The sequence below is a fragment of the Eublepharis macularius genome, chromosome 13, assembly GCF_028583425.1.
Source record: "Eublepharis macularius isolate TG4126 chromosome 13, MPM_Emac_v1.0, whole genome shotgun sequence".
NCBI lineage: Eukaryota > Metazoa > Chordata > Lepidosauria > Squamata > Eublepharidae > Eublepharis > Eublepharis macularius.
In genome coordinates this window covers 9,013,768-9,157,946 of record NC_072802.1, presented here as the reverse complement: position 1 = coordinate 9,157,946, position 144,179 = coordinate 9,013,768, and the positions used below count along the sequence as shown (strand labels likewise).

Here is a 144,179-nt window from a genome sequence, read left to right as displayed (position 1 = left end):
CTGTCGAATCGCATCCGACTCAGTTTGTCTGCGATGACATTGGTGGTGCCAGGAATATGGACCGCATGAATGGATATGCCCTTGTCCACGGCCCACTTCCAAATCCGAATGGCCTCTTCGCAAATGGCCTTGGAAGTAGTGCCCCCTTGCTTGTTCAGGTAGAACATCGTGGTGCAATTGTCTGTGAGCACCTGAACGGGCTTCTGCTGCAGCGTGTCTGCGAAAGCGATAAGGGCATAACGGACTGCTCTCAATTCCAGCAGGTTAATGTGATCTTCCCTCTCCTGTTCAGACCAGACCCCATGGGCCCTAAGGGCACCACACTGGGCTCCCCATCCTATCATGGAGGCATCAGTCGAGATTGTGATCTCGGTCTGGATGGACCCAAACGCAACACCCCCAAGGAGGTTAGCCTCATCAAGCCACCATCATAAGGCCCGGATAATCCCTCTGGGGATGGAATATCTCTTGTTCTGGGATTCGTGTTCAAAATCATGAACCGATAGGAACCACAGCTGGAGAGGTCACATGTGCAACCGGGCCAGAGGGGTGACAGCTGTAGAAGAGGCCATGAGGCCCAATAGCCTCTGGATAGCCATTACGGATTGGAACCTGCATTTAGAAAAAAGGTTCACCATCCTGCCAATCTTTAGAGCACGTTCCCTGGGCCATCCATTTACATTGCCATCCAGTTCCATACCAATAAACAGTATTCTCCTGGATGGGGTAAGGTTAGACTTTCGTAGGTTAACCAAAAGTCCTAACCTGGAGCAGGTGAGCATCACCGTATGAATCTGGGCCAGGAGTGCATTAGCAGAGGGTGCTTCCAGAAGCCAATCGTCAAGGTAGGGATAGATGGTACAACCCTGTTCCCTCAAATAAGCCACTACAACAGCCATACATTTAGAAAAAACTCGTGCGGCTGTTGAGAGACCAAAGGGAAGCACTTGGTAATGGTAGGCCTTATTGTTACATAGAAACCTAAGGTACTTCCTATGATCAGGATGGATGGCGATATGGAAATATGCGTCCTTGAGGTCCAGGACAGCGAACCACATGTCCTCGGGCATTAACTGGAGGACTGTATTCAAGGTAAGCATCCTGAACCGCTTAACGAGAACGAATTTATTCAGTTCCCGTAGGTCTAAGATGGGTCGTACCCCTCCATCCTTTTTGTCTACCAGGAACATCTGGGAGTAAAACCCTAAGAGGGGGTCCTGAGGGAGCACCTCCTTCACAGCCCCCTTCTCCAGTAGCGCTACAACCTCAGCCTGTAAGTTATCAGAAGAGGATTGTACTGAGTGGTCAGGAAGAGACAACACTGGGTAAACATCAAACTGAATTTTATAGCCAACTTTAACGATTTTAAGAACCCAACTATCAGATGTAATTTCTGCCCATGCAGAGGCAAACTGAACCAATCTGTTTCCAAACACGACAGACTGTTCGAATTCTAGTCAGAACTGCTTAGGCTGCGTTGCTGACTCCTTGACATCGCGGGCTTGTTGACCGTGACGAGGGCGGTAGCTAGGCCTCCGGCGCTGAAAGGAACTTGCGGGCGGCTGGAATTGCCTGTAGGACCCATAACGTGGATACAGCTGGTATCGCTGTTGCCGTCCACGATAGCCCTGTGAAGAGCGATACTGAAAACGATTCTCGGTGGATGGCCCGGTCGGGAGAATGCCGTAGGAACGGGCTGTCAGCCGATCTTTGCGCTTCTGCGACAGGTATTCATCTGTCTTAGATGAAAACAGGGATGGACCTTCAAAGGGCAGATTTTCCACTTTGTTTCGTGTCTCGACGGGCAGTGCAGTCGTGTGGAGCCACGAGTGTCTGCGGAGTACGATGGATGAAGCTAACGCTCTTGCAGAGGTGTCAACAGTATCGCGACCAGCATTTATTTGTTGTCGAGACAGTCGCAGGGCCTCATCAAGAACCACCTTCGCCAACACCCTCTGGTCTGCAGGGAGTTTTTCCATAAAGGCCGCCATGCGGTTCCAGAGGAAAATTTGATATGCTCCCATGATGGCCGAGTAATTGGAGATTTTCAGCGTCAGGGCAGCAGACGAGTATAATTTCTTGCCCAAGGAATCCAATTTTCTGCTTTCCTTATCAATGGGCACAGCATAAGACCCTTGGCGTTGACGGGTCTGCATTTCCTCAGTAATGAGGGAAGAAGGAGGTGGATGCACAAAGAGGTTTGCACATACATCATCCCGTGTCTTGTACAGAGCCTCCAGCTTGCGGGATGTCGGGTACACAGAAGCCGGCTTCTCACAGATGTTGTGAATGATTTCCACCAAGCCTTCGGTGAATGGGAAAGCGATAGTTGGAGGGTTCCCAGACTGGACATATTGCAGAATTTTATCTTTTGGCTTAGGATCTACAGCCGATATCTCGATGTCCACAGAACGGGTCATTCGTACCATCTGCTCAGAATAGAGTCGGTAGTCCTCAGAGGGCGATACCCGACCGGTCCCAATGATGATGTCATCTGGCGACGGGTCAGACGGAGGGCTGGGGCTCGGGCCCTGGTAGGGTTCCAGATGTTGGTAAGGCGAGACGCGCCTGGGAGAACCATAGTGGGAGAACTCACTCCGAGTGTCACCCCAATACTCCCTGCCAAACTACGAAGAGCTGGCATACAGGGAACCCTCTCTGTCATATCCACTCGGAGGAAGGTGATAAGGCCGGTCCTCCGTGTCCACATAGTCACCAGCATGCCACGTTTGGGCAACCCGAGGTGGAGCATCGGGCAGGTCACCATCGTCATCAGTGGAGTGGTGCAATGGAGGTGACAGGTGCAGTGACGGAGTCGAGGGCTTCTCCCAGAGCACCTCATCCATTTGGACCGATGCCGACTGTCTGTGCTTCGATTTCTTCTTCGACTTCTTCTCGCCCTTGGCGGCTGAAGTCTGATCGGCGCTTCGGTTCCGGTCTATCGGAGCCGGCGATGTCACGATGGGTAACGGATCCGATGCCTTCGGATCTGATCAGGCACTCGTCTTCGGAGCGAGGCTAGTGCGCGCCGGTTCAGTAAGTTTCGGAGCCAACGACGTCGGAGCCGATGTCGGATCCGATGGCTTGGGAACCGATCCAGCAGGGATGTTCGGGTCCGATGAAGTTCTCGGCACCTTCGGAGCCGGCGTGGCAGTCGGTTCCGACCTCGATGGGGACCTGGAACGGTGTCGCTTCCGAGTCGGATCCAACTTCGGAGCCGAGTGCTTGCGACCCGACGCGGAACTCGCAGCCTCCTTCGGATCCGGGGTCGGAGGTTGGGCTTGTCGGGGCCTATCTGGAGAGCGAGAGCACGAGGTGGAAGCGGTGCTCCGGACAGATCCCATCGCAGAGGGGGTTCCGGCCATCCCAGTAGTCGGTGGTGGCCCCCCCGGGGTATCAGGGGCTCCCGAAGCCTGCATAGCCCGTCTCCACAGTAGGGCATTCAATCTGTTTGCCCTCTCAGCCCTGGCCTTTGGGGTGAACCGTTGGCAATGCTCACATTTCCCGACAATGTGCCCTTCGCCTAGGCACTCGAGACAAACGGAGTGACCATCCGTCCTCGTCATCTTTGTAGAGCAGGTAGAACAACGCTTAAACAGCGACTTCTCCGACATGTTCTCGATCTCGATCTCCTCAGAAAAAAGTTTCCTCACAAAGCAGACAGCTAGATCTTTACCGGTTGGCGGCAAAGAAGAAACTGAGGGGAAGGGGGCGACGTCGCCCAATGTCGCTCGGGCGGGAAACGGCCGCGCATGCGCATTGGATCGGACGTGTGCCCCCTAGTGGACGTTAGCTAGAAAAGAAAAATCCGGTCGGCAGGCCTGCGCAGGCGCAGTCCCATGTGGGGCTGCACAGAAGGCGGACAGTGAATAGAGGGGATGCTTATTAAATTGGCAGATGATACTAAATTGGTAGGAGTAGCAAATATAGTAGAAGACAGAACCAAAATTCAGGATGATCCTGACAGGTTGGAAAGCTGAGCTAAAACCAACCAAATGAATTTCAACAGTTCTAAAGTTCTGCATTTAGGTAGCAAAAATCAAATACATACTTATAGGATGGGGGAGACTTGTCTTGGCAGTAGTACATGAATCTAAGGGTCTTGGTAGATCATACCCTGAACATGAGTCAACAGTGTGATGCAGTAGCTAAAAAGGCAAATGCGATTTTAGGCTGTATCAACATAAAATCCAGATCCAGATCACTCAAAGTGAGGATATTGTTTTACTCTGCTCTGGTTAGACCCCACTTGGATTACAGTGTTCACTTTTGGACACCACAGTTCAAGAAGGATGTTGACAAGTTGGAACGAGTCCAAAAGAGGGCAACAAAGATGTGGAAGGGGGAGGGCTGGAGATGAAATCCTGTGAGGCAATGTTGAAGGAGCTGGGTACGTACAGCCCGGAGAGGAGGTGACTGAGAGGTGATATGATAGCCATCTTCATGTATTCAAAGGGCTGTCATATAAAGGATGCTGTGGAGTTGTTTACTCTTGCCCCAGATGGTCGGACCAGAAACAATAGGTTAAATTAAATTAAAAGAGTTTTTGGCTAAATATCAGGAAGAACTTCCTAACAAAGCAGTTCCTCAGAGACACAGGCTTCCTTGGGAGGCAGTGGGTTCTCCTTCTTTGGAGTTTTTAAGAAGTGGTTACATGGTCATCTGACAGTAATGCTGAGTCTATGACTCAGTATGAGTTTAGGCAGATTGCGAGAGGGAGGGCATGACGGGATGAGCCAGTGCTTGGGCCTCATGACCTTACTTACATGCCCTGGGTAATGCCAATTATCACTTTGGGGTCAGGAAGGAATTTTCCTGCAGGACAGATTGGTCAGGGATCCTGAACATTTTTTACCTTCTTCTAAGTGGGGGGGGGGGTCAATGGGAGAAGGGGGGGAGGTAGCTGTGAATTTCCTGCATTATGCTGGGGGCTGAACTAGATGACAGTTGGGGGTCTATTCTAGCTCTATTTTTCTACTTTTCTATGTAAGCTGCATAGTGTTCAAAGGGGTTGTCTCACAAGTAAATGTGCATAACATGGCAGCCCAATTTCAGGGTATCTTCAGGGTATCAGAAGAAGTGAGCTGTGGCTTCTTCTGATATTACCTCATCCAATAAAAATTTATTAAAAAGAAAGAAGAAGAAGAAGAAGTGAGCTGTGGCTCACGAAAGCTCATACCGTACCACAAATTTTGTTAGTCTTATAGGTGATAATGGACTCTTGCTCTTTTCTATTGCTACAGACAGACTAACATGGCTACCCATCCTGATCAATTTACACATAATCAGTCTTATTTAGTTCATTGGGACTTGAATGAATGTATTTGAGAATAATGCAAAACAGGGCAAAACCTCACAACAGTTTTTATTATTATTGGTGGTGGTGGTGGTGGTGGTAGTCATCGTTGTCCCTGCTCTGTGCCCCTGACTTCAGAAGCAAGGTGGGTGGCAAAGTCCAGGCATTTTCTGTGTGTCACATTGCCTTTGGAATGCCTTTCCCCTGAGGATTGCCTGGCACTTACTTTGACTTCTTCTAGTCATCAGGCTAAAACACATCTTTTAACCCAGATTTTTAATTAGGGGATTTATCTTACCAGCTTTTTAATGGTCTGCTTCTCTTTTACGGGTAGTTTTTATGCAGCTTATGTGTGATGACTTGTGTTTTAATATTGTGTTTTTAGTCCAGTCAGCTGGACTGAAGAGGTGGCATACAAATATTCTATATATTTTTAATCAAATAAATTAATAAATAATATTTAGCATTTATCTAGGACTTTCTAAAGTTCATAGTGCTTAGCATATATTAGCTTGCACTTTCTAAAACAATCATTTTATTTGTTTATTTATTTCCTTACCTTTCCTCTGCCTTTCTCACAGAAGACTCTGGGTGGATTATAACAATTAAAAGCCAACCAATAAAAACATTTACAAATATTTGGCAGGCATTAAACACTACAATAATGCCCCTTTTAGAAATGTCCCTCCCAAACTTCATATTTTGCACATCCTACAGAACAGCCTTGGTGGGAGGGCCTCCCTGCCCTCCTCAGGCAGGCCATTCCACCAGGTGGGAGCCACAATACAGAATGCTCACCTATAGGCAGCTGTTGATCTCACCCCTCTGCAGGGTGGCACCTTCAAAAGGCCCTGCTCAGATATGTGAAGCATATGGGGAGAGGCAGCCCCATGTATATGTGGATGCCAAGTCATGAAGAAGTTGATAGGTAATAACCAGGACCTTGAATTGGACCCAGAAACCACTTAGTAACTAATGCAATGTCTGCAGAATAGGTGTAATATGTTCGCTTTGTCTAGCTCCTGATAGTAATGGAGCTGCAGCATTCTGTATTAACTGAAGTTTCTGAGCAACAGACCAATATGGTGGATGATGAAGATGATTATGTGTGTGTGCACACGTGCTAAAGCCAAAAGTGTAATTGTTGACATGATTATTCCAAATAATATTCTCTTTAACTGAATACAACAATGTTAAGGTCAGAAATAAACTACCCAGGGAAGCAGAAATGTTTTTAAACAGTGGTTTTAAAGGGGGGGGGGAAACTGGGTGCAAGGAGAAAGGATTTGTTAAGGGCTTTTTTATCCCAATGGTTTTGCCATATTCCCATTTCTTTCTGTTCACGGTGTGTCTATGTATGCACTTGGCTATGTGCATTCACAATGCTTTGGAAGAAGCAAAGCCTCCCCCTCCCCTCCCCACTTCCCCTACACAGGCCTGGCTCAAGCTATATTACTAGCCTAGATGGAATTTAATTTTGCTTTCCCTATTCCGCAAAGAATGTTTTCCTCCTGAAGGGCTGACCCAATTACCATCTGTTTCTCCTGTTCCACAAGTGAATGGAGCAAGAGGAAGAGACTGCAAGCAGACTAGGGATGTAAGGAAGCAAACCTGGTGCATTATCCCAAGGTTTTGGGGTGAAGGGCAACTGTCATCCCCTCTGAGAGTTTTGTAGAGCAGTCAGAACCTTTTGAACTTTGGTGCCCCAAGCAGCCACCTGGACTACCCCATTTGATTGAATAGATGCCAGCAGATAAGGGATTGGGAAGGCTACTGAGTCCTGTGGGCACCACCGATCTGATACTCTTTTCCCCTCTCCCCAGCTTAGCCTTGCATTTGCTTGGGTCTTTGTAACTCTGGAAGCCCGTCGGTCAGGGAATTTCTTTTGCATAAACACGCCCCCTCCTGATCTGGTGAAAGTTCCCATGTGATCTTTTCGTAAATAAAGTTGCAAAATTTGGCTGGGCTCGCGGCGCGGCTGCTGAGGCAGATGCCCTGGTGTGTGCCTGTGTGCGCGCGCGGCGCCTTCTCCAGCCTGCAGTACAAACAGCGCGCCTATTCAGCACTCTGTGCCTCTGGCTTGTTAAAGACCTCAGGGACGAGAACGTGGCGCTAAACCAGTTTTAAAGCTCCGGCAAAAACTGCCTTCAGTTTACACCCAGGAAAGAATTTTTTTTAATCCGAACCAGCTTTAAGAACAAGCCCTTCCTATCGCCGGGAGGAGAAACAATTGTGGCCAGCCTGGGTAAGTACGACATTATGCTGAATCAGATAATCTTTCTGCGGGGATGCGGTGGGGAGGAATTATTTCGTGTTTCCTTACTTCCGTAGAGAAGTGGTTCTTCCACCCTGCTGCCCGCGTTGTGGAAATGGGATACAAAACACATGTGACTATTTTAATGTGTGTGTCTAGGGGGGGGGGGGGAATCCGTAACAGCGATCGGGAGATCAAATAAATCAGAACGATTGTGGGGAAGCGAGAGAAAGAGAGGAGAAAAGGAAGCACCGGCAAAACGTGCCTTTCGTGCGGGATGGCAAGAAACCTGCCAAGAGCGCCGCGCTGTAAGTTGCGGCGCGGCAATTTTGCTCTAGTCAATTACCGCAAGCCTTTGCCTCTTTGCATACAAGTCAGGTCGGTGCGGAGAGGATCAGCACCCTGGACAGCAACGGGCGGCCTCCTCCGGCCGCTTTCCAGTTAGGCGGCGCCGGGAGGAGCAACCCGGCGCCCGAGGCGCTCGCTCAAGCGCAGCCCTCGCGTTCTCGCCTCCGCAGCCCGATCCCGACCCCTCTTTACTCGGAAGTAAGCCCCAGTGTTTTCACTAGCGGACCTGCTAAGGATTGCCTTTGTGCATTCACGCACACACACATCATGCGCCACCACAGCCCCTCCCAAACGTGCACTTATCTCCATTCACGCAAGATGCCTTACTTATATCGTTATTAATAGAGCACTATAATAATATCTATTTCTTAAAGTAATACACAAAGAATAAGGTTAAAGACACACCCTGCCTTCTGGCTTATAGGCACTGTGCTACCACTGTCCAGACAGCACACCGAGGGGACATCCCCAAAATTGCTTACATGAAAAGGAATATAGAGGTTGTTTGCGCATCTATTTCAGTGTCTGCACGCATCGAACACAGATATGAGCATCATTGGTGACAACCAACGTGATTTCTGTGCTTCTTTTCTCCACCCTCAAATCTTTTATTAGCGCAGTTCAGTTTAAACTTATCTGATTGTGCTAGAAAGGCAAAACTGCCCTCCTGCGTGGGGAAACTCCCATTGCAAAAGAACAGTGCCGTTCTCTGATTCACTTCTCGGCTGCAAGTCTAATAGAATGCAGTTCCATCACACCTTAGCTTTCCCCCAAATTTCCGCGAGAAATCCCTTCTGTCTTGGTGGGGCAGGGAATGAGAGATGTTTGGTTGACTCTGCTCTGCCAGACATTCAGCCTAACAAGGTCAGAACAGCAACCCCAATGCACAGATCCTGGGAATTCAAAGTATTATATGTGTGCACATGCCACATGCAGGCACTTCCCTATGTATCTTGGACTCCCCCCCCCCAATATCTACACTATTGTTCTATCTTGCTTCTCTTTATGCTGAAAAGGCATACTGGCTGGATAACAGAACTGCTTGTTTCATTAAATAAATAATTAGGACAAGAGAAAGATTTGCTTCTAAAATTATTTGTCAAGGAAACGAAACAGTTGGTTTCACAATTTCTCTCAAACAAGACAGAGGAATCTGCAGGATCCAATTTCTGAAGGAAGAAATTTCATACATGTACTGATATAAATTCAGAAGAGTTCCAATGTGGCACTGTATTACTATTTTCTTAAATGGAAATCCAGTTGCTTAAGGAATAAAAGCTTGTGATGCATTCCTACAATGTAGGAAGAAACAGTAATGTTTCTTCTTTAACATGCCTGTTTAGCAGCACAACTCAGTGTCTGAATGTAGCTGCATTGAATGGAGCTTGTGGGTCTTGCTAACCTGTATCTTAAAACAGGCATTGAGCAAAGAAGTTGAATAGCAGTGCAAAGGCAAAAGGAGACAGCAATGCACGATGCAGTGGTCTTTTCTTTTGACCTTGGAAAGGGGGAGGAGGGCTTTTCTTCTCAGGATTTATGCAGTGCATAGGAAACACATGCCATCTGGCAGTATAGGCAGTTATGTGCAAGGCAACAGAAATTCTGAGAGAGAGGAGAAAGGCTACTTCATATGCATTCCGTTGAAGTTGTACAGTATTACCAGTGCTGAGCTGACATTATTGAGAGCAAATTGGTACCTTGCAAGGACAGTTTTATATCACCAAGTGCAGTAGATGGACAGGCTTTGGTTCCTCTACTTCTTGCCATTAGCAGAGCTGAAGCTTAAAAGTTATAAAAATATTTTAAAAGATATATGTAATTGCTAGATTTAGAAAAGATTAGTGACCTGGCCATTCTTGCAACATAGGAACCTGTGTTTAATTTAGCACAATGTGTTTCATTGGAAAATTGTGAAAGCACCATACTTGAGGTTTGCCAACCAGATGCTTGATGCATGGTTTGAAAAGTTATGGTGCTGTGGGATGCCAGCTCCCTCCCTGCTTAACTCAATCCACCCATCCCCCTTCACTTCCTGTGTTCTGCACCTGGAGTTCTGCTTCCCATGGCAGGGTGGGAGGGGGGTGAATCACAGCACTGGGGGAGGACTGGAAATGCATTTATTCACCTGGTGCCCATGATGGTGCATATCCATAAATGAACTATCTATCATATGGGGATACAAGATATTACAAGCTAGAGCCTCTCACATTTCAAAAGCAGCTGTATGGGGAGGGGGGAATGCTACATCGAATCTAATAAAGCCAAGCATCCATCTTGCTCAAGACCAGCCCTTACCCACTTTTTAAATTATTTTGCAGCTAGGTCTTTGTGTTTGACTTAATTAGCAGAGGTTAGTTAATGCAAGTAGATTATAAGAAACCAGACTCCAATGTTTTAGCTCTAGAAAAATACTTTACTATGTATTAGGACATTTGGTGAGAAAATAACTAACTGACTCCTACATTTTGATGGTCAGACAAGAATCTATACAAAGACTGAACAAAGAGCACTAACCGCCTGGTATAAGTTAGAAGTCAACTGCAGATGATCCAATATCTCTTCATTAAGCATAAAGACTCCCCTTTCTTTGGTGGGAACTTTAACTCGACAGCTAAGTGGTCCTATGCAAACTAGCTGACTAACTAAACAAACAGAACAACAATTTTACTCCCTCATGACTGAACGTAGGACACTTGCTAAAATCCAGAGAGTTAGCCATGTTAGTCTGAAGTTGCAAAATAATAAAAAGTCCAGTAGCACCTTTAAGACTGACCAACTTTATTGAAGCATAAGCTTTCTAGAACCACAGCTCTCTTCTAGAACCACAGCTCTCTTTTAAGTCTTAAAGGTGCTGTGGACTTTTTACTATTTTGCTAAAATCCCAACACTTTATAAATAAATATTCCTCACACCATCATCCAAAGCTTCCCGCTGGGACACCATCAGGCTCTCTAGTTCCAGCTTCCTGAATCCTGTGCAAATTCTGCACAAGAACTAACACCGGCATCAAGGCCCATGATTGACTGGAGGAACCAGTGTGACATAGTGCTTAACTGTCCAACTCTAACCCTAAGCTAACCCTAACCCTGAGCTCTGGGGAGAGCCAGGACTCAGTGGCAAAGCATCTGCTTTGCATGGGGCAGGTCCCAGGTTCATCCCCCAGCATTTTCAGTTTTAAAAAGTATCGAGCACTAGGTGTTGTGAAAAATCTTTACCAGATACCCTGGAAAGCCACTGCTAATTATATTACTGACACAGACAGACAGACAGACAGACAGACAGACAGACAGACAGACAGACAGACTTCTTCATGTGTTCCTGTGACTCCGGGAGACTTGAGATCCAATCATTCAGTCATGGAGTTCATTGAGAGACCTCTGACAGCCAGGTCTACCTCATATGGCCATTGTGAGGATAAAGGGAGAAAATGTATGCTTTGCTCAACTCCCCTTGAGGAAGGGCTGGGTGTAGTGAGAATGAGCCACATTGCTTATCTTGGAACTTAGTAGAGCTGAAAGAAATTTGCTTGCAGAAAGTGAACATACAGAGCCAGCTTCTATAGAGTGACACCATTTGTCTATCTCAGTACTGTTTGACATGATCGACAGAGGCTTCTGGAATGCCAAGGTAGAGTCTTTATCTCAGCCTTGCTATCTGAAATCCTTTCACTGCCTGGAAGCATCTGCACATAGAATAGGTTGTGTCACTTTTAAAACAGTGCTTTTCTGTAGCTCTAAAGTAGGAGTGCAAGGGAACATTCGTCACTGCAGGCAATCTTTTTCAAAGTATTTCAGTGTCATTTGATCAAGGTGGGTAGCTGTGTTTGTCTGTAGCAGTAGAAAAGAGCAAGAGTCCAGTAGCACCTATAAGACTAACAACATTTGTGGTAGGGTATGATCTTTTGTGAGTCACAGTATCTGAAGAAGTGAGCTGTGGCTCTTGAAAGCTCATACCCTGCCACAAATTTTGTTAGTCTTATAGGTGCTACCGGACTCTTGTTCAGTGTTGTTTGTTAATGCTATGCCCATTGCCTCCTTTGGAACAGAAGTGGATTTATTGGCCTATTTAGGCCAGAAGTCTCACTGAAATTCTTCTTTGCAGCACTGAATATTTTCCGGATATTCTTCAAATACTCAGATATTTGTGAGATAATCACTATTTGACATCATCTATGATGTTCAATTTCAGAAGTAATGGCTGATCAGCTATTTGACACTTAACATACATTCTGACTGCTGTCATCCAGTGCTACTTAATAAATGACAGTTAACAATTTAAGAGACTGTATATTTGACACCAGCCAATGTCAACCCTGTCAAAAGATGCCAGCAAGTCCAAAACACTCAAGTGTTGTGGTTGGGATTCAGATTTGAATGGCAAAATTGGACATCTTTTGAGTATTTCTGAATCAGTGTTTCAGCTTTAGTTTACAGGGTTCCAGGGGATGTGGCAGCAGAGAACCAATGCAGCCTTGTGGCCAAGAAGCCAAGTATGAACCAGGAAGCCCTCCATTCAAATCGCATCTCTGCCATCAACTTGACTGACAGCCTTGGCAAGCCATGGCCCCTCAGACTCATCCACCATATGTGGATAGTAATAGTAATGCAGACTGACTTTGCAGGGCTGTTGTAAGGATTACCGATATATAATATATAATAAAATATTATGATCACATATAGCATTACATAAATACTAATTCATGTTTCAAGTTGCAGTAGATGATACAAACTGAATCAACAAGAGAGGTAGGGGAGAGAAAAATAAGAGCTTTCCACTCAATATAGCAATGAAGAGAGACCGGAAAGCCATTTCATATTGCAAAATGCAACAACCATGTTGAAAGTACAGCATTATCTCATATTAAGGCATGGGCAAAGATCCTGAGCGATATTAAAGTTAAAATTATATAAAGAGCTAACTTGTTTGAATCTCAAGACAGAAAGCAAAGCTGTACACTGGATAGATTTGTTAATTAATCTAAAAACATATTACAAGATACAAGGCTGAGACAAAAGCTGTTTTTTGTAAAAACATTGGCTTCGTAATAGTTAATCAAATGTCGATTAACTGATATTCGGCTTCCCAACAGTTAATCAGATATTGACCTCTACACTGATATTAAAGGCATGCCTTGAAGAAGATGCAACTCTTTTAGCATGCCCATAGCTGTTGCTAAATTTTTCCCCAGGTTTGTGCTGGGTCTACTTTAAAAAAAACCTCTCCATCAATATAAACTGAAATTTGTTCACTATTTTTTTACTGGGCTGAAATTCGAGTTGAAGGGCCAAGTGAAAGTCACTTGTTTTATCTCCTGTTCGCTTTGTTTCCACTCTTATGGTGATTTTTTTTTAAAGGAGTTTTTCTAATTCCTTGATGAACCCCCTTCCAGATGTATCACTGCACCCCACAAGCCATTCCTACTATTATTTAAATGCCATCTAAATATTAGCTAGTTGAGATTCCTTTCTATATGAACCAGAGTAACTTAAGTTGTTGTGCACGTTAGTCCCATCCACTGGCAATGTCTTGGGGCTACAATCTGAGCCAATTCTGACACTACACATGCAAACAAGTGACCAAGGGAGGCCAGGTCAGAAGCCTTGCCGACAAAGAAGAGGGTCCAAGACAGACATCTTGGTGGCTTAGTGGGGGGCACAGGGGAACAGTTGTGCTACTTATTGTGCCCCAAAGGCATTGTTAACTGAATCGTTTAATGCCAAGTAAAGACAGAATATTAATGGCAGATAAGTCACAAGGTCAAACTGCTAGGCAATTTGGCTGACACCTATCTGTTTATGTCAGTCACCGGATCAGCTGTCAGTCTTCTCTATCAAATTCATGCAGGATGCTCAAAGTGTCCTTATAGATTGTAAAATAGCATGTATGTATTCATACACATCTGTGTTTATCCATCAATTAAAGAACAAACAGCAAGTGTTTAAAAAGACAATGCTATGACAATCGGGGTGAGAGCGTTTCAGTAATAGCCGAAGGAGCCAAGCAATTGATTCTTATCACAACCAGCTCTCCTTTAGCCTGTTGGAATCATAAGAATGTGATCTGTTGGATCAGATGAGAGTCCATTTAGTCCAGCATCCAATTCTCAATTAAAAGACTTGAGGAAAGTGCAAGAGTGGAGCATGAAGGAAATCTCTCCAGCCTGACATGCAGAGGTGTGCTGCCTCTGAACATGGAGGCCTTATTTCATCAGCATGACTAGCAACAGTTGATAAACTTGTCCAGTCCCCTTCTAATGCCTCTAAGATAGTGGCCATCATATCTTAATTTTTTAAGAAAATGCATACCCCCACACTATAAGTACACATGTTCCCAAAGTGCCATCAACCTCTGCTACTATGGTACTATTTTGCTTACTTCTTCCCACCCTTTTTCTAGCACAATAACTTTCTTTTGGAGATAGAGCAGCCAGAACTGTACCCAGTACACCAAATGTGACAACAGCAATAATCTATGCAATCTATGACCCTTTTAGTTTTACATTCCATCTCTGTCCTCACAATCTTTTTCAAGATGTTGGTCTTTTCTACCACAATCACTCATGGACATTCTCACTGGGCTATGAAAGAGCCTGAGTTCTCTATCCTGGCTGGTCACCACAAGTTATGTGGAAAGTTACACAAGCTATTTCTTTAGAGCTTGCTCCAGGACCAAAACAAAAAGGGGGTGAACTTTCAGGGAAGCAAAGACATTGTCAAACTATACTGAAGATGTTAGCTCCATCACACTTCAGTTGCTAAAGAAGTTGACCACATTCATGGCCTGCAAACTTCAACATGATTGGAAGGTGTTCAGTGCCTTGGAAAAACAAGCCAGAGGAATGGCACTGTTCTTTCCTCCAGCAGCTTCTTATGGTGTTGGAAACAAATGTCCACAAAACCTTTGATTGAGTCCCACCAGCAACACAGCAGGAAGAATAAATACCTCAAATGTGTCAATATTCTCTACCTGAAATCTTTCTCAACACACCATGGCCACAATCAGCATTATAAACAGGTTTTTGTAACACACTCTGCAGTGGCTAACAAACAAGAGATTAAACTTCCTTTTGAAATAAGTGTTTCTTTTTGGCCACATTGTTCTTGACTGGCAATGAATCACTCTTTGCATCAACAGAATGCAAATCTCAGTAAAATGTTTTTATAAGAGCCAGGGATCTCTTAGGAGTGCACTAATCAGCAAAACAGGGCTTTGCAAAGCCGAGTGCCTATGATTTTTCACACACAGGATTAGTTCCAACTGTATTCTTACTAAAATCAAAGCAAACCCTTAAGGGAAGAAGTGGTTAACACAACATGCCCGGATAAGAATATGTTAGTCTTGAAGCATTTGGAAGCAGTACTGGGGATACACAAAGATTTTTTAGAATAAGTACAGCTGCATCAAAAATTCTTTAATTTCACTTTGAAAGTCTTAACACAGCAGAACAAATGACCCTCTCCCCTACCTCATGCGGGACATTCACACAGTTTCAGTGCTGTTCCAAATACACTTGCTGCCTTGGCCGCTGTTCTAGGTTATTTCCTCCTTCTTTACCCACTCTGTTCCAAATTCTTACAAAGTCAAGGAGTATTGCAAATATATTGAAGAGGAAATGCATGGGCAAACGAGGCCAAGGATAGCAAGGGAAGGAGAAAGAAGGAAAATGGTAGTGAAAAGCACAGTCTCAAAATGAACCCACACGTGTTAGAAGTAAACAACAGAGAAGAATGAGGAGGAGGAGGAGGAGGGGGCACGTTTTGGCACTTAAAAAATTGTCATAAAACGTTAAGTAAATCTAAGTCAATTCTTGTGTCCCTTACATGTAAAATCTTCAGAAAGTTGTAATACTCCAGCTTCCCCTGAATCTCTCATATCTGGATCCCTCATACCTGGGTGCCCCCCTCCTCAAAATCACCTACAATGAGCAATTACAGAAAGAGGGAAAATAATTTTTATTTATTTTATTGTATTTGTATTCCGCCCTCCCCGCAAGCAGGCTCAGGGCGGATAACAGCATTAAAAACATTTAAAACATTCCATATAAAACATTTAAAAGCATCAAACAAAAATATAAAATAGCAGCACTCTTTTTCTTGGTGCTGGCTATACAGTTAATAACAAATAGTGCAACATTACAGTTAAACATAGCAGCAGCTTAAGAACAGTGGTGGGCAGCTCTCATAAGGAGGGGGGTAGATGTTGTATCCTCCAGCCAGTGGAGGCCCAGCCTCAGCCATAAGCCTGGCGGAACAACTCTGTCTTACAGGCCCAGAGGAAAGATAGTAGATCCTGCTGGGCCCTGGTCTCAGTAGACAGAGCATTCCACCAGGTAGGAGCCAGGACTGAGAAAGCTCTGACTCTAGTAGAGGCACTGCTGATCTTATTGGATTTGTCAGCAGCGTTTGACACAGTCGATTACGATCTTCTTACTAACCACCTCGCCAATGTGGGGATATGAGGGACGGCCTTACAGTGGCTTGTCTCTTTTCTCCACAGTCGGGGACAGAGGGTGGCGCTTGGGGAGAAATTGTCACCCCGTCACCCATTGGTGTGCGGGGTCCCGCAGGGGGCAATACTCTCCCCTTTACTGTTTAACATCTACATGCGCCCCCTTGCCCAGCTGGTACAAAAATTTGGGCTTGGGTGTCATTAATATGCAGATGACACCCAGCTGTAGCTGATGATGGACAGCCGGCCCGGCTCAGCCCCAGATGTCCTGGAACATGCGTTTGCAGCCATGACTGATTGTTTGAAACAGAGTCGACTGAAACTGAACCCAACAAAGACAGGGGTCCTATACTTGAGCCATAGGGGACTGGATTCGGGACTCCAGCTCCCAGCCAGTTTTAATGCTGTTATCCACCCTGAGCCTGCTCGCGGGGAGGAAGGAATATAAATACGATAAAATAAAATAAATTTAAATAAATGTAGCAGTCTTATTATTTATGGACCTGGCATTGCACAACATCAGTGTCGAAGGGGGGTTCCTTCTCCTAGCTCCATCCCCAGTGTATTTCGGGATGGGATGCAGGTTAGAAGGGCACCGAGCTAAACCATATCTCCGTGCCCTTCTCAGCCGAGACCAGTTCCCACCGCCATACGTCCCATATCCCCAGAGGACTGGGATCTGATCAGCCCAGGGAGGGAGTACTAGGCTGAAGCAGGCACACCAATTGGAACCGGCAAGTTTCAGCAGAGGGGGCTGTATAATCCAGGCAAACTCTTAACTACAGATTAGGAGTCAGACTGCATGAACTTTCCTTAGCTCAAGACCAAAGTGCACATTACGTAAGATCCAGAGAAGTTAGCCATGTTAGTCTGTAGTTGCAAAATAGTAAAGAGTTCAGTAGCACCTTTAAGACTAACCAATTTTATTGTAGCATAAACTTTCGAGAACCGCAGTTGTCTCCATCAGATGCATGTCATGCATCTGATGAAGAGAGCTGTGGTTCTCAAAAGCTTACGCTACAATAAAGTTGTTTAATCTTAAAGGTGCTACTGGACTCTTTACTACATTATGTAAGAATTTCTTTCCCAATTGGATCACCTGATGTTTTTGTTTTCACAGGGGGCTCTGAATGAAATTGGAACCCAGTGCTAGATGGAGGAATGTTCAACTCTTTCCCCGTGTCAAAACTGACTACCTCCAAGCTGCCACTAGCTTATGCTGAGGTGTGCATGGAAGGTGGTAGGAAGCAGAATAACAACCCAGTAAGAAATGTGGGTGATTTTACACATCCTCTCAATTGACTTTAGGGCCAGGGGTCAATTCCACACGTGCAGGAAAGCATCAGTTATCTAACTACAGTTGTGTTGCACAACTGTAGACAAATCTTGATGTTCTGTTGTGAAATAAAAAACCACCATGTTCTTTAGTGTGGACTAACCCTGCCCTCCTCTTTCTTTAAGGTCATTTTTTCCCCTGGGTCACAAAATTGTGGTAACAATTTTCATTTCCTTCACAAGAAGCCTGGGATGGAAAAGAAAAAAAACCTCTCCACCTTCAAGAACCAGAGAAATTGAGTGTGGAGAAGTTCCAAAATGACTGAAGATAGCAAATGTGCTCAAACCTCTGAAGGAAAGTACCCTCCCTGAAACCGCACATAATACCCACAGACTTCACTTCCGGGAAAGGAATCTCCCTGTGAGTTGTGCAATCTCTCTGTTTTCTGCTTCACCTCAGAGTGAGACGAACTCCATGATCCCCAAAGCACTGGTTCTTTCTGAAACCCACCTGGATGATCCTCTGCAGTGTTACTGGATTGTCCTGGTTAACCACTCCTAGCACAAATGAATCCAGCAGAGTCTCTGAAGCAACTTTCCTCACACAGAAAAAGCCAGCGCGCTGTTTGGACACACCTGTGTTTTTGATTTTGGAGCTACTTGTGACTTTGTGGACTCTACTAAGAAGCACGTTTCTGGGGGAGGCTGTTGCTGTGATTGCTGAGAGGTCTCCAGCTGACCTTTCCACAGCATCCCCAGTTGAAAAGGCCACAGGAATTGGGAATGACCCTTCTCAGCCTGGGCCCCTGGGGAGCTGCTGCCAGTCTTGAGCCGCAGGGACCAATGATCTGATCCTGACCCAGTGTAAGGCAGCTTCAAATGAGCCTCTGTACCTGTTGGCCTTAACGGAGACTCGCAACATATGCTTCCTCAAAAGAACCTTTGACTACAAAGTGTGCATTTCACAGAATCCCAATGAGGCCCAAGTTCAGCGAGACTCCGAGCCCTGCGTTTCTAGCAGCCAAGGAGCACGAGACATCTGCCATCCTGAATGCAACAAGAAACGCCCAAGCCCAACAGCCAGAGGAGTCCTTGTCATCGGCTGTGGCACTGGCCGTGGTGCTGGTTCTCATCTTCTCTTTGATTACTGTGTCCCTGACGACCTACTGCTTTCACAAATGGAAACTGAAGAACAAAAGACTGCAGAAAGCCCACGAGGAATACCAGAAAGACCATGAAAAAATGTGTTTCAAAGCACATCAAGATTTGTTTCATAAGGACAATCTAAAACCAGTTTAAGCTTGTACATAATAGCTCTGCATTACTCAGAACTGGGGAAGGATTGCGGAGGGTGGGTGGGGGGAGACCTGAAAGGTAATATCAGCACAACAACTGAGCAATATCTTATTGTTTGACCCAACAGGTGATACTCATTAATGGTCTCATGCTTGCTCACTAGCTCAGTCTAAATTGTCTTTATTTATGAAAACATATTGTGATTGCATTGTAAAAGTTGCTCCAGTTTTATTGACAGCTGCTGCAGTCTTCAAAGGTTGCAGTCTTCAAAGTGACTTAATTTTTATTTTCAAACAGCCTGTACTAGGATAGTCCCAAAGTTTGGTGTAGTGGTTAAGAGCATGGAACTCTAATCTAGAGAAACAGGTTTGATTCCCCACTCCTCTACTTGAAGCCAGCTGGGTGACCTTGGGTCACTCACAGCTCTCTCAGAGCTCTCTCAGCCCCACCCACCTCACAGGGTGATTATTGTTGTGGGAATAATAATGACATACATTGTAAACCGCTCTGAGTGGGTGTTAAGTTGTCCTGAAGGGTGGTATATAAATCGAATGTTATTATTATAAGTATGCAATAAGACTTATTCCAGAAGTTCTAGTTTGAGGATTGCAACTTTTCCTTCATCTCCAAAAGGTATAGCTGCAGAAATTTGGGGTGACTGATTTGTAGCAGCAAAGGATACAGCCCCAAATCCTGAAAGAAGAGGGAGATGTGCCTGATTCGAGACAGCAAGCTTCTACCCAGCTAGTTAGCAGTTCTTGCATTATGAGGCTGCCAAAGTGCCCCAATTTCAATAGAAATTCCAACTGAAAACCATTTACCTGAGGTTCCCACAAATTTCATTTTACAGGGTAAATGAAGGGTGCCGTAACCCATTCATTTCTTACAGGAAACAGCCACTACAAGATGAGAAATCTTTGCTATCTTTTTCAAAGGTTCTTTTTGCTTAAAAAACGTACCCCCACAAGGTAAGAGATAAGTACAATTACAGAAATGCTGCTTTTTCTTATTATTGTAATTTTGTTCTCCCAAAATGTTTGAGATCAAGTAACCAGATATTTCTCGCTTTATAGCAGAAACCCATTTTTTTTAATGAATGCAGAAATTCACCCCATCACACTGACTCACCAAAGCCCTACTCCACAGTATACAACAAGTAATCACATCCCTTTTTTTCAAAGAAGGAAAGCTTCACGCATCTTTAGCTGGAAAAAAGTTTTGTCAGTATTTTAAAAAAATATATAGGCCCAAGAGGACTACTAGCTTGGCACGTGCCATGCAGTGTGTGTGTATGGGGGGGGGGGGCTGTTTTGTAATACAAGCCCAGAGAGTGCCCCCCTCCCCTACCTACCCCAAATGGATCATGCCACTTCTGAAAGAAGAGGGTATATACAAACGCCGTTTGTGACAGGGACTGAGAGTCTATTGCCGAATGGAACAAGATCTAAAATCCCCGCAAGCATGTACAGAGTAGCTCCAAATGGCAGAGGATGAATTCTTACTTATGGAGCCAAATGGAAAAGTTATTTTTAATACCAGAACTTTTTAAAAATGTGCTTTTCAGGTGCTAACTTAGGAAAAATATTTCTCTTCTCTGTCACTCAGGAAGAAATGCCCCTTCTAAGATCTTGCACATATATTATTGCTTTTATTCATAAGCAGGTTTAATCAACTAAAACATATTTAATTAGTAGAAAAGAGCAAGAGTCCAGTAGCACATATAAGACTGTATCTGAAGAAGTGAGCTGTGGCTCTGCTACAAATTTTGTTCGTCTTATAGGTGCTACTGAACTCTTGCTTTTTTCTACTGTGACAGACAAACATGGCTGCCCATCTTGATCTATGTTCTTATGATCTTAGTTAACTAAGATTTCTTTAATCCTAATTTGTAACTTAATGATGTGTGCTATTCCTTTTAACTATGCTCATAGCGGCCTGTTTCTCTTTTTGTATCATTCATATCATGCAAAAGACAGTGGGTAGGCGCCACCAGTTTTCCCTCTCAACCACGCCTAATTCTCCTGCTCCCTCAAGTCCCCATCCCCATGGTTTGGCTTTTGTCTATGTGGATCCCACGACCCCTGGCCCAGCCCTTTTACTGGTCAAAATGATAGATAGGATCAAACTCAATGACTCTACATTCAAGGAATTTTGTTTAAATTGGAATGTTAAATGTAACATCAAAATAAATAGCTGTGGTTTTTTTAAAAAGTAGAAAACAAATATAAACAAACGAACACCCCGCTGAACTATGTAACTTGCTTGCAACTACCATTATTTGGCAAAATGTGTATTTTTCAATGATTTGTGATACTGTGAGAATGTTGTACACCTGTCTTTGGAAGGCAAAGACATGTCCAATTTCATAACCTATTGAGAGACATAGACTCTTTAAGGCATCACAACAGTTCTCAAGAATACTAAATTCTGGATTTTCCTAGGACATTCTTAGTAAGTGTCTGTTTAATTGCTACAGAGGTATTTTGAAAATGTATTTATGAATTATGCACATGATTCTGTGTAGAAACAAATTGATACTATTTTATTACTAAATAAAACAATATGTAAGCAGTGCAATTGCCAGGCCTTTGGTAGAGATGCTCTTCAGTCTTTCAAAAGGTTCTTGAGAGGCTTCCTGGCTGAATCCGCTTGCTTGTAAGTCAACAGGCCTGGCTTGGAAGGCAGCAACGGGCAGCCATCCCCTGGGACAAAGCCCTTGCAGCTGAAACATCAAGAGAGCACGGGCAGCCTGAGCTGGAGGAGACCTTCAGCCTGCCCATGGGTGCTCAGGTAGAGCCAGGCCTCACTGGAACCCCCAACGCCAAATATCCTGATGCAAAGCAAGAAAAATGGCAGCTAGTGAGAAGGCAAATTGCCACAACCAGTAGCGGAGACATTTCAGTACATTGGAAGACTGTGACCAGACCAGGCCTGGCCTCCTGTGAGAGAGGCAAGCCCCCACGCAGCCTCCCACGTACATTCTGAGCAAGTGCAGTGCATTCCAAAGGAAGGGAAAGCGGCCTCATTCTTTCTGTGTGTGTTTCTTTCCTCTACTCTCAGTTTGCCAGCATTCTTTTTCACCCCTCTAAACAAGTCATTCTCTACAGAGGTAAGAGACAGAGTTGCCACTGGCGAGTGAAAACAAGTTGATTCCATTCTCATAATGAGAAATTAAGTGAACTATGAAAATTATTACTTATTTAACATTCTGCTTTTCTCCCTAATGTGGACTCAAAGCAGCTTTTTGTATCATCCTCTCCTTCTCCACTTAATTCTCAAAACCTTGTGATAACAGGTGAGACTGAGAGGGAGAGATGAGCCCAGCGTCACCCAGTGAGCTTCCATGGCAGGGTGGGGATCTGATGCCGTTGTCCCGGGTTCTGCTCTGGCTCACCCCTATACCCCCTTTGGCATACCATGTCTTTTCACAGAAGTCATTCAGAGAGTTGATCAGAGATACATTTCTAAAGCCTCCTTTTCACAGAGATGATCAGTTGTTGTTGGAGTGTGTGTGGGGGGGGCTCACTTGAGATTCATATAACTAAATGCCCCCTGCATCTCCAAAACCCTGCAGACAAAAAAGCTAGACTGCCAAGGAGAAGGTTAGGTACAAGCCCTTCTCATTGTTGAATGATTTCTCTAGGTACAGGAAATTGTCAGTGTGGCGTAGTGGTTAGAGTGCTAGACTATGATCTGGGACAAGATGCAAGTCCAATAGCACCTTAAAGACCAACAAGATTTCGAGAGTATTAGCTTCCAAGAGTCAGAGCTCCCTTGACGCTTGAAAGCTTATATTTCACAATCAGGGTTCCACAAAATCTCCTCAGGGGTTCCATGAGAAATCATGGAATAAATAAAAAAAATTAAATATCACAAAAAATCTAAATATCCCTCAAAATACTGCAGTTATTAAAGTTATGGAAGCTGAGATAGCTAGCTAGCTAGCTAGCTAGCTAGCTAGCTAGCTAGCTAGCTAGCTAGCTAGCTAGATAGATAGATAGATAGATAGATAGATAGATAGATAGATAGATAGATAGATAGATAGATAGATAGATAGATAGAATTGGTTTCCTTGCAAGTAATAGAGAGTGGGGGAATTAGCAGCAAGGAAGATGGCTATGCGAGAGGCGGTAACTGCGGGAGCATTTTCACCAATTTTTATGAGTCCCTTCCCAGATAGCAGATGAGGCTGGTGCTTTAGGTTCAAAGAGAAATATTTTATTAAAGAGGAAAAACACATGCACACACAGGAGTAAATAGTAAAATGATTATACACACAGAGAGTCCTAGAAAGCTAGCCAGAAGTTGGAATAAAGGGAGGGAGGGGAAGTATATCTACCTATCCTGAAGAGTAGTCCAGTCCACGGAGGAAGAGAGCAGCTTCAAATGTCCAGCATCCTCGGCCAAAAGAGCAAGAGGCTTAGGGCAACCTCAAGGGAGCAGCACTTTGGATCCAATAGGTGTGCATGATTTGAATGGGGCAAGGGCACTATTCTCATAGGGTAAAACATGCCCCAAGGTGGGAGAGCCCACCCAGCCATTGGAACAGACTCCAACGGTCAGTTCCTGGGAATAACAAAGGTTTGATTATCTTGATTGCTAGCTGCCAGGGTGTGTAAAAGAGAATGCAAAATCTCTCCTGGAACTGCACAAAAGAGGCAGTTTGTTAATGGAGTCCACCAGAGCTAAATTGATGAATTTAGTTGGGGAATGTACCTTTCCCAAGAATGAATCATAAAAGCTTATGAATGCTAACTGATTTCTCCTCAGTCATGGGCAGGAGATCTCATCACGGAAGGAGGGAAAGGAATGTGTTAAGTGGAAAGACACTGAAAGATCTTTCTTGCTCTGGATTCCATTCAAAGCTGGGAGGACGGATGGCCAGGCCAACTGCTTACAGACAGACAGACAGACAGACAGACAGACAGACAGACAGACAGACAGACAGACAGACAGACAGACAGACAGACAGACAGGCTTTATTTATATATAATTTTTCTTGTCAGTAATTTAGCAGTAATAGAATTGCATTACCTATAACCAAATTTTTCCAGCCTGTAAACTAGGGATCCCAGACCCCCGGTGGGGGCGGGGGATTCCCCGCCCCACCCCGTCCCCACTTACCTAACTGGTGGGGGTGCGCGCACCTTCCCTGCAGGCACCGGGATCGGGCCCGTTTTGGCCCAGATCGGGGCCACTGTGGAATACGGGAATGCTCCTGTGCGCCGCAGTGCCTGAAAACGGGCCCAATCCGCGGCAAACAGGCTTGTTTTGGGGCACTGCGGAGCGCAGGAGCCCCCAAACGGGCCCATTTCAGTGTGAATCAGGCCCGTTTTGAGGTGCTCCTGCACTCCGCAGCGCGCCTGCCCTCTGCAGTGCCTGAAAAAGGGCCCATTCTGCCACAGCTTGGGCTCGTTTTGAGGCGCTGCAGAGCGCAGGAGTGCTGCAGAGTGCAGGAGCGCTCGTGCGCTCCACAGCACCTCAAAAACAGGCCTAACCCATGCTGAAACGGGCCCGTTTTCAGGTGCTGCAGAGCACAGGAGCGCTCTTGTGCTCTGCAGCACCTCAAAATCCATGGCAGAACGGGCCTGTTTTCAGGTGGTGTGGAGTGCAGGAGCACTCCTGTGCTCCACAGCGCCTGAAAATGGGCCCATTTCAGCATGGATTGGGCCCGTTTTGAGCCCCTGCGGAGCCTGGATGTGCTCCCAGAGTCTGCGCAATGACATCACTTCTGAAGTGACATCATTGCGCCTGTGGGGGGCATGCACACTTTGCGCATGTGCACCCCCTCTCCCCCAAGGTAAGTGCCAGGCCCCTATCCCCCGCCCGGAGCTTGAGGGGGCTTAGCAACCCTACTGTAAATATTTTCATAGTTTGAGGTTCCTTAAGATTCAAAAAATTAATTCCAGGGTTCCTCCATGGAAAAAAAAGGCTGGGAAACACTGGCTTGTACTCTGGAAACCTTGTTGGTCATTAAGAGGCTCCTGAACCAACATGGCTACCCACCTGAGACTAGGATCCAGGAATTCAAATCCCTACTCTGCAATGGAAACTTGCTTGATAACCTTGGACCAATTGCTCCCTCTCTCAGCCTCACACACCCCATAGGGTTGATTTCATGAGGAGAAAAAGAAGAATGATGGAAATGGCTTTGGGTTCCACACTGAGAAGAAAAGCAGGGTATAAAAATACCTAATAAATACATTTGCTTGGAAAAGCATTCCACCGAGGGTGACCCAATCTGCTCTCACATGGTACATCCAAGCACAGATTAATCTCTTCATTGAGCAGTAGGCCTTATGAAAAAATATGGTGCTCCTGCAGAGCTTCCCAAAAGAGCACAAATCCCCCTGAAGGCCTTAATTCTCCAAGGCACAGCAGGTTTCAATGCTGACCTAACAAGAGTCTGCAGAAAACAGTCAGGTCCTGTAATTCATCACATTAGCTTCAAGCCACTGAGCTTTTGTGCCATGCTAGGAAGAAGTAAAGCACATGTCAGAACTTCTAGATGAACAGAAGGATCTTAGAGCTTAACTGTCAGCCAAACTGCACACAACATCAAGTCATCCTTATTACTGTCCTCTTTTCTCCATTCAGATGGGCTTGGCCAGGAATGAAAAAGGGGTGAGAGAAACTCACCTTTCCTATCTGAGACCTTGGAGAGATACTTGCAAGTCAGAGTAGAGATACGATGCTGACTCTGTGGCCCAATAAAGAGCAACACTTTGACTACATTATTTATAATAATTCTTCAGGTTGATTTATTTAAGATTTTTTAATCCCACTTTTCAGGCTAAACTAAAATGGCTAACAGCATAAGGTAAACATTAAAAACGAATAAAACAAAGCACCAGATGAACAATGAAACAGTAAAAACAGCACTGAAACACTGAGAGATCTCTGTCTTTTGGTGCTACACCTCTGAAGATGCCAGCCACAGCTGCTGGCGAAACGTCAGGAACTACAATGCCAAGACCACGGCAATACAGCCCGGAAAACCCACAACAACCATCGTTCTCCGGCCGTGAAAGCTTTCGACAATATATATAGCACTGAAAAAGTCATAAAAGGAGGGTGGGCATATAGCAAGGTAAATGTATCATCCATTTAAAGACTGGAAGAATAAAGTTGTCTTCACCTGATGTTTAAAAGCTGTTAAAAGTAGGCACAGATAAAACATTCCCGAATTGAGCATTTTAAAATGGAGATGCCACCTTAAGGTCATATCCCTGGTCAACCCCTATCTAGCTCCGAAGGCAAAGCATCCAGAGCAGGCTTTCTGATATAGACCTTCCAGGCAGACTGGTCAGTTGGAACACTTCTCAATGGAGTAATCTGGCTGGCAGTCTTCAAGGACAGCCTCATGTATGGCACATGGCAGTAATCAAATCAAGCTATTACAAGGGCATGAATAATTGGTGCAAGGCTACCTCCTCTCAGAAGGGTTGCAACCAGTGAAACAGGCTACGCTGGAGAAAGGCAACTGCTTCCACTGAAGATACTCCAAGGGCCAGAGCTTAGTGTCCTCAAGCTACAAAGGTGACCCTTGAGGGAGAGTGCAGTCCATTCCCAGGCCAAGTTGAATATAACCTCCCAGACCCATTGAATTCTCACCAATCAAGCTGCTAGAGTGGCGAGTGAGCTGCTGGCGTGGTAAATCTTTGTCTGTTGCCTTCCTTAACTACTTGGGGGGAATTAACTGAGGTTACTGTGTGAGAGGACAGTGATTGGGGTGTGTGTGAGAGAGTGAGTAGAGTCTGCTGTAAAGCAGAGCCTGTTGGGTGTTTTTTCCCCTGTTTGTCTCTTTTGCCTGGGTTGGTGCTAATTACAGAGGGTGATTGTTGTTAACTGGAGAGAGTCTGTTTTGCCTGGGGCTGACTGTTGGCCCCACCCTCTACTGAGTGAGCCTTGAATTGAATTAGGCTCCTCCCCACCAGAGGGATATCATAGCCATCTGGGCTCTGAGAAGGAGCAGGAAAGAGAGTCTTTTTCTGTTCCCTTCCTTACCTACTGGGGGGAATTAACTGAAGTTACTGTGTAGGAGGACAGTGTTTGGGGGTGTGTGAGTGTGTAGAGCCTGCTGCAAAGCGGTGTCAGTGGGGGGCAGGGGAATTACCAGGGAAGTACCATAAAACCTGAACTGCCTCTGAAATGGATTGCAGCAGCATGGCAGGTGAGAGAGCTGAGGCAGTGACATGTACAGTCTGTGGCATGTTTGCATTCTTACCTGAGGGTAACAGCAACTACACTCGCTGCAAGTGTAAGTCGGTAGCCTTACTGGAGGAGAAGACACAGGGACTTGAGGCATGCTTGTCCACACTCCATTTAACAAGGGAAAGTGAAGAGTACATGGACAGAACGCATGAAGCACTTTTCAGAGGGCAACAGGAAGAGGAGGGAAAGGTACCTCAGGATTTGGAGGATCACCCAATACAAAGAGGCACATGGAAGAAAGTAACCCACAGGAGCAGGATAATCAGGAGACATTCTGAGCCTCTGATGCTAAGCAATCGGTTCCAGGATCTCCCTACAGATATTGATTCTGGACCACTGGATCAAGAAGAGCTACTCCCCCAGACTCCTCAAACCTTGAGAGAAATTTCTTAGGCCCCTGAGGATGAGAAGACTCAAGCTTCCATTCCTCAGTATAGGAGAAGGCGTGTGCTGGTAATTGGGGACTCCCTACTGAGAGGGGTAGAGGGTAAAGTGTACTGACTGGACTTGTCATCTCGAGAGGTATGTTGTTTACCAAGTGCACACATCCAGGATGTGACAGAAAGGGTAGGAAGACTTATCAAACCCACAGATTACCATCTCTTCCTCCTGATGCATGTGAGAACAAATGATATTGCCCAGCACAGTCCAGAATGCATTAAAAGAGACTATGTGGCTCTGGGTAAAAAGGTTAAGGACCTGGGAGCACAGATTGTGTTTTCATCCATTCTTCCTGTCATATGCTGTGGTTTAGGAATGGAAAGAAGAACGCTGCAAATAAATGATTGGCTACATAGATGGTGTCATCCGGAATGGTTTGGTTTTTTGGTCCATAGCTTACGTGTTCAAGATGAAGCTCTTCTATTGAGAGATGGGTAGGAAAAAGTGTGTTTGGTAACAGCTTTCCAAACCTAATAAGGATGAATATAATCAAATAGCCAATGCTTGTAGGGAGTTAGAAAAGCTAAAGCTCAGTATGAGCTTAGGCTAGCAAGAGATGCTAAAAACAACAAAAAAGGATTCTTTGCTTATGTTCAAAGTAAGAAAAAGAGCAAGGACATGGTAGGCCCATTGCTGGGACAGGGAGGTGAAATTGTAACAGGCAACGAAGAGAGGGCAGAACCGCTCAATTCATACTTTTCCTCAGAGCCTCGCTACAAGTGACATCTTACACGCAAACGGCACTCGATCATTTTCGCAAGTCTTTCTGGGAATTGAAGTCCCTCTCCCCCACCCCTTTCCCTTCTGTTCCTTCCCCTCTCTGTTAGAATGGCTGCCTGAAGAGATGGAGAAAGCCTGCTTTTGCAAATCGCTCCTCCAGTCACAAGCCTGCTCTCAATGATCTTTGGGGGTGGGCAGCTGCAACTTTGCTAATCGTCTTGCTGGGGGGGAGATGCTCTGGAGAAAGCTGAGAAAGCAAGACGATTAGCAAAGTTGCAGCTGCCCACCCCCAAAGATCACTGAGAGCAGGCTTGTGACTGGAGAAGCGATCTGCAAAAGCAGGCTTTCTCTGACTTTTAAGGCAGTGATTCTAACAGAGGGGAAGGACACTAGGACTTCACCGACATGTCAGCTTTCTCCAGAGCATCCCCCACCCCCCAGCAAGACGATTTGCAAAAGCTGCTATCGTAGGCTTTCTCCGTCTCTTCAGGCAGAAGAAACAGAAGGAAAAGGGGTGGGGGAGAGGGACTTCAATTCCCAGAAAGACTTGTGAAAATGATCAAGTGCCGTTCGCGTGTAAGATGTCACTTGTAGTCTCTCTCTCAGTCTCCTCCTGTGAGGGAGATGGTGCTCAACATGGCAATAACAGAACACATGATGAAGGAAGGGAGTTACAGCCTAGGATCAGCATAGATAAACACCTAGTTTCTTTAAATGGAACTAAGTCCTCAGGGCCAGATGCACTGCAACCAAGGGTACTAAAAGAACTCACAGATGTAATTTCTGAGCCTCTGTCCATTATTTTTGAGAATTCTTGGAGATCAGGCGAGGTGCCAGAAGATTGGAGGTGGTCAAATGTTGTCCACATCTTCAAGAAGGGGGAAAGGAGGATCCAGGTAACTATCGACCCGTCAGCTTGACATCTATACCTGGAAAAGTCTTAGAACAAATCATCGAACTGTCAGTCCTTGAGCATTTAGAAAGGATGGCTGTGATTACTAAGAGCCAGCATGGGTTTCTCAAGAACAAGACATGTCAGACTAGCATCTCTTTTTTTGAAAAAGTTTCTACCTTGCTGGATTAAGGGAATGCTGTAGACATAGTTTATCTCGATTTCAATAAAGATTTGGATAAAGTTCCACATAATATCCTTGTCAACAAGTTGGTAAAATGCGGTTTGGATCCTATTACTATTAGGTGGATCTGTAACTGGTTGACAGATCACACCCAAAGAGTGCTAGTTAATGGCTCTTCATCCTCTTGGAGAAGAGTCACAAGTGGAGTTCTCAGAGATCAGTCCTGGGACCTGTTGTGTTCAACATTATTATAAATGATTTGGATGAAGGAATAGAGGGAATGCTCATTAAATTTGCAGATGATACTAAATTTGGAGGGGAAGCAAATATGGTTGAAGACAGAGTAAGGGTACAGGATGATCTTGACAGGCTGGAAAACTGGGCTAAAATAAATGAAATGAATTTCAATAGAGATAAATGCAAAGTTCTGCATTTAGGAAGGAAAAATCAAATGCATAATTATAGGATGGGAGAGACTTGTCTTGGCAGTAGCATGTGCAAAAAGGATCTAGGGGTCTTAGTAGACCATACACTGAACATGAGTCAGCAGTGTGATGTGGTAGCTAAAAAGGCAAATGCAGTTTTGGGCTGTATCAACAGAAGCATAGTGTCCAGATCACAAGAAGCGATAGTATCGCTCTACTCTGGTTAGATCTCACCTAGAGTATTGTGTTCAGTTTTGGGCAGCACAATTTAAGAAGGATATAGACAAGCTGAAACATGTCCAGAGGAGGGCAATGAAGATGCTGAGGGGTCTGGAGACGAAGTCCTATGACGAAAGATTGAAGGAGCTCGGAATGTTTAGTCTGGAGAGGAGATGACTGAGAGGTGATATAACCATCTTCAAGCATTTGAAGGGCTGTCATATAGAGGATGGTGCAGAGTTGTTTTCCACTGCCCCAGAAGGTTGGACCAGAACCAATGGCTTGAAATTAAATCAAAAGAGCTTTCAGCTAAACATTAGGAAGAACTTCCTGACCATTAGAGCGGTCCCTCAGTGGCAATGCTGATTTTGTGAACCTAGGCAGATCATGAGGGAGAAAGCAGAATGGGTTACATCAGTGCTTAGTTTTCGTGGCCTTCTTACATGCCCAGGGTAATGTCGATCACCACCTTGGGGTGGGGTAGCAATTTTCCACAGGCCAGTTTGGCTAGGGATCCTGGAGGTAATCTGCCATCTTCTGGGCATAGAGTGTGTGTGTGTGTGGGGGTGTCCACTGGGGCAGTTGGGGGGGTAGTTGTGAATTTCCTGCATTGCACAGGGAGTTGGACTAGATGACCCTAGAGGTACCTTCCAACCCTATGATTCTATTAATCAATCTGGACTGAAAATCAGCTTACTGAGTCTTATTTGTATTTAAAAGGTTAGGCACTCATCTATTCATTTTAGTATGGTGAATTGGGGAGGGGGTTAATATTAAGACCCCACTACTCTGTAACCATTATGTACAGACTGGGGTTTTCAAATTCCACCATCCACTTCCAAATGATTAAATGCAATTGTTAGTGTGACTAACAATAAATTTATAATTTAACAATTTACTAAATTCATAAATTTATGTTCTTCACTATTTTTTCCAGTGGTTCTTAAACTTTTACTCCACTTCTGCCCAGTGGCTAGGAAACATTGTCAGTGAATGCCCCTAAGCCACTAATATAAAATACATCATAAAAACAGCACTCCATACAAGTCAACTTGTTTATATAGGTATATTAATGATAATGCATGCATTACACAGATCTCTGACATGCATCCATGGAGATCCTGGTGCTGGAAAACCATCAGCAAGCTCCTAAATGTTAGGTTTGATCCCTATTTGATGTTTGCAATTTTTTTTTAAAGACCAGGGGAGAAAGCTAGAAACCCGGGGTTTTATCCTCAAGGTGAACAGCGTAGAGATAATTTTCTCAGCTGGCTATCGAAAGCCGCTGCAAGCAGGAAGAAAAGGTTGCCCAAAATCCCCAAAGCCCTCCATCTGACTCCAAGTTTCTTGAATGCTCAAGGTATCACCCTAATCTATCACTTATAATCTATTGCTCTCATTTACTCTTAAAGGTAAAACACACTTGATTACATTTGGTACCTGCAAGATGCAGAATACATGGATAACAAGAAATAAGCTATAAAATGTGTATTGAGGAATTATTAAAAGTATCTGGATAATATGGCTGCTTCTGCAGGACACTTGCAGTGCAGGCACACCTCCTTGTTGAGTTCCTTAAAGAAACCATACTTAAGGGAGGTAACGAGCCCTAAGCTAGTTCATTCTTCTAATTAAATTCAGATAGTCAATTTCTCTTAATCTAGCGGCCACCCACAATTACCACTGCCTGAGCTCTGCTTGCTTTGCTGTGAAGTTTTCCTTCTGGTCAGGCTCTTCCTTGGTTGTTCCAGATACTCAAGACATTATCCCCCCTTTCTGAAACAGTTGATTTCTTCCTGATCAGGTTTGCTCTCTGAAGATGCTGGAAGTCGGAAACCAAATTGCTGCTCCTGGGAGACTACGCTGCTTCCTCAGCTAACCAGTCTTCTCAGGCTCCTCTCCTTCCAGCCTTCATCTTCCTCTCAATTCCACTGCTAGACCACAGACTGCATCAGAAAACTTGTCTTCTGCTGTTCTTTTCTGTCTTCTTCAGCTGCAACCACTAGCTGCTACCAGCCATCTCTGCATAACCAGGCTGTGTCCAGCCTTTTATTCTCTCCCACCAGACCCCTTTCAGGCAACCACTGACCATTACAGACCAAAGAGAGTGGAAAGACTGTCCCCACACTAATCACTTATGACCAAAATTCCTCAGTCCTTTATAAAGGTGAGTTGAACTCCTAGAAACTCACTTTTTAAACTTTTACTTCATAACATTACCAGTTCTTATTCTTAAAACTCCCTTTCCATGCTGAACTGTTACTTACATATTTTATATATGCTTTATTCAGGATTGTACTCAGCATTTTAGGTTGTTTCTCCACAGTGAATACCATTGCCCTGCTGGTAATCATGCCTTGGCATTTCGTTAATCATCTAGCTTCACTTTTGTTCCAAAGAAACTGTACACATATAATGAGATTTACAAAAAAATGAACAGACCTACAAGAATGCCTCTGCACCAAGGTTCACTATTCTTCCAGCTAAACTATTATATGACAATATACCTTGCATGACCATCTTACAAAAAAGCATAAGTGCCCTCAGAGAAATAACATTCGATTTATATACCGCCCTTCAGGACAACTTAATGCCCACTCAGAGCGGTTTACAAAGTATTTATTTATTTATATTTGATTTATATTCTGCCCTCCCCACATTAGTGGGCTCAGGGCGGATTACATCATATACATTATAAGTATCAAAGTATGCTATTATTATCCCCAACAATAATAATCACCCTGTGAGGTGGGTGGGGCTGAGAGAGTTCCTAGAAGATGTGACTGACCCAAGGTCACCCAGCTGGCTTCAAGAGGAGGAGTGGGGAATCAAACTCGGTTCTACAGATTAGAGTCCCGTGCTCTTAACCACTACACCGAACTCACTCACCAAACCCAGCATCTGCGTTTTTGCATGAGTCACTGATTGGAGTGTGCCTCCTGAATGGAAGAAAGCAAGGTTAGATTATGCAAGTCATGCAGAGATGCAACAGGCAGCCTCATCTGATGGCTGATCAGATTGCTGGCTCTCTTCACCAGAGTGACTGAATGAGCCAGTAACATCCAATGTGTGGATGTTGTCTATTGTTATCTAGATCCAATAGAAGCAGACTGGGAGGAAGGAAGCCAAGAGCAGTCTGTCATTCAGAGATGCAGTGGGGATCCTTATCTCTGGGTTGGCTCAAAGGACCCTTTATTTCTTGCAGTGCAGAAGTGTGCTCTCACAGCATACTAGTGTGTCCTAGGATTTATTTCTGGGAATTACTACAAAAAGAACCATCCACAGCTGGTCTCACAAACATGATACAGATAGGTGTAACCAACTAGTATATCTGTTGTAGCTATACTGACTGTGCAACATATATTCCTTGCCCAAAGAAACACAACCAGGGAAGAACTTACTAGGTGACAAGCAACATCTGGGTAACATCTGGCGGAGTGTGTTTTTCGTCTGCTCCCAGGTACTCAAGTTGTGTGCCTTTGGGTGCAAGGTGAAGTGCAAGAACCAACCCCGAGCTGGGAGGAAGGTCTGCTAGCAGGGAGGGAGGGGTCGGGAAAGGCAGACAGACCTGCCCTACATTCAGAAGTCTCTTTCCCTTTTCCTGTTTGTTTCTATTGTGTATATGTTTTAAGGTGTAAGCTCCTTTAGGTTCCATTTGGGAAGAAAAGTACGGCAAATATAAAAACATACCTTAATAAATAAAATATGAGTTTCTAATCCAAAACTTCTTTCCTTTGATGCATTATAATCCATAAAACCAGTCATTAGCATTCAACAAACAAAAAGCTAATGCCAGAACAATATCTGGATTTGCGTTAAAGTTTTATCAGCTACTTAGTTCTGTCTCTACCTCTGTACCCACAATCCAACATTACTAATTTAATATCACCACTTGTCATCTTGGAATCCCCAGCTTTGTGGATGAATTCCAGTTCACAGCCTCGCTGTCATCAGAGCTGCAAAAATGCCCAATTTTGCCTTTTCTGCTTTTCCTTTGCAGCCTGCTTTCTTGTTCCTCTACCTGGGGCTCCAGCTTTCAATTTAACAAGCAGCAGCCCGGCACAGATTGAGCTGACACCCAATAATTACACCTCCCTGTCTAGAAAAACAGAGCCATTTGTTTTCTTTGCAGGTAGCAGCAGCTGTGATCTGCTCCCAATCCCAAAAGAAAATTCACACAAGCAATACTTATGGCTTTTCAGAGTAATAAGAAAAAACAAGTCACCTTGCATAAATTGAAAAATGTATTTAATTCAGGTGGTGGTGCTTTTCTCCATGTGTACTGGGGTGGGAACCAAAATCCTAGCTGTGGAGCCGAGCAAAAGGGACATCTTTGATCACAGTTCAGTTTGTCAATATCAAAAAGACAATACACTTTATTGCTCAATATATGTGCATTGGACTTTACATGTCTCTTCCACTTTGGTTATGGTTCCGACAGAGCCAGGCTCTATGCTTGCAGAGCTCTCTTATTCAGTTCTTGCCAGATGTTCCTAGGATCCTCAGAAGGTTTAGGAAGACTTTGGTGTATTTCTCCAATGAGTACAAGAGCATCCTGGAAAGAAAGAAAAGATGAGACAAGATATTTCCCTCTGGACAACCATTTGTCACAATCTATAATAATAATTAGCATGGTCCAAGGAGGCTGATTTCTGCACAAAAGCTCAGAGTGCAGGGAATCAAACAGCCCTTTTCAGCTGCATTCACAAAGGCCTCTTAAGGGCCAAATACATTACTTTCATTATGTAAATCATAAAAATTGCATCCAAAGTGGTATCCACCATTGTAAAACAATTTCACAGCCTCCTGCTGCTGCCCACTCTGAGCATTTTGGCTAGGGATGAGTCTGAAATCTAAATAGATTACATAACACACAGGCACAACCTGGGACAGGGGTCCCCAAAGTGGTGCCTGTGGGAGCATGGCAGCCACCAACCACTTTCCTGGCACCCTCCAAGGATTTTTAGGAAGGTGGGCAGGACTTTTGTCCATCGGGCCTTCTGACTGACCACTGGAGACCTGATTGGCTTTAAAGATTTTTAAAAAACATTTCTTTAGCAACAGCAGCTGCCACCACAGCACAAGGATCTTCCCTGTGTGACTGAAAGTAAGCTGGGTGTACGCGAGAGTTTTTTTAAAAAGAATATGTTTATTTTAAAAGGCATCCTGGGTAAACAGAAGTTGTGCTTGACAAGTTGGGTCTTGGGACTAGGAGAGTTATGCTCGACCTCATTCCCTGGTTGGATCTGCCTCATGTGGTATTTTGTGGCTGCACTCACCATCCCGTGTCAGAATTCCAAAGGTGTGTGCAGGCTTTAAAAGGTTGGGGTCCTCTGGACTATGAGATCCAAATACACTTGAACAACAGCAAGGAAATGCAACATTCTTGAGATGGGGAATGGTGTGCGCTGTACATGACCTCTTCGTCTGGGGAGAAAGAACCTTAGCTAAATGGGAGAGCACCTGTTTCTTGCCTTGCCCGGCGAATGGTAATAAGTTATAGGAACAGCGAGCGTGATTTGCGCCCCTAATAGTACTGATCCATGTTGTTGGCTTAGAATTTTATTCCACACTGGCTTTTGCTTTTTCCTTTATATTTCAGGCAGGCATTGCCTGGTAGTTCAGCATTTTTTCGCCAAAAGAGAGAAACTCCCAAAGTCCGCAAGTTTTACAGCAATTTAGTATAACATTACCTATAGCTGTTATGAGCTTGTAGATATTTTAGACAGGTAAGAATAATGAAGTCTTTGCTGGATTAGAGATGTAACAGTCTCTTGGAAAAGTGTGACTTCTTAGTTGACTGAAAGGACAGTGATCACAGTGGGAGTGGGTGGGTAAGTGGGAAGTTAGTCTAACAGAGCCACCTGATTTCAACAGTCTTAGAAGGATGTAATTCTGTTCAGGATTGCACTACCAATAGCTCAGTCATTATCTCAGCCTTTGCCTTGTATTTTGGTTCTTGGAGAGGGAGTGTTAAAAAAAGGTAGGCTGTTGCCTTTTTAAATTTGGAAGAGTGTGATCCAATACTACTTGTGAAGAGTTACAATGCAAAGAGGTGTAAAAAATGAAAGTAATTGTTCTCTGGTTTATATTGTTTGTTGTACATGGTTTAGGGGGGAAGTGACGATGTCCTCCTTGAATTCCAGTTGCTGTGGGGGGCCAAGGAAGTTCGTAGCCAGACTCATAGGTTAAATTTCTGTAGGGACAACTTCAATGAACTCAGAGGCTTGATGAGAGTCATTCCGTGGGGGAGTGTGCTGGAAGGGAAAGGAGCGAGTGGTGGGCCATTCTCAAACATGACCTTTTGCAAGCTCAAGCCCTCACTATTCCAGCAAGACAGAAACATGGTAAGGGCTCCAAGAAACCGATGTGGATGCACAGAGAGCTCCAGAATAAGCTAAAGGAGAAAAAGGAGATGTTCAGGAGATGGAGAGAAGGACAGACTTCTAAAGAGGAATATATGAGGGTTACTAGGTACTAGGATTCCCTTGTCCCTCTGGCATTGGGCAAAGTGGGCTTTTTTCAGTGAAGTGATCTCTGTCTGGAGATCGGGGAACGGAGCCACCAGCCATGTGACCATTTTCAAGAAAAAGCCCTGGAAAAAAAGCCCTGTCCTTGATATTGATTGTACTAGTTTCACACTATGTAATCTGCCTTGAGTCTCAGTGAGAAAGGCAGACTATAAATGACACAACTAAATAAATAAATAAATCCTACCTCTGTAGGGAGTGGAAGGAGAAACTCCAGTGGAGGACAGAGAAAAAGCAGACAGCTCCTTGCTCTCCTCCAAATGACAGCCTTTTGAATATTTAAAGAGAACAATCATGTCCCTCCTCAATCTCCTCTGCTCCAAACTAAACATTCCTAAGGCCCTCAGCTTTTCCTCATAGGGCTCAGTCTCCATCCAGACCCCTGACCATTCTCGTCGCTCTCTTCTGCACCCTCTCAATTTTGTCCACATCCTTTTTGAAGTGAGGCCTCCAGAAGTGCACACAGTACTCCAGGTGCGGCCTGACCAAGGCAGTATGGAGAGGGACTATGACCTCCGGTGATTTCAATACAATGGCCCTTTTGATACAACCCAAGACTGAGTTTGCCTTTTTTGCCACTGCATCACACTGACTGCTCATATTCAGTTTACAGTCCACTCTTACCCTTAATGACTTAATGACTTTTTTGCCTCTGTTTTCTCCCTGAAGAACTTGAGCCCATCTAGACATGGTAGTAGACATGACATCTGAGGGGCTAGTTGACATTGACAGAGAGGTTGTGGAGAGGCACCTGGCTGCACTGGACGAATACAAATCCCCTGGGCCAGATGGTGTGTACCCAAGAGTGCTCAAAGAACTTTCTAGAGAACTTGCAGAGCTTCTGTACATCATCTTCAAGGCCTCCTGAAGGACTGGGGATGTGCCACAAGATTGGAGAAGAGCAAATGTTATCCCAATATTTAAGAAAGGGAAGAAGGATGACCCGGGAAACGACAGGCCGGTCAGTCTGACTTCTGTTGCTGGGAACATAAGAGCAGATTTTAAAGGGATCGATCTGTAAGCATCTGAAGGACCACTTAGTAATCCGGGTAAGTCAACATGATTTTGTCCCCAACAGATCTTGCCAGACCAACCTAGCTTCCTTCTTTGATCGAGTGACAAGCTTACTGGCTCGTAGGAACTCTGTCAACGTGACTTACCTGGATTTCAATAAAGCTTTTGATAAGGTTCCCCATGACATTCTAATGGGTAAACTGGAAGACTGCGGACTGGACTATAGGACAGTTTGGTGGATAGGGAACTGGTTAGAGGACCGCACCCAAAGAGTGGTGGACAATGACAGTTCATCAGACTGGAGGGAGGTGTCCAGTGGGGTGCCACAGGGCTCGGTTTTGGATGCGATGCTTTTCAATATTTTTATTAATGATCTGGATGAAGGGGTAAATGGGCTACTCATTAAATTTGCTGATGATACCAAATTGGGAGGAGTGGAAAACACCCAAGAAGATAGAGTTAAAATTCAACAAGACCTGAATACTCTGGAGAAGTGGTCAGCTGTGAAAAGGATGCAATTCAACATAGATAAGTGCACAGTATTATATCTGGGCCACAAAAATGGGAAGCACAAATACAGGATGGGGGATACACTTCTGGGTAGTAGTGTATGCGAAAGAGATCTTGGGGTAAGAGTGGACTGTAAACTGAATATGAGCAGTCAGTGTGATGCAGTGGCAAAAAAGGCAAACTCAGTCTTGGGTTGTATCAAAAGGGCCATTGTATTGAAATCACCGGAGGTCATAGTCCCTCTCTATACTGCCTTGGTCAGGCCGCACCTGGAGTACTGTGTGCACTTCTGGAGGCCTCACTTCAAAAAGGATGTGGACAAAATTGAGAGGGTGCAGAAGAGAGCGACGAGAATGGTCAGGGGTCTGGATGGAGACTGAGCCCTATGAGGAAAAGCTGAGGGCCTTAGGAATGTTTAGTTTGGAGCAGAGGAGATTGAGGAGGGACATGATTGTTCTCTTTAAATATTCAAAAGGCTGTCATTTGGAGGAGAGCAAGGAGCTGTTCCAGTTGGCAGCAGAGGATAGGACTCGAAGCTACAGGCTTAAATTACATGCAGAAAGGTACCGGCTGGATAGTAGGAAAAAATTTTTCACAGTCAGAGTAGTTCAAAGGTGGAATCAGCTGCCTAGGGTGAGCTCCCCTTCACTGGCAGTTTTCAAGAGGCTGGATGATCTTTGTCAGAGATGTTTTAGGCTCATCCTGCATTGGGCAGGGGGTTGGACTGGGTCTGTAGGGCCCCTTCCAACTCTGTGATTCTGTTTATATTGTCTGTTGTTACTATTCAATACAAAACTTTGTGTATATTGCTACCATTTTTAAGGAGGGGTTGTTATAAATTCAGAGTCATCTGCTTTTATGTATAACCTCTTTTTTAGGGGTGCTGTCTTACATTCAAGTAAATATAGAAATGTTCAATTGTTGCTGACAAAAATGCTAAATATGAAAAAATATGATACTAAAAATACGAAAAGAGTCTGCATTTTATAAGTTGAACTCAAGAGTGGGCAAGGAGAGTAAACAACCCCAATTTCCAAACATTTTGCAACACTGCAACTTTAGTGGGGTTGTGGAAAAGAGTAAAAGTCCAGTAGCACCTGTAAGTCTAACAAAATTAGTGGTAGGGTATGAGATTTCATGAGTCACAGCTCACTTCTTCAGATACAGCTAGAATGTGAGTCCATCTGTCCTTTTATCCTGGACACCGGAGTGATTACAGGAGCTAAATGATAATAGCCGATGAATGACAATAGCAGGCGTGATTGAATAGGGTGGGGTATGCAGAAGGGTAGTGGGTGTGGAGAAATGAGCATTGGTAATGAGACAGGAAGTGTTGTCTCGATTCAGTCCAGGGGGATGCATTGTCTTGAGCTTCATTATCAGCTACAATTCCTTTTCTAATCTCCCTTTGAAATTCCTCTGCAGGTGAACAACAACTAACATTTGATTTATATACTGTCCATCAGGATGACTTAACACCCACTCAGAGTGGTTTACAAAGTATGTCATTATTATCCCCACAACAAAACACCCTGTGAGCTGGGTGGGGCTGAGAGAGCTAGAAGCTGTGACTGCCCAAGGCTTCAAGTGGAGGAGTGGGGAATCAAACCCAGTTCTCCAGATTAGAATCCCACACTCTTAACCATTACACCAAACTGGCTCTCAGGTCAGCAAGTGAATGTCCTGGACATTAAGTGGGGTTGTTTGCCAGGCTAGTCAATTGGGTTGCAGTCTCTGCTCATCCAACAAATTACTTTGGTATAGATATGATTTTCCAGTTTCTCTTGAAGCAAAATCCATTCCATTAAGGTTTTCTTTCTTCTCAGAAAAGTATCTTTTGCCAGCTCTGCTCTTTTCTTCTTGCAGTCAAGGCACTGTGATGGTTGATGCATTTCTGTTTCTGCTAACTGGAAGGCAAAGTAAAAACAGAGAAGTTGCTTATGTTCTAGGAAGGCAATTGTCTTCATTAAAAATAATACAGTCTATGTACATTCTCAAGACAAAGGTGTGCTCCTCCCAGGCAGCCTAAATTACTTCAAAAACCTTTTCTACAGAATCATCACAATAAGCCAACCCAAGTTACTCTTTATAGTAAATTACTTTGGGGTTTTTTTGCCATGTAATACTAGGTCTCGCAGCAATTCCAGAGATTAATTTAAGGATAATATGGAGGGGGGGGGAATGTTTGCTGCCATCATATTATAAAATCACTCACATACTAGTCTTTTCTTGTAGTAAGCAACCATGGCTGAAATAACTGTGACTTCTTTCCAACAGTTATTTTTTTTAAAAAATTAAAGGGGAAAATACACAAAGTAAATACATTAAGATATCCACATCACCACAAGCTTGATGGTCACATGACTGAACAGCTGAGGTAAGCAGAGAACTGGAGCCACTCACCGATAAAGCCCATATACCTGGGGGAATTCCCCAGTATACAGAAAAACACTTGCTTGTTAATTTAGAAAGGGAGGTGGGAATCTTTAGGTCTGATGAGGATTGAGCATGCCCACTGTCAGCCAGAAAGGATGGAATGTTGAGGGCAGCTGAGCATCAGTTAAAGAAGAAAAAAGGCAGGCGGGAAGAGCTCAAGCTCTTAAGAATTTACAGCATCCCAGAGGGTGTGAGACGTGCATGCCCCACCCCATCCTGCCCAAAACCCCCATATAGAATAGGAAGGAGAAAGTAGAAATACCCTCTTCCATTCTACCACTCAGATTGCAAGACAGATAAGCAGCTCTCTGCTCACATAGCCCTAATCCTGAGCAGTCAGAATTGCATTTAAATAATAATAATTTAATAAATAAAAATAATAAATAACAGATACATCTCTTGATCTCACTACATCCCTGTGAGGAGAGCAGACAACTCTGAAAGGAGATTGCAACTAAAAGAAAGATTACACCCGCAGTTCACTAGACTTGGGTCTGGAAGATGTAGATTCATCCTCTATCTTTAGTGTGTGGGAAGTGCTGTCAAGTCACAGAAATTTATGGTGCCCCCCCCCCAACCAGGGGTTTTCAAGGCAAGAGAGGAATAAAGGTGGTTTTCCACTGCCTGGCCCTGCGTAGCAACTCAGGACTTCCTTGGTGGCATCCCATCCAAGTACTAACCAGGGCTGACCTTGCTTAGCTTCTGAGTTCTGACAAGATCAGGCTTACCTGGGCCACCCAGGTCAAGGCTCCTGTATCTTTTAGAACCTAAACATGTGGACCTAGACAAGCAATCTTTTCGCATTTCCTTATCTGTAAAATAGTAATAATAAAAATTTGCTTCACAGGTTTACAATATGCATTGTGAGGCTCTCTGCATAGTAAAAATGCTAAATAAATCAAGAACAGTGACAGACTACAGTCACTGTGGGTTAAACTGGGCCAAATCCACTTCAACTCCCTAAAAATACAGACTGGAAAGGGCCAAAAGACCTGGGCTCAGTATTTCTTGAAACCCATACAGCACTTGAAAATGGCCCACTGTGTCACCTATTGGTGATTCTGTCTTTCCAATATATACATTTGTTGATAGAAGCACAGCTGTCTTTGTGGTTGCCCTCCCTTTGCAGAATGGCTTGTCAAAGGAGATGTGTAGAGCATGGTCTCTAGCATGACTTACTAAGTTCTGCAAGGCTGCATTGCTCCTGTGGAATTTGGGGACCTTAAAATGGATTTTTTCTGGTTTCTATGTTTGTGGGTTTTAGTATTTTTTTGGAAGTATTTTTTGTTAGCTGCTTCATACTGTGCAGAAAGTAGGTATCAGGCCTGTTATCCACAGTAACGCCATATTGTTTTCTGATGCTTTCTCATTCTGTAGTTTTCCAGTGTTATTTGCCTACAGGTTCACAGAGGGCCAGCTGTGTTCCCAGGAAGGCCTTATCTACCAGGACTAGACATCGACCTTGGAAGAGCTTCCCTCGCCTTCCCAGACATCTACTGTAGCTGGGCAATGGGGGGGGGGAGAGTGGAAGGAGGTTATGATATATTGCAACTTGTAACTAACACGTCATTCTCAACAAAGCTTCATGGTCAGCCAGAAGCTTTCATGCCTTTGGATTAATTATGGACACCTGTACTTTGAATATAATCTTTCAATAAAGAGCCTTTTGAATCAAGAGACCTTGGATTTCTTGCAGCAAGGGGTGGGAGATGAAATCAGAGTAACTGGAATTCCATAAATGGACATTTTTTTGAGAATCCTATCTTCTCTCCCTAACCCCCACCTGGGAAGGATGGATACCGGATTTAATCCGAATGAACCGCCTGCTCCTGGAATGGAGGATGGAGAGACCCCCTCTTTACCTGATGTCGGGATTGTCCAGTCTGGCCTCGTTGGAGGAGTACCATGGAACACGCTTGGTGCCCGTCCTAGAAGCAGTATAGGGAGAGGCGTTCCGCCCGTGACCTCTGTACCAACACTGAGGCAGTGGGGACCCTGACCCCGGGAAAGCTCAGAGCGGCACCTTGGAACTATGATTGCACGCCCAATTGGCGTGAGTGCCCAGGACGCACACTATCCCCCGTTGTGGAGGCCCCGGGGATGGGTGCCAGCGAAGACCCAGTTTGGGAGGTCCTGCAAGTGTCCACTGCTGCTGCTAATGCCGCAAGGATCAGCGCGATTCCCCAGTACGTGTGGGATGAAGCAGCAGGATGTTTGGTGGAGGCCCCCGGGATGATTGAGGAAGAATGGTCCCAAGACTGGTCAATTCCCCGCAGCAAGTTACAGAGCTGGGAGAATGTCGATGTGGGGTCTGTTGGGACCGCCACCTGGGGAAGCGACACTGCCCAGACCACCGGGGACCGGTGGAGTGTACTTATGGAAAAAGTACAAGTAATGCAGTATGAACTATTAGCCGTCACAGGCATCACCAAAGGCTGGGCAGCAAGTGCATCGGAGGCCCAGCGCCCGATCTCACTGTCAGAAGCACAAGGCTTCTACCAGGAGTTTCCTGGGGAGGAGTTACAAGCGGGGCAATCGGCACTGATGGAAGTACCGATGGGAGAGGAGCGAGTGGAGGAGTCCCTCGGCTCAACCTCCTCAACGTCCAGTTATCACGACGTGGAAGAACAGAAACCCGTGGAATTACAACCGACACCGACCCTGGGAGCAGGAGTCGTCACTGGTTTTGCGGAAGGAGAGGTAGAAAAGGCCCAACAGATGTAACAGGCGTGGGAAGAGGGATTGCGCAGAAATGCGGAGAGGGCGGCAGCGGAGGATAGGAGAAGACTCGACAATGATTGCTATGCTGCTCTGGAGGCACGAGTAGAGGCTATGAGAGGAGATCTAGCGCAAGCGACTTATCTCATGGGAGTGATGGTGCAAGGACCCGCAGGATCCCCGGCTCAACCAGTGCCGGTGACCACCGCCCCGCCAGTACTGGTGATGCCTGCACCCGCCACGACCACCGTTCCACTTGCGCCTATCCCCGCCCTTGCACCAGTTCCAATTCCTGTTGCCCCAGATCCAGCAGTTCCAATCCCCGTCCTAGTTCCAGTTCCAGCAGTCCCGGTGCTGGCCGTGCCCGCCATCCTGGCACCCCCGGTGATAGCCCCACAGCCACCTCCGGCGCACCCAGGAGGCGCAGGAACGCTAGTCCCTGTAGCATAGGGAGTCCAAAGGCCTAGGCCACAACCCCGGCCAGTACCACCTGCGCGACCACCGAGAGTTTACCAGGCTCCCCCAGTGGCTGGAACTGTTCCTCGTCCAGGAGGGGGGCCTTGCCCAGCCCCTCAAGGGCCCCGGAGGCCAGCGCCACAGATACCCGTGCACCACCCTCCTCAACACCAAGTACCAGCACCTGCGGAAGGACGAGGAGTGGAAATTCCCATAGGATGGATTAAGCTGGAAGCTACGTTTGATGGAGAGCCCCGAAAACTGGGATTCTTCATTGTACAAGCGTTACAGTTCTTCAACGAGTGGGGACACCTATTTCCCACGGAGCAAAGCCACGTAATTCACCTAGCGTCCAGGTTAGAGGGAATAGCAGCAGAATGGTATGTAACCCTTTACGATATGGGGGCCCCTGAACTGTGGAATTTAAAAGTGTTTATAGCGGCCCTAAGGGCGCAATATGAAGATCCCCTAGAAGGTGAAAGAGCTCGCATGGAGTTGAGAGCAATAAGACAAGGCTCCCAAACCGTCAGGGTGTATGCGGCCAAATTCCGGCAGCTGCCGGCCAAGTGCCCGGATTATAATGAGGAAGTAAAGATTGAACTTTTGCGCAATAGAATGAATCCTGAATTGCTGGACCGGGCTTTAATGCAAGATGATCCCCCCACCCTGTTGGGGTGGATCCAGTTAGCATGTGAAGTGGAAAATCGTACACAAGTAGTCCGCTTGGTCAAGCAACATCAGTCGACGGGAGTCAAGAGACCTCCCCCACCCCAACAGGGTGGAGGCTGAGGCACGGGGGGGGGGCCTGGAGTCGCTCGAGGGGCAAGAGATACACGCTGGAGACAAGGATTATGCTTCCAGTGTGGAAGTAGTGGGCATTTCGCTGCTCAGTGCCCACTCAGGGCACCCATCCGACCTACTACCACCAGGCCAGTACCAGCCCCTCGCACGGGCCGTGTAGAGAGGAAAACCCCAGCCTGGCGGGGACGATCCGAGGCTGGACTAGAAGCGGGAGAAGTAAGTGATAAAAATGCCTACCAAGCCTGTGAGTCCGATGTTGTGTACTCGCAGTCGGGAAACGAGGAGGATCTGTCGTAAAAAGGCCCCCACGGCAGATCGAGGAGATACCCAATCCAAGAGAGGTGAGGGAAAGGGGGGCCATATTATTCATGCCAGTGGTACTGGTGAATCCCAAACGGGGAATGCACATTAGAGTGCAAGCATTAATCGACTCTGGCTGCTCTCGAGATACCATAGCCCCTGCGTTAGTGAATGGGCTAGGGTTGGAAACCCATGAACTGGAAACTCCCATAATATTCGAGCAAATGGATGGCTCCAATATGAACCCAGCCTCCTGGGAAATGGAGCCGATACCAACTGGCATGGGGAACCATTGGGAGGCTCGTCCCTACATTGTCAGCCAAGTTGCTAAATACCCTCTGATATTAGGGAGCCGCTGGCTTTGGGATCACAACCCATATATTAAATGGTCAAAGGGGATGGTGGTGTTCAACCGAGAGCAGTGCCAACACCATGACTGAAAACAGACTGGGGAAAAGAAGCGCCTTCACACTTAGAAGTAGCTCTCCTCACGGAGGAGGAATTAACCATGATCCCACTGGAATACAAAGACTTGGCTCAAGCTTTTAGTGAAGAGGAAGCTGATGGACTTCCCCCACATCACACCACCGATTGTGCCATAGAGCTGGTGCCAGGGGATAAATTACCTAAGGGGAAGCTTTATTCGATGAGTCCAGCAGAACACCAAGAATTATGGAAGTTCATCAACAAGAACTTGGAAAGAGGTTTTATCCGCCCTGCTAGCTCCCCTCATGCGGCTCCTGTGCTGTTTGTCAAGAAAAAAGATGGGGGACTTAGACTGTGCACTGATTTTCGTGGCATCAATGCGGTCTCAGTGTCAAATGCCTACCCCATCCCGTTGATCCGAGACCTCCTCAGCGTGGTGGCGCAGGGTAAGATCTTTTCAAAATTAATCTCAAAGATGCATATTTCCATGTAAGAATAAGGGAGGGGGATGAATGGAAAACTGCATTCAATACGCCCTTAGGACAATACGAATACCTAGTGATCCCTTTCGGGCTGAAAGGCACCCCATCTGTTTACATGACAGTCATGAATGAATATTTGTATAAAGGGGTTGTGGTTTATCTAGATGATGTTTTGATTTATTCAGAAGATAAAGCTTCTCATGTGGAACTCATCCGGAAGGTATTGAAAGCACTAAAGCGGCACAAATTGCCAGTCAAATTGTGCAAATGTGAGTTTCACAAGCAAGAATTGGACTACTTAGGCTATCGTACTTCTGGCCAGGGATTGAAAATGGACCTGGCTAAAATTCGAGTGGTCAATGACTGGAGGGCTCCTTCAACCAGAAAACAGTTACAATCCTTCTTAGGGTTTGCTAACTTCTACCGGCCCTTCATAGAAAACTTTGCCCAAATAGCCCTGCCCTTAACGGACTTACTAAAAACCAAAGGGAATGGAGACCAGGCAATGAAACCGCAGGCAAAGTTAAATTGGATCCCTGACTGTCAACAAGCCTTTGAAGGCTTGAAACGCAAATTCACCTCTGAGCCGGTGTTGCAGCACCTTGATGAAAAACGAAAATTTATTGTGCAGGTGGACGCCAGCAACATGGCCATAGGAGGGGTGCTAATGCAGCAGGGCAATGATAAAAAATTGCGTCTGTGTGCCTATCTGTCACGAAAATTCAGACGCAGAAAGAAATTGGAATGTATGGGAAAAGGAAGCCTTTGCTGTAAAGTTAGCTCTTTCCACCTGGAGACGGTGGTTGGAAGGGGCTCACCACCCCTTTGAAGTGTGGACAGATCACAAAAACTTAGAGGCGCTATCCCCCCCCCCCCGTCGGCTCAATGCTAAACAGCTTCAGTGGGCAGAATTTTTCTCTAAGTTCAACTTCACACTGAATTACTTGCCTGGCAAATCTAACTTCTTAGCGGACACCCTTTCGCGCATGCCCCAACACAATAGCCAGAGGGAGGAGATAATAGACACCGTCTTCTCGCCCACCTAATTGGGAGGAGCGGTGACTATGCATAGCCAAGCAACCAGAGCACGAATGGGAAAGCAACCTGATCCCAGTGGGTGGAGAGCAAAAGTGAAAAGCGAAGTGGAAAAAGAGGGGGAGGAAGTGCCCAAACATGAACTCACAAAAACGGAGGAAGAAAATGGCTCAAAGGCTCTAAACTGTACATTCCCTGTAGTTTAAGGAAAGAAGTACTTCAGCAGTGCCACGATGCCAAACTTGCAGGACATTTTGGCTATCTAAAACCCCTCCACCTGGTTCAAAGACAATTCTGGTGGCCAAATATGAGACGAGATGTGTCCCAATACGTGTCCTCATGTCCTACTTGCATAATGGCCATAACGAGAAGAGGAAAGGCTCCGGGATTATTGCAACCACTAGAAACCCCGTCCAGACTTTGGGAGGTGATTTCTATGGACTTTATAACGGATTTACCTCCCTCCAAAGGTTGTACTTGTATCCTAGTGGTGGTGGATCTATTTTCTAAACAAACTCACTTCATCCCATGTACTGCCATCCCCACAGCTAAGAAGTTGGCTAGCTTATTCATGAAAAACATAGTAAGATTTCATTCTTTTTCCTCCAAGGTGATTTCTGACAGAGGCGTACAGTTCGTTGCTAACTTCTGGCGGGAGCTTCTACAAGTAGCAGGCATCAAGCAGGGAATAGGCTCCGCCCATCATCCTGAGACTGATGGACAAACGGAAAGAATAAATAAAGTCCTAGAGCAATTCCTCAGATGTTATATTAATTACCAACAGGACAATTGGGTAAATTGTGTTCCTTATGCCAAATATGCATACAATAACTCGAGCCACAGTTCTACGGGGGAGTCCCCTTTTAAAATTGTACATGGATATGAAGGGAAAGCCATCCCCTTTGAAATTAACCCAAAATCGAAGAAACCAGAAGACTTGGGGGAATGGTGGTCATCCCTGGCAAAACAATGGACTGTTATACAGAAAACTCTGAACAAAGCCAAAGAGGATTACAAAAAGTACGCAGATCGCCGTCATGTGGAGCAGTGGAAATTGCAACCAGGAGATAAAGTTTATGTTTCCACAAAACACTTTAGGAGCGAACAACCAAACAAAAAACTGGGATTAAAATACCTGGGACCTTTCCCAGTCAAACGAGTGATTAATGACGTCACAGTAGAATTGGAATTACCAAAAAATCTAAGTTTCACAAAAAATACCCAGAAAAGGTGAGTGCTGAAGGGTGAGGGGGGCCTTAAGGGGGGCAGAATGTCAGGCCTGCTATCCACAGTAACGCCATATTGTTTTCTGATGCTTTCTCATTCTGTAGTTTTCCAGTGTTATTTGCCTACAGGTTCACAGAGGGCCAGCTGTGTTCCCAGGAAGGCCTTATCTACCAGGACTAGACATCGACCTTGGAAGAGCTTCCCTCACCTTCCCAGACATCTACTGTAGCTGGGCAATGGGGGGGGGAAGGGGGAAGAGTGGAATGTGGTTTTGATATATTGCAACTTGTAACTAACACGTCATTCTCAACAAAGCTTCATGGTCAGCCAGAAGCTTTCATGCCTTTGGATTAATTATGGACACCTGTACTTTGAATATAATCTTTCAATAAAGAGCCTTTTGAATCAAGAGACCTTGGATTTCTTGCAGCAAGGGGTGGGAGATGAAATCCGAGTAAACTGACAATAGGGTTTAAAAAAAAAGTTAAACATTTTAATCAATGGCTCGGAGAGGGTAGAAGGAATCCAATTTGTAGGATACAAAATTGGGAAGGATTGGTAACACCGTCAAGGCCCCTTCCCAATGCTTGTGATGCCCTTGCAAAAGTAATGGGGGCCAGCTTTTAAACGGAGATTCCTCTTTTCCTCACACATGGATGTCACACTCCTGAACACCCTGCTCTGGGGAATAAGAGATGGAGCAGGTGCAGAGCCCCGAGAGAGACAGCAAGCAGCCCAGCTGCAGAAATGAAGAACAGCCATTTGGGAATGCAAGAGCAATGGAGGTGCAGACAAAAGGAAAGCCAACCAGAATTACCTCTCTATGGAGCAAATGCCTCTTTTGGGGTATCCTTGGGAGGAAATGTCTACAAAGAGGCAAGCACTGAGAAAGGCCAAGCAAAGGGTGATAAAGTGCCCCAGCTGAAGGCAGTGAAAGAGGGAGCAGCTGTCCAGTACCAGCAAAGAAGAGTAGGCAGCCTGGCTTGTAGTCCCTATAAAGTCTAGAGACTGGGAAGGTGACATTCCCACCAAGAGGGCAGGAAGGAGAATCTTCCCCCAGACCTAGCCAGGCTACTTACTTCAAAACAACTCTGCAGAAAGGATGCAGTAGCCAAGGCAGGCACCAAAAGGACCTGATGAAGGACCCAGGTGGGAAAAGCAGGCTCAGGGGGAAGCAAGCGGAGGTACTAAGTGGGGAACTGCCCATGTGGATGACTCTCAGCTCTGTGGAATTCTCTCTTGTAAGCACTCTTGTAAGTCATATTAAATCAAAATCTCTGCATCCCTCAGGTGCTGGCTTGTTCTTGGTTACTGTAAAGATTGTGTGTGTGTGTGTGTGTGTGTGTGTCTTTAGATGCTTGGTGGGGTACAGATGAAGGGGGAGCAAAAGAGAGGGTGATGAGTGAGGGAGATGATTGGTTGATGACTGCAAGTGTGGGCGGAGTGAACTGCAGTTTTTATTTACTAAGCGGAGAGAGAACATTAAGTCTGGGCCAAGCAGGCAAGCTGTGTGCAGCCTGAGGGTGTCTATGCATTTCTGAGATAAATATTGAGTCAGGTTTTGACAGGCAAGCTGTGTGCAGCCTGAGAGAAAGTTTAGGTATATCTGTGTGACTGAGCCTATGTAAAGAAAGTGTAAGAACAGAGAACTATTTTTGAAACCATCAAGCTTAAGTACTAGTGTGAAACCAATATGCTTCTTGAAAAATAAAAGTTTATTTCGGGGGGGGGGGGGGTGTGCATCCCAGAGTATATGTTACTCCTATATCCCATTCCTTTCCTCAGCACCACGAAGAAGCCTGACACTTGGGCACCTTATTAAAGGGGAAATTTAAATTAATTATTTTGGAATATAATTCGGGGTGGAAGCAATCTACCCAGAGGGTGTAAGAAGAAGAGGGTTAAAGGCAAAAACTAACAGAGAAATAAAGGGGGTTGTAACAGTTACACAGGTTGAAGATGACACAACCTCAGGGGGATGTGGCCCTTGTACCCAGGGGCTTCACAGTAGAAGAGTGCTGTTTTCTTCAGAAGTAATTTTAATTCAGATGGAGCAATAGGCAGGCTTGATTTAACTGATCCTATGACCAGACCTAATTTAAAATCAGCCTACATGGTTTGTGAATGCCTTTGAGGTTATTCAAAGAATTACATTTTCCATTTGCTTTGTGTATAGCCAAGACAGTAAGATTTGTCTCTCTCTCCCTCCACTCAAGAGAGATCAGAGATCAGCATTTACGTGCAGAAGGTCCTAGACACAATACCCAAGTAGCAGAAGCTGGGAAAGGATCTTTCCCTGTTGAGTCCTGGGAAGCCTTTTCCATTCAGAGTAGACAATACCAAACTAAACAGATTCTCTTAGTAGTTCATATATGTAATATTCAGTTTTATGCCTTTGTTTTATTGTTATGGAAGTAACCTTTTTATTTTAATAAATACTAAATGCAATAAAACTTAGAGAAATATTTCTAAAAGATGGGATCATAACCAGCCACATGATTGCATAAAGCTGCCTTCTACTGGCAGGGCCGGCACCACCAATGAGGCAGGCGCTGCGGGCGCTGGGGCACCGGAGGGGCACTGGAGGGGGTGCTGGGGGAGGAGGCATGCACCACGGAGCTGGCGTGCCTGGCCCGCAGCTGCTGCAGCCAGCCACCCTGCACCACCACCACATGCTCCTGGCGGGGCGCAGCAGCTGCAGGCCAGACACAGCAGGTGTCTGGGGCGGCGTGCGGAACATGGGAAGCCTCTGCGCGCCGTCCCAGCCACCCGCCAGCCAATGGGCCTGGCTTGCAGCGTGATGATGTCATCACACGGTGACGTCACCACGCAGTCCGGGGGCACGGGCACACACTTTGTGCGTGCGCACATAGGGGCGGCCGCAGCTGCCAGAAACCCTGGCACCGCCCCTGTCTACTGGTCTATCAATGTCAGTCTTGTCACCTCTGACCTGTCACGGCTCTCCAGGGTTTCAGGCTGTCGTGCCACACATCACCGATTACCTCACCTTTTTAATTGGTGATGCCAAAAATTGACTTTCTACATAGCAGATGTTCTAACACTGAGCCCCAGTCTGAAAATATTCTAGATAAATAAATTTAAAATTATTTTACTTTATTATTTTTTCAAGCACCCATAAAAAGAGGAAAATTGCTCCTTCTTTTAGTACCTGTTTCATAGTCTCCTTGATATTTTTCAGGTGGAGTTTGTTCACGAGCTGATCAGGAACAATATGGTTCACACCATGCATCAAGACCTTCTCTGAAGTGAATCCAGGCTTCTGATTATTATGCTTGTGCATATTCAAAAGCACAGAGCTTGGCAAGTGACCGAGCTGGTTAATCTTGATGGTACAAAAATATCGTAGAGCATATAGTTCTTTCTCAGATGCCTCAGTCGCTTTTATTAATGCTAAATAAAAAATAAATCACTTAATTATTTGAAGAGAAGACTCATCAGCTTCCTGTCTGTGCAAGCTATTATCAGGAATTAGATTACCAAAGCCTGCAAGCAATAATCATTCAAATGTAAGCCTCACCATGAAAAAACAGGGGGGAAATGCCCCCAGAATAAAAGGAAAGGTGTGCATTTTGGAATCAAATGCTTGACTTTGCAATAACAAGCCTGGGTTAATTAAGAGAAAATGGAAGAGAGGTAAATAAAAAATGACACATATTACCCTTAATTTAGGCAGTAATTTGTACTAACAGTTTCTGATAATTGCTTAATTCAGCTTCTTTCTAATCAGGAATTATAACATGCATGAAAACTTCTAGAGGACAGATTCCAGACTGGACAGCTCTAAGATGCTACTAAGAAGGCTCCATTTTCACAAACAGATACAGTGCTTGATGCAAATGTGCTCTTCTGCTCAAAGAACAGTCCTTCCATGAAGGAAGATGCAACTTGTAATGTTTTGCATGTAAATAAGTTTTTGTATTTTATTTCTGCTGGTTAATGGGTTTTTAAAAATATGTTATGTTAGTTTAAACACAGGCCTCTGAGGTAAGGAGGAGGGCTGGATGGGTAACTGTACCCAAGGGGAGCAAAATGACCCGCAATTTTTAGTCAGAGTACTGAGGGAAAGCATTTCAGGCAAACTGTGTGTGTGCTTGTCTGCGGACAATTCAGAGAGAGATTATTCTGTCTAGGTCAGGCAAGCCATGTGGAAAGACCTGAATAAATCTATGTCTGTGTGGATGAGAAGACGGTTTATTCTGTTAGTGAAGATCTATCTGAAAAATTACTCTGTGTGACTGAGTCTGTGAATATACCTTTAAGATGATATAATTATTTGTGAAACCACTAGGCTTAAGAACTATTCTGAAACCAATATGCCTGTCTGCAACCACCATGCTTATTTTCTTATAAATAAATTCTGATTAAGCAATAAAGAATAGCTTTTTTATCTCACAGACACCCCTATGCTTTGATCATTCTGTAATACTACCATCTATAACAAAGTCTTCCTGTAATACCAGTTAAACAGAAGACATCTAAGGAGAAAGCCTTTGGTGGCAGCAATATGTGGGAAACAGCAATATGTAGGTCATAACAACTGGACAAAATGCTACAGGTGGTGGCTCAGTGGGCACCAAGGTAAGTTCTGGTGGGTGTTATGGCACCCACAGGTACCATGTTGGGGAACCCTGGACTACAGCACGCATGAAGCAGCCAGGATCAGCTATGCATAGTCTTTCTAAAATAGCTAAAAGCCCAAAGAGATGTTTGACCAGAAAGAGAAAGCTGGGAAGCCAGAAGCCAGTTTTTTACTCCCCCCTTGCAACAGTTAACTGGTGCTGCTTGGACTTTTTTGTTTTCATGTACACATAGCCAGTTGTTGTAGTAGGTGGGAGTGTTTTGTGTTTGTGTGTGCAGTTCCTCTTCTAGCTAGGGATAAATGAGCAGATTCTTGTTTCTGTGCACATATGGTCCCTCTCCTTAGCAGGGAAATAATGGCAGACCACCAAAAAAAAGTTTCTTTTTTTTTTTTAAATTTTTTATTGGGTTAGAACATTAATATTTTTACATTACATTACATTCAATTTCCCCCTAATTTTTCGTTTCTAACCCCCTCCCTTTCCCCCCCTTTTGTTGACTTCCAACAGCTTTCCCACCCTCTGTCCCTTTTCCCTTACTTCTATTAATTTCCTCTGTCTAAAACAAATATATATTCTCCATTATATTAAGCAGTACATCTTTAACTCTTTTACTTATTATACATCCAAACTATACTTCTTTAGATAAACAATTTATCCCATTTTCCAGTTTTGAATATTTCTATATATCATAAACCATAAAAGTTTCCCACATTTAAATCAAACAATTTGATTTGTTCTCTATATATTAATCATTTCTTCTTTTTATAGTATTTCTATATAACTCATCACATAGTCAGTCATTTTAACTCTTCTGTACATTCAGTTTGGTGCATATAAGTCTTATCAAGTAAAAAAAAAAATATTGTTAATTACTCAATCCTCATGTTTAAACCATTAATTATTCTCTATCAATATTCTATCAATTAACCGTTACATATCTATATATATCTCAATCAATTAATTAATCTAACTGCTTATAAATTCACATTTCTCTTCCTCCCCCGGTAAAGTCACCCCTCTCTTTTATACTTTTATTGTACTTCAGTAGTTCTCAAACTGCCACAGTTTTCCTCCCACCTCCCACTTCTTCTCCAGATATTGTTTCAGCTTCTCCCAGTCTGTGTTAAACTGCCCTGAGTCCAGATCTCTCAGTTTTCTTGTCATCTTGTCCATTTCAGCCATATACAGCAATTTGTAGATCCAATCTTCAATAGTTGGCACTTCTTGTACTTTCCATTTCTGCGCATACAAAAGTCTAGCTGCTGCAGTCATATAAAATATCAACGTCCTATGATGGGCTGGAATTCCCTCCATTCCCAAGTTTAGCAGCAGGAGTTCTGGGTTCTTATTTATTTGAAATTGTAAAATTTCACTCATTTCTCTTATTATTTCCCCCCAGAACTGCCTAGCTACCTCACACGACCACCACATATGATAGAGGGAGCCCTCATGCTTCCTACATTTCCAGCATTTATTAGAAGTGTTCAAATTCCCTAGCGCAATCTTCTTTGGTGTCATGTACCAACGATAGATCATTTTGAAAATGTTCTCTTTAATATTAATACATGTCGTTGTCTTCATTGTAGTTTTCCACAAGTATTCCCATGCCTCCATTGTTATTTCTTTATTGAAATTTATAGCCCATTTCACCATCTGTGTTTTAACTATCTCATCCTCAGTGTACCATTTCAACAGTACTTGGTATACCTTGGATATTCTTTTCTTGTCTTCTTTAAGAAGGGTCTGCTCTAGTTCCGAGTTCTCTGTTCGTATGCCCCCTTTTGCAGAGTCCGAATTGTATAAGTCTCTAATCTGTCTGTACTGGAACCAATCATAGTTAGGTGATAGTTCCTCTTGCGTCTTTATTCTAAGTTTAGATACTTCAGTTTTAGTTATTTCTTTGTACGTTAAACATTGTTGTTCATTATCAACAGCTCTCGGATCTATCACCTCGTATGGAACCACCCACAAGGGGGTTCCTTCTTGTAGGTAAATTCTGTACTTCTTCCAGATTGTATATAAACTTCTCCTTACAAAATGATGCAGGAACATCGAGTTGACCTTTACTTTGTCATGCCATAGGTATGCGTGCCATCCAAAAATTTTTTTATATCCCTCTAGGGCTAATAGTTTCTTATTCTTTAATGTCATCCACTCTTTTAACCAAACTAGGCAGATTGCATCATGATAAAGTCTCAGGTTGGGCAGTTGCATTCCGCCTCTTTCCTTTGCATCTTGTAGAACTTTTACTTTCACTCGAGGCTTCTTGCCTGCCCAAACAAAATCTGATATTTTCCTCTGCCATTTTTCAAATTGTTTAGAGTCTCTGATGATTGGTATTGTCTGTAGCAAAAACATTACTCTTGGTAACACATTCATCTTAACTGCTGCAATCCTGCCCAACCATGACAAACTCAGTCTATTCCATTTGATCAAGTCTCTCTCTATCTGAGTCCATAATTTTTCATAATTATTCTTGAACAAATCTATATTTTTTGCAGTCAGCTCAACTCCCAAATATTTCACCTTACTAGTTACTTCACAGTCCGTTGTTTCCATTAACAATTGTTGTTTCTGCTTAGTCATGTTTTTGCATAATATCTTTGACTTCTTTTTGTTAATGAAGAAACCTGCCAAGTCACCAAACTCCTTGATCTTATCTATCACTTTTGGCATGTTCTCCAATGGATCTTCTACAATTAACATTATGTCATCTGCAAATGCTCTAACCTTGTATGAATAGTCCTTTATTTTTATTCCTCGTATTTCCTCATCTTGTCGTATTTGTATCATCAGAATCTCCAATACTAAAATGAACAACAATGGAGATAACGGGCAACCTTGTCTTGTTCCTTTACTAATCGTCAATTTTTTAGTCAGTTCATCATTCACTACAATTGCTGCAGTCTGGTCTCTATAAATTTCTTTAATTGCTCTGATGAATCTTTCTCCCAGTTGTAGCTTTTCCATAGTGGCAAACAAAAAATCCCAGTTTAAATTGTCAAACGCTTTTTCAGCGTCTACAAAGAAGAAACCAACCTCTTTATCACAACGCTTGTCATAGTATTCAATAGCATTGATCACTGTCCTTAAATTGTCTCTTATTTGTCTGTCCGGCAAAAAGCCTGCTTGTTCTTCCTCTATGACTTCCGAGAGCCACCCCTTCAGTCTCTCCGCCAATATCTTCGCAAAAATTTTATAATCATTGTTAAGTAATGATATAGGCCTGTAATTTTTCACGTTAGTCAGATCTTGGCCCTCTTTTGGGATCAATGATATATTTGCTTCGCTCCAAGTGTCTGGAATTCTTTGATCCCTAAAAACTCCGTTCATCACCTCTTTTAGGAATGGTGCCAGTTCGTTGGCCATTGTCTTATAAAATTTAGCCGTAAGTCCATCTGGCCCTGGCGCCTTTCCTAGATTTGCGGATTGTATTGCCTTACTTATTTCCTCATCAGTTACTTCACTGTTCAACTTATTTCTCCAAGCTTCCGAGATCTCTGGAAGTTTGGTTTTCTCCAAATATGATGCTATTGATTCTTTGGTTACTTCTTTTTTATTATACAGCTTAGCATAGAATTTATAAAAGGCTCTACTAATGGTAGTCTGCTCCAGGTACGTTTTATTTTCTTCACAGATTTTATTTATTATTTTCTTTTCCCTTTTCTTCTTCAATTGCCATGCCAAATATTTCCCAGGTTTATTAGCACCCTCAAAAGCTTTTTGATTCAGTCTTTTAAGGTTCCACTCCAATTCTTTATTACTCATTGCTGTTAACTGTTCTTGAAGAATTTTGATTTCCTGATGTATTTTCTTTTTCCCTGGTCTCTTTTTTAACTGTGCTTCTTTGGCCTTTATTTTCTCCTCAATCTCTTGTCTTTTCTCCTCTTTCTTTTTCCTTGCTCTGCCATTTAAGTCCATTAGTATGCCCCTTACAACCGCCTTGTACGCATCCCAAACTTTACTGGTTGGTACTTCTTTATTCACGTTGTATTGTATAAAAAACTTTGTCTCTCTTCTCAATATTTCCATATTCTCACTTTCCTGTAACAAGTCCTCATTTATTCTCCAGGCTTTCCTTTTTCTCCTTTTTCCAAATTTCCACATAATTGGATTGTGATCTGAGCCTACCATCGGCATTATTTCTACCTCCTTAGTCCATAACGCTAAGTCCTTTGAGGCCCAGATCATATCAATTCTTGATAATGTAAGATGCCTTGCAGAATAAAAAGTAAACTGTTTGGTTTTAGGATATTCTCTCCTCCATACGTCTTCGAGAGTCTCTTGTTGAATCAACTCAAAAAAAAGCTTTGGCAATAATCCTCTTTTCTTTTGTGCTGTTGTAGTCTTTTTGTCTAGTTCCAAATCTGTCACTCCATTGAAATCTCCAGCAAGAATTATCTGGTCATATACAAGATCGTCTAAATGCTTCCTTAAATCCTCAAAGAAGCTTTCCTTTGCACCGTTAGGTGCATAAAGTCCGACTACCAACACTCTCTTTAAATTCCAATTACATTCCACTGCTACAAATCTAGCTTCCACATCTCTCATAACAAATTTTGGCTGCAGCTCCTCTTTTATGTACAACACCACTCCTCTTTTTTTCTTGTTAGAGGCCGCTACAAATTCTTTGTCCAATTTTCCAGATTTTAAATATTTTACATCCTGTTTTCTAATATGGGTCTCCTGCAAACAAACAATATCACATTTTTGTTTTAGTAGCCAATGAAAAATATTTTTCCTCTTATTCGGTGAGTTTAGTCCATTTACATTCCAAGATAATACTTTACACTCCATATTCATGGTTTTGTTGGTAAGTCTTTTTCATTGTCCTTGATAAATCTCTCCATCTCCCGCTCAGATCTGATGCGTTTTTTTGCCCCTCCAAACTCAAAGGACACTCCTTCCGGTAACTCCCATCTGTATCTGATATTCATGTCCTTCAAAGTCTGAATTAGCACTCTATATTTTTTCCTGTCCAGTAACACTGATCTGGGCAGTTCCTTCATTATGATAATCGTCTTGCCATCAATCTCCAATGGATCTTGAAATTGTTTTGTCACAATCCTCTCTTTCATGTTTCTAGTTGTAAACTGCACAATCACATCCCTTGGTAGTTTCCTCTGGGTTGCAATTCTCGAGTTCACACGGTACGCCACATCTAGGATAGCCACAATTTCCTCCTCCTCCTTCCCCAGGTAATCAGCCAACACCTCAGTCATCTGTTCTTGCGCTGACTTCCCTTCCACTTCTGGCAGACCACGAAAACGAAGCTGCTTCTCCATGTGTTTAGTTTCTGCAACTGACATCCTCCCCTTCACCAGTCTCATCTCTGTTTGTTGCGTGTCTATTAAATTCTCCATCGCGTCTTCTACTGTTTTAACTCTCTGCTGCGTTCCTTGTAATTCACTACTAATCGTTTCCACGCCTTTTTTCACTTCTGACAGCTCCGCCTTTACTGTCTGTGTAACTTCTTTGACCTCTTTAATAAGCTCCAATTTCGTGTCCTTAAGTTCTTTCATCATGTCTATAAGTTTTTTGTCCAAATTTTCTATTGCCGATTGCCACTCTTTTTTCGACATCGTGGGGCTTGCTTTAGCTCGCTCCCACGAATCTGCTCTCTTCCTTAGCTCCGTGGCGTATATTTAAACGTTTTCCTTTTTTTCAAATGTCCCAATCTTTGCCAAAATTAATTTTTTTGTATCCAAAATGTCGGGCGTCTTTTCTCTATGGTTTCTCTATAGAGAAACCATAGAGACACCAAAAAAAAGTTTCAATGAACATATAGCAGCACTCATTTAGCAACTGCTGCTTCAGAGACCAGCATATCAGCTCACCATTTGGCTGGTTTTCATGTGGCACATCCTGCAAAAAAGGTCCATAGTACTTAGTAAAATCCTACTAGGATATGTAAACTGCCTCTTCTCTTAATGCCTTTGCTCTCCAATCTATATATATGTGAGGCATACCTGGTTGCTCTCTCGCAGCTAAAGGCCCAGAATTTAAATGCCACAGCAAGGAATTCTCTCTGTGAGGAGCCCAACTGTGAGTGCTGATTAATGGCCCAGAACTGCTGATACCTGCCCAGGTTGCTATATTATCTACTCATTACCAACCTTACTTTTTAGTGAGAAGGAAGCAAATTCATACTGTGCATAATTCAGCCAAAGCTCAGTATTTTAACTCCCATTGATGTCAAATAGTTAAGCAGACACCTAAACTCTCCCTGTGAAATCAACAGAAGAATTTTTGATTTGGGCTGGACCAGGTCAGTTTTGGCTGGATAGTGCCTACTATTCTATAATATCTGTGCAATCCTAAAAACACTTTCTGGAGAGTAAGCCTCCAGCCTTATTGAAAAGACCTGAGAAGGATTCTAAGTAGCTCAGGGGTTTCTCAATATATTGTATTTAATAAGATTACAAGCAGCTGGATTCAAAAGGCATGAGGGCGCGACACACTCAGTCATCCGGTGGCTTTTCTTACAATGGAAAGTAATTGCACATCATTTCAGAATATATATTTTTCAAAACTTGCCCTGCAGTTTATAACTCAATGGCCTGTGCAGGTTTTGACCCTACAGGAAAGTATATAAAAAGGAATGTACAGTTTAAAAGTAAGAATATTTTCAAAGGATATTTTTATTTCCTAACTATGCTCACATTGCATCAAATCAAGTCTGACTTTGAATAAGAAACCTCACTTCATTTTGTTCCCCTTATGCTTGACTGAATTTTCACTCAGAGCTAGAAAGAAGTGGAAAATGGGATAAAAATATCCAAAGCAACTGCGGTGCTTCAATGGCAGAATTTTCAGAAGGGTCTTTCTCACTAACAAGACAGGATGTTTCCCCCCTTTAAACTGTCTAAACATAGATCTGGACATGAACGTGCATAAGTTCCAGAACAAAACCACAGGCCGTAAGTTCATCAGGCTAAAAACCTGTTTGGCTAAAAGACGAGGTAAGCACCAGGTTGCAAAACAGAGAGATGATCTGAGTCCTCCTCTAGTTTAACACAACTAAGAAGACTGTAGTTTGTGGGAAAGTCAAGTTGCACACATTGTCATCCAACTGCCTTTTAATTAATGACAGAAAGTGAGGGCAGCCATAAAACATCAGGGGAAAATACACTGGCTCTTTTTTCAGGCTGGACGTTAAGCAAGAACAAAGGTGGAGAAGAGAGAAGAGAAAAAGATGTTTGTGGGCACAATAAAAATGTGCAGGCTATAACAGCCTTTTAGGATTCTGTTGCACAGACTTAATTTGGTTAGACCAAACTACATACAGAAAAGATCCCAGACCTCCTTTATGTGTGCTAGAACAAATATACACTAGCTGCTCTCCCTTTAGAAATAAAACAGCCAGTGGTTATTTGGATCTCTCAGCACTAATAAGAATGCAGGAATCTTGGCCTTGTTGGGGGGAGCCGTGTGCTCCAACCAGTTTTAGAAGAGTTCTGGTGTGACTGAAAGCTTGCTAACTATATAGTAAAGCTAGAGTTTTGTTCTAATAAAATTATTATGCTATGATTACTTTTGGATTTTGAAGCAAATGCCTTCAGTTTGCCAGACCTGAGCAAGGCTGTCAATGATAGGAAGTTTTGGAGGACACTGATTTATAGGGTTGCCCTTAAATCACAAGCAACATGACAGCACATAACACACAGTAATTAATATATAGCTTGCTGCTCATCCCAGTGCTCAAGCCACTCCAGTTTAAATTAAAAGCAGTGCCAAGGTTTTGGTTTAGGTACTGGAAAGAGCGATTTCAAGCACATGTTTCAAATGTAGACATTTAACTGCACTTCCCTTTTCCAAGATCACCAGCAAGGTAGGATTTATGTGCTACATTACTTGAAAAGTAATGCTGTTCTTAAGCCTACTGAGTGGGCCTTAATTATCCCAAAGCTAATCTTCAATTATGCACAGAAATGATTAAACTGTAATCCCAATCACTTTTATGTATTTAAAACAAACCCTAAGAAGTTCCCACAGCTGTGGACTCCTGCATTTATTAAATCCAAGCGATACGTTTTTGGACTTCAGAACATTAACACAACTTTCTTATTTCACTCATCATTATTGTTTTGCCTTCAAGGATGATATCTCAAGATACCAGCAGCGTGATTAAGGCTATATTGGCTGACCCAAATATAACAAAATATAGAGCTTTTGCTAGGTGCTCAGTAAGCTAGATGAAAACATCTACAGCAGAGCTGATTGTGGGGCCAAAACTGCTTTCATGTAATGTGAGCCTGCCTACTGTAAAGACAACTTGTCCCCCCAACAAGAAGCCATGATTCCCATAAATACAACAGCTCAAATAAGTGCCTTTGCATTCAGCTGCTGCCAGCTGGCACACGGGCTAGCTCACAACTTCTTTCCCAGGAGACTGGCATGGTACCTAAAAGAAATTAAGGCAGGTGCCAGGCAAGTCTCAAGGGAGAGCACCCTCAAAACCATCTCTGGCTTTAGCCCTTGCTTGAAGGAATTATCAATGCCCAAAGTGCTGGTGAGCTCCGAAGCTCTTCCTTGTCGCGCTGGGAATGTCATTCCTGGTGTGACAAGGAAGAGCTTGCGAGCATGCTCCCAAGCTTCAGGCACCCATTCCCTGCACATCCCCCCAACCAGCCAGCTGAGTGGTAGTGAGGGGGAAGGCTGAAAGCGGGGGATCTCCCACTGCCACCAGGGAACTGATAGCCCTAGATCCTACAGAACTGAAAACTGTGCAGAAAAGGTCAACCAACATGATAAAGTGGTTGGTGCACCTTTCTGACAAGGAAAGACTGAAGAGGCTTTGGCTTTTCAAGTTTAGTAAAAAAGACAGTTAAGGAGGGACATGAGAGAGGTTTATAAAATTATGCATGGGGGGAGAGAAAGTAGTAGTAGAACTCAAGAAGCCTCCCCAATGAACTAGATGGATAATGGGTTCAGGACAGACAAAAGGAAATCACAGAATCACAGAGTTGGAAGGGGCCATACAGACCTTCTAGTTCAACCCCCTGCCCAAGCCAGGATGAGCCTAAAGCATCTCTGACAAAGATTCATCCAACCCCTTCTTGAAAACTGCCAGTGAAGGGGAGCTCACCACCTCCCTAGGCAGCTAATTCCACTTTTGAACTACTCTGACCGTGAAAAAGTTTTTCCTACTATCCAGCTGGTACCTTTGTGCATGTAGTTTTAGCTGGTAGCTTTGAGTCCTATCCTCTGCTGCCAACTGGAACAGCTCCTTGCTCTCCTCCAAATGACAACCTTTCTTTTTTTTTTAAATAGATTTTATTGGATGAGGTGATATAAAGTAGTTGGTTAATACATACAACTTATCCAAATTAAATCTTTCTAAATATATAACCCCACCCCCACCCCTCCCCCCTTTCTCTATTGACTTCCAACAACACTCGAACCCCCCGTTTATTCATAGAGATTATTATTTCACTATAATACAATTATATTTTGTTACCCATGGTAGAGATCTTACATATATTCCCTTCGTTAAAATCTTACTTAATAAAATTTAAAATCCCTCCAAAGACCACAATTGTCCTTTAACATCGCATTTCTTTTCCAAATATTTCTTAAACTTCTTCCAGTCTTCCAGAAAAATTCCTGGATCTTGCTCTTTCAGATTTCTAGTTAATTTGTCCATTTCGGCCATGTACAACAGCTTCCTTGTCCATTCTTCAATATTCGGTACTTCTTTTTTCCAGTATTGAGCATATAAAATTCTTGCTGCTACTATCATATAATACAACAATATCTTATCATTTCTATTAACATCTTCTAAATGTAAAGATAGTAATAACATTTCTGGATTTTTAGGGACATTGTATTGTAATATCAAAGACATTTCAGCACATATTCTAGACCAGAAGTCTCTAGCCTTTTGGCAAGTCCACCACATATGAAACAGAGAACCTTCATGCTCCTTACATTTCCAACATTTATTCAATAACTGTTTGTTAGCTATGGCTAATTTTTTGGTGTTAGGTACCATCTAGACAGCATTTTATAACCATTCTCTTTAATACTGGTACAAGTTGATTTTTTAAGGTATTTTTCCATAGTTGTTCCCATGCTTCCATCGCTATTTCCTTATTACAATTTATGGCCCACTTTACCATTTGCACCTTGACTGTTTCATCTTCTGTAAACCACTTCAATAACAACTTATACATTTTAGATATTGCTTTATTATTATCCCCCAATAATAGTTCCTCTAGTTCTGAATTTTTAATTCTAAAACCGTTCTTTCTATGTTCTGAATCAAATAAATCTTTAATTTGTCTATATTGTAACCAACCATATTTAAATGGCAACTCCTCATTTCTCTTAAGTTTCAACCCATCATTTTCTAATACTGTTAATTCTTTGAGGGCAAGCCATTCCTTTCCCTGATATTCCATATTTGGGTTGATTACTTCAGCTGGAACAATCCAAAGTGGTTTCTTTAGCTCTATAAATTTCTTATACTTGAGCCAGGTTGACAGTAGATTTCTTCTCAGGTAGTGGTGCTGAAACATTGCATCCATATTATGCTTCCCGTACCACATATATGCGTGCCATCCAAATAGTTTATTATGTCCTTCCAATGTTAATAACTTATGATTGGTCAAAGACACCCATTCTTTTAGCCACACCAAACATATCGCTTCATGGTAAAGTCTTAGATCAGGTAACTGCATTCCTCCTCTTTCCTTAGCATCACAAAGAACTTTCATCTTGACTCTTGGTTTCTTTCCTGCCCAGACAAATTCTGATATCTTCCTCTGCCATTTTTCAAATTGTTTCTTATCTTTCACAATTGGAATTGTTTGCATTAAAAACATCACTCTGGGCAGTACATTCATTTTAATTGTGGCAATTCGACCTAACCACGACAAATTTAATTTATTCCATTTTATCATGTCTCTTTCAATTTGAGTCCAGAGCTTTTCATAGTTATTCTTAAACAAGTCTATATTCTTAGCTGTCAGCTCTATCCCCAAATATTTAGTTCTGTGTACCACTTCGCAGTTTGTTAATTCACTTAATTCTTGTTGTTTCTTCTTAGTCATATTTTTAGTTACTATTTTTGACTTCTTTTTGTTTATGTAGAAACCTGCCAAATCTCCAAACTCCTTTATTTTGTCCAGCAGTCTTGGCAAGGTTTGTAGAGGGTCTTCCACTATAAACATCACATCATCTGCAAATGCTCTCAATTTGTAGGAGGATCCTTTTATTTTTATTCCTTTTATACTATCATCTTCTCTAATCCTCCTCAATAATACTTCTAAGACCATCACAAACAAAAGCAGCAATAGTGGACATCCTTGTCTGGTTCCTTTCCTTATTTCCAACTTCTCTGTAAGGTCATCATTAACACATATTGTTGCTCTTTGTAAGTTATAAATTGTTTTCACTGCTTGTATAAATTCATTACCTAGATCCATCTTCTCCATAGTTGCGAACATAAAATCCCAGTTCAAATTGTCAAAGGCCTTCTCTGCATCCGCAAAGAAAAGGCCAACTTCCTTATCAGGTCGCTTATCGTAATATTCAATAGCATTTATCACTACTCTCAAATTGTCTTTTAACTGGCAATTTGGTAAAAATCCAGCCTGATCTTCATCTATAAAATCCATTAACCATATTTTGAGCCTATCCGCCAGTATTCTTGCCATTATTTTGTAGTCATTGTTTATAAGCGATATGGGTCTATAATTTTTCAACTCTGTCAAATCTTGGCTTTCTTTTGGGATCAGTGCAATACTAGCTTCATTCCATGTATCTGGGAGACCCTTTCTTTGAAGCATATCGTTCATTACATTTTTTAAAATCAGTACTAGGTCCTCCATTACTTTATAAAATTTAGCTGTGATCCCATCAGGTCCTGGTGCTTTCCCAATCTTAGCCGCTTCAATTGCCTGTATGACTTCTTCTTCTGTTATTGGAGCATTCAGTCTCTGTTTCATCTCTTCTGGTACCTTTGGTAAGTGGGCATTCCTTAAATACCCATCTATCTCTTGTACATTCACAGATTTCTTTTGAAATAATTTAGCATAGTATTTAAAGAACGCACACTTAATTAGTTGATGATCTTTCAATTCTTTACCATCCTCCATTATTGTATTAATAATTTTCATTTCCTTCCTTTTTTTCAGTTGCCAGGCTAAATACTTTCCTGGTTTATTTGCTCCTTCAAATGACTTCTGCTTTAATGTCTTTAACTTCCATTCTAGCTCTTTATTACTAATGGCTGTTATTTGATCCTGCAATATTTTAATTTCTGTATGATCGACTTTTTTCCTGGTCTTTTCTTCAATTGTTGTTCTTTTTTATATATTTTTTCTTGAATTTCTTGCCATTTCTCCTGCTTTCTTTTCTTATCCTTACTGTTAAGTAAGGTTAAATTTCCTCTCATTACAGCCTTATAGGTATCCCATACCATCTGTGTTGAGACTTCATTGTTATTTGTTACAAAAAATTGCTTAGTTTCTTCTTTCAAATACTTCTAATTTTCCTGATTTTGTAATAAATCCTCATTTATTCTCCATCTAAATTTTCTTCGACCCATTGTCCATTTCCATAACATTGGATTATGGTCTGCGCTCACCTTTGGTAAGATTTCCACTTTTATTGTCAATAGAGTCAAATCTTTTGTTGCCCAAATCATATCAATACGTGAAAATGATAAGTGCCTTGCGGAGTAGTATGTAAATTCAGTACTTTTCAGATTTTCTTCTCTCCATACGTCTTCCAAATGTTCTTGTTGAACTAATTCAAAAAAAGTCTTTGGTAGCTTCCCTGATTTTTTAACGGTTGTCTTTGATTTCTTGTCTAACTGCAAGTCCACCACACCATTGAAACCTCCAACCAATATCATCTGATCAAATACATCCTGATCTAATTTATTCAATAAGTCTTTAAAAAAATGGTCTTTTGCTCCATTTGGCGCATAGAGAGCTATTACCAATATTTTTTTCGCATTTATATTTATTTCCACGGCCACATATCTTCCATCTTCATCCTGAAAAATTAATTTTGATTCTACAGCCTCCTTTACATAAATCACTACTCCTTTCTTCTTTTGTTTAGACGCTGATATATATTCTTTCCCCAATTGTTTGTTTTTTAAATATTTTATATCTTTATCTTTAATATGTGTCTCTTGTAGACATACTATATTACAATTTTCCTTCTTTAGCCAATGAAAAATTGTCTTTCTCTTTTGAGGTGAGTTTAGTCCATTCACATTCCAAGATATTAATTTGTACTCCATATTTTACATTTTTAATAGTCCAGGAAAGTCCTCTGCATTTTCCTGTAAATTTTTTTCCATTTGCTCCTTTGTTTTGATGATAATTCTCAAGGCTTTGTAGTAAAAGCTTAGATCTTCTGGAATTTCCCATCTATATCTGATGTCTTTGTCTCTTAGTTTCTGGGTCAATTCCCTATATTTTTTCCGCTCCTGGAGAATCCGTTTTGGGACTTCTTTCATGATCTTGATTCTACTCCCCTCCTTTATTAAAGGTTTTTCAAAATGCCTCTTAAGTATCTCTTCCTGCATTCTCTTTGTCACTAATTGCACAATAATATCTCTTGGTAGCTTTCTCTGTTGTGCAAAAGCCGAACTGATTCTGTACGCCAAATCCATATTTGCTGTTATTTCATCCTTCTCTTTCCCTAAAAATTCTGCCAATATGTCATCTGTTCTTGTGTGGTTTGAGTCTCAGATTCCTGAATGCCACGAAATCTTAACTGCTTTTCTGTCGCCTTACACTCCATCATTGCCACTCTTGTCTGAATCACTTGATTTTCATGTTTCATTTCTGCTTTTATGTCATTTGTCTTTTGTTCCACCTGCTCCACTTTTTTAGTTGTCACTTGCAAATATTCCTTTACTCCCTCTATCTTTTTTACCAGTGCAGCTACACCAGCTTGAATAACATCTCTCATCTCTTTAAAATCCTTTGCCAACATTTCTTGCATCTTCTGTAACAACTCTTTGAGATTCTCTGCCACTTTTTTTCCAGTCCTTCAATTGCAGCATCCACCGAAATTTGCCATTCCTTATCTGCTCCTTTTTTCCCAGCCATCGTGGGGCTCGGTTTTGAGCCTCCCCACGTGTCTGCTCTTTTCCTCAAATCCGTGTTGAATCGTTTAAACCTTGCCTTTTCTTAAAATTTCTTAAAGAAAAGGGGGGGGAAAGCCTTTTTAAAATCCAAAAATTTGGGTGTTTTTTCTCTATGGTACCATTGCAACGTCTCTATGATTTCTGGTTTAACTTCGTACCTTACTTAAGATGGCGCACTTCCTGTTCCTGTTACCTTCGTTGCCTCCAAGTGGTATACTTATTTTGCTTCCTTTTTCCATCAATCCTCTTCCCTTTCGCTTTGCTGTCCTTGCTAGGAATCCAGTTGTCTGCTCTGCTGTTAACTTCCCGTCTCGAGTCCCCCCTCTGCTTTCTCACGCTGGTTATCTCAGTTCTAACCGCAGTAAGTATAAACAATATTTCTTTTCAAATTTTTAGTCCTTATTTACTTCCCCAGTGTCTTCAATTTTACTCTGCTTCTATTACTAAACGTCTCTTCTTTTATATTCTGTCCATTACTTTGTTTTCCCTTGGTCTTTTTATTGCCGTTCCGTTTTTAAAGGTCTGATAACGATCTTTACCTTTGCCGATTCTGCGGGTTGTCTGTGTTGTTTCCTTTGCTTATTCTTTGGTAAAAGCTGTTACTGAAGCTTGGTTCTGACAATCTTATGGCAATTTAATGACTCCTGAGGCACTGCAGAGACAGAAGCGCGCCCTTCTCCAAGGGGACCTCAAGGTGGTGGTGGGAATCCTTGATTCAGAACCTCCTCCCTCACCGAGATCACACGCTCTCGGGGATGCGTAGTGTTCGAACCCAACTTCTCCGTGAAGTTGGGGTGGAAACGGGCGTTGGAGCACCTCGCTTTCCAAGAAAAACAGTGTCTCGGACAGCCCAAGTCTTAGGCTGCTTCAGACCGCCATGAATCCAAACCGGAAGCCCCAAATGACAACCTTTCAAATATTTAAAGAGAGCAATCATGTCCCCCCTCAATCTCCTCTGCTCCAAACTAAACATTCCCAAGGCCCTCAGCCTTTCCTCGTAGGGCTCAGTCTCCAGACCCCTGACAATTCTCGTCGCTCTCTTCTGCACCCTCTTAATTTTGTCCACATCCTTTTTGAAGTGAGGCCTCCAGAACTGCACACAGTACTCCAGGTGTGGCCTGACCAAGGCAGTATAGAGAGGGTCTATGACCTCCTGCAATTTCAACGCAATGGCCCTTTTGATACAACTCAAGACTGAGTTTGCCTTTTTTGCCACCGAATCACACTGACTGCTCATATTTAGTTTACAGTCCACTCTGTATCCCCCATCCTGTATTTGTGCTTCACATTTTTGTGGCCCAAATGTAATACTGTGCATTTATCTATGTTGAATTGCATCCTGTTCACAACCACCCACTTCTCCAGAGTATTCAAGTCTTGTTGAATTTTAACTCTATCTTCTTGGGTGTTTTCCACTCCTCCCAATTTGGTATCATCAGCAAATTTAATGAGTAGCCCATTTACCCGTTCATCCAGATCATTGATAACAATATTGAAAAGTACCGGGCACCTCACTGGACACCTCCCTCCAATCTGATGAAAAGCCATAGACCACCACTCTTTCGCTACAGACCTCTAACCAGTTCCCTATCCACTGAACTGTCCTATAGTCCAGTCTGCAGTCTTCCAGTTTACCCATTAGAATGTCATGGGGAACCTTATCAAAAGCTTTATTGAAATCCAGGTAGATCACGTCGACAAGAGTTCCCACGATCCAGTAAGCTCGTCACTCGATCATAGAAGGAAACCAGGTTGGTCTGACAAGATCTGTTGAGGACAAAACAGTGACCTGGGGAAGTCAACATGGTTTTGTCCCCAACAGATCTTGTCCAACCAACCTGGTTTCCTTCTTTGAGTGGTCCTTCAGATGCTTACAGATCAGTCCCTTTAAAATCTGCTCTAATATCTTCCCAGCAACAGAAGTCAGACTGACTGGACTGTAGTTTCCTGGGTCATCCTTCTTCCCTTTTTTAAATATTGGGATAATATTAGCTTTTCTCCAATCTTGTGGCACATCCCCAGTCCTCCAGGAGGCCTTGAAATACTTCTTTATCAAATGAATAATTAAATTGTTGAATACTGGATGGTCACTGTTTGAAACAGAATGCTGGATCTTCTTATGCTAAATGGGAGCAACTTTTCACCAATTTAAACTAACCGTTTGGAAGGGAAATGTGTTCTATTGACTTATAAGTCACATTGGAAAATTAACGTACCATTTTCTGGTTTACTGGCACATTCAGCAAGCTCAGTGGTAGGTCTGTCAACTTTCAAAAGGCTGATCCATTTTTGAATCCGACTGTTTTCTGCCACTGTAGAATTCAAAAAATCTTTTTCTTGTTCTATTTAAAAAAAAAAGACTTTAGCTAGTTTTCACACTTGCACTTAATTGGAATAGCTAGTTCTATTCTCTGTCTCCCAGTCAAACACCTCCCTTCCCAGTCACTATGACAGATGGGTGTATTGCAAGCATTAGCCTAGGCTGAGGTGTCTGGCTGTACCATATGCACTGGCAGCCGATTTGTGGGAGAAAAATGTGAAGCCTTCACCTTTCTCTGGCTCCAGAAATTATTGTACTGGTGCAATTAATACCACAAGCATAGCAGATAATGTGGAGGTAGGATCTGTGATCAAAGTTCTCTGATCAATAAAATCAGAGAGCTTCACTAATGCAAAGCTGTCTCTCTAGCAAGGGGAGCAGAGGGCTCTCTACACTTAGTGAAAGGCTTCCTCAGGAGGTGGTGGGCTCTCCTTCTTTGGAAGTCTTTAAGCAGAGGTTAGATGGCCATCTGACAGCAATGCTGATTCTGTGAACCTAGGCAGATCATAAGATGGAGGGCTGGAAGGGTTACATCGGTGCTTAGTCCTCGTGGCCCCTTCTTGCATGCCCAGGACAAGGCCAATTTTCCTCAGGTCAATTTGACTAGGGATCCTGATGTTCTGCCATCTTCTGGGCATGGAGCAGGAGTCACTGGGGTTGTGGGAAGGGGAGGTAGTTGTGAATTTCCTGCATTGTGCAAGGGGACTGGACTAGATGACTCTAGAGGTACCTTCTAACCCTATGATTCTAAAGCACAGCCCCAACATTTAGAGTGGGTGGGAATGTTGTGCCATGCCAGTGCAAGCTCCTCAAGTCTTCCCACTGTCCATAGGTCAGTAACTACCACATGCCACATTTCTGAACTTTCTGTCTTCCACATTATACTTCCTGTACAGATTCGCTAGGAGTATTTGATTGGTTTCTGGCTTAGTAAAGTATAATTTTTGAGGGCCTTTTTTATGTAATGAAACAGGTGATATTTTCTTTTACTTTCTCATCTCCCCTCCTTTTGAATACCTACTAATTTAAGCCCCTCTGTCCAAGAATTGTATGAATGTAAAAAGAGCCAGACAAAATGTGCAGGGAGCCAAACACCTTCATCATTCTGGCTTGAAGGCTGCCGTGTGTTTTCAGATTGATCCGACTCAGCAGGCCATTCCAGCTCCTCTCCAGAGTAATAAGATTCAAATGATTCATTCTCATACTGCCTGCAGCGTTCCCCTTCTTCTTCACTGAAGGACGCAAATGTATCCTCTGAATAATCTGGAATGGTACTGCTGCAGTCCCTGCTCAGCTCCATCTGCTCTGCTGTACCCTTATTCGAGTTGTCTGCCCAGCTGGTCACCAAGGTGCTAAGCTAAAAATAATAACAGTGAAATGAATTATAGTCACAGGAGGTTAATGGAAAACTACCATTCCATAAACCTATAGCACAATGAACAAAAGATAATAATGAAGAATGATGCCAGGATCACATGCATGATGGACTGTAATACCAAAACACAATTCCCAAATTAATAAATTTGGGAAGAGTGAAATACTGTCTTCATACCTGTTATAGCTTTGTAGGATGCCCAAATGTACATTACATCACCTAAACATCATGACATAAGTTATACTTCAAATTTCACCTCTAAATGTGCTTAAGGGGTTATAGTCACAATTGCACTAAGCTACTAATTCTAATCTTTCATGGCCTTTCAGTCACACTTTTTATAACTATTTTTCTCTGTACATATCTATCCAACAACTGATAGCACTTTGTGTGCCTGAAGAAGTGGGATCTACTCCACAAAAGCTTACAGTGCACCAATCAGTCTTCAACACATAGCCAAGATGCTTTGTTGCAAATATACAAAACACAGCTTGCCACTGCACTTTTTCAAAGAACAGTTGTCACATAGCATCTATACAAGCAACAAATGCTTAGTAAAAACATATTGCTTGAAGAGAACACTGACAGCATGTATCAGGGGAGGTAAATATGCATGCTACGTAAGAAATTAAATATACCAATTAGCCAAACAGTTAGTTGTGCCAGAAACCCCACAGGGTTTTCAAGGCAAGAGAATTCAAAACTGGTTTGCCAATGCCTGCCTTTGTGTAAAAACCATGGACTTCATTGGTAGTCTCCCATTCAAATACTAATCTGGGCTAATCCTGCTTAGCTTCTGAGATCAATATCACAATACAGAGAGTAACACGGTAAAAAACTTACAAAAGCAGAGAAAATCCCATGTCAACTTACTAATAAGATTTAATATATGAATCAAGGTACAAATATATGATATTTAATCGTAATCCACAACAACTTAAGTCCACAGTGGAGCTTCTTAATACACAACAATAACCTTATCAGAACTCAGACCCACAGTTGGAGTATTACGATTATGATTAAATATCATATATTTTTTAAAAGTTTAAATCACCCTAGGTGAAAATGGTCACATGGCCAGTGGCCCCACCCCTTGATCTCCAGACAGAAGGGAGTTTAGATTGCCCTCCGCGTGGTGTGGAGGGAAATCTAAACTCCCCTCTGTCTGGAGATCAGGGGGTGGGGCCACTGGCCATGTGACCATTTTCACCTAGGGTGATTTAAACTTTTAAAAAACTCCCCCCTTGTTCCAGCTGACCCAAAGTGACATCATTGAGTTCCACCACTGAGTTCCACCATCTCTTTTCCCAGAAAAAAAGCCCTGGATACGCATAACCTTACTTGTGGTTGGCTCTACTTGTTGCAGCAGCCATTTTGTAGTTGTCTCCACCATCCATGGCAGCCATTTTGTGGCTGCAGCCACCACCCTGTGTCAGAATTCCAAATGATCTTGAGTAGATGGTGTATCCATATAACTATTTCAAGTTACAGAAACTGAGCCCATCAAAATTTTAACAGGAATATGTCAACAGATATGGAAAACAAAACAATGGCCCACAGACTGGAAAACTACATTCCAGTTCCAAAAAAATGAGATGCCAAAGATTTCAGCAACTATGAGACCATCACATTAATTTCCTACAAAAAGCAAAGTGATGATCAAGATTCTACAGAAAAGACTTTCTCCATATATGGAATGAGAACTGGCAGATGTTCAAGCTGGATTCAGAAAAGGAAGAGGCACTAGAGATCATACTGCAAATTTACAATGGTTAACGGAGCACATCAGAGAATGTCAGAAGAAAACCAGCCTGTGTGTTATAGATTAAAACAAGGCTTTTGACTGTGTGGATCATGAAAAGCTATGGATGGTGTTAAAAGAAATGGGTGTGCCACAACAACTGATTGTGTTGATCAGCAACATATACTCTGGACAACAGACTACTGTTAGGACAGAACACAGGGGAACAGAATGGTTTCCAATTGGCAAAGGTGTCATATAAGGGTGTATAAACTGTATATTATCTCCTTGTCTGTTCAACCTGTATTCAGGGCATATCATAAGGAAAGCTAGATTAAATGTAGATGATGATGGGGCTACAATTAGTGTAAAGATCATCAATAATTTGAGATATGTAGATGACACCACATTACTGGAAGAAAATAGTGAAGTTTTGAAACAACTACTGATGAAAGAGAGAGAGTGCCAAAGTAGGATTACAGCTGAACATCAAGAAGATAAAAGTAACAACTATGAAAGAATGACACAATTTTAAGGTTGATAATGAAGAAACTGAAATTGTTCAAAATTTTCTGTTCTTTTGCCCAATCATCAACCAAATGGGAGTCTGCAACCAAGAAATCAGAAGGAGACTGAGACTTGGAAGGGCAGCTATAAGAAATCCTTAAAGATAAGTTTGTGTCTCCAGGGATAATCCACAGTATGATATTCCTCATTACTATGCATGGATGTGAAAGCTGGACAATAAAAAAGCTGACAAGAAGAAAACTGGTTCATTTGAAATGTGGTGCTGGAGGAGAGTTTTGCAGATACCATAGAAGGGCAAAAAGACAAGTGGGTTTTAGATCAAATCAAGCCTGAATTCTCCCTAGAAGCAAAAATGACAAAACTGAGACTATCATATTTTGGTTACATCATGACAAGGCAAAACTCAGTGGAAAAGACAATAACACAAAGAAAACTTGAAAGCAGTAGGAAAAGAGGGAGATCCAAAAGATCCAAAATGAATTGATTCAATAAAAGAATCCACAGCCTCCAGTTAGCAAAACGTTTCGGAAGTTGTTAATTCATAGGGTTGCGTAAGTCAGAAGCCACTTGAAGTACGTAACACACACACTATACACACTGGCATACAGCAGTGGTTCTCAAGTGTGCTAAGTTATAAAGGATGCATTTTATGTAAAGCATGCATCCTTTATGTAAAGGATGCATTTTAAGTAAAATAAGTTTAGCATTGATAAGCACATATGGCACATATTTCAGTTTTTCACAAATATTTCTGGTCCCCCTCCCCAGTTACATTTCCATGGCTTCAAACTTTCTGGAAATGTTTCATTTTCAGTAGTGTCATTAATGTACACAGAGATTCGGGGAATAACGTAAACCAGACAAGTCCCTCTCCCAGACCACCTGCAAACAAAAATGCAAACTACATATTACACTGAAGACCTACAAGCAGATCCTCAACAAGTAGTTCATCCTTAAAAAGCAGTCATATGGGAGGCAGAGAGGTTGGACTATTGTCATAACACTGGGGAAGGTGATTATTAAGTCTCACTCCACCTTAGTTTGCTTGTTGTGGGGATAATAATAGCATACCTTGTAAACCGCTCTGAGTGGGCATTAAGTTGTATACAAATCAAATGTTGTTGTTATTAATCCAACTGAAACTAGTCCTCCCAGACTGCCATTAGAACAAGCAAGGGAAATAGATGAGGAAAAAGAGGTCTTTCCCCCTAGAATGGCTAGTAGAAGCCCAGGGTATGTTCATTCAGTCAGGGGAATAGTGTCAGGAAGTCAGTTGCAGGGGAGGCCTCTTCAAGTACTGTGTGTCAGGTCCAGACTGCTTTCTTGTATGCCTTTGCTTAACTGACTCCATTTTAATCCTTTCAGTGTGTAAGTGCTCTCTTCCAGGTGCCAAGGTTCCCAGGCAGCTATCTCGCAGAAAAGGATTGTTTTGGCTACCGACGTTCCACCAAGAACCGGCCTTGGGAGCTTCTCGCTCTTCCGACTTCAAAGGGGTTGTTTTGAGAACTGTGGGGGGAGGTTGGGCCTGCTGTGATCTGTTACTCTGTACCTCATGCTTTGCCTGTCATTGGTAACAATGCATATGTACCATCCTGAATTTTGTATTCAGGCTCGTGGACTATAATGAACTAATTCTTCAGTAAAAGCCTTTTGGAAACAATGGACTGTTGTCTAATTGCAGGAGGTAGTCTGGAGTAAGAACGTTATCTAGCCACAAGTCTGACATTTTGTTACCAATCAAATTTTCCAATGCCTAAGCCGGATCAGACGGAATCCAAAGCTGTCCCGGTCAGGGATCCTTTGTTTGACCCGTATGCCTCCCCCGGCTCTCAAGGCTCGGACTCTCAAATACCTGCACCGAGGGAGAATAACTCCTCGGTTACAACGATCTATACCCTTGCTCCAAGCAGGGCTGATACTCAGCCTCGGGCCACAGCTCTCCCACTGCTGTCGCTGCCTACCCCAACACAGTGGGGTGCGAGACCAAGGGAAACGAGGGATCGGAGGGCCAGCGCGGTGTTCACGCATTTACAGCTGGATAGTCGGCGTAGCCTGGAATCCATCCCCGAGCAAACCGGTGATCAACCTTGGCTATATTGGAATAGGTCGACCGAACAATCGGAGTGGGACACATCCCGCCGTGGCACCCTGAGTTGGGATTATGCGGAAGTCGCCCCGTGGTCAGGGCAACAAGAAGTAAGTGAGCACCAGTGGGTGCAACTGCAGAGCAGGACGATAGCCATTGACTCAGGAATTTCGGCAATCACCGGCCTGACAAAAGGAGTTTTAGCCGCGAGGTCCCAAGAGGAGCGAGGAGACGAGACACCCTTGCCTTGGCAGCAAACGCTCACCACGGGATCGCGGACTGAAACTAGGCAAACCTCGCAGACTGCCGGAGCGGCTGAGGGAGAAGAAACTATGGATAGAGTGCAGCTTTTGGAAAACAGACTCATAAATATGGAAGAAAGTTTGGCTAGTGCCGTCCACCTGCTGTCAGTGTTAGTTGCGGGGGACAGCGGTCGTGATCGGCCCGCTGGATTACCAGACATCAGTCAGAGTTTGGCCAACCTTCAAACGCTCCTACCTCGGCCGGGGGGTCCTGTTCAACCCTGGCCGCAGCAGCCACCAGAGACGGGAGAGGATGACTCGGTTACCGGAGAAGGACCCGGCCCAGATAACCCGTGTCCAGATGATTCCCATCCTGACCAACCGGTCAGACCAGGTGACGATGGGACCAGTGGAGGGGGTGACGGGCTGCAGCCGGGAGATCCCCGTCCCACCACTCCTACCAACGGCGGGGGAGAACCGCTACAGCCGGCGGCCCCGCTTCTCCCTCCAACCACGACGCAAGCGGACCAGCCGGTAGCCCCTCCACCTACAGCGCAAGCGAACCAACCGCCAACCATACCAGGGACGGGACCAACGCCAGGGCCTCGAGGGGATACGGTACCTCTCCAACCCATTTCTCCCCATCCGCTACCATTATGGCCGGCCCCTCATCAGCCGCTGCCTAGAGGGGAACCAGCACCCGTTCGGCCAACGCGACCTATCCCGAGAGGACTCCCCCAGCCGCTTCCAGGAGTGCCTCCGCCGCGCCAGCCGCAACCGTACCAGCCGCAACCGCACCCGCAGCAACCTCTACCACAGCTGCCGCCAGCTCCACGACAACCTCCTTTACAACTCGGCCCACTCGATGTCTATCCAATGCCGGCACCGGCCCCTCGACAAGACCTACCAATGGGTTGGGTCAAGTTGGATGCTACGTTCGATGGGGACCCTTCCAAATTGGGATTTTTTCTAGTACAAGTAGTGCAATTTTTTAATCGTTGGGGGCACCTTTTCGGAAGTGAAGCTAGTCAAATCGAACATCTGGGGTCACGTCTTCAAGGCAAAGCAGCTGACTGGTATGTAGGACTGTATAACGTGGGGGCCCCGGAGTTAGATACACTCCAAGGGCTGGTAGACGCAATTCGAGCTCAATATGAGGATCCCCTAGAAGAAACCAGAGCCCGAACAGAATTACAGGCTATCAGGCAAGGCAGCATGTCGGCTAGAGACTATGCCGCAAAATTCCGACAACTCGCTGCCAAATGCCCAAGGTGTGAGGAATCCACCAAGATTATCATGTTTAAACAGGGTTTGAACCCTAGATTGCTGGACAGAGCTTTAATGCAAGATAATCCTCCTACGCTGTTAGGGTGGATACAATTGACCTGTGAAGTAGAAAACCGTCTGATGGAAGTTCGTTAGGTGGAGCAACACCAACAACCTCCGGGCCAAAGACGCTCCTCCACTCCTGCTCGAGGGAGCCGGGGGGCTGGCTACGCTATCCGTGGAGCGAGAGATGCTAGATGGCAACAAGGATTGTGTTTGCAGTGTGGACAAAGTGGTCATTTTGCAGCGCAATGTCCTTATAGGCCTGTGCAAAGACCTCTGCTCCAACTCAGACGCCCAGCCCCCGCTGCCTACCTGGCGCCACAGCGCCCTACCCCAGCCCCCAGAACGGCAAGAGGTAGGGGAGCGCCGAGAAGAAATCCCCCTGAGAGGGGGCTAGAACTGGAAGAAGTTATGGAATATGATCCAACGGCGATGGCGGGAGGGGAGAATCCAGAAAGCCCCTCCTCGGGAAACGAAATGGATCTGTCGTGAAAGGACCCAAACGGCAGATCAAACCTCAGTCAGTTCCGGTTCCGAACCGACCGTATGGGTCCATACTCTTCATACCAGTAACTTTAGTGAATTCTGACAGAAAGATGCACATCCGGGTGCAAGCCCTCATTGATTCGGGCTGCTCTAGAGACATTATTGCACCAGCCTTGGTAAACGGACTAGTACTCCCTGTCAAAGAATTAGACATACCGGTCATTTTCGAGCAAATGGATGGCACTAACATGAATCCAGTGACTACAGAAACCATGCCAATCATCACAGGCATGGGGCAACATTGGGAAAAAAGATCTTTCGTTATTAGTGCCACAGCAAAGTACCCCTTGATCCTGGGGAGCCGGTGGTTATGCGATCATAACCCCTACATCAACTGGGCAGAGGGAAGCATCACATTCACCCATGAGTCATGCAAAAGTCATCGGTGGGATCAAAATTGGGGAAAAGATCCGACCACAACCGAACCGGCTCTCCTCTCCCAGGAAGAAATCAACCTAATACCCAAACAATACAGGGCGTACACCCAAGCCTTCACAGAAGAAGAAGCCAACTCGTTACCTCCTCATAGGAGGACAGACTGTGCTGTGGAAATTTTACCTGGCGCCTTGATGCCCAAAGGCCGCCTATACCCTATGAGTCCCAACGAAAGAGAGGAGCTCCGCAAATTCATCGACCTCAACCTTCAAAGAGGATTTATTCGACCAGCTAACAGTCCCCATGCAGCGCCAGTACTTTTTGTAAAAAAGAAAGATGGGGGCTTGAGATTATGCACGGACTTTCGAGGTCTTAATGCGGTCTCTTCCAGCAATGCCTACCCTATTCCGCTCATAAGAGATCTACTGAACGTCGTGGCTCAAGGTAAGATCTTTACGAAATTAGATTTGAAAGATGCTTACTTTCACGTTCGTATTCGGGAAGGGGATGAATGGAAAACGGCCTTCAACACATCACTCGGCCAATTTGAATACTTAGTTATGCCTTTCGGCCTGGCCGGAGCCCCCTCAGTTTTCATGTCCATGATTAATGAGGTACTGCATGAATTCCTCTATAAAGGTGTAGTGGTGTATCTGGATGATGTGTTAATTTACTCAGAAACTGAAGAGGAACACGTAGAACTGGTAAAGAGAGTCTTAACCACCCTCATGAATAACCAGTTACCTATTAAACTCTCCAAATGTGAATTTCACAAAACGGAACTCACTTACTTGGGCTATTGTATTTCTAGAGAGGGTTTGAAAATGGATCCAAGTAAAATACAGGCAGTACTAAATTGGCAAACCCCCACAACCCGCAAAGAATTACAATCCTTCTTGGGCTTTGCCAACTTCTATAGAGAGTTCATTGCAAATTTCGCCCAAATCACACTCCCCCTAACTGAACTGTTGAAAACCAAAGATAAGGGGGACCAAGCCAAAAAGCCAAGTGCAAAACTGGCTTGGACGGCGGAATGCCAAACGGCGTTCGATCACCTTAAAACGCAGTTTGTATCAGAGCCCGTTCTACAACACCCCGACGAAAGTTGCCCGTTCATAGTACAGGTCGATGCCAGCGACACGGCAATTGGGGGTGTACTGCTACAACGGGGGGCGGATGAAAAGCTCAAACCCTGCGCCTTCCTTTCCAGGAAATTTTCGGAATCGGAAAGGAATTGGAATGTATGGGAGAAAGAAGCCTTTGCTGTAAAAGCGGCTCTCACTACCTGGAGACATTGGTAAGAAGGAGCCCGCCATCCGTTCGAAGTCTGGATGGATCATAAAAATTTAGAAGCCCTGTGCAGCCCTCGCAGGCTGAACGCCAAACAACTGAGATGGGCGGAATTTTTCTCTAAATTTGATTTCACATTGAACTTCCTCCCTGGGAAAACCAACTTCTTAGCGGACGCTCTATCACGCATGCCCCAACACAAAAGCAAAAGGGAGGAGACAATAGACACAGTCTTCTCACCTACGCAATTAGGGGGCGTTGTGACAACACGCAGCCGCACCACCCGCTTTCCCCAACCTGACCAGGGATGGAGAGAAAAATTAAAAGCTGAAGTGGAAAAGGAGGGGGAAGATGTGCCCAAAGACAAACTGCAACAATCCAATCAGGGGGAATGGCTCTGGGGAGATCGCTTCTATGTACCCAAAAGCTTAAGGAAAGAAGTGTTACAACGCTGTCACGATGCTCCCACAGCGGGACATTATGGGTACTTAAAAACACTTCATTTGGTACAGCGCCAATTTTGGTGGCCGGGCATGCGCAAAGACATTTCACAATATGTAGCGTCTTGCCCCATCTGCCTCAGCGCCAAATCCCGAAAAGGAAAACCTCCGGGACTCCTACAACCCCTAGAAACGCCAAGCCGACCGTGGGAAATAATTTCCATGGACTTTATCACAGACTTGCCCCCCTCCAAGGGACACAATTGTATCTTAGTCGTGGTCGATTTATTCTCCAAGCAAGCCCATTTTATACCCTGTACTACTATTCCTTCGGCTAGAAAGCTAGCCGACATCTTTATAAAAAACATTGTAAAAATACATTCTTTTCCATCCAAGGTGATCTCGGATCGCGGCAGACAGTTCGTTGCCAACTTCTGGCGGGAGCTTTTACAACTACTGGGTATTGAACAAGGTCTGAGTTCAAGCCACCACCCAGAAACAGACGGACAGTCAGAAAAAACAAATCAGATATTAGAACAATTCCTGCGCTGTTATATTAATTTCCAACAGGACAATTGGTTTGATTTGCTCCCCTTGGCAGAATTCTCGTATAATAACAGTGTGCATGCCTCTACGGGAGAAACTCCCTTCAAAATCGTCTATGGCTTCCACTTCAAGCCCTTCCCATTCGAGGCGCTTCCTCCCCCTACTACAGCCTCCAACGACGTCACCGAATGGTGGGGGGAAGCAGCCCAACAGTGGACGCAGATTAAGAAACATCTCATCAAAGCCAAACAGGATTACAAAAAATACGCTGACCGCCACCGCGCGGCAGAATGGGAATTACAGCCGGGTGATCTGGTCTACCTTTCCACAAAGAATTTGAAAACAACCCAAACCAGCCGCAAGCTAGCGTTGAAATTTTTAGGTCCGTTTCCTATTTGCAAAGTAATCAACAAAGTGACTGTTGCTCTAAATCTGCCAAAGAATCTTCGTCATGTACATGATACCTTCCATGTAAGTTTGTTGAAAAAAGCCCCTCCTGCTAATCAATGGCACACCCGTGCACCTCCAATCCCCACTCTGATCGATGATCAAACCCACTATGAAGTACAACAAATACTGGACTCTAAAATACAAAGAAATCAGTTATTTTATCTCATTAGGTGGAAGGACTTTGACTCTGGGTTTGATGAATGGGTGAACTCTGTACATGTTCATGCCCCTAGATTAGTTAAGGCGTTCCACTCCCGCTACCCACAGAAACCTGGAGGGGGAGCATCTTAGAGGGGGCAGAATGTCAGGTCCAGACTGCTTTCTTGTATGCCTTTGCTTAACTGACTCCATTTTAATCCTTTCAGTGTGTAAGTGCTCTCTTCCAGGTGCCAAGGTTCCCAGGCAGCTATCTCGCAGAAAAGGATTGTTTTGGCTACCGACGTTCCACCAAGAACCGGCCTTGGGAGCTTCTCGCTCTTCCGACTTCAAAGGGGTTGTTTTGAGAACTGTGGGGGGAGGTTGGGCCTGCTGTGATCTGTTACTCTGTACCTCATGCTTTGCCTGTCATTGGTAACAATGCATATGTACCATCCTGAATTTTGTATTCAGGCTCGTGGACTATAATGAACAAGCCTTTTGGAAACAATGGACTGTTGTCTAATTGCAGGAGGTAGTCTGGAGTAAGAACGTTATCTAGCCACAAGTCTGACACTGTGGCCCTGATCCAGACCCCTCCCCCCCAAAGCTGCTTTTTGCCATCAAACTACACAATGGGGGATCCAAACACAAAATCAGTTTCACTGGGAAAGAGTTAAGGTCCATGGTGCAGCTGAGTGTGATAGTAAAACAAAGAGCACAGGGAAGGCTGTGAGGGCAGGGAGATAAGGCTGGGCAATGACATGGACTCCAATCTTCAACGGCTTTAGCAGAGAGGAACAGAGTTCTGCTGGATGTGGAAGGGGACAGGATTCCAGCGAGGTGATTTGTAGAGGGGTATTACACACCACACTTTCCATTAACGCAGTGCAATATGGCAAGAGTTTAACAATGCAGCGGTCACACAACTAACAATACCTGCACTTCAATTTTAAACTTGTTTAGTTTGTCCCAAGTCCCATGAATTGCACTATAAATTAATTAACCTAAGCAATTTGGCAAATTTGAAAGAAATGGACAGTACAAGTCGTGAACTATGCAAGTTTGGCCTCATATTGTCCATTGGCTATAAGGAACCATGCTGTAGCCAGACAAACATTGGCAAGAAACAAATACAGTCTTAATGAACAGCAGCTCTTTCTATAGTTTTCAGAATCAGGACTGCTTCACATATAATAGTTTAGCAGGTATGCTGCATCTACATGACAGCTGCCCAAAGCGTAGCCCACAATAACTGGCCAAAATTCTTCAATGCTTGTTTTGTATGGCTTTGGTTCTAAAAAATCCCAAGCATTTGAATGCACTCACCAAGACACCTGCCACCTTTCCCACTGCAGCCCTATGTGCCTGCTGCCCCATTCCTCCCCCCCCCAGCCAGTTCTCCTAAGCAGCAGTAAGCAAATCCTTTTTTCCTTAACAAGTATAGCAGTAATAATTTTTCTTTGGATGTCATCCAAAGGTTGCTGCATATGTTCTTGCTCTGGGAAAGGAGCATTATACAAGAGAGGATCAATCACCTTTTACAATGAAACTATAAAACCCACACCTGCTCTCATGTGCCAACTATGTCCATCTGCTCTGTACACTGGACAAACCAGCCAACCTCTGCGCAAAAGAATAAATGGACACAAATCTGACATTAAAAATGGCAACATCCAGAAACCAGTGGGAGAACACTTCAATCTACCAGGACATTCCATCAAGGGCTTAAAGGTCACCATAGTTCAACAGAAACCTTTCAAAAACAAAATCCAACGGGAAGCTGAAATTCATATGTAAATTTGATTCAGACTTGGATTGAATAGACTATGAATGGTTATCTCATTATCAGAAGTAACTGATCTCATTAACAGAAGTAAACTGATTTGCATCTACTCCTCCCTCCCTTCACCACCTATATATATCTTCTTACCCTCCATGCATCTGACGAAGAGAACTGTGGTTCTCTCAAAAGCTTATGCTACAGTAAAGTTGGTTAGTCTTAAAGGTGCTACTGGACTCTTTACTATTATTTTATCATAATAGTGTAATCGTACACTCCAGTGCAAAACTAGAAGTAGCCATACTGGGCTACTACTGCTCACTGTCAACTTTAAAACTGGGTATTTCCTCAGTAGTCATTACTTTTGCCTTAATGTTCAGCTGTAATCCTGTTTTGGCGCTTTCTCCTTTAACCTTCATCAGTAGTTGTTTCAACTACTTCACTATTTTCTATTTAACATGGTGTTTGTTATCTGCATATCTCAAAATTGTTAATGTTCCTTCCACCAGTTTTTACTCCACCTTCTTCTACATCTAATCCAGTTTTTCTTATGATATACTCTGCATAGAGGTTGAACAGGTAGGGAGATAATATGAATCCTTGTCTGACACCTTTGTCAATTGTAAACCATTCTGTTTCCCCATATTCTGTCCTAACTGTAGCCTCTTGTCCAGCGTACAGGTTGCACATCAAAACAATCAGATATTGTGCCACCCTTATTTCTTTTAACACTCTCCATAGCTTTTCATGATCCACACAATCCAAAGCTTTGCTGTAATCTATAAAACAGAGGCTAATTTTCTTCTGAAATTCCAGTCTAAACCCGTTGATTTCGCTGGAATAACCCTACAAAGCACTGCACTACTACTGCTCTGTAATTTGTTACTCTGACGCCCGGCAACTGAAGCAAAGAATGAGGGGCTAAATCGTCCCACCCCCACCCCCCAATGCTCCGGAGCTTTTAAACGCTGCAGCATTAACAAAGCAAGGAAGAGCTAAAGAGGAACCCCGGGGCCCTTTTATCTGGAAGGATGGAAAGGAGGGCAAAAGGACTCTTTCTCTCTCTCCCCCCCCGCCCCCAAGACAGTCAGGAGGAGGAGACCCCAGTATCGTCAAGCCCACGGAGGCACAGCAGATATCCCTATCAGAAAGGCTTCTCACCCGACGTAACTTCGAAGCAGGGTCCGTAGGCCTCTCCCGTTGCCATGGTTCCCGGGGAGCAACGGCGCCTCGCTCTTTGCCTTCCCCTCGCTCGAGATGCCCGCGCACTTGTGTTCCGCATGCGTTTCTCGCTCACCCCAGGAGGATCGCGAGAGACGCAAAAGAGGCGACTCTATTTTGGCTCTATTTTGGGCAGGATGAGGTTGTCTCTTCTTTATATTCCTTTGAGGGGCTTTGTGTTGCCAGAGTTCTCTACACAAACCACAAATAAGGCTATCTCTGTAATATACAGAAAACCAACAGGAGACTGCAACAATTACTCAATATATGATTTATAGATTTTGTATATACAAAGTGCAAGTGCTATATGTGCAAATTACAATATATGTGCAAATCTATATATCACTTTCATAATGTAAGCTATTTTAGCAACTATTAACAGATCATATTTAAGGTAAACATTGCCATCTTCACAATATTTTCTACATGATGTTTCCTTTTTACAGGGTCCAACAACCAGCTCCTGAGAGACTGTATTTATGGTAGGTATTGCTGAACCATATAGTCCAAATAGTTCAATCAGTTATCTTATTCTCTTTTTTTGTAGGCATAAAGATACAGCAACACCCGGAATATCCCAGGTCAAATGTAGTCTATGGTTCCCTACACAGCAAACAGAGAAGCGTGGTGGGATGGAGAAGATAACCAAGGATCCTATGGCATCTTAAAGACTAAGAAATAAATTTTGTCTTAGTCTGGAAGATGACACAAGACATGTTGCTGCAGCAGATCAAGATGGGTTATCACTTTGGACATGCGCGTGCACACAGTAACAGGCACAGACAGGAGAACAAATGGATGCAAACCAGCCCTTAGAAATAGAAACATTCAGGAGCAACATGCTGTCTGTTTAGGGTTGCCAACTCCAGCTTGGGAAATTCCTGGAGATTTGGGGACAGATTCTGGGTTCAATAGCAAGCTGCCAGATCTCGATCAAAGAGTGTCAAAGAGACGCTAATAGAAGCTGCTGAGTTGGAATTAGGATTGCAACTGCGCACTGGGAAATTCCTGGAGAGTTGAGGGGTGCAGGGAGGAAAGGAGGGGTTTGGGAATGGGAATGTGAGCAAAAGCACCGCCATTTTTTTCTTGCTAGCTTGAAATACAAAGAAGCTTTCGTCTGGTCTTGAGTGTAACTGTACAGAGAAATGCTTGGCCAGCAAGACCAGAAGCAATAAACAACTGCTGGTTGAAACCAGCTAGATAACATGGGAAAGTTTCACTTACAGCTGAGAAAAGAGGATGGGCCTTTTGTCTCAGCAAGAAGGTGGGCTTTGTCTCGAAATGGAGCAAGGGGTATACAAAGATCCTCCCTGCCATTTTAGAATGGGCTCAGGGTGTTTTTACTGGCTTGAAACTCTGTACCCCTTTTATTCCTGGAATAAAATATTTTCCTCTTCAGAGCTCTCCCAGTCTTGGTGTAATCATTGGGCAAAGCACCAGGTCACAAACCTTGCTATAATGCCATAGACTCCACCCTCCAAAGCAGCCATTTTCTCCAGGGGATCTCTGGGAGAGCTGCAGGCCCCATCTGGAGGTTGGCAACTGGCTTCCTTTACAAATTAATACTGTCACACTTGGCCTCAGTCAAGAGGATTTAGCTTGCTGTTTAGAGAATTTGGTTCTCCTAATAGGTTTGTGCCCTCAATTCAGTTTGCTTTGCCAATTAATGCTCAATCGAGAGTGGCACACATCCCTTCTGATAATGGGATCGCTTCCTTTTTTATTTGGATCCTTAATTTCATTTGCATGCTACAAAAATAACACACCCATGTTTTGGGATGCTGGGTCTTCTGGCCTCTCTAATAATTCCATTTCCTCGCACTTCTTCTGCTTATGCCAGTGTGTACTGAGATAGCTCTGGCTCATGGAAACTTGGGCCACAGCAACATTACGATCCTAACCAGAGTTACCTCCTCCTGAGCCCTTTGACTTTAATGGGTTTAGAAGTCTATTTAAGATTGTGTTGTTAATCTTTAAAGCACCCTATCTTTAGCATTTTATTATTTAGTTATATGGAGGATATTTAATATAATATGCATTTTTAAAAGTTACCCTTACCAGAAGGATCCAGAGGAGTTAGCCGTGTTAGTCTGTAGTAGCAAAATCAAAAAGAGTCCAGTAGCACCTTTAAGACTAACCAATTTTATTGTAGCATAAGCTTTCGAGAATCAAGTTCTCTTCGTCAGATGCATGGTACACAGTTTCTGTACCATGCATCTGACGAAGAGAACTTGATTCTCAAAAGCTTATGCTACAATAAAATTGGTTAGTCTTAAAGGTGCTACTGGACTCTTTTTGATTTTCCTTACCAGAAGGAGGCATTCATATCTGTTCTAACCTGCATACCAACAGAACAAAAAGGCACTCAGACGGTGCTCAGACCCATTGCATCATTACGTTCCATTAAAAAGAAGCAAGCTCCATTCCCAAATGAAAGACATTTCTGCTGAAGGTGTCAGGAATTTTGAAGAGTTAGCAACACTGTGCGGGTTTTGGAGTTAAGTCGCAGTCTGAAGACAATTCCCCCGTGCACCTGTCAAGACTAGGAAATGAGGCCTGTTGGATTCTTTTCTATCTTCTTTAGTAGCAAGAAGGGCAAACAACAGAAACCTTTCAGAAGTCGAAGACCAGTAAGTCTGTTGCAACAAAGCCATCTGAAACAGACTGACACCATTTTAAGCCTAGTGAAGGTAACGATGTCATTCTGGATCAGATTTCATTGTAAATCAATCAGTGCTTTCCGTACAGTTTATGCTCCTCCTCACTGCTTGAATTCTGAAACGCTGTTACTCAGGAGGACAACGGGCAAGTCCCATTTGGAGGTTAAGGCCTGTAAAAATGTGTGGAACCAGGCTGTGCTGACTAAGTGATATGCATTCAAAACAAGCTCTGAGGTCTCTTTTTAGTCTTACATATTCTAGAGATAAGTAGCCCTAGTACTGCAAATGGAGTCATTATCTTGTTAAGACTAGGGTTATCAGTCTCCGGATGGGATCTGGAGATCTCTCAGAATTACAGCTGATCTCCAGACTGCAGAGATCAGTTCCCCTGGAGGGAGTGCATTATAACTCGCTGAGGTCCCTTCCCTCCCCAGACGCTACTTCCAGATCTTCAGGAATCTCCCAGCCCAGAACTGGCATCTCTAGTTAAGATGTTAAAACAAAAAGAGGCCACTCTAGGGAAAAAACAAACTTGAGACAAGACGTGGTGTCAGCCCATCCAACTGGAGGTACAATCAATTATCAACAAACAGTAATCTCCTTGAATGAATAATTCATACGAAAGTTATACAGTATAAAATGTCAAGTGCATCAAATAATCATCAAGACTTCTATATTCCTTACAAAATCTCATATATATAAGTACTATATGCACTATAAATACAATCCTACAGACCCATCAATGTTCCTATGCATTCAGTGAATACAGTCAGTGTAATAAATATACAACCATAAATACAATAAATACATATAAATACACAATACATATTATGGCCACTGTTCAAAGTCATTTAATACATCTTTTAGAGTCCAGTAAAAAGTTTTCTTCTATTGTAGAGATGCCAGGATGAAGATCTTAAAGAGACAGAAGCCATTGGTGGCAAACGGACTGGTAATTCCCATGTATACAAAATTCAGTTTTTTATGATATCTTTATGCTCTTATTCCAAGTTGGACCATCACATACAAAGGGGGTACAGCGCCCCCCCCAGCCCAACAAGAAGCCAGCAAACTTAGTTTGTTTTGTGCATAGAACTTTATCAAGGGCGTGATAATAATCCAAACCCAAATCACACGAAAGGAATTTCAACACATCCACATCACACCAAGGGAATTTCTTTTTTTTCCTTTTTTCCCCTTTTTTTTAAAATAAAATTTTTATTGGATGAGGTAATATACAATCATTACTTAATACAATACATTTATCCAATTTAACTCTTCTATATGTCTATATACCCCACCCCTCCCCTCCCCCTTTTCTTTGTTGACTTCCAACAGCACTCGAGCCCCCCATTTATTCATAGATATTATTATTGTTACACTATATTGCTAATATTTATACCATGGTATAGATCTTAATATATTTTCTTTCGTTAAAGTCCTTTGTATAAAATTTAAAGTCCCTCAAAAGACCACAATTGCCCTTTAACATCGCATTTCTTTTCCAAATACTTCTTGAACTTCTTCCAATCTTCCAAGAAAATTTCTGGATCTTGCTCTTTCAGATTTCTAGTTAGTTTGTCCATTTCTGCCATGCACAACAGCTTCCTTGTCCATTCTTAAATATTCGGTATTTCTTCTTTTTTCCACTACTGAGCATATAGAGTTCTTGCTGCTACTATCATATAATATAGCACTATCTTATCATTTCTATTAACCTCTTCTAAATGTAAAGATAATAACAACGTTTCTGGATTTTTTGCAACATTATATTGTAATATCAAAGACATATCAGCACATATTTTAGACCAGAAGTCCCTAGCCTTTTGACAAGTCCACCACATATGAAACAAAGAACCTTCATGCTCTTTACACTTCCAACATTTGTTTGACAACTGTTTGTTAGCAATGGCTAGCTTTTTCAGTGTTCAGTACCACCTATACAACATTTTATACCCATTCTATTTAATACTGGTGCAAGCTGATATTTTAAAGGTATTTTTCCCTAACTGTTCCCATGCTTCCATAGTTATTTCTTTATTACAGTTTATAGCCCACTTTACCATTTGAACTTTTACTGTCTCATCTTCTGTGAACCACTTCAATAACAACTTGTACATTTTAGATATTACTTTAATATTATCTTCCAATAGTATCTCTTCCAAGTCTGAATTTTTAGTTCTAAAACCTACTTTTCTTTGCTCTGAATCAATTAAGTCTTTGATTTGTCTGTATTGTAGCGAACCATATCTAAATGGCAAATCCTCATTTCTTTTAAGCTTCAATTGATCATCTTCTAGTACTGTCAGTTCTTTGAGGGTAAGCCATTCTTTCCCTTGATATTCCAAATTTGGATTAACTACTTCAGCCGGCACAATCCAAAATGGTTTCTTTTCTTCTATATATTTCTTGTATTTGAGCCAGGTTAACAGTAAATTTCTTCTTAAGTAGTGGTGCTGAAACATTGCATCCATTTTATATTTTTCATACCGCATATATGCATGCCATCCAAATATTTTATTATGTCCTTCCAATATTAGTAACTTATGATTGGTCAAGGTTACCCATTCTCTAATCCACACCAAACATATCGCTTCATGATAAAGTCTTAGATCAGGTAGTTTCATACCTCCTCTTTCCTTCGCATCACAAAGAACTTTCATTTTCACTCTTGGCTTCTTTCCTGCCCAGACAAATTCCAAAATTTTTCTCTGCCATTTTTCATATTGCTTTTTATCTTTCACTATTGGTATTGTTTGCATTAAAAACATCATTCTGGGCAGCACATTCATTTTGATCGTGGCAATTCGACCTAACCACGACAAATTTAATTTATTCCATTTTATCATGTCTCAATTTGAGTCCAGAGCTTTTCATAATTATTCTTGAATAAATCTATACTCTTAACTGTCAGCTCTATCCCCAAATACTTAGCTCTGTGTACCACTTCGCAGTTTGTTAAATTATTCAGTTCCTGCTGCTTCTTCTTGGTCATATTTTTTGTTATTATTTTTTATTTCTTTTTGTTAATGTAGAAGCCAGCCAAATCTCCAAACTCTTTTATTTGATCTAACAATCTTGGCAGGATTTGTAGAGGGTCTTCCACTATAAACATCACATCATCTGCAAATGCTCTCAGTTTGTAGGAAGACCCCTTTATTTTTATCCCTTTTATAATATCATCCTCCCTGATCTTCCTCAATAATACTTCCAAGACCATCACAAACAAAAGCGGCGATAGTGGACATCCTTGTCTAGTTCCTTTCCTTATTTCAGATTTCTCTGTTAGGTCGTCATTGACACAAATTGTTGCTCTTTGTAATTTGTAAATTGTTTTGACTGCTTCTATAAATTCGTTGCCTAAGTCCATCTTCTCCATAGTCGCAAACATAAAGTCCCAGTTCAAATTGTCAAAGGCCTTCTCTGCATCCGCAAAGAATAGGCCAACTTCTTTATCAGGTCGCTTATCATAATATTCAATGGCATTTATCACCACTCTCAAGTTGTCTTTTAATTGTCTATTTGGTAAGAATCCAGCCTGTTCATCTTCTATAAAATCCAGTAACCATATTTTAAGTCTTTCTGCGAATATTCTTGCCATTATTTTGTAATAGTTGTTTATAAGCGATATGGGTCTGTAATTTTTAACATCTGTCAGATCTTGATTTTCTTTTGAGATCAGAGCAATAGTTGCTTCATTCCACGTATCTGGGAGGCCTTTTCCTTGAAGCATTTCATTCATTATATTTTTGAAAAATCAGTACTAGGTCCTCCTTCATTACTTTATAAAATTTAGCTGTGATCCCATCAGGTCCTGGTGCTTTCCCAATCTTAGCCGCATCAATTGCTTCTATGATTTTGTCTTCTGTAATTGGAGCATTCAGTCTCTGCTTCATCTTTTCTGGTATCTTTGGTAAATGAGTATTCTTTAGATACCCCTCTATTTCTTGTAAGTTTACTGATTTCTTCTGAAATAACTTAGCGTAATATTTATAAAATGCGCGTTTAATTGAATGATGCTCTCTCAACTTCTTGTCATCTTCTATTATTCTATTAATGATTTTCCTTTCCTTCCTTTTTTTCAATTGCCAGGCTAGATACTTTCCTGGTTTATTTGCTCCTTCAAATGATTTCTGCTTTAATGTCTTTAATTTCCATTCTAGCTCTTTATTACTAATGGCTGTTATTTGGTCTTGTAATATTTTAATTTCCTGTATAATCGACTTTTTCCCAGATTTTTTCTTTAACTGTTGTTCTTTTTTATAAATTTTTGTTGTATTTCTTGCCATTTCTCCTGTCTTCTCTTCTTGTCCTTACTATTTAATAAAATTAAATTTCCTCTTATTACAGTCTTATAAGTGTCCCATACCATCTGTGTTGAAACTTCATTATTATTATTTGTTAAAAAAATTGTTTAGTTTTTTCTTTCAAATAATTCAGGTTCTCCTGATTTTGTAATAAATCCTCATTTATTCTCCATCTAAATTTTTTTTTCGGCCCATTGTCCATTTCCATAATTTTGGATTATGGTCTGCACTCACCCTTGGTAATATTTCCACTTTTTTAGTCATTAAAGTCAAATCCTTTGTCGCCCAAATCATGTCAATACGTGAAAAAGATAAATGCCTTGCGGAGTAGTAAGTAAATTCTGCACCTTTTGGATTTTCTTTTCTCCATACATCTTCCAGGTTTCCCTGCTGGACTAATTCAAAAATTTTTTTTGGCAATTTTCCTGATTTTTTAACATTTGCTTTCGATTTTTTATCTAGTTGTAAATCCACCACGCCATTAAAGTCTCCAACCAAAATCATCTGATCAAATATGTCCTGATCCAATTTACTCAATATATCTTTAAAAAATTGGTCTTTGGCTCCATTTGGGGCATAAAGGGCTATTACCAGAGTTTTCTTTGCATTTATATTTATTTCCACGGCTATATATCTTCCATCACTATCTTGGAAGATTAACTTTGATTCTAGAGTTTCATTTATATAAATCACTACTCCTTTATTCTTTTGCTTGGACGATGATATATATTCCTTTCCCAATTGCTTGTTTTTTAAATATTTTGCATCTTTATCTTTAATATGTGTCTCTTGTAGGCATATTATATTAGAATTTTGCACACCAAGGGAATTTCAACACATCCAACTGGCGTATGCCTTCACAACCTCATTTCATGGCCATTATTTGATGCATTTGACACTTTACGCTGTATTCATTTGAAATGAATTATTCACTCAAGGAGATTACTGTTTGTTGATAATTGTTTGTACCTCCGGTTGGGTGGGCCCCATCTTGTCTTAGGTCTAGTTAAGATGTTGGCAGCTACAAACATCTATTTCAACTACCAGCTCAATCCTCCACATATGTACTCAGAAGTGAATCCCTATACATTCAGGGGAGCTTTCTGGGTATAGGATTACATCTTCTGTACACTTACTAGGGAGTAAATAAACCTCAGTGAATTCTACTCAGAACTTTGCTTTCTCCTTCCTTCTTTTCATTCAATGAATGGCATGCTTTAAATATAGAGCTTTGGTGAGTCACAGCTCACTTCTTCAGATACTGTGACTCATGAAAGCTCATTCCCTACCACAAATTTTGTTAGTCTTATACGTGCTACTGGACTCTTGATTTTTTCTGTCTGGAGATCAGTTGTGTAATTCTAGGAGCTCTCCAGGCAGCACCTAGAGATTGGCAACCTTAATTTTTAGGTAGGTTAGGCTGAGAGTGAGTGACTCGCCCACAGTCACCCAGCAAACTTCCATGGCAGAGGTGGGATTTGAACCTGGGTCTCCTTGACTCAAGCAGACACTTGAGTCACAGTCTCATATTACCAATAAAGTAAGGTACTTGGAATCTGCAGATCTAACATATATTGAATGATATATATTGAATGATATTTGAACTGGAAAGGGAAGGATGTTCTGCAAGCTGGAAATATCTGGGAGTGGGGGAGTGTTTGAATGTGTCTCTATACATTTGGCTTGGAGACAATTTCCATCTCTGTTACCATCCTTATCAATGAGTATAAGGCTACCTATTGTCAAAGTTTTGCCCCCAGTGCAATGTTATTGTCAACTGCAACACTGGATCCAGATTGGATTTTCCATCAGTGGCAGAGAAGGTTTCAGTTTATTCCTGATGTAGTCCCCTGATGTTCACCAAATGCGCTCTTGGGGGACAGGGAATCCCGAGGAACAATATGAGCAATGTCTGCTGTAAGAACAGGGAATTGGTGGGAATTGCCCATTTAGGCTGGATCCAGGCCTGGAATGGGAATAAAAAGCAGCTTTCACTTCCACAGAAAGAATCCACAGTGCACTGAGCTTGGCATTAAGCCTGCCCAGACGGCCAGAGTCTGGACTGTGGGTCAGATTTTGCCCCCCTGTTGTGTGTCTCAGATGGCCCTTTACTGACTTGGTCCCACAAACTTGCTCCTCAATCTCTGATGCTAATATAACACTACCACAAGCCTATGAAAGGCAGCATATCCGCTCAAAGTGCCTTGGAACACCCTACCACTCAAGGCGTCTATTTTTTAAGATCAGAAGATACATTTTAAAAGCCTCTTTCAAGAAACAGTAACTAAAGAACAAGAAATATCTGCTTGGCATTAGAATATGCATCTCTCTTTATCATAGCCATTGGAAGAACCGCCAAGGCCCGCCCCCTTCACCTGGGCAGGAGGAGAGCAGGTGGCAATGTCCGCTCCCTTCACCCGGGCAGGATCAGGAGGAGAGCAGGTGGCAATGTCCGCTCCCTTCACCCGGGTGGGATCAGGAGTGGAGCACATGGCAATGTCTGCCCCCCCTTCACTGGGGCGGGATCAGGAGGAGAGCATGTGACAATGCCTGCCCCCTTCACCCGGGCAGGATCAGGAGTGGAGCAGGTGACAATGTCCACCCCCCTTTACCCAAGTGGGATCAGGAGCGGAGCAAGTGACGATGTCTGCCCCCCCTCGCCTGGGCGGGATCAGGAGCAGAGCAGGTGGCAATGTCCGCCCCCTTCACCCAGACGGGATCAGGTAGCAATGCCCACCCCCCTTCACCCGGGCAGGATCAGTCGCAGAGGAGGAAGAAATGCCCACCCACCTGCCCTCCCCTCTCTAGACCCATTTTTCCCCACAATGGTCTTTGTTACTAGTTAATAATAATAGTACTATCTAGCATTTGAACAGCTCTTGGAACTGTCATTTGGACTGAAGCAGTCCAATCCAGGAAGAGTTTTGCTATTTGCTGGATCAGTTGTTTGTCTAGTTTCTTAATTATGATTTTCCACAGAAGTGTTGCCCACTTTTTGGCACCAGTTGCCAAGTGAACTCTGCAAGGTAGCTAAGATTGCTCTTGCTGCCAGCATGTCAAAACAGGAACACTGGGATCCAGTAATAGATTACTGGACCTGGAAGGGCATGATCTAAAATTTGGGTAGCATGGGTATCTATGGTATGACAAAGTTAAAGCCAACGCAGAGTTTAATAATTATTATGTAAGGCGTGCAATCCTGAGAGTATGGAATATGTACAAACTTAGGTTTTGTTCGAAAATACCTCTCTGGCTGTCATTGCAAGAAGCTCATTTTAGAAGGGAAGTGGTTAGTCCACCTAAATGGTTAACTTATCAGGATTTATTGGAATTCTCTCAGGACCAAGTTAAAATTAAATCAAGAGAGGACTTAGCAGCAGAAGGGCACGCCTGTCAGTGGTTTCCATATATGCAAATTTTGGAGAGATTCAAACTAGACAAGAGTCATTATGACTTTGAGAAATCTAAAACTGAATTTGAAATAGCCCTTTGTACAAATGATGAACATGTTATTTCTAAAATGTATAAACTTTTGTTGAGGTTTGAGACGGAAGAAGAGCAAGTAAAAGAATGTATGATTAAATGGGCGAAAAATTGTGGACATGATATATTAATGAAGCAATGGGAAAATATGTGGACAAGAGTGCTGAAATTTACATTAAGCTCCAGTATTAAAGAAATTTTTTACAAAATGATGTATCGTTGGTATATGACTCCTGAAAAATTGACTAGAATGTATAAGGGGGCATCAAATGTATGTTGGAAATGTGCTAAACAAGAAGGGACATTTTTTCATATGTGGTGGACATGTAAGAAAGCAAAGAGTTGCAGATACAATCATCGATTCAGAAGATTTTGAAGATTAAACTTCAGCTGAAACCGGAGACTTTTCTGTTGGGAATAATGGACAGCCAGTTGGAGAAAAGTTTTAGAACACTGTTTTTATACTTTATTACAGCAGCAAGAGTACTTTATGCACAAAAGTGGAAAACTGCAACATTGCCTACAGTGGTGGAATGGTTGACAAAAGTTTTGGAGTTTGCGTTAATGGCAAAACTTACTGCGTTAATTAGAGAAAGGACATTAGTTAACTTCTTGACTGAATGGAAACCGTTAATAGACTTTTTGCATGAAATGGATAACAAGGAGTTGATGACATCTGGATTTATGGATTAAGAAACAGGAACAATAGAAAAAAGAGGGGGTTTGTGACTAACAGAATAAGTGGGACTCTAGAAATGATATATACCTGTTGCGGAGAAAACCAGAACTAAACTTGTAGTGTAATTTAGGTGTTTTTTTGTTTTCTTTTTTCTGACCTACATTGCTGACCTACATTGAACAACATAAAGCACAGGTAGGATATAGGAGTACATATTTAAAGCAACAGATAATATGCAAGGCAACATAATGGTGAAATCTATGGTTTCTAACTCATTAGCGAAACATCTGGGATCCCTTTCCTACAATACCACCCTATTAGCCGAGAAAAAAGGCCTTTTTGAATGATTCAGTTTTGCATTGTTTATGGAAAGCCAGGAGGGTGGGGAATCTTGACCCTGCTGCAACAGAAATATAAGAACTTGCAGAGCTTTGTCCCTAAAATCATTATTTGGTAATAAAAATCTGTGTATTTCTGATCCATCCCATCTTGAAATTGGATACATTATCATACAAATAGAATCATGGTCTTACGGAGCTCGTGAGTCTGGCAGGGGAACAAGAAAACTCATCTCTGCTCTCCCTTTCTCTCTTGCCATGGTAATAAAATCACTGATTAACATTTCTGACAAGTAATTATCTGCCTTTCACGTTGCTGGCCTTCAGATCCTCCTAAAGGGCAGTGGAGACAAACAGCACAGTGGCGCATGCATGCAGCAGGAAGTCCAGCTTGCCAGCTACCTGGAGGAAAGATATCCTGTCCTTGTAATAGAAGCTGAATGGGATGCTATTGACCAGGTGGTGTTACTTAACTACGTACCATGAAAAATTTCACCTGCCTATTTCCACACATCAGACCTCTAATAAAAGTTCTCCAGGTCTGTTGGCAACCTTAATTTTCTGTTTGACAGATGGGTTAAAACAGGATTTTTCATGCCTATGCTTGAAAGTGGTTTTTTTGTGCACATCTAAGAAGCAGAGCTTGATGTGCAACTGCAGTTAGCATCTTGCTTGGCCCACCTGGAAAATGTCCTGCCTGGGCATGCACTTCATATAATACAAGAACATGTGAACTCTTTTTTGCAATAGCAATTGAATCTTACTTTGTGGTTGGACAGGTATCAAGAAGGAAGCTGAGCTTCCATTTACTTTTCTGCTAGGACACCTGCACCCAAGTCAACAGGGGTAGGCCCCTCATCTTCATACACAACACCTGAAAAATGCTTACTAGTCATAGAACTGTTAAAGCCACAGAAGACCCCTGTACCCAGGCAGCTTCAGTTCATTTCAGTGAGTAATGCGCATGAGAACCTTCCAGCAGGTTGTGCCCCATGGATTAGATTCTTCTGGCCCAAAATTTGCTGTTGACCCTACTTCATGGAAGACTTAGCATCAACAGTGAAAGAGTCCCAATGATGCATTAATCTGAAGCACAGCTCAACCCCACTACAGGCAGCAGATGCTAATCATATCAGAGGCCAAGATATTAAAGCCATAATTCATAGATAACTTGACAGAATGAGATGAGCCAGAATTAGCATGCAGTGGAAGCTGATAATAGTTCCGTCCTCTCTGGATGGAGCATGTGTGTACGCATGTGTGTGTGTGTGTTTTAACCACCCTTTCTTATAACATTTCAGTCCTTCAGCAGCATCAAAACAGCATGCTTCTATCTAAAAACAAAGTAGGAAAGGCGGCGGTTGACCTTGACCTGGTTGCCAACAGCTCACTAGGTACATTTGCCAGAAGCTAAAGGGCCAGTCCAGTCCACTCCTGCCTTACAGGCAAGTGGTCAGCCCTCAAGAGCAAGTGACCCTTGAATTAACAGGAAAAAATGACATGCCCTTCAGTTGGGGGGGGTATGTTTTTTAACCTATGCATACTGATGGAGTACACATGCTGATCATCTACAGTTCCATTTCCCAAGCACGGCAAACACTGGCTCTCCGCAGCCTTTTCAGTGGCTACAGCAAGCACTAACACATGCCTTTAACGAAGGGCCATTTTTCAAAACTCAGCTTTGCTATAAAGACCATTTCCCGGGGCCCTGTAGGGATCCATGGCTTCCTCTGTGCCAAATTATCCAAGAGGAGAGAATGCATTTCCATTTTTATACATGGCATTTTCAGATCTGTTTTTCTGTTCAGCCCATTAGTGACGCTTCTCAGCAATAGTAGTATCATTTCCTTTTTCACAGCAATGAGTGGTCGCTATAGTAATTTCATCTTGCTTGGTCAAAGAGCCCCTTTCTGGCAGTTTCGGACCCACTTTGTAAGGGAGAAATGGGAAATACGATGCACTCTTCCCCATGTCAATGGAATCAGCATTACCCTTGTACAGAGCCATCATTAACTGTGAACCGCTTAGAAAATGGGATATTGGGGGCAGGGGGAATCTCTTTGCTGCACAGAGTCACAGTGTCACCTGGAGATCAGAGTATAACTCTTATATGCTTCTTCAAGCCATCTTGGGTTGGTACAGCTTAAAGGAACATAAAAGCATTAATGCCTCCCCAGGAAACGGGGGAGTGCCCCAGAGGCCAAGGTGTTGCTGCAGGGATCTCTGGCCCAAGCTCCCATTCCCTGCTCGGAGAGGCATTGGCACTTAGCCCTCTCCTGGGAGGATGTGGCTATGTTCATATGCAGGGAGGGGGGAGTAGTAGAGATCATCTCACCCAGGAGTCCTCCCCCCCCCAATGTTTTGTAAAATGACACAAAACAATTAGAGTGAATTTTTTATATGCCTTACTCTCGCTCTCATTTCATAGTTCATTTAATTGAACTTGCACTGCCCTGTTGCTTAGCAAATGCGAAGTTTTTATTGGCAAAAAGAACCTAAATAACAAAATGATTGGCTTAGCTAGAGCAGGGGAAGCAGCTGTTTGTTACTTCAGTAAAGAGAAACAATCATGTAGAATTAAAAAATGATTAAACACCAGGAGAACCAGGCTTCATTTCAAAGCCACATTTTGCTAATTTTAGGCCACTAGCTACATTTCTACCACTAAAGGACTTCAATTTCCGCCTCCTCATAATCCACAATGTCCTTTTAGAGGCTGATGGGACCGTCTGCACTTCGGGATGGTTTGTTGAGCATCACTGGCTCCTCCACTCCTCTGGGGTTCAAACTCCACAACCACTTCAGGTTTTGACCTCCAGATAATACAAGAGGAGGGGGAAAGGATGCTGTACAGTTACAGATCCCCACATTTTTTACATGCAGCTTTGACAGGGGATCTGTAAAGGAGCCGTCTCTTAAAGTTCCCATTGCCATTATCTGACCGGAGAGATGGCTCCCTTACAGATCGCCTATCAAAGCAGCATGTGAAATACAGAGGGAGGGATCTATAACTATAAATAAAAAACATTTCCCCACTGTACCTTTTCCCTTCTCTTCCTGGATGCCAGAAAAGAGAGCCAGACTGCTGCGTTGCTTAGCCCAGACCATGCCTGCAGCCACAATCCCCACCCACTTACCTGGGGCAGCCATGCCTTGTGCTGGAATTTCCTGGGAACTGCTGGAACTGCTGGAACTGTGCTGGAATTTCCTGGCTGAACTGCAACTTAAATTTCACTGCCATGCTGAGAGCCGAAATAGACGTGATGAGATACCTGGGTTCAACTCGTGTTCTCTTACCTCAAGGTTTGTCGGGAAGTGTAGGCGTCCTTGCAGGTTAAAGTTTATGCAGCTCTGAGCCATGTGGCTTCAGGTGGGGGCCAGGCGAGTGAAGGGGAAGATGCAGAGATGCCCTCGCCCAGCCCCCGCAGAGCGATGCCAGGCTGCACAGGGAGAGCAGGAGGAAAGGCACCCAGAGCATTGCTGCATCTCCCCCCCCCCCCCGCTTGGCCCCCACCTGAAGCCACGTGGCTTGGAGCTGCATAGCTCACCGTCGCTCTGCGGGGCTGGGCAAGGGGTGGGTGGAGCGACGGTCCGTGCGATCGGGGTAAAGGCAGAGCACGCTGGGCTATGCAGCTGTGGGCCATGTGGCTTTGGGCACGGGCCAGGCGAGTGAGGGGGGGAGATGCTCTGGGCGCCTTTCCTCCCGGCTCTCCCGGTGCAGCCAGGCGTCTCTCTGCAGGGGCCAGGCTGGGGGGGGGGGGGGAGATGAAGCGATACTCCGTGTAAGCGAGGAAGGGAAAATGCCACGATGCACCTCGAGAGTGGGAGGAAAGGCTCCCCACGCCTGCACTTCCCTCCCTGCTGCTCTGTAAATGCTAAACTTTTAAGCTGCAAGGATGCCTACACTCCCCGACAAACCTTGAGGTAAGAGAACACGAGATGAACCTAGGTATCTCGTCACGTCTGTAACTCCAGGCTCCCTGAACAGCTGTAGCTACAGGGCTGGGGTCTAACAAAGAAGAGTGGCACTTGGTTAGCGAGGCTCCTGCCAATTCAGTTCTAAGGGCCCTTTGCACTCAGCACATCTCTGCAAGACCCTCCCCCATCATACTGGTCACTGAAGTTGAGTTGGAGGGACTTGTAAATCTGGTTTGCAAAGGGCGCAGGGCAGTTTAAGAGATGTTTAGCACACCTCAGCACCCCTCCTCCCCAATTAACATCACAATGCAAAGAAGAGTCAGTGCAAATACTTTTGTTGCTGTATAGACATAAGGAATTTATTTACCAAAAACAGCTCCCTGCCTAGGTGGCCTCCAGCATCCCATAAGACAAGTTCTTTTAAAAGATGGCTGCAATGGGGGGAGAAGGCTTCCCAAATAGTCATTGTACCAACACAACATTTACAAAAATAGCAAGCAACATCTATGGGCATATACCACCACATTTAAAAAGCATAACATCATAAAGTCAAATATTAAAAACACAATCATATGGGCTAAATTTCCTTAATCCTAAAAAGCATGGATCTCTTTCCATTTCCTTGATCCTAAAAACAAGCTGTGACTATACAGCATGTAGGCACAGTGAGATACCTCCCCTGAGATCAGCTGGTCAGAAATCAACTTGGACTCATAGGTTACTCAGCTGGCAAGGGTCAGGGGTGCCACCAAAACAGCTGTACTCTGAGGATCTGTTGGAGGAGAAAAGCTAACTACATCATCCTTTGGTGTTCCAGAGGTTGCCTGTCGGAACTGAACAGGGGTATCTCTATGCAGACAGGGCAAGTCCTTGAAGCATAGTGGGTCCATCACGGAGGATAGCTGTCAAGCTGCTGGTGAGCAGGCCCTATAAGAGGGAGGTGAGTCACGGGACCAAAGCTGGGAATAAGTATTAAAAGCAAAGGCTGGAGTTGAGCCACTGAAAGCATCAGAATCCTCGCCATGGAACCAAGATTTTTCATTGTGACACATCCACAGGCACAAGAAGAGGAGGAGAATTACTGCTGCTAGCCCAAGCAGAGAGAAGAGGTCTGGGGAAAGACAAACAATCATCGTTAGCAGCCTGCTCCTGTCCCCTTCCCTGTCTTATTTCCCAGACACTGAGCCTCCACCACTACCACCACCCCCAGCATAAAAGGATGCATAGTATGGAGAAAGAGGAAAGAAAAATTAGTTTTCCATAATTCTACAATCCATGGTAACCCACAGACAAGCAAGAAATTAGTACGGAAAAGAGAACGACCCCCCTCCCCTTTCTGTGACTGAAATGACAGGACGTAGCAGCCACCAGCTCAGATTGCTTTAAAGGAGAATAAACTCATTCATGGAGAACAAAACTAGCAACTGCCATAGAACAGTCATTGTAGTTAAGTGGAGCCTCCATGTACAGAGGCAGCATACCTCCAAAGACAAGTTGCCAGGAGTAGAAGAAGAGCCATTCTCTTTACTGCCCACTTAGGAGCTTTCTGAAGGTATTTGGGCCTCTTCCTACTCCAGCCTTGCCTTCCAAGAATTCCAGTAAGGGGCAGCTACATCTAACTTTGGAGCAAGGAAGCCCACGTTCAGGCCAGAGGGTGTGTTCCCATTGCCAGGAAGAGGGCAGAAAATAACCAGGAAGAGGGCAGTTGAAGATCTGAACGGCCGCCATACCTGACAGGAAGGGTGGGCCGCACTGCTTAGACAGGGTTGCCAATTCCAGGTTGGGAAATTCCTGGAGATTTGGGGGGCGGAGCCTGGAGATAGTGGGGCTTGGGACACGGAACCCACCCTCCAAAGCCCCAGAGATACTGATCCTACTGACTGGGAGATCTCCAACCACCACCTGGAGGTTGGCAACCCCAGCAGACTGCCCGGCCAGTTTCCTGTAATAGGAAATGCGAAAGGAGAGAAACAGAGCGAAAGGGGGGCGGGATGCAGCTGCCCCGGCCGCAGGAGCTGCAGAGAGCGCAACGCTCCCGGGTTCCTTCCTTCGGCGTCGATCACCCTGGAGCCGGGAGGGGCTCCAGAAGGCTTACTGTCATGAGTAGCAGCCCCAGAAGCAGCCGTCGGCTTGTCCTCGGCCAGGCGCTCCTCCTGGTCCAACGCGTCCTCCTGGGACAGCCACCAACTAGAGGGGCAGCAGCAGCTACAGCAGATGGTGACGTTCCCGCCGTCGGGCACTGCCGGGCAATGGGAGCCCAGCGCCGGCCACTCCTCCACCTCGACCCAGTCGCACCACAGCTCCTCGACGTCCTCGGCCAAGGTGCCACTCAGCAGAAGCAGAGCGCAGAGCGCGAGCCGCCCCTCCATGGCCGGGCCTGCCGTCGCCCCGAGCAGCCGCGCAGCACTCGCCCTCCTGGACCACAGGCCGCCAAGGGCCCTCCTCGCCCAGCCTTTATGCAGCCCCAAGAGCCTTGCCGGGCCCGGGCCCCTGACTGGCCACCGGCCTGTCCATCAATCTGGGCCCTGCCAATCACTCCCACCTGCTGACCCGCCAAAAGAACGACGGGCGCCGCTGAGCCGCGCCTTGCCGGGCTGGGACCCGCCCGACTCCCTCTCTTCAGTGATGCAGAGGAGTTAGCCATGTTAGTCTGTAGTAGCAAAATCATAAAGAGTCCAGTAGCACCTTTAAGACTAACCAACTTTATTGTAGCATAAGCTTTCGAGAATCACAATTCTCTTCGTCAGATGCAAAGAGGGCAAGAAGAAACTGGTCAGATATTGGTGCCAGTTTCTTCATGAGGTTGATGGATCTCCACTCCATTCGACTGAATGCGGTGCTTTCCATGGTCATAGATGCAGAGGAGTTAGCCGTGTTAAGTCTGTAGTAGCAAAATCAAAAAGAGTCCAGTAGCACCTTTAAGACTAACCAACTTTATTGTAGCATAAGCTTTCGAGAATCACAGTTCTCTTCATCAGATGCATGGAGGGCAAGCTATGACCATGGAAAGCACAATCACACACTATTCCAATGAGAAAGAAAAACAGGAGCCTAAAGAAACAGGAGTGGCTCCATGAACTGCTCTCTAAGGATGTGAAAATTTAAAAAGACACATTTAAGAAATGGAAAGAATAGAGGGGATGCTTAATACATTTGCAGATGATACTAAATTGGGAGGGGTTACAAACACAGTAGAAGAGAGAAGCAAGATTCAAGATGATCTTGACAGGCTAAAAAACTGGGCTAAAACTAACAAATTTCTACAGAGATAAATGTAAAGTTCTGCATTTAGGCAGGAAAAATCAAAAGCATACTTATAGCATGGGGGAGATTTGTCTTGGAAGTGGTACACGTGGAAAAAAAACTAGGGGTCTTAGTAGATCATACACTGGACATGAGTCAGCAGCATGATGCTGTGGCTAAAAAGGCAAATGTGATTTTAAGCTGTATCGATAGAAGCAGAGTGTCCAGATCACCTGAAACGGTGGCATTGCTTTACTCTTGCTCTGATTAGAAGTCACTTGGAGTACTGTGTTCAGTTTGGACATCACAGTTTAAGAAGCATGTTGACAAGCTAGGATATGTTGAAAATAATACAACAAAGATGGAGACCAAGTCTTATGAGGAAAGGTTGAAGGAGCTGGGTATATTTAGCCTGGAGAGAAGACTGCGAGGTGATATGATAGCCCTCTTCAAGTATTTGAAGGGCTGTTACATACAGGATGGAGCAGAGTTGTTTTCTGTTGCCCCAGAAGCTAAAACAGAAACAATGGGTTAAGATTAAAGCAAAAGAGTTTTTGGCTAAACGTTAGGAAGAACTTCCTGACAATTAGTACAGTTTCTCAGTGGAACAGGCTTCCTGGGAGATGGTGGGGTCTCCTTCCTTGGAGGGATTTACAAAAAGGCTAGATGGTCACCTGACAGCTATGATGATTCTCTGACTTAACATGAACATACACAGATCAGGTGAGAGAGTTCATGAAGGGATGAGCCTGTGCTAGGCTCTCATGGCCCTTTCTTATATGCCAAGGGTGATGCTGATTGCCACTTTGAAGTCAGGAAGGAATTTTCCTCCAGGCCAGATTGACCGGGTATCCTGGAGGTTGTTTGCCTTCCCATGGGCATATAGCAGTGGTCACCGACTAGATGACCCTGGGGGTTCCTTCCAGCTCTGTGTTTCTAAAACCAAATATAATATAGCTCTTCTTCTCCCCACAAAACATGCCTGCTGTTCATACCCCATCCAAAGCCCTGTGCATCTGGGAGACTTCTAGTTGTGTGTAGGGCGGGGGGGGGGGGGTCTCCTCATACTGAAGATACTGCACTAGATGCCAGATTTGTAGCCATGTTGTCGGTTCATTGCTGCCCAGGCATATTTTGCTCAGGGCATCCTCAAGAGATTGCCCATAGCAGCACTTAGGGGAGAGGGCAATGGCATAGTGGGGAAACATCTGATGTGCATGCAGGAGGCCTCAGGCTCAAGAGGATTGGATAAGAGGTGATGGGAAGGACCCCTGCCTGAGACCCTGAAAAGCCACTGCCAGTCAGCGCAGACAAGATGGACTTTGACAGGCCAAAGGCAACTTCATGTGCTGTGCTAGGAGGAGAAATAAATGCCAATGTATAAATACACACACCATGGCACCACTTTTGGGTTTTGCGCATTATGTATAGTGCATGTGAACATGCAGTCATAGAATCATAGGGTTGGAAGGGACCACCAGGGTCATCTAGTCCAACTGTTGTTCATGTAATGCTGCTCCTGAAACATGGTGAAACTCTTGACTGGATGGTGCCAACTTGGTTATGAATTCTAAGCTAGGGTTGCCAACAGGCCTGGAAAAAAATGTCCTGTCCTTTGAACACAGCCTTTGTGGATAGAAACTGGTAGCTGAAGCTTGTCATGGCCTGGAGAGAAAAACCATACCCTGGTATTTGATGCAGGGCCAGTGTGGTATAGTGGTTAAGAGCAGCAGAACTTTAATCTGGAGAACTGGGTTTGATTCCCCCCTCCTCCACTTGAAGCCAGCTGGGTGGCCTTGGGTCAGTCACTGCTCTCTCAGAGCTCTCTCAGCCCCACCCACCTCACAGGATGATTGTTGTGGGGATAATAATGACATACTATGTAAACTGCTGTGAATGGGCATTAAGGGCATATACTGAAGGGCAGTATAAGTCAAATGTTGTTGTTGTTGTTGTTATCAAACTGATATTAAAGGGGCAGGTAGAAGGATCTGTTTAGAAGTTGAAAAGCCTAGTCTGGAAGCTCTTGAGAGCCTAAGTTTCATGCCCCAAAATATGCTTTCAGAGCCCAGATCACTGTCTGAAGGATCACATGGCTCCTAAAATAACAGACCATTTGGTGTAAAGTGGAATTAAAGTGAAAATGCACCTAATATGATTTCTCCTGTCACCGCAGAATTGTTGAGGAAGGACAACTCACAGAAACATATGATGTGCTGCATCAAATCAATGGTCCACATAATGTTTTGCCATATAAATAGTTTGTTTTATTTCTGCTGGTTAATGTGGGGTTTGTGGACAGTTGCTGAAAAATTGCAGGCCTCTAAAGCAGGAAGATAGAGCTAAGCTACAAGTGACGCCTGACACAGGTTGGACATTTGTCAGCTTCCCTCAAGTTTTGATGGGAAATGTAGGCATCCTGGTCTTGCAGCTGTAATGGACAGCCAAGCTGCAAAACCAGGACACCTACATTTCCCATCAAAACTTGAGAGAAGCTGACAAGTGTCCAACCTGTGTAAGGCGTCACTTGTAGCTTGGCTCATAGGGACCCTGGATGGGTGAGTAAAGCAAGCTGTGACTGAATGGTTAACTGTACCCTAATGGCCACAGTGAACAGCAGTATTTATTCTAAATGCTGAGGGAAAGTGTTCAGTCTGTCTAGTTAAGTAAGTCACTCTAGTTCAGAGAGTCTGTTTGGAAAAGCCTGAGTGAATCTGTGTGGGTGAGGGGAGCGGTTATTCTGTTAGTGAAGAACTAAGGGAAATAAGGCTTTGTGACTGAGTCTATTATTTCTATTTATTTCAACTGTGTGGAAAATTAGTCTTAGACTGGGTCTGTGAATAAACCTACACCTACTCTGAAACAACCAAGCTTATGAACCTGTTCTGAAAACTGATACATTGATACTCTGCACCTCTTACACATATGTACTTTTAAACTCTGTTTTTGGTTTCCTTTCATTTTGAATATAGGATCCCTTTTTACCTCACAGCAACCCTCACACGCCGACCATTCTGTCATACTATTATCTATAGCAGAGACTTCATATACAGTAAATCAACATAACTAAGGGGAGAGCCTTTGATGCCCGTGAAAAGCTACAGAACACTAAGGAAATCAGGGAGGCAACAATATACAGGTCACAAAAGGAGGCAAAACTCCATCTTACCCAAAATCCTGCTTTTAGCAGAGACCAAATAAATACCACAAGAGCCCCTTAAGCCTTCCCTTTCTGTGGTCCCCAGCACTGGATATTCAAAATGATGCTACCTCTGAACATACCCCATTTAGCTATCCTGGCTAAAGGCCTTGGAAAAACCTGTCTCCATGTTTTTTTCTATTCTTCAAAAACCATCTATGCTTAAGGTTATTCCTATACCCTTGCAAGTTCCACTGGTGAAAACAAAGGAGACAGGACCTTTCCTCATTTATGGATCCATACAACTTCTGGTAAATAGCCAAACTGCCTCAGAGATCGTAGCAAGTTCTGGGAACAAAGGCCTCACAGATTCCACTGAGGGTTTGGGCTGTTCTACTTGAGACTGCAAGTGGTAAGGTCCACATGACTAAAAGGGAAACAAATAGTAATTCCTTCCAGTTTGATAACTGTCATGTCAGGGAAAGGGGGTCCAGCTACTGTTCTCAGTTGCCCGCCAGTGGCAGACAAACTCCTGGGGATTTACCCCCTCGTCTACCGATCACCCAGTGATTGGCAGGAGGTGGCAAGCTCCCAGAGGTTGCCCACCACCGGCAGGAATGCATGCTGATGCCACTTCCAGAAGTAACATAGTCACACTGGCGGTGGGAATGTTTCCATGCTGCGTTTAGGGCCAATTTGGGTCCCCAACAAGCCAAATTGGCCCCGTGCAGAGCACAGGAGTGCTTGCACGGCCAACATAGTGATGTCACTTCAGGAAGTGAAATCATTGCATCAGCCCGGGTGTGTGTGAACTGCACCAAAGAGGATCCTCATGGATGACATGAGGCAAGAGCCAGCTTTCCCTACCCTCCCAGTGGGAGGTGAGAGGGACCTGGCCACCCTAGCTCCAGCCCTGCCTTCACCTAGATATTGCTTAGCCTGGAGAAAAATGTCCTTTCTTTTTAATGAATTTTTAACCAGATGTTGTTGACCAGGTGATGTCCATATCCTGAAAAGCTTGAGCTGCCCATTTCCTCTCATTAAGATCCCATTAAAGAGACAGGACCTGTTTCTCCAGGCATGCTGGCAACCTCAGAAATGTTGCTGAGTACATTACACTGTACAAAGATGCAGAAAGTAACCTGTTGAGTCTTGAGTTGCTCACAACCAGCCTGCCTGAGAAAAAATGTGTCCCCCTGTTCACAACTGGCAAACAGGCTTTGAGCGGAACTGTCAGATGCTCAGCATTCCTAAAGTTAATTCTGGGGGTTGCACTCAACAGAAAGAAGCGGCAACTGTCTGAACAGAAAGATGGGGTACCCTCAGAATTACGCGGTCTATACAGGCTGTAGGTCAGTCACAAGGAAGTGATCAAAGTCACTTGTTAGGTTAGCTGACAAGCTTATGGAGATAATGGGATGTACATAATTTTTTAAAAGTACAATAAAAGGTAGACAAAATCCCATAGTATCTATAGGACCAGCTTCTGAGGCACTTGATCATCAAGGAAGGGAGCTGGTGTTTGCGGGCACCCAACCTCTTTTGCTAATGGGAATGATTTGCAGGGGCGCACACAAAGGGAGCATCTTGTTTTGAGGCATAACAGAGAAAGAGGCCAGATTGCCAGCTGTAACAAAGAGGGGTAACAGAGCCAGTTTGGTGTAGTGGTTAAGAGTGGTGAGACTCTGACAACATTAGAGGATTAAAGGTTTTTCATATAAGTTCAGAGCATTTGCCGACGATATAATGTTTATAGTGGAAGAACCAGTCCAAACATTACCGATATTGTTAGATAAAATTAAAGAATTTGGAGATTTGGCAGGATTCTACATTAATAAAGCAAAATCAAAATTGCTCTGTAAAAATATGATGAAGAAGAAACAGCAAGAGTTAACAAGCATAACAAACTGTGAAGTGGTCCAGAAAACAAAATATTTGGGAATAGAATTGACAGTTAAGAATATAGACTTGCTCAAGAATAATTATGAAAAATTATGGTCACAAATAGAAAGAGATGTGCTGAAATGGAACAAATTGAATTTGTCGTGGTTGGGGCGTATGGCAGTGGTTAAAATGAACGTATTACCTAGAGTGATGTTTTTGTTGCAAACAATCCCAATTGTAAAAGACAAAAAGCATTTTGAAAAATGGCAAAGGAAAATATCAGAATTTATATGGGCAGGGAAAAAAACAAGAGTGAAAATGAAGGTGTTGTGATGCTAAAGAAAGGGGTGGTCTGCAATTGCCGAATTTAAGATTGCACCATGAAGCAACATGTTTAACATGGTTGAGAGAATGGGTATTACTCTCTAATCATAAATTATTGACCTTGGAAGGCCATAATAAATTGTTTGGATGGCATGCATACCTATGGTATGATAAACGTAAAATGGATATAAAGTTTCAACACCATTATGTGAGACAGAATCTCTTTATGGTTTGGCAAAAATACATGAGATTTATAAAGGAAGAGAGACCTATGTGGATTGTACCAGCAGAAGTAGTAAATCCCAATATGGAATATAAAGGAGAAGAATGGATAACCTACAAAGACTTATTAAGATTAGATAAACACTCGTTCAAGATTTAAAATAAGGCGGAGTTACCATTTAAGTATGGATGGTTACAATATCGACAAATCAAAGACTTATTTGAATCTGATGAAAGAAAAATAGGTTTTAGAGTCAAGAATATTGAACTAGAAGAACTCCTACTTGGGGAGGGGGCTAAAGTGATTTCTAAAATGTATAAACTTTTACTAAAATGGTATACAGAGGATGAAACAGTTAAAATTCAAATGGTAAAATGGGCAGTAAATTGTAATAAAGAAATCACAATGGAGGCATGGGAGTACCTATGGAGAAATACACTGAAGATATCAACATGTACTAGTATAAAAGAGAATGGTTACAAAATGTTGTATAGATGGTATTTAACACCGAAAAAGTTAGCGATTGCTAATAATCAAATGTCGAACAAATGTTGGAAATGTAAAAATCATGAAGGTTCTCTGTATCATATGTGGTGGACGTGTGAAAAGGCTAGGATGTTTTGGTCTAGGATTTGTGCTGAAATGTCATCAATTTTGAAAGAAAGTGTGCCAAAGAGTCCTGAAATGTTATTATTAGGTTTAAACATGGAGAAAATAAATAGTAAAGATAGAGTATTGTTATACTATAGGATAGTAACAGCAAGAACATTATATGCACAATATTGGAAGCAAGAAAAATTACCAGAAGTAGAAGATTGGATTCAAAAACTGTTGTACATGGCGGAAATGGACAAATTAACAAGGAAATTAAGAGAACAAGATCCAAAGGAATTTACTATGGACTGGGAGAAATTTAAAAATTACTTAGAAAAAAATGGGATGTAAAAGGACAATTATGGTCTCTCGATAATTATTAAGAATGAAGTAGTAAGAACTTTGCCTTTAATAATAGGGACAGACAGGACCTAGAGTTAACGATAAGAAATAAAGGGGTTATAGTGCTGTTGGAAGTCAATATAGAAAAGGGGGAGGGGGTGGGATGCATGTATTAAGATAATGGGGGATATTTGAAAAGATGTATAATGAATATATGTTAACCCATCCAATAAAAAAACCCAAAAAACGGAAGAGTGGTGAGACTCTAATCTTGAGAACTGGGTTTGATTCCCGGCTCCTCCACTTGAAGCCAGCCAGCTGAGTGACCTTGGGTCAGTCACAGCTTCTAGGAGCTCTCTCAGTCCCACCCACCTCACAGGGTGAGTGTTGTAGGAATAACAACAACATACTTTGTAAACTTCTCTGAGTGGCCATTAAGTTGTCCTGAAGGGCGGTATATAAATTGAACGTTGTTGTTATTAATTATGCAGACTAAATTGTATTAGTCTGTGCTGCAAGAAGGAGCTCTGCTTGCAGAAGCAGCAACAGCTACCTTCCCCTAGAAAATATGAAGCATAGTACTAACCTGGATTTCTCTCTGCCATTAACAAGTATTTATTGAAAGGCAGCCTTTATATTAGCAGACTTAGGTAAAGGGAGCAGTGGAAGCCAAAGATGAAAACTTCCAAAATTACATAGGTAAAATCCAAGAGACAAATTAGACTGACTCAATTTACTTTTATTAATATACAAGATACAAATTCAAGTTGACCTTCCGGGGAGAATTATATGGGTTGACAAGCATTTCTAAACAAAAACAAGAGTCTTTAAGGTGGCAAAGACACACACACACATTTATTCCCATATAAAGACCAAAATCCCCAATGTGTCAGAGGCAGCAGGCCAGCAGTAGGGTTGCCTGATGAAAAGCATCCTGGCTCTTCAACAAAGTCTTAGTGTGTGGAAATGGGCAGAGTAAAGTTTTTTCCTATCATGGAAGTAAATAACACCATTTGCTAAATGATAGTACATAAAAGGAACAGGACTTTTCTTCTTAAGCAGTTGGCAACCCTAAATGTAGGCTAGCAATGTTAATTCTTGAAGAAACATTTTTGTTTTTCAGTCCACTGAAGCAGTAATAGGACCCTGGAAAAATCTGCAGTGTAGCCATGGAGGCAGGCAGGAGAGCTACAGTGGTTCTATTAGCACAAAACCAATTTACAACTAGTCCCCAAGGAAAAACCTGATATTTTACTTGCACTAGGCAGTAGGGTAAACAGTATGCCCTTATCTGATTACAGACCCATCAGAGAGCTAATCCACATGGGACTCACCTTTGGAAAACCAGGTGCAAGGCCTTTGAAATAGTTCACCACTTCAACACTAGACACTCCTATATCCCTGGTGTGGGAACAGGAAAAGGCTAATCTGGGAAGAGTGTTAAAAGGAATGAAACAGTGGCCAACAGATTTCATTAACAAGCAGCCATGACTGACCATTCTGGAGCTAGGCCGTCAGAGCTCTGGGAAAGCAATAGTTTAAAGAAGCAAATATCACACACTTTATTAATGATTCGGTATGTACAATTACAAAGTCATATTAGAAGCATTACATTCAGAAGGCACCCACAACTGCCTGCCCACATTATCTCATCATAGAAGATCTCATCATGAGAAGATTCACAGAATACCTAAGTTAGAAAAGTCAACAATATTCCATGTAGCACATCATCCCATGGCAAGCATTCTCCCAGCACATGGAGAAAGGAACACATTATAGCTCGGGTACAGACTGTCGCAAGAAGAATTCTTCCCACGCACGCCAAGCTGAAGCATCAAATCAAGACTCGCCTAACGTATTTTACAAGACAGTTCAAGAATATTTGATCCTATACAGTAGTTTTTAAAAAACCATCTAGCTGAAAGCATAGCTACACTTTGCCTACTAGAAGCGCATAAGAGGCGCCACTGAACTGTGCTTTGAAGCATTTTTGCCTATAAAGGCAAAGACTGTGAATAAACACTGCAGAAGACATCCTGCAATTCATTCTCTCTCTCCACCACCCATGTTTGAGAAACAAACCACACCAAGGTAAGGTTATCCATTAGAAGCAGAGCCTGCCAGCTCAGAGATAGAGCCTTCCCTTAGGAAAAAAACAAGACACGTTAATGGTGCATTTGAAACTAAGGATAAACCATCCCATTGTGTGTTCTGCAGACCCTGGGAAAGAGCGGAACAGCGAATAACCCACAAACCCAAATTGTTTTCTTCCAGAAACCAGAGGAAAGGGAAACACAAACCACCCCTCCCCTACTCAATTTCATACGTCATTAATCAGTTTAGGTGGAATAGTGATCGCCTGAAGGTGAGTTCCTTCAAAATACTGCATTGATTAGGGCAGGACTTCACACCATTATCCCAACACGCAGCATGTAAGAGAGCACAATGGACATTTAAAAGGAATAAAATTAATTCTGTGAACACATTCTTGAAGGCATAATACGATTAGTTCCTTAATCCTAAAAGCACAGTTATTTCTTCAACCCTTAAAAAAAAGGTCATGACTGCTATGTGCGGGCAGGCATCACAGGCAGACTACCATGTGCGGGCAGGCTTTGGGTTGGCTGACCATTCCGTTGACTGAGGGGTGCCACCAGAAGCAGCCATATCCAGAAGAGCTGCTGAGAGAGATAAGTCAGCCACACCCTCCTCCTCCTCCTCCTCTTCCTTCTTCTCCTCCTCCTCCTCCTGCCCCCCCTCCATGGCATTCCAGACAAGTCCACCCTGCAGAACTGAACAGGCATCTCTGCATGTGGAGGGGGAGGAGGAGGGGAAGAGTCCTGATTGTCCTGAGGGCTTGGAAGAGAGATTAGACTAGAACAGGCATGGTAAGGGGGAGGCAGGTCACAGCCCCGAGGACTTGAAGAAACGTCATAAACAAAAGTTGGGGAGAAGCCCTGGAAAGAGAGCCTTGAAGGGCCAGTGCTCACAGTATGGACTTGCTGACGCACCCGAATACAGGACCTCAGAGGCAGGCAGATTTTGTAGTAGACAATGCAAGAGATGATGCCCAATGCAGTAGCTGCTGCTAGTCCAAGACAAGCGTAGAATGAATTCAAGGTATCTGGGAAAAGACAGACAAGAATAATTAGTAGCCAGTGATGGGCTGCTGTTTCCCCCTCCCACCACCTTATTTCTAACCCATAGAACCTGCCTATCCTCTCCTGCCAGCGGAAGGAAAAAAGAAAACCAAAGCCTCAAAATGAAAAGCATACAATGAGCACACAATGAAGCCACAGAAACAGAAATATATCAAAAGTGTGAATATAATAAATATCACAATTGGTGTATACTAATTAAATGTCAAATTGTATATACCTAAACTACAACCATGCCAATAAATGCAAGTCCAATGAACACCAAGGTGCACACAGGCACCAAAGGGGGTAATACCAATATAAGGGTGCATGCAGGCACTTCCTCACAAGTAAACCAAAAAATAGAATGACAGAAACAATATCAGGGTGCACACAGGCACTCACATAAATAAGAGACAGTAAGGGTGGTTGGAAGGAAACCACCCAAAAACAGAAGCGGCTATAACGTCCAAAAGTAAGTGCAGTATGAAGAATGCAGAGGATGATGGAAATCAGATGTCCGACGTGCAGTCAGACTTCATATGCCATGCCTACGGGATTTGCCAGCATATAAGATCTCACCCCATTTCATGATTACTTCACTTCTTCAACAGGCACATATTTCTTGTATACAATGTTGCAACCAAACCAATCTCAAAAGTCTGCCTCAATGAACATAGATCCAGAGGAGTTAGCCGTGTTAGTCTGTAGTAGCAAAATCAAAAAGAGTCCAGTAGCACCTTTAAGACTAACCAATTTTATTATAGCATAAGCTTTCGAGAATCAAGATCAGGCATCTGATGAAGAGAACTTGATTCTCGAAAGCTTATGCTATAATAAAATTGGTTAGTCTTAAAGGTGCTACTGGACTCTTTTTGATTTTGCCTCAATGAAAACGCTCATAATGGTTTTAATGCTGCATTAAAGTACTGAAAGTTGGGAGAGGAGAAGCAGTCACCCCACTTAAGCATCCTTTCACACAGTCCTCAGTTAAGGCACATTAAGGCTACGCGTGTAGGCTTAAAGCTTCTCTTTAGAAAAGCAAAAGTTTCATTTGCAAGCTCTTATTTGGTGAGAAAGTGAAGCTCAGAGGGGCAAAATATGCTTTGCATGCTGAAGGCCTCCAAGTTCATTTTCAAGCATCTCCAGAGCTGGATGTTCCAAGGAGCTGTGCTCATTTTAAGAACATTCCCCGTCACACAAAGCAGCCCCAGTAGCTGAGGTTTCCAGGAACAGTGGGAAATCTGAACTCTCACCTTGCAGCTTCCTCACTGAGAAACCACTTCCAACCAATCTCAAGTGGGGAAAAAGTCACCTGGTCTGCCTGCAGAACTACCAGCTACAATCTGAACAGGATCTTAAAGAGACCTCCCAACATGCAATTCCTACCCCAAGAATGCACAGAGCCATTGCCAGCTGGATGAGACCATTTGGGGACAGAGGCAAAGATGGCCTATCTGCATGAAAGACAACAGCCTTTGATTTCTTTGAAGCCATTTCCAAGGCATCAGAACCTAAGCAGAGTTCTCTGGGAAAGTTAAGTGCACAGGGTAGGTGCTCAGGCAGCCCGTACAGTCAACTATAGGCAGGTTTGTCATTTTATCTTATGTACACATATCTTGTATCAACTGCTCAAATAAACTCCTCTCACACATTGTGATGGTATGCAGCGCTAACAAAGAAACTTAAGGACAAGTTCCTCAGCAGAATTACTGCAGGTGGAAACATCAAATGCCAGAAGTTATGTAGTACCAAGGATACCTCATCTCTTTCCATCCCTCCACATCATCAGATGGTGATTTTGGGGACAAGTCATCCCTCCCCCCCCAGAAGAGAATCATATACTTCAGCTGTTTGATCTTGGTTGCTTTGTTATGAATTTTGAGCCAGAGAAGGGCAATTGAGATGATCCAGGGGTTGCAGATCTTCCCAACAGAGAACGGCTAGGAAAAAATGTTTTTTTATAGAACTGTAAAAGTGCATGACACAGCAGAGGGATATAAAATAATTCATAGTATAAAGTCTGCAGGAAAAGTTTTCTATGATTCTATAATCCATAGTAACCCACTAACAAACAGGAAGTTAGGACAGAAAAGAGAATACATCCCACCTGACACTGTGCAACAGTGAAAATCTACAAGTGACAGGATGTAGCAGCCACTGGTTTAGAGTATATTCATTCACAGAGAGCAGATCTATCAACATCCATGAATCACCCATCATGGTTAAGTGGAACTTCCATATTCAGAGGAAACATACGCCAAATACAAATTGCTAGGGGTAGAAGAGTAGGGAGACCCATTCCCTTTATAACACGCTTAGGCGCTTTGTGAAGGCATCTGGATGTTGCCATAGTCCCAGCAGGCCTGCTGCCAACTACGTGGTGGAAAAGTTGTCCTGCCCTTTTAACAGAAGCTGAATGAGCTGATATTGAGGCCAGGTGATACTTGCCCTGCTTTTATAAGGCCCTTCTGGACAGATTAGTGCCCACTCAGAGCAGTGAACAAGGTCAGTATTATTATCCCCACAACAAAGGTGGGGCTGAGAGGAGTGGCTGACCCAAGATCACCTGCTGAGCTTCTGGCCAGTAGCAGCATTCGAACTAGGCCAACCACTTAACCACTATGCTGCAGCAACTATTCCACATTAAGCGTCTGTTCCAAAAGACAGGACATTTTTCTGCCTTGGGCTATTCTTGGCTTTCCTCTGAAAAATTTTAAGCTTCACATAAGAGCAAATAAAACTAGTCATCAGGGCTAACAAAAACAAGCCTGGAGAAAAGTGCCTCACCCCTTTAAAGGAGGCTTAAGGGGCAAGTGACACTTTTCGTTATTCACCCGGCAAATAACGTTCAATTAAGAATCTTTTCCTAGCACCGGCTGTTTTTCCCCTTCCAGATTGTTGGCAATCCTGGGAGCCACCTCGAGAGAAAGGACGGCTGCAGCCCGGATCAGGCAGGCAGCCTCGGGTGGGGGCGGCGGCAGGAATCCAACACCCACCGCTAACAGGCAGCCCCTCGAGGGGCAAGGCCAGCCCTAAAGCGGGGCTACACCTGGAGGCTGGAAGGACGCAGCGGGCCCGGCTACAGCGAGAGGGAGGGCTCTGGCTGCCTTCGCCGTCGAGGGGAACCAGGCGAGGAGGAAGAAAGCTTACGGTTGGGAGCCGGAGGCACAGAGGAGGCCATCAGCAGGCCGCGGCCAGGGCACCGGCCCCGATCTAGCTGGGCCTCTGCGGACGAGCGGCAAGAAGGTGCGGAGCCAGGCCCGCAGCAGAAAGGGGTGTTCGCGCCCTCGAGCGCCGCAGGCCACTGGAAGGCGCCGGCCGGGCGCTCCGCCTCCGGGGTCCAGTGGCGGCATATCGCGGCCCCAGCAGCCCTTAAAGGCACCAGCAGAAGCAGGAGGCGCGGGGCGAGCCTCCCCATAGCGCTGGGGCTTGCGCCGGATAATTCCCCGCTCTCCCCTCCCTTGCTAACGAAGCCGAAGAAGGCAGAAGAGGCCCCTTCCTAACCAGTTTTTATCCTGCCCTAAGAAACTGTCCTTAATTGAGGACAGGAACCCTAACTAGTTCCCGTCCCTCCAATCACCTTCGCCGGGCCTTCCAGCGCCTGGCCCCAAAAAACACCACCACTCATTGGGGGGGGGGAGCAGCCACAGCCTAGTTTACTCCCCAAGATAGTGTCACTTAGCGTAGGGGGAATCCCTAGAAACCCAATTTCAGGTCTCCCCAAGTTAAGCTTAAAGATTGGTGGAGAGTCATAGCTGACTTATGGTGGGGCTAACAGAGGTGCAACCCCGGTCATCCAATTACTAACCAAGGCCAACCCGGCTTGGCTTCCAAGGTCTGATGAGATCAGGCTCACCTGGGCTATCCAGGCCAGGGCAGTCTTAAAGATTCCACCTGTTAAAACTCAAGGCAATGTAAGTGGCAAAATCAAGTATAAGCTTATTAGAGCAAGTACCTAAATAAACTGATGCATTTCAGTGGGCTCTAACAACTCCTGCCTTACAGGGAATTTCCACTACCTTTTATACCTTCTTACAAACAAATAACAAACCACAAGAATATTTGATTCAGCTGAAGGAATGCAGAACATAAGTCAGTTGAGCTTAGAAAGGTCACCGCAACCTGCAAAGTGTTACTTTTGACACTTTCTGCAACACTGTGTCCTCTTTTGCACGCCAGGAGGGGCACATTGTGGGGGAGTTACAGGCACCTCAAAGTCTAAACACCTGGTCAGTCTGGAGGTCATCTCCCCAGTAACACTAGCTAAAATGTAAGGCCATTATAATCTAGGTAAAACAAAAGACACAAGGAGGGAGTTGGCTAAGATTCCTCCCATCATGCTTTGGGACAAACCAAAGTTTCTAGCTTGAATACTACTACTAAAGCCACTAGGCCTGAAATCCTTTAACACTTAGACAGTGTACTAATCTCAACCTATAAAAGTTTATGCATGATAAGCCATACTATATTCGGTGGTACCTATTTCCAGTCAAAATCCACAGGAGTTAGCCGTGTTAGTCTGTAGGAGCAAAATAGAAGAGTCGAGTAGTACCATTAAGACTAACCAACTTTACGTAGCATAAGCTTTTGAGAACCACAGCTCTCTTCGTCAGATGCATGACAAGTATTTGGGCTGCAGTTTTAAAGCCTTGCATCCTTCCTGGGAAGTAAGTACCACTAAGCTGAATGTGACTTTCTTCCAAGTAGATGTATACCCTGTACTCAGAAGCACATTGAATACAATTGAACACTTCTCCATTAACCAGGCATGGGGGACTGGAACCACACACCTTCCTTTCACTTCTGAGAAAACCACAGTGTAACTATTCCAAGATATTACTGTGTAAATGCACATTGAGTTGGCAATAAGTCCAAGTGAGCCTTGGCCCAGATGACCCAGCCTAGCCTGATTTCATCAGATCTCAGAAGCAAAGCAGAGTTGACTCTGTTTAGCATTTGGATGGGAGACCTCCAAAGAAGTTGAGAGTTGTTACGCAGAAGCAGGCAATGGCAATCCACCTCTGAGCACCTCTTGCCTTGAAAACCCTATTGGATTGCCAGCAGCACACACTTCTGAATATGCTTGGGATTTTGCCATAAGGCTATGTTAGCACACTTTCCTGGGAATCGCTGAAGTCAGTGAGGCTTACTTCTTTAACCCCAGTCCTGCAACCCAGGCATCATGCTGCAATTTGCAGTGGTAATAGGAACCTATAACTCTGCTAACAAAGAGGATCACCATCTGTTTTCTTTTTAGAGGTTTGGCACCTTTAACAAGGAGAAATTAAACGGGCATAGCTTTACCCCCTCCGATCTCCAAGAAACAGAAAGATGCCTGTCTTGAACATATATGCTTGTCATTTGCACTGTGTTGTGAGCAGAACCACAAGTGACAAAAGGCACAGATTGGACACTTGTCAGCTTCCCTCAAGTTTTGATGGGAAATGTAGGCAGCTTGGCGTCATGTTGGACAAGTGACAGTTGAAAAGTCCATTGGACAGCAGTCAGAAAGCCAAGCTGTGAGACCAGGGTGCCTACATTTCCCATCAAAACTTGAGGGAAGCTGACAAGTGTCCAATCTGTGCCTTTTGTCACTTGTGGTTCTGCTCTCAGATGGTTCCCTGGATTAACAGGTGTTACAAAGCAGCTGTGGGGTGTTGGTGCAATAGCACTGGAGGGGGCATTGATGTGCCCCTCCTGGTGCACGTGTGCATGCATGTGTGTGCATGTGCACACTATTCCAAAAGAAGGCATGTGCAGTGGCCCTCAACCCATGGGCTGGGACTTCAGATGAATCACAAAGCCCCTCCTGCTGGGTCACAATCCCATACTGAGCCACTGTTTTAATGGTTGTCTTTTGGCGGGGGGTGGGGGGGAGAACAAGCGAACAGATAAAGGCCTCCAATAAGCAAAGAAAAAATGTTTCAAAAGTAAAATTGTATATGATGTATTACAAGCCATCTCATATGCACTACAGCAAAAACAGAACTTGGGAGAAGGTCTTTGTGAGAAGATGTATCTGTTCAGATGTCAAGTCATTAATGGAGAAGTTGCGCGTTTTCCATTTCTGACCGTAGCAACAACAATTAGTTCTCATTAATTTTGTTTTCTGCAAGGATCATTGCAAGGCAGAGTTATCAGTGAGACCACACACGGGACCCTGTCTTTATTTCAATCAATTACTGGAAGGTTCAGCTATGATCAGACAAGCTGAATGACACTTTAACCAGTATCGAAACAAGTCATACCCAGGAGCTCCTCTCATCCTTCTACTAGTCTCCTCACATTGTGAAGCTGCATATGTTTGGATAGTATTGCCTAATGTAGCACTCTGTCATTGCCACATTCTGCTGTGAATCAGTTATTGTGCATGTTACACAATGTATATGAGATGGCTTTATACCATACCCAATGTTGTCTTTTGAAACACATGCTTTGTTGGTTTATTGGAGGTTGTTACCTGTTTATTTTTCCATCACTATCAGTTGGTTCATATGGTTTTTGTCTTTCAGAGGGCCTTTTGCATAGAGATCCAAGGGCACCATGACCCCAAGCTATGTGACAGCAGCCACCAGCCCCTCCCCAGCCACCAATGCCATTTACAAGCATTTGTAGTTTTTCAAAAATTGCCGCAGGGCCTGATCTGGATCATGCATGCCATGCAGTGGCCCCAGGAGCTCTCGTTCCCCTGAACTTTTCAGATGCCAAAACAGCAGTGGAGGTGGGGCTTTGTTGGCACTAAAAAGGCACGGGGAGGGGAGCACCTGAGGCTGCCACGCTACTGTGACACCCTCCAGTTTGCAAGATCTGAGCAAATCTGTTGATATGACATTCTGGAGATCTTTCATTCATAGGGTGGAATGAAGGCAACTTGGAGGCAACTTGACCACACATGACACACATACACAGCCATTGTTAGAATCGCAATTGTGAAAAAATGGAAGGAGAAACAGGGCCTGACACTACAAATGTGGCATAATAGCTTGTGGGAGCATTTCATTCAAAGCACAATTATGAGTAGTTCAACTAGGCCAAATTTGGAAACATATCAAAGGTCTTTCCAAGAATTTTGGCTCCCAGTGGTGGATTATCTTTCTGAACAAGAAGTGGTTCCAGCAAATCCTTACTTTCAAGATCTGTACTTTCGATCTTGTTTTCTTGTCCTTCACTTCCTTACATTTCTTCTCATATCTTTTCATAAAGTTCTCCATCTTATGGATCGAATCAATTTTGAATCTCTGTCCTTCAAAGTTAAAAAGAACTCCTTCAGGGGTTAACCACCGAAAGGATATTAATTCTTCCTTTAATTTGTTTATTAAAGGGGCATATTCCTTCCGTTTTTGCCTTATCTTCCATGGAAATGTCTGTTTCTTTAGGTGTGTTATCAATCTCATGAGATTCCATTATGAGATCCTGGGGGCTATTTTGGGGTTAGGCGATATGCAACCACCATTGCAGAAGATGCCAAACCTCAGTTTTAGAATGGGAGCTGGGGGCAGGGGAGACAGATGGGAAAAATAAATATGAGGGAGGGAAGGTGAAGTTGGAAGGGGAGGAGCAAAAAAAGGTAAAGAGGGAGAAATGAAATATAGGAAGACAGCAGGAAAAGGTGAGCAGGGACACAGGTAGGTGGGGGCGCGGAAAGAGGCAAGGTTACGAACACTGCTGGGAAAGCAAAGAGGGACAGAAGGAATTGGGGATATGAGAGCCCCCCTTGTGTTTTTTAGTTATACACCAAGAGGGTCTAGTGCTAGAGCAGGACTGTAATTCTTTTCCAGAACGGAGAACTCTGTTCTATGAAGACCTTTCATCAAGTTTTCAAAATGTAGGTCCTGTAGTGTCTGGGTCTCTCCTGTAAACATAAACTTTCTTTGGGCCATATTTTTTTTTACCATCCCCATAAGGAGTTAGACATACCCAGCCCAACTCAGAAAGAGCTAGGAAGACCTAGTTCTTCTTTGAGTAAGGCAGCAGACAGGCCTTGCCTCTTCTGTGGTCACTCTCCAAGAACAACTTATGATGTTACCAAGCTCAACTCTGGGGTGCCACCAGAAACTGCTGTACACAGAAGAGGGGCTGGAGGAGAGATGATGACCAAATCTTCCTCTGGTGTTTCAGAGGCCACCTGATGGAACTGAACAGGCCTGTCTGCATATGGAAGGGATAAGTCTCTGGCGGAAGCAGTTGTGCTAGAACTGTGAGGGAAAGAACAGTCACAGCACCGAAGCCTTGAACAAACTTCATTTAAAAAGGTTAGAGAGGAGCCACAGAAAGAGGGCCTGGAAGGCTCAGGATCCAGAATATGGCTGTGCTGCTGTGCAGAATGGAGATACCTCAGACACCGAAAGATTTCACAGCAGGCAGTACAAAGGAAGACAGAAGGTATGAGACCAGCGGCAACTCCAAACATGGTGGCAAAAGCCTTCAAATCATCTGTATATAGAAGATGTACACCTATCGCCGGTTATCAGTCTCTTTACGCGTGTTCTCCCCATCTTGCCTGCTAGCAAACCCCATATGATTCAAGTATTTATTGAGCAGTTTAACCAACTAAGCTATTTGCCAAATCTTATTTGGTGAGGAGTCAAAGCATGCAATCTGTATGCTGAAATCCCCAGGTTCAGCCTCCAACATATCTGAATCTACGTACAATAAGGAGGATTTTTTCTGCTACAGATTGCAGCAATTGAGGGCTGCAATTTCCAGGAGAAGTGGATCTTTTAAACCCTCTCCTTGGAGTAGTTTCCCCTGCTCAACTATTTTGCCAATGAAACCAGCCTCGGGTTCTCCCTAGCAATAGCCCCAACAGCTGCCAACCATAAAACAGGGTCTAACAAAGACCACACACTTGCTATGCATCACCTTCCATCCCAGAACTTTGGATAGCTGCTGCTAACTACAGTGCACCATACTGGTCTGGAAGGTTAAACTGTGTATAAAGAAACTCTATGCAGTTTACTTTCAGAACTCTTTAGCTTAAGGCCAAGAATTCAGTCACTGAGCCAGTAGGACTTACTGCCACTGTGAAAAGACCCAACTAACATTATTTAGAAAGGAAGTGTTACACATAGAAGCCTGCAAAATACTGTTGACTAGCAGTTTCTTCATGCACATATTTTATCTTTCCCCTCCCTGCGAGAGAGCAGGCACCTTGGCAGTGCTGTAGCTAAAATTCTACAGTGCTGTAGTTGCAGTGCTGTAGCTAAAATTCTTCTTCCCGGCTTTTCAGGTAACTTTTTTTGCATATAGGAAATGGGGTAAACGTAGAAAATTTAAGCACAAGCTCCCCAACAGAACCACTGCTGGTAGAAATATCAAGCAACCAAAATTAATTTAGTGCCTGTGTAGTAACATCCACCCCTCTCACACCAACTCCAATGGTGATTTTTAGACAAAAAGGGGGGGGGCTGGGACAGATTAGAGCACCTCTCAAGCCAAAAGAGGGCAACTAAGATGATGCAAAGGTGGGAGATCTGCCCTACGAAGAAAGCCTAAGAGCTTTTAAACGAAACAGGAACATGGCAGGATAGAGGTTTATAAAATCACACATGGTAGAAGGCAGAGAAAAAGCCGAGACTGACATTTCTTGCCCAAGAAAGCACCCACCCGTCTTACACTTTCAGACCTCAGAGAATTCAATAGCAGCAACTGTCAGAAATGGTTTTAAAAGAAGGCAGTACGATAATGGAGAATAAAGCCATGACACAGCAATTCAAGGGAACCGCCATGGACAGAGGCAGCCTCTCTCTGAACACATTGCCAAGGGACGAAGGCACAGCAAGCTATTGTCTTTACACAATACTTACAGACTCTCAAGGAGCATCTGAATGTTGTCTCTGGTCTGAGCCAGCAGACTCTTCTTACTTTATATCCCATTTACAAAGGGAGTTCCAGGAATAGGCAATTTCACCCAACCAAATAAGCCATGAAAACTAAGTCTCCAATCAAAAAGTTTATCTTACATAGTCTAAAGGGAAGATTTAGAAAACCAGGGGCAATGAAATTAGGAAAACAGATAATTAATAGAAAGATTTTTTCATAGTTAACACAATTCTCTAATAGTTTGATACACTCTTTACAATAACAGGGTTAGGCTGGGTAAACCTCCAAGCTCTAAAAGTGCTACATTGAGCTTCAATGAGTGTTAATGGCAACATAACCAAAATTCCTAGGTTCAACAAGAGAATCTCAGATCAATAAAGTGCTAGTGCATTTAGGCCATCCACAAAGTATACAATCAATTGTTGTATGCAATCATATCTACAGTGCCCAGAATTACAACTGATCTCTAGACTAAGAAATTAGTTCCTCTAGAGAAGGTGTCTCATAGGTGGACTCTATGGCTTTATGCCCCACTATGGCCCTTCCCTCCCCAAGCCGTTCCTGCCCCAGGCTCCATCCTTCTCAGGGGAAAATACAGGGGTCAAGTTACAACCTAAAATGTAAAATATATTCCAAAAAGGGTGTGCACGAAATACAAGTTAAAAACGTAAGGCCTGAATGGCAGGCTACATGCATATGTTAAAAATGGCTAAAATGTTCGCCATACACAGATGATGATGCAGTCCAATGACCAACACAAAGAAAGACCAGATGTGTTCTGGCCCTAAGGCCTTTTTCAGTGGTCAATTGTACAATATTTCTGATAATCAAACACACATGCACATTCAGAAACGCTCCTGATGCTCTTATCTAAAACGCAAAAAGGGGGTGGGGGTGGAAAAATGTATTTTAGCAATTTTTTAACATATGCATGCAGCCTGCCATCCAAGCCTTATGTTTTAAACTTGTTTTTAACTTGAATTTTGTGCACACCCATAATAAATACTTTTGGGGGACATATTTTACATTTTAGGTTGTAACTTGACCCCTGTATTTCCCCCCTGCTTATTTGGGTTGAGTCTGTGGGGGCTCTTCCTTCCTCCCCACCCCCTTCTTCTTTGTCCACCTTTCTCAGCCCAGAGCTGGCAAGTGGCAACGCTACGGGTCACACTAGACCCAAGAAATCCAGGTTCAGGCCAGAGGAAGCAGGCGCCTTGGTGGAAAAGTCCGCCTTGATTTAATGAACCACAGGGCCCGATTCAGTGCGCACCTAAAGATCAGCTCTTGCCTGGTCGGTTTCAGCTCAGAAGGCTGCCAACAAGAGCAACACGTCTGAAAGGGGACAGGCGTGTTTGCAGAAGGGAAGAATGCAATACCCCAGTCCCAGATGGCTTTCAGCCTAAGAAACTTTCCAGTCCTCCGGAACGGGACGGCAGAGAAGCAGATTTACCCTTGGAGGCGCGAAGGACCACTTGCCGCTGAGCGCCCTCGGGGCACCGGGCCTGATCCAGCCGCGCCTCTTCAGACGAGCGACAGTAAGGCTTGTAGCAGGTACCGCAGCAGAAGGCGGCGCTCTTCGGGCAGGAAAATGCCGAGACCGGGGCGGGCGCCCCCTCGACCCACCCGCGGCACAGCTCGCCCCCCCGGAGCGCCACCGAGAAAGGCCATTAGCAGAAAGACGCGCAGCGCCGCCCTGCGCATTGCGTGTCGGCTGCCTCCGGGAGGAAAGCACGTCGGGACGCTCCCAAACCCGCTGCGCCGCCTGACTGTCGAAGAGAAGCCAACAAACTTTATTTAAAATGCTCAATAAAGGCGCCCTCCTGGCCAGTTTTTTATATGACCCAGATAAACTTTCCTCGATAGGGACCAAAAACCCAACTCGTCCGTGGCCGGTCCATCCCCCAGCCTCGCCAGCGATTGGCCCCAAAAGACAAATTAACTTTCTCATTAGAGCTGAGGAGAACGCACAGTCCATGTTTAAGAGCCACTGGGTTTAATGGGGCTTAGTCCGGTGTAATAGCCCAGGTGAGCCCAATCTCGTCAGATCGGCCTGGATTAGTAACTGGATGGGAGACCTCCAACGGACTTGCAGAGGCAGGCAAGGGCAAACCACCTCTGATCGTTACCATGAAAGCCCCACCAGGGTCCCCGTAAGTCAACTCTGACCTGAGGGCCCTCATTCTCATGTAACAACCTACACCTGGGTAGGTTTACTCAGGAGTAAGTGGTTTTATGTCCTGTGGGACTTACACTCAAGCCAGCATGCAGACAAGTGTAGTTTTGAAGCCCATTTTCTGGAGCTTTACTTGAAAGTAAGTGACACTAAATTAAATGAAACTGCAAGATTCGAGTCCAGGAGCACCTTAAAGACCAGTGACCTTTCAGGGTATGTGCTTTCCAGAGTCAAGATCCCTTAAGTTCCCAAAGCTCCCTTACCTTGGAAATCTTATGGGTCTTCAAGGTGCTACTGGACTCGAATTTGGCCCTTCTGCCACAGACCAACATGGCTACTCGCCTGAAACTATCTTGAGTGGAACTGACTCCAAAGTTCACAGACACACTGTACTGGGGATACTTTCCTTCCATTAACTAGGCATGGAAGATTGAGTTATGCATCTTATATTTACTTAGAAGTAAGTTACAATTTACTCTTTCTGGGTAAATGAAGATTTACACAGGAGTATGTCCCATTGAATTAGTTGAGACTGACTTCTAAGTATGTGTGGGATTGTGCCTTAAAGCTGCAATTCCTGGGAAGCTCTGGAATCAGTGAGCCTTACTTCTGAGTAAGCATGTTGACTATTGGGCTCCAGTCCTGCAATCCTGGCTTCATGCTCTAATTTGCATCGAAGACCCTGACTGTACCATCTGTCATCGCTTTAGAAGTTGGTGCTGTGAATGACATGAGTTAAACTGATACAGCTTCGCCCCTCTAGTGTCCAGGAAAGGGGGAAATGCCCCTGTTGAGTGTTTGCCTGTAGTTTGTGTTGGTTATTTTGGATTGGTTCCCCTGGTGTGCTGCTAGGTCTTTAAAAGCTGCTGGGTAACTTCGGGCAGGTGGGCAGCAAACAGTATGCTACGGCTCATCCTGAAAGACAGCCCTTATTCAAGTTCCAGTTGGTGCAACCTCATTTAGAACACTGTATACAATTCTGGTCACTGCATCCAAGAAAGGCTATTAGATAGCTGGGAAAATGGCAGGAAGGGGAAACCAAAATGATGGCGGGGCCTGGATGGCTGCACTGTGAAGCAAGGTTAAAGCATCGGGTGCTTTTTAGGGAGCAAGCCTAAGTAAGTCTAGTCAGAAGTAAGCCCCACTAAGTCAGGATCACCCTGAGAAATTGGCAGTAATTTCAAGACAAACAAAAAGAAATACTGTCAAAAGTTTTCAGGGCCGGAGAACAATGGTTGTTGTGGATTTTCTGGGCTGTATCGCCGTGGTCCAAGACCACGGCGATGCAGCCCAGAAAATCCACAACAACCAAAAAGAAATACTGCTTCACAACAAGAGTTGTTGACTTATGGAACTCACTGCCACGAGACATAGTGAGGCCCACTGACTAAGATGGCTTTAAAGGGGGATAGGGTGGAGGATGGGTCTATCACTGTCTGTTAGTGGTGATAAGTGAATGGGATCTCTGGGTTGAGAGGTCGAATCCTTCTGACTGTCCGGTGCTGAGAAACAGTCAGCAGGGGATGGCTGTTGCATAGGCAACATCTTGCTAACCACTTTTGCAAAAGGATGCAGAAGTAAATGGACCATTGGTCTGATGTTATCCAGCAGGACTACTCTTAGACTCCCCCCCAGCCCCCCCCCCCACACCATTCAGAGTCAAGACGCTTAAATGGAACCTCTACCTATGCATCTGACCCAACCCCTGGAGCAATTTTATCTGGCTCTTTCACTGCCTTGCTATATTTTCATCATCAAAAGGTTATCCATAACATCACTTAGAAGGAAAAAGTCCAAAGCATAAGAAGTAAGTTCCACATTCTGCTATGACATACTCTGTGTGTGTGTGTGTGTGTGTGTTATGTACTGTCAAGTCTCCTCCGACCTATTATGGATTTTGAGCAGCAGGTAGAGAATATGGATGTGTCCATATTTGTGTGGCAGAATGAAGCTCTTCTCAGCTCGACAGTATCCACTTGGTTATGGAAGCTGGCCGCTCATGAGCAGGTTAACAAAAATTCCCTTCCAGACTCCCTGAGATCTAATTTTAGTCATGAAGAAACAATGGCCAGGTTGCTCAGAAGAGGTGAAGTCTTGCTCAATGGAAAACCCAGAGAGAAAACTACAGGAATGCATTCAACTTGATCTGGCACAGAGGTCTGATTATTAAGTTATAATACTGCCATTTAGAGATGCAAACACTACATTTTTATTGATACTTCAGTACATAGAGTCAAAGAGAACTGTTTTTAAAACAGACATTTGAAAATGGCACCACAGAAGATTTATCCCAGAGGCCTATGTTGCTGCCTGCTCATTTTCTTTCATCAAGATTAATACTCAGAAGGTTTCACAGAAAAAATCCTGAAAGTTTCAAGCATCCCCTGGCTCATGCAAACGGAGATGTTAGAGTTTAAGTAGAGAGGGCCACAAAAAGAGTTCTGCTCTTAATTTCTTCTCCCCACCACCTGCGTTTGGGACATAAGCAGCAGGATCTGCCAGCTTAGAGGCAGACCCCTCACTTCAGGGTTAGTTTGAAAATAAAAAACATTTAACTTCAGGGCAAAGCATGGCATATTGTACCACGGATTCACAGGACACACAGTGGGCAGCTTAAGTCCACCAAGGCCAGCTTATTTTTATGCAAGAATTGAGAGGGACAGAGTTGACACGGAGCACCCCCAGGTTTCAGCTCCACCTCCCTTAAGATACAGGCAACTTAACTGATGAGTAGGTAGAACAAGAGTTTTTGTCTCCAAGATTAATTCCTCTCTGAGCTGCAACTTTGACAGGGAGGGGGACATTCACATAGCCCTGTACTCACCCTTATCTCAAAAAAGCCATTTGCCAGAAAGCTGAAGACTTTGGGCAAATAAAACATTAAAAGCATGGATAAAAGTCACAGTTAAAAACAATAATGAAAAGTTTTTCATCACAAAGTTTATTTCTCTAGTCCTATAAAGCAAACTACGGGCATAAAGCGGGTTGGCCTACCTAACCTCTCTAGTTAGAGGAGGCTGTCCAGGCAGATTGGCTTGCTAATTATTTTGCTGGCACTGGACCAAGATGCTGCCAGAAGGAGCTGCTGGTGGGGACAAGGTGCTGTCCTCACCTGCCATTCTAGTGCTAGGTAGGTGGAACTAAAGAGGTGCTTTTATATTGAGAACGGGTAAGTCTTAGGTGCTGGGATGGTGGCGCTTGGTCCACACAGGCATTGTAAGAGGGAGAAGGATTGTTGAACAAGGATCTTATAGAAAGGTTCCTAAACCGGAGCCTTATGTGATGGAGACATCCAGAAAGATCACGGCCCGAAAGACTGTCATACAACTTATACCTCCGCTGCTGAGCTTCATCATGAGATCTGAACAATTCCTCAGTCACGGCGCACTGACAGAGAAGAAGATTAAGGACTGCAAAGCTGATTACTCCAAACACTATTATGACAGGAGCTGAGATGGCTGAAAATAGAGTAGAGACTAGACATGGGCACGAACAGCATTACGAACAGAAAAAAACAATGAACAGGCTGCTCGGCTGCTCACGAACGGGCCGTTCGTGAAGCGCCATTCCAGCCGAACAGGTGGTTGGCACAAGCCTCGTTCGTTGTGCTTGGCCGCCGTTCGGGAAGCCAGACACTCAGGCGCCTTCAATCAATTGCCTTGGCAACGGAGGGGGGGAGTGCCTGAACTCTGTCTGCACTCCCTCTTTCTCCCCGGACACCCCAATCAAAGCCCAACTTAGCTTGATGGGCAGGTCTTCCTTCCAAGCGTGGAGCTGCAAATTGGTAATAATTGGTAACGTGGGAGCAGACACCAGGGGGGAGGGAGGGAGGAGAGGGTATTCTGTGGCCATGGGAACTCCAATCTCATCCCTGCAAACCCTGTTAGGCAGTTCTGACTGCCAACCACAGACCTGCTGCATTTCTCAATCAGACCTCTGCTTATAAAAGGGCACTGTGCTCCCAGTTCTGGTTTCACTTTCCGCAAGTAGTGGCGTGGGAGAGAGCTGTTACAGCCTTTTGGGAGAGAGAGAGGGAAAGTGCATTGGAGCTGGGCTTTTTTCTGTGTGTGGTGGGTGGGATAGGGAGCTATCCCCTCTGGTTCCAGGGCTACTTCCAGGCCCTAGGGCCAAGCACAGTGGGCACCTCAGCTGAGAGCTCACCCTGATTATTACTGCCTGATCTGATCAGGTCTCTGGGACTGCTCGGCTAGGGCTCTAGCCCCAGCCTCCGGTTCCAGGGCTGCTGCCAGGCTCTGAGGCCGAGCTCTGTGGGCACCTCGGCTGAGGGTTCACACTGATTATTACTACTATCAATATCAGTGCCTGATCTGGTGGTCAGGCTTGTGGGTGTGCTGGGCTAGGGCTCTAGCCCCAGCCTCCGGTTCCAGGGCTGCTGCAAGGCCCTGGGGCCAAGCTCAGTGGGCACCTCAGTTGAGGGCTCACAGTGTTCTCTCCTTTTCTGTCCTCCTTAATTCTAGTTTGGTGGCACAATGAGTCTTCCTGTTGTGGTGGCCGCCACGGGTGGTCGTGGGGTGAAGTGCAAAGGCAGTCCTCCTGGTTTACTTGTGGAAAGCAGTACTGGGTGTGGCTCGGGGGCAGCAGAGAGTCCTCCTGCTCCCCCAGATTCACCTGTGGAGGAGGCCAAAGAGGTCTTTCCGCTGGGGGGAGAGGATCTCTCAACATTTTGAGGAGGGGGTGGGTGAGGGATTCCTGGAGGAATGGTTTCTGTTTTATGAAACATCCCTCCCGTCCCCATCCCAAACTCTCAGTCGTGTCCCCGCCTGCAGTCCACCCCTCACTCCATCGTCCGTGGCCAGCTCCGCAGTGCAGCCTGTAACTGTCCATCCTCCTTCCTCTGGGACAGTTAGTGGTCCATGTTTCAATGCCTCCGTATGGAGGCACTTTTGGGCCCTTCCTAATAACCCCCGTGTGGTGCAGTGCTGTGCCTGTGATGTCCTGGTGTGCAGGGGCAAAAACCCAAAGCACCTTTCGTTGACGGCCCTGACTCGGCACCTGAAGATGCACCACCCGAGCCTGTGGTCTCCGTCCTCGCCCAGTGAAACACCCGTTGGGGGGGAGAAAGGGGACAACCAGCTCTTCTGAGCGGGGATCAGTGGGAGGGTCACCGGAATCCACCCCAGGCAAGAATCCTTGCCCTGAGGGTGATGCTGGTGGGAGCAGAGCACTCAGGCAGGCTGCTCTAGCGGAGGTTGTCCCCTCGGGGTCTGGGACAGCACTGCTTAGAACGGCGAGGTTGAGGGCTCAGGAGGCGGGCCTTTGCGTCTTGGCAGAGACGATTGCCCTACATGGCTTGCCCATATCCATTGTGGAGTGCATGGGCTTCAGCAGGCTACTAAAGCATCTTGCCCCTTGGTTCTCCATGCCATCGCTGCGCACCCTTGCCCGTCAAGTCTTGCGGGTATATTGAATGAGGGCTGGCGTGTTTGGGTCAGGTTTAGCCAGGCCCACTCCCACTGCTAACAGGCTTCTGAGGCCTTGCTAGGCCTTCCTGGCACAGCCAGATCATCATGACACCTCCTTTCTGCAAAGGCAGGAAAGTGGGTGATGCTGGCGGCAGCCTCCTTTGGGCCCTTGTGCAACAGCTCAGGAGCTGTTGCACATGTAGTTGAGCCTCACGGTGCCCCTATCCATTGTAAACGCTGTGCCCTCTGAGCAGGGGGGAATGGATCCCTCGACTCATGTCCTTTCCGCAAAGGCAGGAGGGTGCCTGATGTCAGCTACTGCTGCTGCCCCATTTCTTTCTCTTCCTCTCTGGAACCACTCTGACCCATCGAAGCAATGTCTCCTGTCCCATCCATCCCCTCCTTTCCGCGAAGGCAGGAAGGCAGTTGGTGTGCCGCCCAAACTGTTATAAGTAGTGCCCGTACTGCCTGCACAGGTGAGGTATCTCGGAACGGTGTGGAACTGCTCTGGCCCCCCTCATTTCTCGGGGCTGCTGGTCCCTCTTTCTACCTCTCCCTCTCCAAAGTTTTTTTGATGACCTCCCACTGGGTCGTTAAGTTAGTCCACTCCCCCAGGTCTCCTGGTTGTTGAAATTTTGGGGTTTGGGCAAATGGCATTGCTGTGGCCTTGTAGCTTTGGGCTACCATAAATGGGGAGGCACCTGGGGAACTATGCACTGAATTGTTATAACAATATTTGGCAAAAACTAAGAAATCAGTCCAATTATCCTGTTGGTAATTGATGTAGCATATTAGGAACTGTTTTAACACCTAGTTAGTTCTCTCTGTTTGGCCATTGGTGGACAGAGCTAAGTCCTTGTTCATGACGGACAGAGTTAAGTCCTTGTTCAATTCAATTTCTGTTAGAAATAACAATGTCTGGTGTACTGCAGCAGCAAGAAGTAAGAAGAGCCTACCATGCAGGGGGCAGCAAGGATCACTTAGTTAGGACAGTGAGAGTAGCACCTCTCTTGTTTCCTGGGGGTCATTTCCTTGTCTTGTCTCCTATTGGGCTAAACAGGGCAATATCCTGCTTCTTCTCTCTCCTGCCACACTTCTTCTCTCTCTCTGCAAGATGTAGTCAGATAGCTAGGATCTATCTCTCCCTCTTTCCCTCAAGTATGTAACTTCCTCAAATAAAGCTTTTGCCTCTCTAACCAGCTCGGCGTTTAATTCCGCAGCGTTGTTTTACACTCGCTCTAACAATTTCCCTGTCAGAAATTACCTTCTTTGGAAAAGAGTGCAGCCTGACCACGTTTTGCATAAAGAGGGTGGCCAGTTTCTTTGCTGTGGGAATAGCAGCACAGGGGACAAAATGGGCTTGTTTAGAAAACAAATCAACCACCACTAGAATTACAGTTTTCCCTTTCGAGGGGGGTAGGTCAGTGATAAAGTCCATTGAGACCACAGCCCAGGGTCTAGGGTTTTTTTCTAGTGGTTGTAACAGTCTGGGGGGTTTCCCTCCTCTGGGTTTCCCCATTATACACACTTGACAAGAAGATACATACTGAGAAATATCTTTTCTCATGATTAGCCACATGATTGTCTTTGCACTAGATGCAATGTTTTTAAGTATCCAAAATTACCGGCCAATTTGGAATCATGACTTTGTTTCCTCTTAGGCTGGCTGGAACATATAATTTATCATTTTTGTACCATGGTTGTTGTGGGTTTTCCGGGCTGTATTGCCGTGGTCTTGGCATTGTAGTTCCTGACGTTTCGCCAGCAGCTGTGGCTGGCATCTTCAGAGGTGTAGCACCAAAAGACAGAGATCTCTCAGTGTCACAGTGTGGAAAAGATGTTGGCAGGTCATTTGTATCTACTCAGGAGGGGTGGGGTTGAGCTGAGTCATCCTGTAAGAGTTTCCCAGGGTGTGGAATGCTAATGGCAGGAGGCTTCACTGTATTTTGAGGAGGTTCTTTTGCATATGGATTGGTGCTTGATGCGCTAATCTTCTCTGCAGGGCTATTGTCGGGTATAGAGTGTTTTGTTAGCCTGGTGTTTTTCAGAACTGGAAACCATGCTCTGTTCATTCTTAAGGTTTCTTCTTTCCTGTTGAAGTTTTGCTTATGCTTGTGGATTTCAATGGCTTCCCTGTGCAGTCTGACAAAGTAGTTGGAAGTGTTGTCCAGTATTTTGGTGTCCTGGAATAAGATACTGTGCCCTGTTTGAGTTAGGCTGAAAGCCTTCGACAATACATTTTTGTACCAGTTACCATTTCCCCCTTCCTTGAGTTCAGTTTTTGGTACAGCTTCCCCCTCCTTTTCCACCTCTTTCCTCCCAGTTGGGGAGGTCAGGCACTACACTCGTTTTTGTAGTTTGGCTACGAGTAATCATGGCCTCTCCCAATTGGGTTGGTGAGAACATTGTGTCTATCACTTGCTTCCTTTGGCTTTCGTGTTGGGGCATGTGCGAGAGTGCATCTGCCAGGAAGTTAGATTTGCCGGGGAGCTGCTTCAGAGTAAAATTGAACTTGGAAAAGAAGTCTGCCTACCACAAGTGTTTGCTGTCTAATTTGCGGGGTGTACACAGGGCTTCCAGATTCTTATGATCAGTCCATACCTCAAACGGTACCCTAGCCCCTTCTAACCAGTGTCTCCAAGTAATTAGTGTCAGGTTCTGCCAGGGGCACTGCCCTGTGAAGTGCCGGCCTGCCTGACTTTAGCCTTAAAGGACCTTCAGGGGATAGGTGGGATCCTGCTCTGTGGAAGGAGAGGGAGTATACCTCACCCTCACACCCTCTCAGTCCACTTGCTGGTCCCTTCAACCTGACCTTGTCCTGGCTGCCTTCCATGACAGCTGTCCTCCTCCAGCTGTCAGTCTTACTCCTCCTCCATTGCTCTCTCATTCTCTCCTCCACTCCACCACACTACTACACAACAACCTACCACGCCCTGTGGGTAGACTTCCCTTTTATCCCTTCACCAATTTCCTGCTCCACCTGTCAGCCACACACTTCTCCTGTATTCTAGCCACAGCCTTGGCTGTCTCAAGCTGTGGCACCTGGGGTAGCTAGTCTGGCTGCTTTGGGCAGCTACAGCTGTGTGCTCTGGGCTGGCTACCAAGCTCTCTCTACTAAGGGCCTCAGGCAGCCCCACCTGTGGTTTCTTTGCTTTCAGCACCACCTGGTTCTGGCTGATTCCATCTAGCCTGTCTGCAGGCTGGGGTGTGGCCCTGTGCTGCCTTTCCTCCACTGCATGTAAGGTTGTTGGCTGTCTTGCTGCTAGCTGGCTGGTCCCTGCTTTCTAGGCTTTCTCCCTCTGGTCTGATCCCCTCCTGGCTGCCCCCACTCTCCCTGCCTGGGCTCTTAGCCTCCCACTGAAGGATGGGGCTAGCCGGCTTCCACCTGCCCCATCTAACCCTCTGTGGCTTGGGTGCCTCTTTCCGTCTCTGTGTTTCTGGCAGGTCCTGGACCTGGGTGTCCATTGGGGTGGCTGGGTTGCTGTCTCCTGGCCGCCTCCTGCCCTCTACTCCCAGCGAGTCCAGGGGTGGAGCTTCAGACCCCGGACACACCTCCCCTCTTGGTCTGTCCATAGGTGTATCAGGGTCGGCTTCGAACAGCCAAGACATAAAGTCTGCATCGGTATACTTGTTCCCTGCTCAGTACTTAACCGTGAATTGGTACGGTTGGAGGGTGAGGTACCCTTGGGTTGTGCTCCCTCATGTGGTGCATCCACTGCAGGGAAGCATGATACATCATAAGCACGAACAGGTTGTTTGACAAGTAATACTGGAGGGCCCCCACAGCCCATTTGACTGCAAGGGCCTCCCGCTCCATGGTAGCATACCATTGCTCTGCTGGCTGCAGTTTGCGGCTTATAAAAAGGATCAGGACATCTCCCCCTCCCTGTTCTTGGTTTGGATGGCCCCGAGGCCGGTGTTGGATACGTCTGTGGCTAGAGTGAAAGGCTTCCCCCCATGAAGCCTAGGTACTGCAGCTCCTGGAACCCAAGATGGCTTTTCCTGGGGTTGGCTTTAAGGCCAGCCTCCTGCAGTGCTGATAGGACTGCTTCCAGGTGCTGTAGATGGGTGGGCCAGTCTGGGCTGAAAATAATTATGTCGTCTATGTAGGCAGTAGCATATGCCCAGCAGTCCCCCAGGACCTGGTCCACCAGTCGCTGGAACGTGGCCGCTGCTCCATGGAGCCCGAAGGACATCCAGCGGAATAGGAACAGGCCCCAGGACATCGCAAAGGCCGTTTTCTCTCTATCCACGGACTGCATGGGCACCTGCCAGTACCCTTTGGTAAGGTCCAGAGCTGACAAGTATCTGGTGGCCCCTAACTGGTCCACCAGGACATCGGCCCGGGGCATAGGGTAGGCATCAAATTTTGCGACCCGGTTCAGCTCCCAGTAGTCCTGGTAGACCCATCAGGTTTGGGCACGAGCACTATGGGGCTCCTTCATTCGCTTCTTGAGGGCTCTATTACACCCAGCTGGAGCATCTCCTCTGTTTCCCTGTCAACCGTTTCTCATTGTTTCTTGGGTATAGGCTGACATGTGGCATGGGCTGTCTGCCCAGGTTCTGTGGGGATGGCATGGTGTAACAGGCTCGTGCTCCCTGGCTTGCGGGAGAAGACCCTGGTTATCCGCTGGCATAACGCCCGTAGCTGAACCTGCTGATCAGGGGAGAGTAAGGGGGTCTATCTTTGGTTCCTCCACCTCCGGCGCTTCCACTGTCCAGGGCATTTCACTTGCCGGTAGCTCCAGGGGGTCCTCGGCCAACTGACACTCCTCTTTCACTAGTTCGTACCATCTCTTGAGTAGATTTATGTGGAATGTCTTCTGGTAGCACCAACGTGGCCGCACTGTCCTCCTGGCTGGTTGAGGCGGCGCACGGCCTGCGGTGGCCTCCGGAACCTGTCCAGCCAGCACCACTGCGGCCAGCGCAGGCATTCCTCCAGGCCCGCAAGTGGTGAGTACATCTCCCCCCCTTCTGTGTATATCTGTATCTGGATTTGTGTTTTGCTGGCTTTGTTGTCTGTGGTGAGCTGCTCTAATCTGTCTAGAAAAGCACTATAGAGACACACTGTTCTTGTTACTGTGCCTCCCCAGATGCCACTTTCAACATTAATTTTTAGGGTGGGTGTTGCCTTCTGACACACTTCCAGTGATGTCAGGGGATGTGGCATATGGAAATCAGTTATGCCAATGACATACTTCCAGTGATGTCAAGGGGCGTTACATATGATAATGAGTTATGCTAATGAGTTCCTGCAGCTCTTTTTCTATGAAATGACCCCTGCTTTTAGCACTTCTCTAAGCAATGCCACATGCGACTCATAATCTTGTGAATAGATCAACAACCTTTGTACAACAGTCTTCAATGCTGTCTATAATTAGACATCTAATGCTTGATTCAAGTCAATTGTAGCCAACTCACATGAGCTATATTACAGATAAAGAAAACAGAACAATTTATAGATTAAGGCACAAAATCACAATTCCTAAGAAGCCCTTAAACTCTTAAAAAGTTCGTGATGGGTAGCCATGTTAGTCTGTCTGTAGCAGGAGCAAGAGTCCAGTAGCACCTATAAAACGAACAACATTGGTGGTAGGGTATGAGCTTTCATGAGCCACAGCTCACTTCTTCAGATGACTCACAAAGTGAGTCTGTGGCTCATGAAAGCTCATACCCTACCACTAATTTTGTTAGTCTTATAGGTGCTACTGAACTCTTGCTCTTAAAAAGTTGGTAATCCTCTCTGTTGATATTAAAATCCAAAACTGAAAGTCCACTCAGTACTTTTGATTAGGACTGACCAAAATAACACATCGTGCAAGCTTTCATGTTCTCCAGAAATATTCATCAGACAAGATATTAGTACAAAAAAAGAATGAGATGGAGGAGGAAGACAGTGAAACATCTTCAGGCCCCATTGTTGATGCCCTTCTGTCTTAATATCCAGCCTGCTAAAGAGCGCTGAAGAACTCAAAAGTTTTTGCTATTGGACCCAGATCTTCTCTTCGACTGCAGACCAACACAATTACCTACCTGAAACTATCTTCATGGCATGTGGTGTTACCTTGTGTGGTCCTAATCAAAGGTATTACATAAATTTTATTTATATAGGCTATTTAAAACCTGTTTTCTCATTGATACTCAAGGCAGATTACATAGTGTAAGTTAACGCAATCAATAAGATGAAACATCTAGTAAGCAATAGGATAGGACTGGGATCACAGAAATCAGAAGTACACCGGGAAGTGTAAGCATCTCTGGAGCAAGCCAAGCGGAGGGGTTCCTGTGGTGCCAGCGCTGCATAGTTCAGCAAGGCAAAGAATGGGTACTAGCTCCTCCTTAAAACAGGCAGTAGTGTGGAAAAGACAACTGGTGTACTGACATCAATGACCATTGCCAAGGGAGAGTCCAGCCAGAGGTTCTAGAACTTAGTTATGCTTGCTCCTGGTCACCAGAGGCCCTGCAATGTAGGGGCCAACCAGGAAATTTCCTTGTAAGTTAAATGGCCAGTCTGCCCCGATAGAAATTGGAAACAAGCAAAAATCTGAAGCAAACCTAAGTATTAAGCAGGGCATGTTAAGCAAGCAGTAAATGGTACTTTGTAAGCAGAAATACAATGCACTAAGAACAAAATAATACACACAGCAACAGATAACACATACCATACACAGTAGCAGAGTCCACAGACCTGTCTGTTCTCTTCCTTGAAACATCTCCTGAACTAGGGTTGCCAGGCCCCCTCAATCTCCCGGTCGGGGACAGGGGCCTGGCACTTACCTTTGTGGAGAGGGGGGTGCGCACATGCAGAGCGCGCACGCACACCCCCACAGGTGTAATGACGTCACTTCAGGGGTGATGTCATCACATGGGGCGCTGCAGAACGCACCTGAAATGGGCCGTTCTGCCGTGGATCGGGCCTGGTTTTGAGGCGCTGTGGAGCGCAGGAGTGTTCCTGCACTCTGCAGTGCCTCAAAACGGGCCCGATCCGCAGCAGAACGGATCCTGCACTCCACAGTGCCTCAAAAACAGGCCTGTCCTATGCTCTGCAGCTGCTGAAAACGGGCCCGGTTTGCTGTGGACCGGGCCCATTTTGGGCACTGCGGAGTGCAGGAGCACTCCTGCGCTCCACAGCGGCCCCGATCCGGGCCAAAACAGGCTCGATCCCGGTGGCTGTGGTGCACGGGAGCGTGCCATGCCGTGGGTGAGCACGCAAAGAAAGTGCACGCCCCCCCCCCCGCTGCTCAGGTAAGTGAGGGAGGGGTGTGGGGAGTGGGGGCAGGAGATCCCCCGCCCACACTGGGGGTCTGGGATCCCTATCCTGAACCATTCCCTTGAAAGATAGCCTTTATAAAAATGTGCTCCCAAACAATTCTGTTTTACATGCTTTGCATATTTTAGCTTTCATTTTAGTTCATAACTCAGCTCCCTCCAGGCTCATTAGCAGAACAAAAGATATCCTAAAGAGAAGTTATTGGCAGTGAACTAGATTCAGCAAATTGCACAAATTTCACTCCCTTTGTAACGGGAAGTTGGAGCAATTTTCTGCACAGCAGCCCAAGCAAAAGATGAAGGCAGAGACTGGGATGTTGTCGACTTTGTATAGAGCAGACTAGCCAGATGCATGAGGCAGCGAGAGGCCTGGGGACGGGTTTATTCAGGCAAGGGTAATTTGTCCCTCAACCGCTTGCAAGACGAAGCACCCAGCAGCTCCAAACTGCAAGTGATCTGTCATTTGATTGCATGATGTGAGGCAAACCAAGACTTTCGCCCTCAGCTTTCACCTGAATTGGCCACGGGAACTTTTTGCCTTCTTGTTGATGTGTTTGAAGCCAAGGCTTTCCTTGGGACTTTGATGTGATTGCCTTATATGGGTCAAATGGCCAGGGCATTAAAGGATAACTGTGGGTGAGCAGCGTGGCTAAGATGACAGATGAGACAAAAGTATTTGGAATGATGAAAAGCAAGGCTGTGAAGAAATCCAAGAGGATCGACACACATTGGGTGAGTGGAAAACAATGTTGCAAATGAAGCTGACTGGGGAGCCAAATGCACCCCCAGGCTCCTACTCAGGTGGATGCATTAATGTGCATGGACCACAGGCCCAAACTGCAGCTGTTGACCAGGAGTGGTTTTTGTCTGCGCAAAGGTTAACTCTCTCCTTTCTCCTGGGGCTTTCCCAACGAGGGTTCCTCAAGATACCAAGAAATTAAGCAATAAATAAATTCCAGATATCTCTCAACAGATTGCCATTATTAAGGTTATGTTAAGGTGTACCATGTCTGTGTTCATTTTGTATTTTTACAGAATGTATTGACAATATGAATGGCAATAATTTATCAGTGATTGAACTGAGCTTCCCACATTCAATTTTTTCTGGATTGTAAATATTTTCATGTATAGCAGTGCCTTGGGCTTTGAAAAATTAATGTAGGGGTTCCTCCATGGGGGAAAAAAAAGATTGGGAAATACTGGTGTCACACAAGAGCCTGGCAGGCAGACCCATCAGTGGAGGTAGGGGGAACTAGGCTCATTTTAGCCAGGCTTCCCCACATCTTAACAATGTGGGCTAGAAGAAGTCACAGCCAAAGGCCAGGCTCTGAACGAAGGAGAGGGAAATTATGTATGTCAACAAAGATGTCACAAACTGCACAGCATGGATCTTTGTGCAGGGATGACCCGATGGGCAGCCAGTCAAGTTACTGTTCTTGTTCTCCAGCATTTTGAGCCACATCAATGTGCACAGATACAAGAAAAATCCACAGGTCTAAGCAAAACCACAGGCCAAGCCAAGGCTAGGCTGAGTTCATACTATGTTCAAGTCAACAGCCCTATTACCATCCATAACAAGAAGGGATGCCAATTCCAGGATCCGAAAATCCTGGAGATTGGGGGACAGAGGGCAGTGTTTGGGGAGGGAAGAAACCTCAGGAGACTATAAAGTCTGCCCTCCAGAGCAGCCATTTTCTCCAGGGGAACTGATCTCTGTAGAAGTCAGTTGCAATTCTGTGAGATCTCCAGGCCCCTTTTGGAAGGTTACAAACAAAAGGGAACACAGTATATTGTTATTAAAGAGGAAAGAAACGCAGTGTAAATAGGCTCATGTCCCAATAAATTATTCTTAAATAATTCCTCCTGGAAGGTGGCAACTCGAGTAACAGAATCACAGAGTTGGAAGGGGCCATACAGACCTTCTAGTCCAACCTCCTGCCCAATGCAGGATGAGCCTAAAGCATCCCTGACAAGTATTCATCCGGCCTCTTCTTGAAAACTGCCAGTGAGGGGGAGCTCACCACCTCCCTAGGCAGCTGATTCCACCTTTGAACTACTCTGACCGTGAAAAAGTTTTTCCTAATATCCAGCCGGTACCTTTGTGCATGTAATTTAAGCCTATTGCTTTGAGTCCTATCCTCTGCTGCCAACTGGAACAGCTCCTTGCCCTCCTCCAAATGCAGTTTTTCAAATATTTAAAGAGAGCAATCATGTCCCCCCTCAGTCTCCTTTTCTCCAAACTAAACATTCCCAAGGCCCTCAGCCTTTCCTCGTAGGGCTCAGTCTCCAGACCCCTGATCATCCTCATCGCTCTCTTCTGCACTCTCTCAATTTTGTCCACATCCTTTTTGAAGTGAGGCCTCCAGAACTGCACACAGTACTCCAGGTGTGGCCTGACCAAGGCAGTATAGAGAAGGAACTAATGACCTCCTGCGATTTCAATGCAATGGCCCTTTTGATACAACCCAAGACTGAGTTTGCCTTTTTTGCCACCGCATCACACTGACTGCTCATATTTAGTTTACTTTCTCCACTCACCCTTATCATGAAAAGCCATTTACAGGAGAGTCAACAACTGTGGGCGAATAAATCTCGAAAATTCAAGAGTGGATAAAAGTGTACTTAATACATGTTCTTTAAAAGCATAATCATGGGTAAAAATCCTTAATCCTAAAATCCTAATAATTGAAAAAAAATCTTAATTGTAAAAGCAAAATCCATTTTTCCCTCTTGACCCAAAAAGCAAGCTGCAGCTGTGCAGCTTGCAGGCTGACATGCCTTTTCATTAAAAGCAGGACTGCAATAAGTCACTGGCTTACTGTGTTTCTGGGGTGCTGCCAGTCAGAGATGCTTCCAGGGTGCTGCCAGACAGAGACAGGATGGGCACCTCATCATTTGGCACTCCAGGGCTCACTTGTTAGAATGCCACCACACTGTCTTGAGGATATGGAGGGGGCAAATCCTGGATTGGGGGTCTTCATCAGAGCAACGTGGCAGAGACCTCACACAAGCATTGTAAGTTTGAGGAAGGTCAAGTGAAGTGTGTGTTGAAGGGTTATCAAAAGGGAAAGTGGGAGACAGGACATCGACTGCCACAGGGGCTGGCTCTTGCTCCCTAATATAAGCTCTCACCTTGTGCTTGATCTTGATGCAAATGAAACAGACAAGGCACCCAATGAGAATAAGTACACTAAGCGCAACAGGGATTCCGACATACCAAAAGTCAGCTGTAGATAGAAAGACCTGTGTTAGTATTTGCCAGACACCCAACGCATCTCTTTGAACCCCACTTTCACCCGTCAACCCCCTGGTTTCCTCCTATCTACACAGACCCCAATTCCTTCCCTCCAGGGCCAGAATCTTGGTTATGCAAAGAGTTGCATCTTTTCAATCTGAACTAAGTCCCAAATTGGTGGCAGGCGAACAGAGGAGAGGAAGAAGAGACCTTGCCCTCACCATGGACCTCAAGGCAATAAACATAGTCTCCCCATGAAGATGCTGACCAACCTCATAACAGCTTGGATTCAGCAAGGTTCCTCAGCCCGTCTCGTTTGATGCAGGAAATTTAGTCATAGTTGCTACCTCTCGAGGTCTCAAAACCTAAAGGAAGGAACACTCCCCATTTAGATCTCAAGAATTAGAGTGTCACTGTGGGCAAAAGACGGAGCACACATTTTACAGTACAAAGGACTCCAAAGTTCTTGCACCTCCCATGACAAGCACCAAGAATGGATAGGACCTCTCCTAAGCCTGAGACTCTGGGGAGCTACAGCAGATCTGAGTAGACAAGACTGACCTTGATTGAGGGTGTAAAGAAAAATGCTTTCCTACCTAACTTTTGCAGAGGCCCTGGTCTCCTGAAATTTTGGTCAAGAAGCATTGCCGTTTTGCTAAGAAATTCCTTAAGCCCAACTTCCCCCTTTTCTCTTGTTAGCAGCTTCCTGAGAACCAGGGCCAGTGCCAGAGTTTCTGGCGCCTGAGGCCGGGGGCAGCTTCAAGGCTGTTGCCGCCCCCACCACGCACCACACCCAGAGTGCTTGATGACATCACTGTGTGTGACATCATTGTGCAGCATGCCCTGCACCACCACGGCCACCTGCTGCGTCTGGCCCGCAGTTGTGTGCAGGTGGCGGCGGCAGCACAGGGCAACTGAGCGGGAGGGCTGGGAGGGCTGGGTAGCAGCTGTGGGCCAGGTGCGGCAGGCGGCCAGGGAGGCGTGCATGCAGCTTCCCAGTCCTCCCGTTCAGCCACCAGCATTGCCGCCGCCAGCTCCTCAGGGTGTGCCCCCACCTCCAGTGTCCCCTCCGGTGCCTCAGCGCTCAAGGCGGCTGCCAGACCTGCTTCAATGGACGCGCCGGCCCTGCTGAGAACAGAGCTGTCTCCAGGGTTTCGGCTCTCACTGACCTTGGAGATAAGATAACGTGTTCCACTGTGAGCAACTGAGCTTCCATGGACAGCCAGATGAGCCAATTAACATTCTTGATTTTGGGAACCAATTTGCGCCTGCGAGATAGAGGGTTGGTGCCAGGGACCTTTGCACCCATCCTCTTTTACACGTACCCTCCTGTTACTTGTGACATTACCATTTTGCTGCCTGATTGGAGGAGGGCCCGCTCTGCTGAGGCACCAAAATGGCATATAAACCAACTATCCAACATGGAGATTCAGACCTTAGGCAGGTTTCAGTGAGTTCCATTGTAACTCACCCATCGTCTCAAATCTGGCTCCGACTGGATGGAAGCTCAGGCGACCACCCGTTTTGCTTTGCTGTGAAGCCCAGCCACTCTTTGCTTTTCGGCCAGAGACTGTGCCTCCCGCACCTTTGACAACCCTGTGATTTACTTTCTGCTGAAATACTGGTATGTAAGGTTAGCGCTTACAAAGCTATAGGCTGTTTTTGTTTTATCCTCACATTCTGTCTTGTGCATTTATTACGACCTTGCATCTTAAATAAAACAATTATACTATATTTCTGTGTGGGTTTGTTGACTTTAAAGTCTCAAAGCTTTAAATCATTCTGCTGAACCCATTTTTGCACCACCTACCATAAAATCATTTTGCTGTGGACTCTACTTGCAAAACCATCCTTGCAAGTTAGACTTTGGGCCAAGCTACAAGTGACGAATGACACTTGAACAGCAAGTGGATTGAGTGGAGGGCAAGTGAACAGGGAGAAATACACTTGCTGTTCAAGTGTCATTCGTCACTTGTAGCTTGGCCCTCTGTGTGGCTTAGTTCCCTTACAGGCTTGGAGTGGTGTCCCTACACTCCTAGGCTTTGGGAAGACACTGAGGGACTGGTGGCAGATTTGCAGGGCATTTGAGGGACTTTCCCTTGTTTGCCAGTTTTGTAACTTGTGAGAACCGGCCTGTGGGGCCTTGCCAGCTCTTCCCCTCAGCTGCGTTGAGACACCAGGGTCCTGTAGCCATGACAGGGGGGGGGGGGGGAAACTCAACAGGGATGTGATTCTAACATGAAAAGCAGCCATTTCCTCAAAGGGAACTGATCTCTGTAGTCTGGAGAAAAGTTGTAATGCCGGGAGATCTCCAGGTCCCAGGAATTTTGAGGGAAACACATAGAAGGAAAATTGGCCTTCTGTGCTGCTAACAGTAGAAAAGAGCGAGAGTCCAGTAGCACCTATAGGACTAACAAAATTTGTGGTAGGGTAGAAGTTTTCATGAGTCACAGCTCACTTCTTCAGATACTGTGACTCACCAAAGCTCATACCCTACCACAAATTTTGTTAGTCCTATAGGTGCTACTGGACTCTTGGTATCCAAAGAAGTAAGCTGTGACTCTCGAAAGCTCATACCATACCACAAATTTTGTTACTCTTATAGGTGCTACTGGACTCAGAATAGCTAACATTTGACCTGGGGATATGATGTGAGGCAAACCTTCTCCAAGCCTAAATGCAGCAGAAGTATACCTGCCCCTACTGCTCTGGTTCTAGGCCTGAAAGCAGCACTTTCTCAAGGCTAGGTGAACAGTGCGCGTCTGCCCCGAGTTCATGGATATAGAGAGCAGGAAGAGTTGCCAACCTCCAGTTGGGAGATTCAGGGGTGGTGGAGCCTGGGCAGGGCAGGGTTTGCCAAGGAAACGAGCAGGGCAAAACTCCATCGAGTCTGCCTCCAAAGCAGCCATTTTCTCCCAGGGAACAGATCTCTGAGATCAGTTGTAAGTCCAGGAGATCTCCAGGCCCCATGTGGAGGTTGGCAAGCCTGGGGGCAATCTGAAGAAACTACAGATACAAAATTCCAGGATTCTTTGTCAAGCTGAAATCCCCAGAGCCAGGTAACTTGTTTTCCTATGACACCCAGGTTGGATCTAGGTAGTGTGAGCAGGGTGTAGGACGGGTTGAAAATGCTTTGTCACCCACAGCCTCCTCTCATATACTTCCTTGGGCAAAGCCCAGAGAGCCAGTTTGGTGTAGTGGTTAAGAGCAGCGGGACTGTAATCTGGAGAACTGGGTTTGATTCCCCACTCCTCCACTTGAAGCCAAGTGACTTTGGGTTAGTCACAGCTCTTTCAGCCCCAACCACATCACAGGGTATTTTTTGTGGGGATAATAATAACACACTTTGTAAACCACTCTGAGTGGGTGTTAAGTTGCCCTGAATGGTGGTATATAAATTGAATGTTGTTGTTGTTCCTGCCCCCCCGCAACAGCTGAAAGCAAGTGCACTCCCTGTGGTCTGTCAGTGCCCTTCTCTTTATGTTATCCTAAGAAGTTCCTTTTCAACCAAGCTCAGTGGGTACCTCGGCTGAGGGCTCACATTAGTGCCTGCTCTGTTCAGGTCTGTGGGAGAGGTGGGCTAGGGCTCTAGTCCCTCCCTCCCTCTGGTGCCAGGGCTGCTGCCAGACCCTGGGGCCAAGCTCAGTGGGTACCTTGGCTGAAGCCTCACCAAATGATTCGTGTTATTATCACAATCCTAATAATTTTAATTGTGATTCTTATTATTACTATTATTATTCTTAGTCACTGTGCCTGTTCTGCCCAGGCATCTTGGTGTGCTGGGCTATGGCTGTAGCGCCAGACTCTGGTTCCAGTGCTGCTGCCAGGCCCTGGGGCCAAGCTCAGTGGGCACCTCAACTGAGGGCTCACACAGTGTTATTAGTGCCTGTTCTGTTCAGATCTGTGGGTGTGGTGGGCTAGGGCTCTAGTCCCTCCCTCCCTCTGGTGCCAGGGCTGCTGCAAGGCCCTGGGGCCAAGCTCAGTGGGCACCGTGGCTGAGGGCACACAGAGTCATCTCCTTTCCTGTCCTCCTTAATTCTAGTTTTGTGGCACAATGAGTCTTCCTCTTGTGTTGGCTGCCAAGGGTGGTTGTGGGGTGAAGTGCGATGGCAGTCCTCCTGGTTCAGTTGTGGAAAGCAGTTTTGGGTGTGGCTCGGGGGCCGCAGGAAGTCCTCCCGCTCCCCCCAATTCACCTATGTGGGCTGTGGAGGCCCAAGAGGTCTTTGCGCAGGGGGGAGAGAATCTCTCTCAACATTTTGAAGAGGGGTGGGTGGGCGATGGATCCCTGGAGGAATGGTATGTGTGTTATGAAAGATCCCTCCCGTCCCCATCCCAAACTCTCAGTGGTGTCCCCTCCCGCAGTCCATCCCTCACCTCGTCGTCCATGTCCAGCCCTGCAGTGCAGCCTGTAACTGTTCGTCCTCCTTCCCCTGGGACAGTTAGTGGCACTTTCGGGCCCTTCCTGATGACCCCCATGTGGTGCGGTGCCGTGCCTGTGATGTCCTGGTGCACAGGGGCAAAAACCCAAAGCACCTGTCTTCGACAGCCCTGACTCGGCACCTGAAGAGGCACCATCCGAGCCTGTCTCCCTCCTCACCCAGTGAAACATCCATTGGGGGGAGAAAGGGGGCCACCCGCTGTTCTGAGCGGGGGTCAGTGGGAGGATCACTTTGCCCTGAGGGTGATGCTGGTGAGAGCAGAGCGCTCCGGCAGGCCGCGCTGGCAGAGGTTGTCCCCTCGGGGTCTGGGACAACGCTGCTTACAACCTCGAGGCTGATGGCTCAGGAGGCGGCTGCTGCTGCACTGTTCCTCAGTGGGACCCTCAGGTGAGGACCCGCGGTGGCTGGGGGATCAGGCCCCCAGTCCGAATGACACGTCCTCTCCCTCCCACGCTGGGAATACTAGCGTGCTCCTC

At 44.6% G+C, this 144,179-nt stretch overlaps 1 protein-coding gene across 1 annotated transcript; it reads right to left on the bottom strand.

Annotated features, from left to right (window-relative positions):
- Positions 1 to 34,276: 34,276 nt before the first annotated feature.
- On the bottom strand, positions 34,277 to 100,822 carry C13H8orf48 (chromosome 13 C8orf48 homolog). The gene is made up of 7 exons (XM_054996466.1): positions 100,549 to 100,822; positions 83,009 to 83,139; positions 70,077 to 70,338; positions 68,878 to 69,003; positions 51,117 to 51,358; positions 39,821 to 39,973; positions 34,277 to 34,567 (listed from the first exon to the last, which is right to left on the bottom strand). Exons 1-7 carry the CDS (start codon positions 100,820 to 100,822, stop codon positions 34,463 to 34,465), a joined length of 1,293 nt encoding a protein of 430 aa, XP_054852441.1. The 3' UTR covers positions 34,277 to 34,462.
- Between the last annotated feature and the right edge of the window lie 43,357 nt (positions 100,823 to 144,179).

What these genes read in the sequence shown, in the direction of transcription:
- C13H8orf48 (XM_054996466.1), bottom strand. Translation starts at nt 100,822, where the DNA reads ATGGAGGGGCGGCTCGCGCTCTGCGCTCTGCTTCTGCTGAGTGGCACC. An exon ending in CTGCTTCGAAGTTACGTCGG is followed by an intron (nt 70,339 to 83,008) that starts GTGAGAAGCCTT and finishes TATTATTTTTAG; the next exon opens with CTTAGCACCTTGGTGACCAG. An exon ending in TCAAGGAGACTATGAAACAG is followed by an intron (nt 39,974 to 51,116) that starts GTACTAAAAGAA and finishes TTTGCCTTCCAG; the next exon opens with TTAGCAGAAACAGAAATGCA.